The sequence below is a fragment of the Erythrolamprus reginae genome, chromosome 2, assembly GCF_031021105.1.
Source record: "Erythrolamprus reginae isolate rEryReg1 chromosome 2, rEryReg1.hap1, whole genome shotgun sequence".
Classification (NCBI taxonomy): domain Eukaryota; kingdom Metazoa; phylum Chordata; class Lepidosauria; order Squamata; family Dipsadidae; genus Erythrolamprus; species Erythrolamprus reginae.
Genome location: NC_091951.1, coordinates 249,060,763 through 249,183,088, shown reverse-complemented (window position 1 = coordinate 249,183,088; position 122,326 = coordinate 249,060,763). Strand labels below are relative to the sequence as shown.

Genomic DNA, 122,326 nt, shown 5'->3' with positions numbered 1-122,326 from the left:
AACTATAATATAACTCCACCCTAAAAAAGGGCACAAAACAATTTAAAACCCACAATTACTGTTGTGTTTGTTTAAAAATATTCGCAGAAAATCTGCGATTGGTTAAGACGCGGCTATTCAGAAAATAGCCGCGAAAGTTAAATGTGTGTCAGTTGGTAAAAGCCCGCGTTAAAAAGAGTATAAAAGGGCAACGGGTTAGCCGTTGCCCTCATTCCGGCAATTCTACCGTTCCAGTGTTTGTATTCTCTCTTGCCATGAATAAACAAGTTTGATTTAAGACTACCGGAGTCCAGACTTTTCAGTGGCGACGAGGAGGTCGAACTCCCGCTAACGCAGCCATGAACTCGGCCATGGCTCCACCGCCGCCCGTATTCAACTCCGAGACGGAAGCTTGGACCTCGTATATGTCCAAATTTACATTTTTCTTGAAAGCGAGCAATCTACATGACGCCGATGACGAGAGGAAGAAAGCTATATTCCTCGCTTATTGCGGCACAGAAGTCTACAGCCTAGCCTCTACACTCGTTGACCCAGACACCCTGGAAACCGTCGCATGGTCAACTCTACAAGCAAAACTTGCCGCCCATTATCAGCCGACGACTCCTGTCCGCGTATACCGCCATCAATTCGCTCAGATGAGGCAAGCGGACGGAGAATCGACCAACGATTTTATAACTCGCCTACGCGCACTCCTCCCGAAGTGCAAATACAAGGATCCAGAGGAACAGCTCATGGACCGCCTTATTTTCGGTCTAACCAATATCACGCTCCAGAAGAAATACTTAGTTGATGAGGATGCCTCTCTCCAAGACATTCTTAAGGCAGCAAAAGCCTCCGAGGTATCTGAAACATCTGTTGCCGAAATTAAACGCGCAACCTCAACCGTTCATCACATTCCTGATGAATCACCTTGGCACGCCTGCCCTTCTGATGAAAAACACTCAGAATCCGCTACTCCAGACGACACCTGTCTCCAAATCCGAAGAGCCTCCGACCACGACGCCAAAGAAGCCTCCCGTGCAGACAGATGTGCCCGGCTGCAACGGAAACCACCCTCGTTTTCGCTGCCATTTCAAGGACGCCTACTGCCGCCGTTGCCAGCGCCGCGGCCACATCGCCGAAGTCTGCCGCGCCGCCAACCCAACTCCAGCAACTCAACAAAACCAACGACCCTATTTTTCACCGAGGAATCGACGACCACCGTTTTCGCGCAACGTTTCCCGCCCGGCTGACAACTCGCCCTCTTCTAACCAACGAGGTAACTCCCCTTCTTCCGTAAACTGCAATTCTCCCGCTGCGGAAAACAAGCTATTTGTTTCCCTTTTCCTCAACGGCCACCCCTGCCAAATGGAATTAGACACCGGGTCCAGACATTCCATAATGCCTTGGGAAAAACTTAAATTATATTTACCTCGTGTAAAACAAACTGACTTGCAACCGTGGGAACCAGGTTTGAGTGTTTTCAGGGCCATTCAATTCCAGTGTTAGGATGCTTAAATGTTCCTATTGCGTTTTGTTAGGATGCTTAAATGTTCCTATTGCGTTTAAAAAATTTCAAGGGTTTTTACCTCTATTAGTGGTTGACGGTCCTAAACACTCATTACTGGGACTTCGATGGTTACAACCTTTAGGTATTGAAATTTCAGGGGTTAACAATGTATGTGACTCTTTTGACCCAAATGATTTATTGAAAGAATTTCCCGAAGTTTTCTCTAGCGCTCTGGGTAAATATACAGGCAGCCCCATTTCGTTTAATTTGGACCCAAATATTTCGCCCATCCGATTAAAGCCCCGCAGAATCCCCATTCCACTTTTGCCTAAAGTGGATGAACAATTGGACAAATTAATAGCTCAGGGCATTTTAGTTCCCACTGACCACGCTAAATGGGAAACTCCTATTGTAACGCCCGTTAAGCCGGATGGCTCTATTAGAATTTGCGCAGATTATAAAGCCACGATTAATAAAGCACTACAGCATAATGCCTATCCAATCCCAGTAGTGCAACAACTCTTGCACACCTTAGGAAATGGGTCCATCTTCGCGAAGTTGGACCTGGCACAGGCATATCAACAGCTCACCGTAGATCAAGACACCTCTGAAGCCCAGACAATCGTAACTCATAGAGGTGCCTTTAAATGCACCCGGCTCCAGTTTGGAGTCTCTACCGCCCCAGGTATCTTTCAGGGTTTGATGGAACGCATTTTAAATAATATTCCTGGGGTCGTTCCATATTTCGACGACGTATTAATATCTGCCACATCCAAATCTGAGTTATGGGACAGAATCAGGCGCGTTTTAACCAAATTTAAAGAAACAGGACTCCATTTGAAAGCAGACAAATGTTCTTGGGCTGTGCCCAAAGTTGAATTCTTGGGGTTTACAATAGATCGTTTTGGGATTCACCCTACAAATGACAAAGTTGATGCCATAAGAAATGCCCCCCACCCCTTCAGATAAGACAGACTTACAAGCATTCCTAGGACTCCTTAACTTTTATTCCGTCTTTCTTAAACAGAAAGCGACGGTGGCAGAACCACTTCATAACCTCCTAAAGAAAGACTCTGCCTGGACGTGGGGACCAAAAGAACAAGCCGCTTTCCAAGCAGTAAAAAATTTACTTTCCTCCAATAGTGTCCTAGTGCAATATAATGTAGCTATGCCCTTATCCCTAACCTGCGACGCTTCACCGTTCGGCATAGGAGCCGTCCTCAGCCATAACTTTCCGGACGGCACAGAAGCCCCAATAGCCTATTATTCTAAAACTCTTTCGGCAGCTGAAAGGAATTACTCCCAGCTCGACAAGGAGGCGTTAGCCCTTGTCGCTGGAGTTAAACGTTTTCATTATTACCTTTGTGGTCGGCCCTTTACGTTAATCACCGACCATAAACCGCTTTTAGGCATTTTGGCGGGAAACAAACAAACTCCCGCCTTTCTTTCTCCTCGCATGACTCGCTGGACTATTTTTCTAGCCGCTTACAATTATACATTAATCCACAGGGGGGGGAAAGACATAGGAAATGCTGATGCATTAAGCAGGTGCCCCCAAACAGAATTAGTCAATGATCCAGCCCCTGCCTCAAGCGTTTTATTAATTGAATCTAGTAAACAAACGTTATTAACAGCAACAGAAATAGCCAATCAGACACAAGCAGACCCAATTTTGAAATATATTAAACAATGGATACTAAAGGGATGGCCAATTGAACAACAACCGAACCAATTTCAACCTTTTAAGAATAGACAGTTTGAATTAAATGTGTTAAAAGATTGTATATTGTGGGGAGACAGGGTTGTTATTCCAAAAGCCTTACAGAAGCAAGCATTGCAGTTATTGCATATAGGTCACCCAGGAATAGTCAAAATGAAAACTATTGCCAGAAGTCATTTATGGTGGCCAGGGTTGGACAAGGACATAGAGTCATGGGTGGGTGGTTGTATACCCTGCCAGAGAACAAGACCCAACCCACCAAAAGTTACACCATCAGAGTGGCCAACACCAAGAGGGCCCTGGTCTAGAATACATATTGACTTTGCAGGACCAATCAGGGGCCAATCCTTTTTACTGGTTGTGGATGCATACTCCAAGTGGCTGGAAATTGAACTCATGGCATCCACAACTACTAGTGCAACTATAAAGGCATTAAGGAAAATGTTTGCCACACATGGTATTCCAGACATTTTGGTATCTGACAACGGGCCTCAGTTAACAGCCCGTCAAATGGAACTATTTCTTGCAGACCAGGGCATAAAACATGTGCTCACTCCACCTCATTTTGCCCAAGCTAATGGGCAAGCAGAACGAATGGTTAGAACCACAAAGGAAGCATTAAACAAAGCACCACTAGGAGATTGGCAACAACAAATTGATGAATTTTTAACCATTCAGCATATTACGCCGTCAGCGTCAACAAACAAAAGCCCGGCAGAACTTTTAATGGGCAGAAACCTTCGTTCTAAATTAGACAGAATTCACCCACATTACCAGAATGACCAAAAAGAAATAAAAATGCAAAGTGAAAGACAGTTTAACATCGGGGATTTAATTTATGCCAAAGACTATGATTCAAACGATAAATGGAAAGATGGCACAGTATTGGATAAAACAGGTTTAAAAACATACGTTGTAATATTAACAGATGGGCGCAGTTGGCATCGGCATGTCGACCAACTACGCAAAAGAATGAAGACTAACCCAGACATTTTACCTACTGTAGACAAACCAATAGAGGACTTACCAGAACCACCTCGAGACTCCAGCGATGGCTGCTTGTTGCCCCTGGCGGCCGGCGAAGATCAAAATGCATCATCGCAACCAGGCCCGTCAGAGACTAGCCTTAGCGGAGCAACGGAGCCAGCCGTCCAGGCAAGCAGCTCCCAGCAAAATGAACTGCGCAGGTCCCAGAGATCTGTGAAACCACCAATCCGCTTGCAGGACTATGTGACGTGGATTAACACGTAATCATGGTCTCAGCCGAAGAGGGAGGGGTGTTGTGTTTGTTTAAAAATATTCGCAGAAAATCTGCGATTGGTTAAGACGCGGCTATTCAGAAAATAGCCGCGAAAGTTAAATGTGTGTCAGTTGGTAAAAGCCCGCGTTAAAAAGAGTATAAAAGGGCAACGGGTTAGCCGTTGCCCTCATTCCGGCAATTCTACCGTTCCAGTGTTTGTATTCTCTCTTGCCATGAATAAACAAGTTTGATTTAAGACTACCGGAGTCCAGACTTTTCAATTACCTATTAAAACTGCTAAAAAAAACCAACCCATACATATCTTTCCTGGTTGGATCCCGATGGTGTACCATCCGATCAATGACCCGAGGTCTGCCAGAAAAGCCAGGAATTTTAATTTAATTTAATTTAATTTAATTCTTCGTGTCTTGTTTAGGATCTCATTTATGATCTCATAGGTGTGTAATTAAAAAAAAAACATACCTATGTAACTCCAGAGGCTACAAAGTTGTGTTTCTTAAGTATCTACCTTTATTTTATTTATTTATTTATTTTGTCGAAAAAGTATAGAATTGTAGTCTGTATCAGCATAGCATAAGTAGAGAGTAATGATAAAATAAGAAAATAGGACAGTAGGACAGTGACAGGAGGAACAATGGTGCGCTTATGCACGCTCCTTACAAACCTCTTAGAAAAGGGAAGAGGTCAACTGTAGACAATCTGAGGTTAAAGATTTGGGGGGTTGGGAAATGTCCTGCAAGCCTCGGTTGTAACTGAGGGGTGATAGATATGGTTGCATGCATTTCTGCTGTTTGGAAAAAGAAAGTCAAAACATTCCACGACTAAGCCCAAGGTACTAGAAAACAAAAAGCTTTTTAAAAGATGGCCTTGGATATCAGCTACTGTTGGGCAGACTAGATGGACCATGAGGTCTTTTTTTTGCCGTCAATCTTCTATGTTTCTATGTTTCTCAATGTTGCCTGGCTCTAGGGAATCCACAAAATAGTCATCAACCTTGAAGGATGTTTTTTAAACCTCTGACTTTCTTTAAACAGCAAATACAGAACTGTCCAAAATGGTTTTTTATCATCTGTTTTCAGACTCCAGTTGCTGTGAAATTGTCAGCTACATACAATGCTTTGGTGTAAGGAATGCAAATTCAGAAATAGAAAAAAAAAGCAATTACTTGATGCAGACATGGAGTCTATTTAATTACTGTCTTTGTAGACAAAACATTTCTAAAATGAAAAGATTCAACAGATGCTAAGCATTATTGTTGCTTTTTGCCTTTTCTCCTACACCCAGTGGGGAGGAACTAAAGTAAATATTATGGAAATTTTAGTGGCAGCCTTATGGATAGAATAGTCTCAAGGCTAATGTTAGTTACAGCATTTTTGTAGAAATTATATTCCTTGAAAATGTAGGCAGAAATGTCACTTGAAAAGATACAAAAATAGTGTTCCTTCCTATCAAATCTGGAAGGATGTAAATCTTCTGAAATTGGATGCTTTATTGTATGTTGTGGATCCCTGCAGTGGGGAACAATAAATAAGCCAATACATTTTCATCCATTCTGAGGAAACTAATTTTGTTGCTCCTCCTTGATTAAAGAGCATATTCTTCCATTCACTGGAATATGACAAATGTGACAATAAAATAGCAATGTCCTGTTGCCTAAGCCATTTAGGGGCAAAAATTGAAAACCCTGGACATTCTCTGGACATTTTCTAGAGTGTTTATGTCCGAAATGTGGTGTGGGTTCCAGACAGATGAGCTGTATTCAAGGATTGGTCTGGTGAAAGTTTTGTATGCTCTGGTTAGTAGTGTAAGATTACCAGAGCAGAAGCTACGTAGGCTTAGGTTAACAACTCTTGAAGCCTTTTTGACCCATATGTTTTTGCAAAGAACAGAAGAACAGGAGCTAACTAGCTGATTTTGGCTTCTTCTTTTTTTAAAAGGTTTATTTAGTTTTTCAAATACAATAAAAAGGAAAGAAATCTCATTATATACATGCAGATCATTGCCCATTTCTATTTCAGTATACAAATGTTCAATGTCTAATTAATTAAATTCATCATTAAAAAGATGAATAGAAAAATAGATAACTTCTATCTTACTATACGTAAATATTATTTTGTTGTTATCTGATCTGGGCTTCTTTTAGCATTTGCTTTTGGCCTACATATGACAAGAGAAGAAAGACTAAGACGTGATATGACCAAGGCACATATACAGGCAGTCCTTGACTTATGACCAACCATTTAGTGACAGTTCAAAGTTAAACAAATCCCTCCTCCAGAAAATACTTCTGACTTGGTTCCTAAGTTCCAATGGCCACCCCCACCCCATGATCACAACTGGCTCACTTTTACAATCATTTGTAGCATCCCATAATCACTATTTACATTTTTGCTGGAAATTAGCATTTGCTTCTGGTTCTGGTTAAAAAAAAGCCCTCCGGTAAACAATGGATTTGCTTAACACAAAACCAGTCGTAAAAAATCTGGTTGCAATCTGGTTTACAATCTCACACCACAATGGGCAGATTCCATTATACTGTAGTTGCAAATCAAAAAGTACCTGTACGGCATGGACAGATCCATTTCTTGACTGCAAAACATACCATATTTTTCAAAGTATAAGATGCACCTTTCCCCCTCCCTCCTAAAAGAGAATGGAAATTGTGATGTGTCTTATACATGGAATACAGCCATTTTTGGCCTCTCAAGGGCCTGCCCCTGCATCACATTTTTGCAATAAATGGGTCTGTTTTCTGCAAAAATGGAGTACGCAGACGGTTTGCGAGGCCTGCAGTGCTCCTGGGGGGCGGCGAAAGGCAAAAATGCCATTTTTGTGAAACATGGGTGAAAAATGGCCCATTTTTAATTTATTTATTTATTTATTATTTATTTATTATTTGGATTTGTATGCCGCCCCTCTCCGAAGACTCGGGGCGGCTCACAACAAGTGAAAACAAATCATAAATAATCCAATTAATTAAAATATTTAAAGATTTTAAAAAACCCATATACTAACAGACACACACACAAGCATACCATGTATAAATTAAACGTGCCCAGGGGGAGATGTTTAATTTCCCCATGCCTGACGGCAAAGGTGGGTTTTGAGGAGTTTACGGAAGGCAGGAAGAATAGGGGCAGTTCTGATCTCTGGGGGGAGTTGGTTCCAGAGAGCCGGTGCCGCCACAGAGAAGGCTCTTCCCCTGGGGCCCACCAACCGACATTGTTTAGTTGACGGGACCCGGAGGAGGCCCACTCTGTGGGACCTAATCGGTCGCTGGGATTCGTACGGCAGAAGGCGGTCTCGGAGATATTCTGGTCCGATGCCATGAAGGGCTTTAAAGGTCATAACCAACACTTTGAATTGTGACCGGAAACTGATCGGCAACCAATGCAGACTGCGGAGTGATGGTGAAACATGGGCATACCTGGGTAAGCCCATGACTGCTCTCGCAGCTGCATTCTGCACAATCTGAAGTTTCCGAACACTTTTCAAAGGTAGCCTCATGTAGAGAGCATTACAGTAGTCGAACCTCAAGGTGATGAGGGCATGAGTGACTGTGAGCAATGAGTCCCGGTCCAGATAGGGCCGCAACTGGTGCACCAGGTGAACCTGGGCAAACGCCCCCCTCGCCACAGCTGAGAGATGGTTTTCTAATGTGAGCTGTGGATCGAGGAGGACGCCCAAGTTGCGGACCCTCTCTGAGGGGGTCAGTAATTCCCCCCCCCCAGGGTAATGGACGGACAGATGGAATTGTCCTTGGGAGGCAAAACCCACAGCCGCTCCGTCTTATCCGGGTTGAGCTTGAGTCTGTTGACACCCATCCAGGCCCCAACAGCCTCCAGGCACCGGCACATCACTTCCACCGCTTCGTTGACTGGGCATGGGGTGGAGATGTAAAGCTGGGTATCATCGGCATATTGATGATACCTCACCCCATGTCCTTGGATGATCTCACCCAGCGGTTTCATGTAGATGTTAAATAGCAAGGGGGAGAGGACCGACCCCTGAGGCACCCCACAAGGGAGAGACCTCGGAGCCGACCTCTGACCCCCCACTAACACCGACTGCGACCGGCCAGAGAGGTAGGAGGAGAACCACTGAAGCACAGTGCCTCCCACCCCCAACCCCTCCAACCGGTGCAGAAGGATACCATGGTCGATGGTATCAAAAGCCGCTGAGAGATCGAGGAGCACCAGGACAGAGGATAAACCCCTGTCCTGGGCCCGCCAGAGATCATCCATCAACGCGACCAAAGCGGTTTCCGTGCTGTAACCGGGCCTGAAACCCGACTGCTGGGGACCTAGATAATCGGCTTCTTCCAAGGACCGCTGGAGCTGGAGTGCCACCACCTTCTCGACAACCTTCCCCATAAAGGGAAGGTTGGAGACTGGACGATAGTTGTTAAGTACGGCTGGGTCCAGGGAAGGCTTCTTGAGGAGGGGGCGCACGAGTGCTTCTTTATAGAGTGTTGGAAAAACTCCCCTCCCCAAGGAAGCGTTGGTAATCTCCTGGTCCCAGCTCCGTGTCACCTCCCTGCTGGCCGAGACCAACCAGGAGGGACATGGATCCAGTAGACAGGTGGCGGAACTCACAGCTCCAATGGCCTTGTCCACTTCATCAGGTGTCACCAGATCAAACTCTTCCCAGACAGGTGGACAAGTACGTGCCCCAGTCACCTTGACTGACTCATTGTCAGTCGACTCTGTTTTACAATTGGAGTCGAGGTCGGCCCGGATCTGAGCGACTTTATCAGCGAAAAACGTGTTAAACTCCTCGGCGCTACTCTGCAAGGGCTCCCCAACTCCCCCCTGGTTAAGAAGGGAGCGGGTCACCCTAAACAGAGCGGCCGGGCGGGATTCCGCTGATGCAATCAAGGCGGCATGGTACGCGCATCTTGCCGCCTTGAGCGCCACTTTGTAAGTCTTAATAAAAGCTCTTACAAGTGTTCGATCAGATTCAGACCTACTCTTCCTCCATCGCGTCTCTTTTGGTGTTTGCAAAAATGGAGATGTTTTTGCCTTCCTCCAGCCCCCAGAAGCACTCTGCAAGCCTCCCAAACCATCTGCGCGCCCTGTTTTTTACAAAAATGGTAAAAAAAGGGCCTGCTTTTGTAAAAAACGGTGCGTGCAGAGGATTTGGGAGGCCTGTAGAGTGCTCCTGGGGGTTGGGAGGACAAAAACATTTTTTCTTACTTACCTCTTTGAAACCTTGGTGCATCTTATACACTAATGCATCTTATAGTTCGAAGAATACGGTGGGTAAGACTTCCTTCATCTCTTTCAAGGTGTAAAATTATGTTTCACTGTACAGAGTAAAAATAGATGGGAGTTTCAGGACAAGTTCTCTTTGCCAGTTATTATTGGTATATAAAAATGTCAGGAGAGAATGCTCGCTGTCTTCAGATTCCAAGGAACCAATTAAAGATGGAGTAAGCGAAGGGATGAGAAGCAATTGCAACAGCAATTGCAACATCTATCACCATTATGGTCTTTGGGCATCACACTGAAATCCCAGTGAAAATTCTTTATGAAGGAAAAATCACTTTTCACAGCAAGGTGTTATAGAAAAGAAATGAAGCAAGGAGAATGAAGAGAAAAGTTGCAAACTTTTTGATATGCCATTATGGGTAGTCCTCTACTTACAACGGTTCATTTAGTGATTATTTGAAGTTACAACAGGACCAAAAGAAGGGACATGACCGGTTTTCACATAACTATTACATTATCATGGTCACATGATCAAAATTCAGATGCTTGGCAATTGACTCATATTGACTTTTACAAGGTCCCGAGTGATGATAACCTTTTGCGATTTTCCGGCAAGCAAAGTCAATGAAGAAGCTGGATTTATTTATTTGTTTATTAATTTGTTTATTTTTTCAAGTACATATTGGTGGCATAAAGATACTAGTAAAAGAGAAACATTAGGACAGGGGATGGAAGGCACTTTGGTGCACTTTACGCCCCTTACTGACCTCTTGGGAATTGGGAGAGGTCAACAATAGATAGTCTAAGGCAGAGGTCCCCAACCTTTTTTGCACCAGGGACCGGCTTTAAGCTAGACCAGTTTTCCATGGCCCGGTGGGGGGGGGGGCTTTGGTCATATGGGGGTGGGGTTATGGAGGGGTGGAGCCAGGGCCGCCATCAGGAATTTTGGGGCCCCATACAGCCTAAGTGTCTGGGGGGGGGGCCCTCCCCGCCATTTTAAAACTACTTTATTTTGCGACATACCAATTATGTATGAAATTTACCTTCTTTGGGGAGGGGTGAAAGGGGAGAGTAAGAGAGGAAGGAGTGAAAGAAGGGAATGAGGGAGGAAAGAAGGGAGGAAGGAAAAGGAAAGCAAGAAATGGAGGGAGGAAAGGAGGAAGGAAAGAAAGAAAGAAAGAAAGAAAGAAAGGGGGAAGGGACAGGAACAGAGGAAGGAAGCAAGGAAACTTATGAAAGGGGAGAGTAAGAGAGGAAAGACTGAAGGAAGGGAGGGAGGGAAGAAGGTAGGAAGGAGAAAGAAAAGAAGAAATAGAGGAAGGGAAGGTAAAAGAGAGAAAGAAAAAGAGCAAGAAAGAAAGCAAGAAAGAAAGAAAGAGAATGAAAGAGAAATAAAAATAGAGAGGGGGAATGAAAGAAATGGAAGGAGGGAAGGAAGGAGAGAAAGAAAGAGAAAGAAAGAAAGCAAGAGAGAGAAAAAAGAATGAAAGAGCAAGAGAGCAAGAGAGCAAAAGAAAGAGAGAAAGAAAGAAAGAAAGAAAGAAAGAAAGGCAACTTCAAAGAAAGGCTCACTGAGCATCTCTCACTCTCTTTCTATCCCTCTTTCTTTCTCTCTCTTCCTTTCTATCTCTCCTCTTCCTTTATCTCCTCTCTCTCTCCCTCTCTCTTTCTCTCCCCCCTCTCTCCCTCTCTCCCTCTCTTACTATCTCTCCCCCCTCTCCCTCTCTTTCTCTTTCTCCCTCTCTCTCTTTCTCCCCCTCTCTCCCTCTCTCTTTCTCCCTCTCCCTCTCTTTCTCTCCCCCCTCTCTCCATCTCTCTTTCTCCCTCTCCCTCTCTTTCTCTCTCCCCCCTCTCCCTCTCTCTTTCTCTCTCTCCCTCTCTTGCTATCTCTTTCTCTCCCCCCTCTCTCCCTCTCTCTTTCTCTCTCTCCCTCTCTTTCTCTCTTTCTCCCCCCTCTCTCCCTCTCTCTTTCTCCCTCTCCCTCTCTTTCTCTCTCTCCCCCCTCTCTCCCTCTCTCTTTCTCTCTCTCCCTCTCTTGCTATCTCTTTCTCTCCCCCCTCTCCCCCTATCTCTTTCTCTCTCTCCCTCTCTTGCTATCTCTTTCTCTTTCTCCCCCCTCTCTCCCTCTCTCTTTCTCCCTCTCCCTCCACTCACCCATCCCGGGGGTCTTTTTCGGACTTCCCAATCCAAGTCACGCAGCCTTGCGGAGCTCCTGGTGGTCTCTCATCCCCGAATCAGCCAGGTAAACACGGCCCCCTCTTCCCTGGCCCGAAACCAGCGAAGGTTGGGGGAATTTCTGTGCAACCCCGGCCACTTTCGGGGTTAAATTCCTCTCCCCGCCCTCTCCGCACCTCCGAAGGGAGCAGGGCAGCGTTGCTGGGCTGGCCAATTCTGGGCAGGGGGCGAATTCCTCCCGGGGTGTGTGTGGAGGTGTGGAGGTGTGCGTGCGCCCGGACGGCGTCCGAACTTTGCCCGGCGGAGCTCTGCAAACACGAGGCAGGGAGGGAGGGAAGCCGTTGCCTGGCCAGCGGGCACCAAACAGGGCAGGGCTCCATGGGAGGGGAGGGGGCACCTCGCGGCTGGGGGCTGCCTGGCTTTGTGATTTTGGCTGGGGGGGGAGTTAGGAAGGTCCTACTTCTCCCCCCCCCAGCCAAAAATTCAAAGCCTATCTGCTGGATACGGGCGATGAGTGGGACAGAGCGGCGCGGAAGCCTCTTGCAGCAGCTGCCACAGCCACCGGCTTCAGCGCCGCTCGTCCCGCTCATCGCCCGTATCCAGCAGATAGGCCTTGAGTTTTTGGCTGGGGGGGGAGAAGTAGGACCTTCCTAACTCCCCCCCAGCCAAAATCACAAAGCCAGGCAGCCCCCAGCCACCAAAGGAGCCTCCTGATTCTCCCCGCCCTGCCCGACGCCCCACCCTGTCCTGCATAATGTCCTCTGCCGGGAGGCAGCGCCGCCGCGGACCAGCTGGAAAACCCCCACGGCCCGGTCCCGGTCCGCGGACCGGCGGTTGGGGACCTCTGGTCTAAGGGTACAATTTGGGGGGTTAGGTGATGATACTACAGTCTGGTAGTGAGTTCCATGCATCAACTACTAAAGTCGTATTCCCTGCAGTTGAGTTTAGAGAAATTAGAGTAGTTTGCTTTAAGTTTGTATCTGTTGTGCGCTTGTGTGTTGTTGTGGTTGAAGCTGAAGTAGTCATTGATAGGAAGGACATTGTAGCAGATGATTTTATGGGCTATGCTTAGGTCGTGTTTAAGGCGATGTAGTTCTAAGCTTTCTAAACCTAGGACTGTAAGTCCAGTTGCGTAGGGTGTTCTTTTGCAAGTGAAGGAGGGTTCTTCTAATAAAGTATCTTTGGACATTTTCTACAGTGTTTATGTCTGAAAAGCGGTGTTGGTTCCAGACAGATGAGCTGTATTCAAGAACTGGTCTGGTGAAAGTTTTGTATGCTCTGGTTAGTAGTGTGAGATTACTGTAGCAGAAGCTATATAAGATTAGGTTAACAACTCTTGAAGCCTTTTTGGGGATGTTGTTGCAGTGGGCTTTGGCACTTAGTTCATTTCATATGAGTATTCCAAGGTCTTTTACGGAGTGAGGGTCTTGTTTGTTCAGCTTGAATTTGATGTTCTGATTCTTTCTGCTAATGTGTAGGACAGAGCTGAAACCCCGTGTTCCTCATTTTAACAATTGAGGTGATTCACTTAACAACTGTGGCAAGAAATTTTGGGTTCAATTGTAGTTGGTAAATCAAGGACTTCCTGTATAGTTGCATAGTTTTTGGAAACGCTTTTTCACAGCTAGGAATTAGGGAGAGGACACAAGGTGGAGCACTACATGGAAAAAAGGTAGTAACTACTAAGGCGACTTCTTGGAAAGGAAGTCAGAAACCTTAGATTTCAGTTATGATATATAACTAGAGGTATAAAGAACATTTATAGGAGGGTACCAGCATCATAAAGAAAGATGCAGGAGAAATGTTACAAGGAGCACCAACTGCAAGAGGCAGATGTCTTCATTTTAGCACTGCACATCAAGGTAGTAACAAAAGAAAAGACCCTTTCAATCACTATTTCTAAAATACAGTATCTTGTTCTGTTGCAGGACTGCTTAAGAGAAAGGGATCCACACAATAAAAGTGTGCCTTAAGGTGAACAAAATCCCCACCCGCCATATCAATTAAAGGATCCAGTATACTCTCCAGAATATTTAAAATGAAGAATTAAAAAAAAAAACCTTCAACTTTGCTTCTCCCACCCCTTCCCCCATCCAAAATGGAAGCATTGTGTTAAGCCATAATGCCATTTGTTTAATTTTGTAAGTATGTATTTCCTGTCACAATTCAAAGTGTTGGTTATGACCTTTAAAGCCCTACATGGCATTGGACCAGAGTACCTCCGGAACCGCCCGCATGAATCCCAGCAACCAATAAGGTCCCACAGAGTTGGCCTTCTCCGGGTCCCGTCGACTAAACAATGTCATCTGGCGGGCCCCAGGGGAAGAGCCTTCTCTGTGGCGGCCCCGGCCCTCTGGAATCAACTCGCCCCCGAGATTAGAACTGCTCCCACCCTCCATGTCTTTCGTAAACTACTCAAGACCCACCTATACCGCCAGGCTCATTATAATTTATGTTTGGTATGTATGTGTTGTTTGGTTTTAATATGATAGGGTTTTAGTTATTTCTTTTAATATTAGATTTGTGCTACTATAATATTGCTTTTATCATTGTTGTGAGCCGCCCTGAGTCTTCGGAGAGGGTCGGCATACAAATCTAATAAATTATTATTATTATGTATGGCTTCAAGCTTAGCATGTACAAATCTAATCCACTGTGATTTTGCCCATGAATTCTATGCAAATGTGAATCCATACAATGCATGAACCTGAATGCGAGCCTATGGACCCTCAGCATGGTTGCCACCAAATGTATCTAAATACATATAGGGGCTTAACAGAATAACAGAATAGAATGGATCTTGGAAGACTTCTAGTTCAACTCCGTGCTAAGACAGAAAACCAGGGGTGGGCTGCTGCTTGGACCAGGGAGAATGCAGTGGGGTAGTGGAAATGGAACTTCACCTGAGTACCCAATCTGCACTGAAAGATGTTGAAAGAAAATGTAGGGTATCCTGCATAAGCCACGCCCACAGTGTGGTAGTATAAATTTTGGTAGCCCTTCAATGCAGAAATCCCTAAGACAAATGGCTATTCAGTCTTTTTAAAACTATTCAGTGATTGAGCACTTACACCTGGTTGTCCCACTGATTAATTGTTTTGTCTGGAAATTTCTCCTTAGTTCTAGGTTGTTTTTCTCCTTAATTATTGAGCTTAATTGCTGAATAGGACTACAAGATTGGTGAAATATTAAACTAACTCTTAATACATATCTTGTTAGCAGCCAGTCCCTCTCCCCCCCTTAATGCATTAATGCGATTTATGTTCTTTTGACTTAGGCTGCAGTTGAATCCAATCATTTTGAGCTCATAAGCCTTGGTTTAGGACTTAAGCTGCTGTGCGAATCCAGCCAATTTGTAACGAATAACAAATTGGGCGATTTATCAGTGCTTGGAAAGAATTATTTTTATAGAATAGAATAGAATAGAATAGAGAATAGAATAGGTTGGAAGGATCCTGGAGGTCTACTAGTCTGACTCCCTACTCAAGCAGGAAATCCTATACCATTTCAGACAAATGATTGTCTAATTTCCTGTTAAAAACCTCTAGTGTTGGAGCATTCACAACTTCTGGAGGCAAGTTGCTCCACCAATTAATTGTTCTGTCAGGAAATTTCTCCTTAGTTCTAGGTTTGCTTCTCTCCTTGATTAATTTCCACCCATTGCTTCTTGTCCTGGTCTCATTCTTTGGAGAATAACTGGATGACTCCTGTATGTGGCAACCCCTTAAGATAGATTTTTTAAAAAAAATATCATCACAATCATCATCCTTGGTTGATGCCTAGGACGCTGGCAGCAACCCATATCAACCATTAGCACCAAGCAGTGATATTTGTGATGCATTTTTAAATATCCAGTTGACTGAGTTTCATGTTTAATGAATAAAAGAAATGATGATGTTGATGTTCGTCCATCCATCGTGTTCAAGAGGACCGTAACATCTAAAGGGTTATGGGTTGTATGCGACGTGTCTGCAGGTGGCTGGTAAGGTCTATATGGACATGAAATGTTCTGCGACACGTTGGGCAGACGTGTGGGCACCATTGTCGCAGCTTTGCAGAGCACTCGCTTCTCTTCTATGTTCTTCTGTCCACAGATGTCCAGCAGCCTTGGTGGATCAGCATGCGCCATGCTGGTCGATCTTGTGCCAGGGTTTTCCAGGAGGTGGTGCCAATATCAAGGGACTTGAAGGAAGCTTTCAACGTGTTTTTTCTATCGCTTCCTTTGTCCCCTGTGCAATTGCTTTCCTTTAGACAGCTCACCATAGAGGAGCTGTTTAAAACAGCTAAAAGAAATGGAACATCTGTCCATCATGTTCGAAGACAACCCAGTCATCTAACAGGTTGTGGGCTAAGAATATAAGAAGAGCCATGCTGAATCAGACCAAAGCCCATCGAGTCCAGCATTCTGTGTCACAAAGTGGCCCACCAATTGTCCTTGGGGATCTTGAACAGAAAGAGGTGAGACCCTCTCTTTCCCTTGACCCCCAACAAATGGTACTCAAGGGAATCCTGTCTGCCTCAACCAACATAGATATCCGTTTCAATAACCACCAATACACTTGGCATCCATGAATCTGTCTAATCCTGCCTCGAAACTATCAAGGCTGACAGCTGTCACAGTCTCTTCTGGAAGTGAATTCCATAAACCAACGACTCTCTGGGTGAAGAAATATTTCCCTTGATTTGTCCTCACTTTCTTACCTATGAGCCTTAGGGAGTGCCCCCCCGTCCTAGTATTGTGTGATAGAGAAAATAATTTTTCTCTATCCACCTTTTCTATCCCATGCATGATTTTATACGTTTTGATCAAGTCACCCCTTAAACGCCGCCTTTCAAGGCTGAAGAGACCAAGGCGTTGCAACCTGGTATCATAAGGGAAGTGCTCCATTTCCTTTATCATTCTTGTTGTTCTTTTTTGCACCTTTTTGGGCTGTATGCGATGTGTCTGCAGGTGGCTGATAAGGCCTAAATGGGCACAAAATTTACTGCCACATATTGGGTAGACATGTGTGGACACCATTGTCACACACATGAAATAATATTTACTTCTTTATTATTAATAACATAAATATAAATATTAGTAATCATATAATATAAATAATAATAATAATAATAATAATAATAATAATGAAAATAAATAACAATAACCAGGGCCCGGATCATACCGCGCAGCAGAGTCTGAGGTAACGCTGGGAAGCAGAAGACGGGGGGGGGAAGAGCGGGCAGGATATGAATTTTTTTTAGAGGATAAATCAAAACGAGGTCGGGAGCCATTTGTCCTTCCAGAGCGGCCGCGCGCTGCCAAATCGACCCACCCCGCCTCGCCATTTCTTTCCCGAGAGAGATGGAGGGGGGGAGCGGGATGGAATAGCTGCTGCCGCCTCCACCCCCTTTGTGCACTCCGTTCTCGCCAGGGGAAGGCAGGCTCGCTTACGTCCAAGGCTCGGAGACCGGAGAGTGAGCGAGCGGAGTGTGTGCGTGTGTGAAGGGGGCGCGGATTCGCTCGGGAGAGAGAGGCGAGAAAGCGAGCGAGCCGCCGAGCGCTTCAACCCGCCGCCAGCATGTCTTCCAGCTCCAGCGTCAACACCCTGCAACGCCTGGTGGAGCAGCTGAAACTCGAGGCCGGCGTGGAACGCATCAGGGTGAGGGTGAGGGGGGGGAAGGAGGGGAGGGCGCTCTTTGCTTCGGGCCAGGCGAGGAGGGACCCGGGCCGCTTCGCTTCTCTTCGGCGGCATCACAAGCCCGCCTTTGTCTTCTTCTTGGCTGGCTAGGAAGGCGGGACGCTGGAGCTTGAGCGAGCAAGCCGCCGGGGCCGCTCTCGGTTCTGGGTTGTGTTTTTGGATCGGACGCAGGGGAGCAATTGGGATCTGGGCTTTGAATGGGCGCTTGGGAAGAAATCGCCCCTTGTCGATCCAGTAGATTTGCGAAGGGCAGAGCCCCCCCCCCCCCTTTTATTCCCTCTCTCTTGGACGACACCATTGCGGGTTGGTTGAGTTATGTTGGCTTCCTTTGCGCCCCGACTTGGCTGGAATGGTGGCGGGTGGTTGCTCTTTCTCTGCTATTTGGAAGGTCGGCGTCGAGGTGCTTTCCGACTGTGGCGTCTTTCAAAGGGGAGGATTTGGGACTCTTTGTCTCAACCGGTGTGTTGTAAAAAGCCACGGTATTGATTTTGAAGGCGTCTTTTTTCCTTTCTCCACGAAGAGGGTGTGACTTATGGTATACAGTACAACGCAACGGATCGGCCATCGTTGGCGTAGCCTGTAGTATCTTGAGAGTATCCCGTACTATCGAGCGTTTCGAGTACAATGGAGGGTGGGTTTTTTTTTTTACTTTTTACTTACGTTTATACAAACTACTACTATCCTATACATGTTTGCCAAATACTGTATATATATATACATTAAAATTTTGGCAAACATGTATAGGATAGTAGTATATGTATACTATACACACACACACACACAGACAGATAAATAGACAGACAGAGAGACAGATAGATGGAGTTATAAAAATAAAAATGGAGGTTTAAAAAATGAACCGGGCTTGTTCATAACACTTTTATGGCTGTAGCCTGTAGGTAACACTTGTGACTGTTTACAAGAGAGAAAATTCCCCGATGGTTGCCTGTTCCAGGGTGGAACGGATATAATAATAATAATAATAATAATAATAATAATAATAATAATAATAATAATAATAATAATAATAATAATAATAATAATGAGAGAGAGACCTTTGCCAAAAAATCTGTATTTTTTCAAAGGACTTTTGTCAATCCCTCCATCCTTTGCTCACTTTATTCTTTGAGCCCTTTTGGAATGGTTTAATATTTTTTTTCTGTCAAAGCAGGAGCTTTCTGTTAAATATGTGATCATGGGCATGTTTATGTAAATCAATATTTAATTTCCAACATGTGTAACAGATCTCTTGTAATTCTGCAGTATGGAGAAATGAGGAACAAAATCAACTTCCAGACTTTGTGCAGATCTTTGGTATGAAAAGCTAATTAAAAATAAAAGAAAGAATGTTACTTTTGATAAATGGATAGAAGTGGAGAATTTGAGTTTAGTTATACAGTTATACAATTCGATATTCTTAGATATACAGTTATACAATTCGATATTCTTATTAGAATATCTAATTTCAAGCAAAGCCCCCTCACCATCATAATTGTACCCATTTTCTACTTGAACAAATACAGGGAAGAGGATTAACTGTCAAATTGCTCTTGGGAAGTTTGTCACATGGGTGACAGTTCATTTAAAAGAGTAGAATATTAAGTAAGTTTGCTCCCATTGATGCTTTCATCTTCTGTCCATTTTTGTGGTTTGGAATTCTGCCAGTAAGACACAGGGTAGTAGAGGCTATGCTATTATCTGCCCCACCCTTCTCTGTTTTTTTTGGTTGGCTCCTCTGGGCATAATCTATAAACAAAATACTTTCTAATTGAAACATGGTTAGGATCCCAGGCCACGGTGATTAGGTAAAATTAGATAATTAGAGGCTACAATTTGCTAGGTACAGTATATATAAAACCAATTTGAGTACCTGTTTTTTGGTAGGATAAAGTTCGCTATCCCAGTAGTGCACAGATGTTTGTTTAACATTTCAGATTACTTTTTTTTAATGTCCTCCAGCATCCCAGAATTCCTATGCTAGTTCAGCATTCTGACACGTCAGTTTAGAGAAAGATGTAAACCTTGCATGACTGTTTAGCTAAGAATGCATTTTACTGTTTTCTGTGGGGTTCATGCTCTGCTTGTTAGAATTTGTATAGTTAACAGTTTTATTTGGTTTCAGCTCCCATGAATATGTTCAAAGGGTTTCTCTTATTTCAGACTTGAAATACTGCAATTAGACAATTTACAACTACGTCGCCTCCGATCTGATCTAACAGTAGTTCATAAAATCATACACCAAAATGTCCTTCCTGTTAGTGACTACTTCACCTTCAACCGCAACAACACACGAGCATGTAATAGATTCAAACTTAACGTAAACTGCTCCAAACTAGATTGCAGAAAATACGACTTCAGCAATAGAATGATCAACGCCTGGAACGCATTACCTGACTCTTCCCCAAACCCCAAAATCTTTAACCTCAGATTGTCTACTGTTGACCTCTCCTCTTTTCTAAGAGGTCTGTGCCTACCATCCCTGTCCTACTGTCCTATTGTCTTCTTTTATCATTATTTACTACTTACGTTACACTTATACAAACTACAATCCTATACTTCTTTGACAAATAAATAAATAAAATTATGTTTTGTTGCAAGGCAGCCTGTTTTAAAATACTAAAATTTTCCCCACACTTCTTTTTCTCCTCTTCAATGATTCCTTCACCTGGAGCCCTACAAGTTTGCTCCCAGATGATGACAACTGTCCAAATGACTTAGCTGTAATGGGGCATGCGACAAAGAAGAAACGGATTAAATGTAATAACTTGGATGTACATTTTGTTTTAGAAAATGCCCATGTTTCTAAAATAAAAATGAGAAGAACATTCTACTAAGTTAGAGGTCTGCTACCTTAAACACTTAAAGAGCCACTTGGGCCCGTTTATCACAGAAAACAAACACTGGAAGCCACAAAACCTGGATGGGCGTGGCCAACTCAGCATCACTCACTTTCACCCAATCACATGACAGCCCCCCCCCCAGCCATGCCTATCCAGGTTTTGTGGCTCCAGGTATTTTTTTTTAAACAAATCTCACACGCACTCTTGCGCTCTCTCTCATCTCTTCCCCATTCTTTCTCCCTCTCTCATCTCTCTCTCTCTCTTGTGTGTGTGTATGTATGTATGTATGTATGGTGTGCATGCATAGGTTCCCTCTTGAACCATTTCCCAAAACAGGCAACAGTGGTTGTTGGTTTTTTTTGCTGATGTTCTTTCTTCTTTGGATGCTTTTTACCATATGATTTAATTTTAAATCAAGAGTCATTGCAGGTTCCCAGATAAACAAAGCTCTTTCGTCCCCCTCCTGTAGCTACCTATCGGCTGGCTGCACCCCTCCTCCCACCCTCCCCTCTTCCTCACCTGCCTTGAGAAGAGCGACAGTGGCGGATGGAAACTCGCTCCATATTTCAGAGTTGAAGTTAAGCACTCCTCTACTTGCCTCTTTTTTCAGCCCTTGTTGGGAGACACGTGACTTTTCTCCGTGCTGAGACACTGGCTGGGCCACCCCAGCTGATGCTCTGCGTCATAATTCAATTCAATTCAACTCAATTCAATTTATTAGATTTGTATGGGCTCCAGGAGGAGGAGGGCACATTATCTCTCCCATTGTGCAGTGCAAGACTGCATGAGCAGCAAGCAGTCATGGAGGTGATGAGAGGAATATGGGGAGACATGTGACTTTCTCTGTCCCGAGACACCAGCTGCGGCATGTGTCTCCACATATTCCTGTCACCAAGTGCAGTTCTTGCACTTAAACTTAGCGTGCTGCACAATGGGGGAGATGGCATGCTCCCCACTCCTAGAGCGGCCAACTCACTACTGACACCAAAGCTTACTCATTGGTCTAGACTCCTGAAGGGAATTTGCTTATTGAAACTGAAGTAAAAATGACAGTAATACCTGAGGAAATTTTTCATCCCAGTGGGATTGCAACGCCCCACCTGTTTCTCTGGGATTCAGGAGAAGAGCCTTCTCTGCTGTCCGTCCTCTCCTGCCCTTTGGAACATCTTGCGACCCCCACAATCCAGTGAGATTGGCTCCTACCTTCCTGGCCTTTTGCAGGAGTTTGAAGAGCTGGCACTGCCAGTTGACTTGGAGCCCCAACAGGGAAGCATCACACTGGAGGTGGTTCATAGTTAGTTCATTCATTCATTCATTCATTCATTCATTCAATTTTTATGCTGCCCTTCTCCTTAGACTCAGGGCTCCTTAGACTCAGGGCGGCTTACAACATGTTAGCAATAGCACTTTTTAGCAGAGCCAGCATATTGCCCCCACAATCCGGGTCCTCATTTTACCCACCTCGGAAGGATGGAAGGCTGAGTCAATCTTGAGCCAGATTTAAACTGCTGACCTGCAGATCTAGCAGTTGGCTTTAGTGGCTTGCAGTATTGCAGTTTAATAAAGGATCCCACCTCTCTCCCCTGCTCATCCTCCTGATAATTTGTATTTTTAATTTTTTAAAAAATTGTTTTATTCTTTTTTAACAGGGTATAAGTTGCCCAGAATTGCCTCATGCTGCAATGGGTGGCAAACATTTAATAAACAAATATATAGAAATACAATGGAGCATTTCTATTCTTTGAAGCGTATTTATTTTTACCACAGGCCTGTGAAGGAGGTTTCACCTAGCATGTATCAAAGAGTCCTTCATCATTGATGGATATAAAGAATCTTTGTTATTGTTTTGCATCTTTAGAATAATTATTGATACATGCCACCATTTAAAGATTTATGTTGGATTCTCCATATCCTCCCCAGTTCAGATTTATTCTTTTGTACATGTATTGGAGAAATACTTTTAAAAAAACACCTCAAAAACAAATTTAAAAGAAGACCTCTGTGTTTACCTCTTCTGTATCTCACCAGAACCAAAGAAGTAACACAGAAAATCAAAGAGCTTGGCTCGAGTTTGAGCAGTCTTTCACATTGACCCTGGCTGGTTTCCCTGCTGTGCTTCTACTCCCACTGAGACCCAATTTAAATTTAAACTGTTGCAGGAGCATTTTTTAAAGTTCTGTAAGTATGTGCTAGAAAAATACTAACTGGTAGTTATGCAGCTGGGGAGGTGAGATACAAAGACGTTCTCCCTCCCCTTCCTCCCTCTCACATACACACTTTCTCTCCCTCCCTCATGCTTAGAAATTCTGGTTCTACTCCTTTTATCTTTCTGCAAAACAAAAGTGATTATGTATGGGACTTCATCTTGCCACATACCTCCCAAGGGCCGGTTGGGGCCCACAAAGTTGGTCTTCTCAAGGTTCCTTCAGCCGGACAGTGTCGGTTGGCAGGACTGCGTGGGAGAGCCTTCTCTGTGGCGGCTCCGGCTCTGGGAAATCAGCTCTCCCCTGCGATCCGCACGATCCCCACCCTCCTGGCCTTCCGAAAGACCGTAAAAACATGGCTTTTCCAGCAGGCCTGGAACCGGTGGACGGCTCCATCTAGTCCCAGCTGAATGGATGAAAGTTTTAAAAATTAAGGGTTTTTAAAATTATTGTTTTATTGTTTTTATATCTCTGTTAGCTGCCCAGAATCCGCAAGGAGTTGGGCGGCATACAAGTTGCAATAATAAATAAATAAGATTGCATCCCAGTTTTTGAACCTCAGCAACCCTGAGTCTACGGAGAGGGGTGGCATACAAATCTAATAAATAAATAAATAAATAAATAAACAAACAAACAAATAAATAAATAAATAAATAAATAAATAAACAAACATTACACTGTATGGACTTGAACTCCTCCAAATTCCCTAGCCAGCATGCTGTCCGGGGAATTCTGGGAATTGAAGTCCACCCAGCTTAAAGTTGCTGTGATTAAGAAACAGGGCTCTTTACTGAGAATCTCCCACTCATTCCAGTGGTGGTGAATTCCTCCTTGACACACCCTGATTTCAGGTAACCCCCTTCAGAGGCCGCAGAAACATACCACCTGATTCAGTTCTGCTGAATAGTAAGACATGTTCTCACCCACCTTCCTCTTGTTGATAAAATTGATGTAAACCTGGCCCAGGGATACTGTGTGATTATAATATCCCTTCAGATGTTAGATTATTTATTTATTTATTTATTTATTTATTTATTTTGTCCAATACACAATGAGGGTTTTAGTGGGTATATATCTATATACACATAGTAAAATACATGATGAAGGTTATAGAGGAGATACTCATAGTAAAATATATCTAAGAAATAATAGAAAAGAAGATATAGTAATAGAACATATCAATGAAAGAGTAAAAGAAGAGATATAGGAATAGAAGAAAGGTATAGGAGATATAGGAGAGCAATAGGACAGGGGACGGAAGGCACTCTAGTGCACTTGTACTCGCCCCTTACTGACCTCTTAGGAATCTGGATAGGTCAAGTTTTTATTGTTTGAATAGGACTCCTGGTTTTATATTGTTACCAGTTTAATTTTTGAAAAAAATGCCTGCTGCTTTTACAGACCCATCTATCTTGTGCTGGAGGAGGGTGGTGTCTGAATCATCCTCCGGGTGGTTTTATGGAAAATGTGCCAGGTCAGTTCGATTCAGTTCACTGTCATCATGGTTAATGAGGCTGAAGAAACAAAGGCTAGCTGTCTAGGGTGGCAGATTGCAACATAAATAATACGGAAGCTTTTTCCCATGGTGGTTAGGGAAGACCAAAAGGTTTTTGCCATCAAAACATTACAGGCCTGAAGATAAGATAGGCGGCAGTTTAGAGCAACCTATTCTTCATTTGTGTTTTGACTAAGTTTATCATTTTTTGATTACATTAAAATAAATATGTCATAAACAGTGTCCATACTTCAGAAACGGGCCGCTGGGTTCTGTAAGGAAATTCGGTAAAAAGTGTTTACAAAATTGCCCTCCCAGAATGTTGGCTTAGATCCTTGCTTCATTTTTCCCCCCAGAGGCGGTACCATAAACAAGCACAAGTGCTATAGGTTGTCCTCAATGTATTACCCAGTTGGGATCAGAATTTGGGTCACTAAGCAGTACAGTCCTGAAGTGAATCACCATGTGTCCATGCCTGATTCTACCACCGTCTTTCCGTGATAATTAAGTAAACTGCACAACCATTAAGTGCATCTGGCTTCCCTAATTGAAGTTGTTTGCTGGGAAGGTCACAAAAGGCAATCACATGACCGGAGGACACTGCATTGGTCATAAATGGGTTCTCGGTGGTTGCAATCTCTTGATTGTAGGGCTGATGCAAATGTCATGAATAGGTCACAACTTTTTCCCCAGGCTATTGTAACTTTAAACTGTTGTTAAATGAATGGCTGTGAGGATTACTTGTACAGGATTTATATCGGGCCAAGGGCTATATTTGCTGTATTTTTGGAGTATAAGACACGCCTTTCTCACCCTAAAAGAGGCTGAAAATTTGGGTGAGTTTTATACTCTGAATGTAGCTTTTCTGAAGCCTTTTTCCCTAGCCCTAACAAGGTGGCAACGATCTTCCTAGCTCTTCCCACTTGCAGGCTTGTTTTCATTGCTACTCCCTCTGAAAAAGGTTTTTTCAGCCCTAATGAGATGCTAACTGTTGTGAGTGTTCCCTGTAAGCCTTTCGAAATGTCAGATTCAGAGGAGGAAGACAATGTAGAAGCTGTAATTTACCCTAATTTAAGAGAAGTGGAGGAGGGTAGTGAAGATGAAGTCTTAGTAGAAAATCCATCGGATGTTAGCATGGATAGTAATGCTTCTTCAGACAATGGGGGAATAGATAATAGTCCTTGGTTACGTGCCAAATTTAGGAGGTTAGAGAAAAGAAATAAGAGCTTGGGGGAAAGAGGTTTTGAATCTGCTATTCAGAGTGTGTAAATTAATTAATTACCTCACATCCGGAGATAGCCGGAAATGAAGGATGCTTTTCGGCAAAGTGAAAAAGACAAGATCGATGTTTCAGCCATTTCTCCGGTGAAGTAAGATTTAACATTGCATGATTTAACTGTTTGAAATTGCTTGAACCTGACCCAGAGATAAGGAGATTTTAGAAGCCAACAGCCTGCCCATTAGTAAGAATTATGACTTTGTAGTTTAGCCTGTGAGATTTGGAATTCATTTGCCTGCCTTAGATATACTTTGACGAATTCCAGTGTGGAAGAAAAAAAATAAAGAAGCGTTATTTTGAAAATTCAAGCTTGTGAAGAGATATTTTTGGAGCAGCCGAGCTAGACCAGAACACTAACAGTCTTCCCCATTGCAGGATTTTTTCATTCCTACTCCCTCCAAAAAAGATTTTTTTCCCAGCCCTAATCAGGGGATAAAATAATGTGCAGACTAAGGATGCTACCCAGATGATTACCTAGTAGGTAGATTTTCCCACCCTATTTTCTTTTTTTTTAAAGTAATTTTTATTAATTTGTTTTAAAAAGCATAATCAAGAAAATATATACATTGACATATTTGCAATATTTGCAATACACAAAAAAGAAAATAGAAAAACATACGTACACTTATAAACCAAAGAAAAACACCTGGACAGTTACAAAATTACAAATAACATAGAAATATCATCAATTTCCTCTTGAGAGAAGGAGAGTTACAGTCTTGTTGCATATCAAATTATTTTCTGGTGAATAGAAATCATCGGCATTCACTGTTGTTCTTTTTGGTTAGACACAGACTGCCCAAACCGGAAGGCGAATGAATGTGTGCGCACCAGAGCACCGGAAATCCAAACACCAGCTGGCTGGCACGCATGCATACCTCAGAAACGCAACAATCAGCTGGCCAGTGCACATGTGTGGCTCAGAAACCCAATGACCACCTAGCTGAATGCGATGGTGCATGTGGCCACAGAATCCTCTCTGTGTGCCATCTCCGACACGTGTGCCATAGGTTCACCACCACAGTCATATACATCCATTCTGCTTTCCCCTCACTAAGAGGCAAGACTGATCTAAGAAGGAGAAATCCAGTTTCAAGAAGGGATGGTAGATGCATGATCAGTGCTTGATCCCTTGTGATTTCAATTAGTCATATGGGGGATCCTCTGGGTTCCCTTTATTGATTTAAAAGCAGTTTTGATTTGATCCCTAGAGCTTGGCCTTGGCAGACTGCTGATTATATCAGTTGATGCCTTTTGCTCTCAATATGAAACCACACAAAACAACGGAATAGATTTTTCACGAAGTTCTTCAGGACACCCGCATCTTACATGCTCTCTCCAAAAATAGAGAAGGAGGGTTACATTTTGGCTTCTTTGATACTTCTGATGGTTCAAGTTTCGACAATGCCCAGGGTCTGTTGGAAAAATGCTATTTCCAAGCAGTAGTCCTGTCTCTATGCGTCTGCTTTATTATAATGGTGATGCAGTCTCCTCTGGTTTCAGCACGCCTAAAGGTCTATGTGTTTTTGTGTATTTTTTCTTTCTTTCTTCAAACTCTAAACACTTTTATTTTGAAACAAATCTAATCAAACCTGAAGGATAAACAAATCCAGCACGGTCGCTCAACAAATTATCTGACAGATTCAGATCTTAAGAATGAAAAACATTTTTTAAAGTTTGGGTTTCAATGGGAAACAATAGACAGGCTGTGTTAATCTGAGGCACATTCAGTGGGGGTGAGGAGGAGCTGCTAAATCGGGTCTCCAACCTTGACAACTTTAAGACTTGTGGTCTTCAACTCCGAGAATTCTCAGCCAGCAAAAAGCTTTGCTGGCTGAGGAATTCTGGGAGATGCAGTCCACAAGTCTTAAAAAGCTGCCAAGGTTGGAGACCTCTGCCCTAAATAAAATTGAATTAATTTTCAAGCGAGCAGCATTCTGCTTTATCTTTAGCTGGGTTGTGCCTAATGGAAAAGATTTAAGAGTACATTCCACACACTTTCTTGTATCGTAATTTCTCATTCAGACTGCAGGTTTACATTTGCCTAGCCTTTTTAAAAAAAATAGTTTTTTTAATTGAATAAACAATTCAAAACATTGAACATGGTGCGACTTTTCTGCTTTTATATGTTCTTGCCTCTTACTGCCATGAGGAGTGGCAATGGTGACTCAGGACAATAAGTCATGAGTAACGGGTCATCTTTTCTACAATGTCTGTTACTCACTGCCACTCTTGGAAAATTAATACTATATTGTTTATTAACCTTCAACTAAACTCAAAACTTCTACAGGTAGTCCTTGAGGTAAGACCACAATTGAGTCCAAAATTTTACGTTGCTAAGCAAGACATTTGCTAAGTGATTTTTGTCCCATTTTATGACCTTCAGCTGTTAAGGGAATTGCTGTATCGTTGTTAACTTAGTGACATGGTTGTTAAGTGAATCTGGTTTTCCCATTTGGGAGGTCATGATCACAGGACTCCCCCGGGCACTGCAACTATGATAAATATGACTCACTTGCCGAATGTCTTAATTCCGATCATGTGACCATGGATAATAAGTGTGGAAAATGGTTATAAATCACTTTTTTCAGTGCTGTCATTAACTGTTGTAACTCGAGGATTACCTGTACTAATGGATAAACATGGTAAATTTGTTGGAGTAGAAGCTACATGTGGTAAAAACTATGGTCCTGAGAGTTTGTGCCTCAAAGGAGGGTGACATTATTTTTATAAATAACTTACGGAAAAAGTAATGAAATAATTTTCTATGACAGTTGGTGCTTTGAACATTGTCATGGAACTTTGTTTTTAAAGTGTGTATGACAACTGCAACAAATTCTATGCTCCAAAGTGGGTTTGACACTGCCCACAGGGGAATTGGCTGGCGAGGATGATGGAACTTGCTGAGATGGCTAAATTGACTAAAGACTTTTCTACATTTATGGATGACCGAAAACATATTATAGATTTGTTTAGTTATTTATTAAATTAATATGCCATACAACTCACTATCAAGCAGCACTTTTCCAGTTACAGTTTTGGAGGCTCGGATTTGTAACTAGAAAACGGTTCTTGAGAAGAAGCAAAAAAAATCCAGTTTTTATCTAGAAAAGTTCGTAAGTAGAAGCGTTCTTAGGTAGAGGTACCACTGTACTAAAATTACTGTATATAAATGCTATATACCACACATACGAAAAGTACTTACATTTCCCTTATTTATTTATGTGGAAGCCCATCTGGTTACAATGTCCTATGGTCATGTGATTGCCCCTTGTAACCTCCTGCTGACGTCCGTATTGATTTGCTTGTCAGAAGCTGGCATTGAAGGTCGCTAATGGTGATCATGAGATTGCTGTGATGTAATTCAAGCTGACTGCTGAGTGCCCAATTCACAAGTATATAGGGCAGTGCTTCTCAAATAGTGGGGCAATGCTGGGGGTGCGCGTGTGACCCTCTTGATCGATGCATGGTCCCTCTTGATCGATTCCCCCAAACAGGGAGTGTTTTCTCAGTTGCACGCTGCTTCGAGCCCGGAAGACGCCCAGGCAGGGTGAGGTAGCTGCATGGGTTTTTGTTGTTCTTGGCCACAGTAGCTATTAATGGCGTGGTGAACCTGCTGCTGGACAAGGAGGAGCATCTTCTGCAGCTGGGCGAAAGCTTCGAACGGCACTCTAAAGCCTCCTTCCCCACCATTCGCTGTAAGTGCCCAGCAGAGGCTAAACCTATAAGCCAGGTTGGTGATCCCAAAACATCGGGTTGGTTAAGCTGGCCTGGCCGCATAGATACATAGATACATAGATACATAGAAGACTGACGGCAGAAAAAGACCTCTTGGTCCATCTAGTCTGCCCTTTTACTATTTTCTGTATTTTATCTTAGGATGGATATATGTTTATCCCAGGCATGTTTAAATTCAGTTACTGTGGATTTCCCAACCACTTCTGCTGGAAGTTTGTTCCAAGGATCTACTACTCTTTCAGTAAAATAATATTTTCTCATGTTGCCTTTGACATGTTGCATGTCAAAAGAGGGCCCTAACCACGATAGCCTATGCCTTCCTAACTGAAAACAGGCTCCACTGTGTTCAATGTGACTTAAGTCCCAGGTAAGTGGGTAGAGCAGCCTTCCCCAGCCAATAGTTTGCTTGCAGCTTATAAGTAAAATAATAAATATTAACACTAAAATTCCATTTGGGCCCAGATCAGAGAGTTGGGGGAGCGTGAAATGTTTATTTCTTCCTGGAAGGCGCGTAACAGAAAATAATTGAGAAGCACTACTATAGGAAAAGTGCAACAGTTGCAACTTTTAGGACCTCTTCTAAGTTCCTGTTGTTCATAAATAACCTAACTTTGAAAAGTTGGCCATTTAATGAGGATTACGTATGCAATTATCAGATTCAGCTTTTTTAAAAAAAATATTGGGGCATTTTCTTACCTAGCTTTGAAGTCCTGGAATCAGCAGCCAAGGGATATCCCATTAGGCTTTGTAAACTTTGAAATGCAATTTAGTATTCCACTAATTGTAATGGCCATAGCTGTACAGCAACTGCAATTATTATTTTCAGAGCTAGTGTCATTAGACACATTTACGTGGTGGTCAGATTTATTATTAGTGCAATATAAGCTCTGCCGAAGAAGTTCAATTTAAATTTTGAGAGCTTTGTTCCAAGTGCTTTGTTGTGTATTTTTTCCTGAGATTGGAAGCTGGTCTAATTGCGTGGAGACCTATGGGCAGCTTTGCCTCCTGAAGTATTGTTAATGGTTTTTTAAAACTTTCCTACTTTTGTAGGACAATCTGTGAAAATGCCTGCTATAGAAGTATTATCATCAATTTAAAATATTATAAATCATGAATACTATCAGCCTTTGCTTGGCATTTAGATAGCCTGTTCTGAGTTGAAGCAAAGTCCCATAATATGCACGACCTATATTCCTGGGTGAAGAAGGCTTGTTTGCCAAGGATGTAGCAAATATTCTCCTGGCTGTCCAATGGAAGTGCCCATTGCAGTGTTTTACCATTTCTTCAGTCACATCCCTAACATAAGAACAATTCTAGGTCTTGCTTACTAGAAGAAATAGAAAAACCTCTCATGTCTTCTTCATGGCTTATGGTGAGCTGGCCTAATGATGTCTTTTTAAAACTTCTCCCATGCCAACTCAGAAGAAGAGATGATTCTCTTTTTAGCTGATAGGTCACCAGTTATCTCCAAAATCGATTTAATGCAATTGCTCTTGCTATCAGATATCAACTCTTAGCAGCAGTTTTGGTCACTGTGATACTTTTTAACTACTGTATTTTTCAGAGCATAAGACACACTGGAGTATAAGACGCATCTTAATTTTGGGGGAGGAAAGTGGGGGGAAAGAATCTGCCTACCAGGTACTCATCTGGCTAGCATCCTTAGTCTGGTCAGCTTCAGCACATTATTTTATCCAGGGCATTAAAAACCTCATTCCGAGCAAGTAACAATTAACAACTATTAAACATTCTTACAGCTCATACCCACTCCCATATACCAGAAAAAAATGAATGAAAAACACAGTACAGGGCCCTTCCAAGTTTCAATCCAATATAGAATCCTTGCCAGTTTGCTTGCTAATAAAAATGCAAGGTTTTCTCCTCAATATTTTCTGGTGAATTAGACATAATTGGGAGTGATCCATTTAATGGCTGCAAATGGCTACAAAATGTTGCTTTGGATGTTTTCAAAGATTTGTTGGAGAGGAGCTCATGCTTGCTTCAAAAAGCATCCATTTCAGCTTTTTTTATCTAGGCCATAAATTGGTCTTTTTGCCCCCACCCCCTGCGCCATCTTTTTGGCAAATTATAGTTACCAATTCAGGTGGAACAAAGTTGAAATATAGACAAAAACAAAAGTATATGCATCTCTCCTTCATGCACATATAAATTTATCTGTGAGGGGAGGCATCACCTTCATTGTTCCACGTGGTGTTTGCACTTTACACTTTTATTTACTTTGTCTAAGTAAATAAATGATTTAGGGTTGTTCGTTTTTAGATAAAGTATAAATATTATTTCAACACACCACTACACCCTCCAGCAATAAATGGATATAATGTGTTGTGTGTTTTAGAGAATTATTTGGTGATCTCACCTGAGTTGCACCTGGTGTGATTCAGATATTCTTCCCCCCATAATGTGGTACAATCCCTTTGTAAATATGTGAGTAGTTTCATGCCAGCGTGTCATTTCCTACTGCTGGCTCTAGATCAGGGGTGTCAAACTCAAGGCCCGGGGGCCAGATCCGGCCCTTGGGGTGCTTAGATCTGGCCCATGAGGCTACCCTGGAAACTGAGGGACCAACCTGTGTTACCTCTGCAGTGAAAATGGGCTCCTGAGCTCTGTTTCTGGCTGTGTAAGCCTCCTGCAATGCTCTGCCAGTGAAAACGGAGCTCAGGAGGGCCGTGTGTGTTAATTTTCAAGCTTTAACTGTCAATTTATCAAGCCCGATCACATAGTTTCGTAGTGAAGGACGAGTATCCAGCCACTACTGTATCCCTATGGCAATTAGGCAGTGGCTTCAAATGTTGGTGTTTGTTCCATTCTGAGCTCTCTTTGTGCCAGAATGGGACAACTTGCCACAGCCAACTCACTACAACCAACTCACCGTGGTCAACTTATAGTGGGACAATTTAACAATTCAATTTAATTATTTAAAATAAATAAAAAATATTTTTCATCGTTCACATTTCATTTTATCCCTCCTTTTGCATCCTTTCTTTAATGGTTCTATTCCACTATTTCTTTGATATTAATGTAACTCTTCTCTCATGGCAAATTGGCCCGTGGTGAGTAGTCCTGCGGCAAATTGGCTGTGGTAATTTGGCCATGGCAAATTGGCCCTGGTGAGTTGGCTGTGGCGAGTTGGCTGCAGCGAAATGCCATAGAACCTTTTATGCTGATCACATGCTGCTCAACTGTGTACTTCCCAGTGTCTGCATTGATTGATTGATTATGTGTCATCAAGTCTGTATTGACGCTCAGCAGCCACATTGATAGATTTTCTCCAGGACTATTTGCACCCGTCTCCCCCAATCCGGTCCTTCTGGTCTTGCAAAGGATCACTCCTTGCCTCTGTCCCCATGCCTACATAGAGATATTCATTTATTAAATACTATTTTTATTAAACTTATTCCTATATTGCCATGATGAAAGAAAAGGTTTCAGCCGCTTACAGGGAAAGTATGTTCTGCATGCTTTACAGTTATTGCCTGTCCCTTTTTAAAGTTATCAATCTAGCCTTCCAGCTGTATTGTTTAGCTAGCCAGTATTACTTCAAGATGAATGGTCTCCATCTTCCATTCCGAAGCAGCCCAGCTACAAATACAGAAAAGGAAGCATATCGTAGCTGTTGAATCTTCAGATGATACCAGTTACTTCACTTTTGGGAAATATAGGTCCACCAGGACTTTCAGGCCAAACTCTTTAAAAAAATCCCCCCCCCCCCCAGCTGCCTGTCATTTTCTTGTGCTTTCTCTTACCCAGGTCTCTCAGGCAGCTGCAGAGCTTCAGCAGTATTGCATGCAGAACGCTTGCAAAGATGCTTTGCTTGTTGGAGTTCCGGCTGGAAGCAACCCATTTCGAGAGCCCAGGTCCTGCGCGTTGCTTTGAAGACGGGAAGGTGTAAGTCCATGGCTTTATCAAATAGTGCTCTCTCCCCCTCTCTCTCACTTTAATATACACTAGCAATAGCACTTTGCTTATATACCGCAGTGCTTCAGAGCCCTCTCTAAGCAGTTTACAGAGTCCACATATTGCCTCCAACAATCTGAGTCCCCATTTTACTGACCTGGGAAGGATGGAAGGCTGAGTCAACCTTGAGCCAGTGAGTCTTGAACTGCCAAACTGTTGGCACTCGGCAGTGAGCAGAGATAGGCTGCAATATTGCATTCTAACCACTGCACCACCCTGGCTCTTGTTATATTATATTTATGGAGTTGATTTGCACAAATTTGGGGACTTTTGTGCTACATCCCTTTAATTTTTTCCTAGAAATATGAGCTAGCAATGAGCTAACAATAATGAAAACCAAGTATTCACTTTATATATAAAAGAATAACAAGAGAGTGTAGAATATCTCTTTTTCTACTAAGTTGCTTTCATTTATAAATGAATTGTGTGAAGTAAAGTAACCCTTATACAGTAACTAACATTTTGCTACTCTAATGTAATTTAATTTATGGAATCTTGAAGGAGAGCAATTTTTAAATAAAATGTGGTTTTTTTCTCCATGTTTCAGGGAAGATTTTCTGAAAATCCTCAAGTATAAGAAGAATCCCAGCGGTCTTCCTTGCTTTCAAAACCAACAATTTCTTTATGTAGGGCTTAAACAGTTTCTTTAGATATTTATTAGTCTGCCTGACTGTCTTAGTAAATGGTTAAATATTTTGCTAATATAAAGCATTTTATAAGGATTTTTTTTCCTTTTGTAATTGATTCGATATCCTTTCTTTAATTCTCTGAGATGTTTACATTTAGAAAAGGATAATGCCAATGATGTGTTTCTATTGTGCCTGAATGAAACACACTCCAGGTACCTCCCTATTATCAGTTTTCTGTTCTCTAATCAGAGATTAGAGCCTGATTTGATCCAGGCAAAGTTGGCCATTTAAGGCTAAAGTTTTGTGCACATTTGTCGCTTTTGAATCAATGTGATATATACTAGGAACTATAGCTCCTAGTCAGTATTATAAAACTTCTAAAATTGAGGCCTGCATTCGTTGGAGTATATCCAGTTTGAAATGAAGAAGATGCACTTCATATTTATATTTAGAAGCATTTATTATAGCTTCCCTGAGTGCCCAAGCCCCAATTTTACCCAGAAATATAATCTTGCTGTTCAGCTTTCTAGTGGATTAGGAAGCACAGAAGTATATTTAGAGGGTTGAGAGGTACAAGAGGAACCACCACATCATAAATCACCTTCCCATTTAAGCGTCCCCCAGTGGCCCATTTTCAGGTAAATGGAACTGGGAATGGCCAAATATTGATAAACCACTCCTTATGTCCTTCTGCAAGGGGTAGGATAGTACAGTGAGATTATGGTGCAGGGAGGGGAGATTGAAGAGCCTAGTCCACTGAGATCAGGAAGGAAGAGTGGGGGAGGATGCACCAATTCCCAGCATCCTGGGAATTGGTGTACTAATCTTGTGGCTCCTGACCCTCTGGTACATACAGTCCTTGGGGCTGCACATCCACCACAGAAGATCTAATTTTTGTGCGTTCACAAAATTACCTTGCAGAAAAAGAGCCTGCTATTCGAGACATTCCAATGTCACAGACTCCAAAGAATTTTAAACCCTGCCAGATGTCTGCAAGCCTTAGGAAAGGAAAGAAAAATTGGTTCCCCCCCTCCCTCTAACCGTTCCCCTCATCTATGAAAAGATTCTGCAGTACAGAAGAGAAAACACCACTTCAGGTAGAACCGGATGAATTTTGACATGTATTAAAAGAGTGTGAAAAGAAGCCTATGAATGAATCCATTTATACTGAATATCTGCATCAAGATGCTTCATTTTTTGCTGGTGTTGTCCCCTGCTGAAGTTACAAATTCTATTACTCAGTTTCAGAGGGGGACAAATCCTGTGTTTTCCAAGATAGCCTCTTCGGGTCTACAGGTTTATAAACTTAAAATATGCCTGTTTGGCAAATAATTACTGATAATAACACTACAATATGTACAATAAATTTAGGCAATCTACAGGCAAAATATTCCTAGCATTTGCAATATTATTGGAACAATTCACCTTTTTTTTGTGGGTCAGGTATCTTTGATTTTGGATTACCAAGCACTTTTATACACGCTGTTTACTTTTAAAAAGAAAGTTCTTTTTGGTTTGTATTAATATATTAAAAGCTTTTAAAAAATCTTTTCTTAATTACTGAGAGTGTTTTGTGACCGGAATACACATTCAATGCATTTTTAAAAAAAGAATCTGAGCTATGTTAGAAAAATAGAAAACAAATCACATCTGTCTCCTCTACCTCCAATCCATCCATGACAAAAGTTAACAGCTTGTCAAGAAATTACTATTCTGCCCATAGAAGCTGATGTCAGTAATTTGCAGAGCTCACAAATTACTGTATTCTGTATTCAATTACTGTATGTAATTGTATTCCCTTGTATCCAGACCACAGAAGCTTCCATATAGGTAGTTCAACAGGTTGCTGACTGACCATTTGAAGTTCCAACGAACCTTCCCTGAGCTGCTTACAACCTGATTTCAAACCGAGACAACTCTCCTGCCTATGGCCATGTGATCACATTTTGCGTGCTAGGCAACTAGCCCACATTTATGATTTTCAGCACCTTTCTTTCTTGCCACTAATTTGCATGGATGAAAAGAAAAAAACAGCACAGGACAATAGTACTATTACATTTGAGAAAAGAAAAGGCTTTGATGATGCCTCTTCAACAGTTGCAATGTATCTTGAGTAAATATAAAAAAATGATACAATGATTATAAAGAAATATAATAGAAGAGAAAAAGAATGTGGAAAGAAAAAAAAGTAAATAAACCTAAGAAACTTGCTTGAAATACTATGTTGAGATCAGCAGTTCAAAATATTTAAGAGAGATGCAAAAATTGTGCAAATAGATAATTGTTAGATTTCAGATCACAAGCATTACAAACAAATGTTTTTAGGATTTGTGTCTACCATACTCAACACTATTCCAACAATTTCCCTTTTCTCCTCTATTTACTAAATCTTGGTGATTTGCAGCTTAAAACATAAATGTATGTGCATATACACATACCCCTATGCAGTGAATGCTACAGATATTGCACTTCTAAAAGTTGGAAATGCTTTTACAGATAATTGCATTTCTTGACAGTAATGCCATCAAGAATGCTTCCCTGAGGCAGATTTATGACTCCCTATAACTGTTTCCAGTGTGGCCCACAAAAACCATCTACATATGGTTTGTATGCCGAGTCTACGGAGAGGGGCAGCATACAAATATAATAATAATAATAATAATAATAATAATAAAAAATAATAATATAATAATAATAATAAAAAATGTGGTTTTTGCTGGTCATGTTTACATTTGATTTGGCATACATAGTGTAAACCACGCAGCACCTTGATCAGATATATAAGCCTGCTCTGTGATCATGTTCTAGTGTATTGTGTGAGCTAAGACTGGAAATTGAACCCCCAAGACAAATGAGACCCAGGAGAAGGGTGGCATATAAATCTGATTAATAAATTAAATATACTGTATAAATGGCATTAATGCTCACAAAGTGGACTCACTTCTGGAGTAGTGTCTATGCTTCATAGATGGCAGGCCATGAACTGAGGACACAGGAGATAGGGAAGAGCTTCAATTCAATTAAAAAAAACCCAAGAACAGGAAGGGGCAGCCAAATACCATGAGATGACAAAAAAGAGGGAGGCTGGCTTTAACTTGTGACCTCCATTTTACAGTGGTTGCCTTCCTTTCTCTAGGGGCAGGTTCCATCCTATGGTTGGTTGCCAGGCAGAGATTATCCTCCAGGCCCCTCCATTGGGGGACTCCTATGGAGCTCTATTCTCTCTCCCCTTCTTTGGAACATCTACATGAAACCATTGGGGGGATATCATCTGCCAATATGAGATTCAGTACGTGTAGGGACTGGATGGGGAGGAATTGACTTAGTCTTACCAGAATCAGATGGTTAGGAGTGTTTGGGGATCACTGATCTGAGAATACAGTATTCTGAATGGGGTTGTACTTCCCAATGCAAGGGAAACATACAATTTGGGGGTCTTTCTGAGCTCACAAAGTGATGAGCAGGCGGCCAGCTTCATTTGGTGTGCCAATTGCACTCTTTCAGAGATTAGGTGTACACGAAGTAAGTAAGTTGGGTCATGTCTGCTCTTTTTAAAACATAGTTATATTCATGCAGACAAGCTTCCTCCACTTCCCACAATCGTTCATCCATTCCCTTAGAACTCTACTCACAGGGATTGAAGTTGGTGTTCCAGTTGCTTTGCTGAGTCACCCAATGGTGTTTTCAAGGATGTGCTGAGGTCCAGAGGAAGCTTCATCCAGGCTTTTGAACTTAGTAGGAACTAGAAGAGGAAGACTCACACTGAAATAGCACCTCATCCCAATTAATGCAAGGATGTTTGGAAAAAAGGTAAATATTGAAGGCATTAAGACTTTAATTTCAACTGAGCATTAGAAGAATAAGTATTAAAGGACCAAACATTAAAGTAACGATAACATCACCTTGCAAAATGTAGAAGGTTGAATGAATAGAATATGGTAACTTTGTTGGGGAAGATGATGTGTATTGCAATAAAGAATTTTGTGCAGATTTGCTGGAGTGGTATGCCTAGTTCTTGGAGAACAAAGAACACCCATAGGGGTAAGGGTGAATAAGTGGAAACTTCAGATAACATTTACATCCTGGTCATCTCATGGCTTGCAGTGAGCTCTACAGGGCCTGTCCTTGATATAATTAAAAAAAAAACATTAATCACCACTCGCTCAACAAAACATACTAAACACTCAGTCAAGGGGTTAGGATCAGTTCACAGAGTGATGGTGAAATATGGGTATGACTTGAAAAGCCCATAACTGCTCACACAGCTGCATTTTCGACGATTTGAAGTTTCCGAACACTCTTCAAAGGTAGCCCCATGTAGAGAGCATTGCAGTAGTTGAACCTCGAGATGATTTATTTATTTATTTATTTAGATTTGTATGCTGCCCCTCTCCGCAGACTCGATAAAGGCATGAGTGACCGTGAGCAAAGACTCCCTGTCCAAACAGGGTTGCAACTGGTGCACCAAGCAAACCTGGGCAAACGCCCCCCTTGCCACAGCTGAAAGATGATGTTCTAAAGTCAGTTGTGGATTGAGGAGGATGCCCAAGTTGCGGACCCTCTCTGAGGGTGTCAGCAATTCAGTAATGGATGGACAGATGGACATGACCTTGGGAGGCAATACCCACAGCCACTCCGTCTTGTCTGGATTGAGCTTGAGCCTGTTGGCACCCATCCAGACCCTGACACCCTAGTTCCATTGATTTATATATAACTCAAGGAAGAAGTCAGGGAAATCTTAATCTTACAAATGCAGAAAAGATACCTAATAATCCTGCTTGATTTTTGTTATTAGGTTTTACTCATTTGCCCAGATAGTAACCCATTTAGGGATAACAACTGTCATGCAGAACTGAACAGGCAGATTACTAAACTCTGACATGTCACATTCTGACAACTGTGCTGACTCCCTGCCAAAGCTCATCCAAAATGTGTATACAATTTCAAATGTTTTTCTGTTATGTACAGAGTGTATGAATGAATTATACATAATTAAGCTGTAGTACTTTAATGTAATTGTCATAAATAGCACAAATTTTGCAAAAAAACCCTCTTAACTTTTATCTTATTTTCTAAAATGACAGAAATTTCTCATTAATTTTTTTAAAAAATGATTACATACAAGATTGAAACAAATTGTAAATAGGTTACTATAAATAAGATTAAATCTTCTAAATGTATTTTTATGTACTGTAAATAACAAGATTCTTGAAGTGTTAGCTTCCACTTCTAAAAGAATTTGAGACGTGTTTGGCCATCATTTCTCCTAGGATCTTTTTCAAAAGTTAGACGCCTTTTTTTAAGCTGTGGTAATTGCATAAATTCTAAGCCTGCCAAAAAAGGAAGGAGGCCGGGAGGGAGGGAGGAAGGAAAAGAAAAGAAAAAAAGAATAAATCATTATCAAATAAGCAGTTTACAACTGTACAAATTCAGTTCATACATATGTACGTGTGTGTGTATACACACACACACACACAAACATCAATTATATAACAATGTTAGAGTTAAAGTTATGTATAATGAATCTGCTACTAAGTATTGAACATTTTTTAAAATCTATATCAGATTAAAGGAGAGTTTGGTAACATCTGGAACATGAAATCCTGAAGCCTCAGATTGTGTGCATCTGGCCTGGAATTCTGCATTATTTCTCTGAAGTGTAAGTTATATAAAACACATAAATATACTTGTTAAGAGAGCTTTGGCACATTTTCCTTTGGAAGACCAACCAAAATCTCTACCATGCTTTTTGTTATGCCTAATTACTTGGTTTGACTTTAGAATATATATATAGAGATTATATAGAAGCTTCAGGATGTGATGTGCTCCCTCAAACCTTCCAGATGTTACCAATCTCCTTTTTTAATGTTCAATACTTACTAGCAAATTCATTATAGATGACTTTAATTCTAACATTGTTAGATCTCTTCTTGAATCTTTTCTTTCTAATAATCAAGAAACTTAATCTGAAGAAAAATTGTAAATATCATTTGTATATCTTTTAAAATGTCATTTTAATATGTTAATCTCTCAATTGTTTAATAAAACAAAACTTACTGTATTTCAGTTGTTATTTTCACATTCTATGCCAATGGCAAATGAAACATTCCATAATTTGAATCTAATTTGAATCTAATAAATGTACAAATTAAAACCAAGAACTCTTGAAATTCTTCTGTCAAAATAATTTTATTTGATTCATGAAATTAAATTAATTGTAATCAACATTAGTCTTTATTCTGATCAGTCATTCACTTTATGGAATGATTCTAAACCTGCCATCCAACAATGAAGTATTGCTTTTTTGCCCTGAAAAATATGCATGTCCCTGTTTTAACCTTGAATAGAAATTGTTGCAGTCTAAATATTTTTCACTTCATTTTCCCTTGTATTGCTAGTTTCTTTTTCTATAAAGATTTTTAATCTTTTGTGCCTCTGATAGTAAAGGGGGCTCCGAAAAGGCCTCTGTCCTAATTGAAATAAATAGTCTTCAAAATGTTTCACAATTCTTCCTCATTTGAAGCACTACAGAATAGCTCACTTCAGCACATAATATGCAGAAAAAAGAGTTTTATGTAGAAATACAGATTTCACGTAGAATGCTGTATCATCTTTACCAGAATAGATTACAGCATTCCTTACAATTTTCTTACAGTCATCTTAGCTCCCTAAGGTTTGACCATATGAACTGCTCAAAACATTTCAATTTACTTTTTTCTGTTAATGGCAGCCCAAGCTTCCCTTAATGAGCCTGACAATGTTTGAAGCAGCCAATTGGGAGCTGTCATCAAAGCAAAATAAATCAGAATCTAATACAAATAGACCCTAGCTGCATTCTACAGAAATGGCACTTGGTCAAATATATCCATTACCAAATAATTCTTGACACAAATGTACTTGTAACAAAACATTTCAGTAGTCATTTTCATAGAACAAAATGGCACCTGCCCTGCTTGCACATATGTGAAACAACATGTTTTATGCTGGTGCAAAACAACAGCTACCATGATTGTGCACATGGACTCAAAACTGCATGGAGACTACTTCATTCTTGTCACTTTCCTAGATTTCAAGTTGCTAATAGTTTTAGTCATGGATGTACTTGTACCAATCAGAAATGACAACTCCTGGTTCTGATATGGCTAGTTGATTGGTTGTAAATGCAAAGTATCAGGAAATGAGCTGGGAAACAGATTCTGTTTAAACAGAATGCAGAAGACTGTGGAGAAGCTACCGGTGGACCTCTACAGACTATTGATATTTTAACTGCAGATTGAATATAACTGATTTAAAATAAAACTGCTACAATTGCTGTTGTCAGGAAGCAGGGTAGTTTAGCTTTTGAGTGCAAAAGGAAGATGCATTTTTGCCCCCCAAGTAGGATGCTCTGCCATTTGCCTCTAGGGAAGGAAGAAACATGGTTGGATTCAGTGGGTGGCTGATCATTTTTTGACTTTTAGGATGTTTTTGATGAACTCTCAATGTGGAAATTCCAAACCCCAACCAATTTATAAAAAATAATAAATGCTCTTTCTTAATTAGAACAAAGACAACACTGAATATTCCCTTGTAATTTTTAGTATTTGGTAGTTTAGAAAGTAATAGCACTTTGCTTTATGCTCTTACCTGAAACATCTTGTTGTCTTTGTTCACTTGATAATGAATTACGTCCTTGAACTTCTTTCCCCCTGGTATATTCTCCAGTAAACTGAATGCCCAAATTCATGAACCTATCTGGACTGGATATGGCTTTGCCTACATGTGAATCATAGGGAGAAGAATCCACTGCTTGTATGAATGGAGGGTTATCCCAAAATCTTTCCTCAGCTTTTAATGCAGGACTGCTGCTTGCTTTTCTTCCTATTTCTAAAACACTGGCTGAGCTTTCCTGGAACAGAACATCTTTTCGACTAGAAATAACACGAGAAGAATGCTTGAAATCATGGAAAGAATTCCGTTGTTGTGCAAAAGGTTGGATTTTTCCCAGATGTTCATTTTTAGCATCATGATAAATAGGCTTCTTCAAGAACTCAGAGATATCTAGCTGTTTGCCTGTGTCCAGTTTTGAAACAGTCATTCTATTCAGTGGATAATTCTTAATATATGAGCTAGTGTCTTGGTTACAGTGCAAATATGGCATTGTGGTTTCATTATTGACATAGGAAGGTCCCCCGATATTGTTCAGTGTTAAATGTGATGCATTTATTCTTGTTTCTGTTTCCACTTTCTTCAGAAATGGGGGATAAGGTTGCCTCTCTACCCTTAAATTCTCCTGAAAGGGACAGCTGTCTCCATACGATATTGAAGGAACAACTAAGTTAAGTTCTCCAGTTGATTTCAGACTACCACAAGATCTATTCTGGGAATAATTTTTGTTATGTTCTTCAAGATAGTATTCTGGATACTCAGTAAAGGAACTATGTCCTTGCAATCCAGAGAACAAAGCCTCAGGAAATGGAAGTTGAGAAGAACAGATGGCAGAATTAGTATTTCCTTGAAGAGACGTGATTTCTTTCTGTGTTCCTGGTCTTGTTAGTGGCTTGAACATGTACAATGATGTGATATCACTAAAATTCTGAAAAAAGTAAGTGGTAGATTTGAGTCCATAAAAATAAAACACATGAAGCTTTTTAGTATGAATATTCAACTAATATGTAACAATGCATACAAATCTAATAAATAATAATAATAATAATAATTACTGCAGAAACTCCAACCTACACATAAACATTATTAACACCAGGGATATTTTTCACTTTCATCGCATTGGAAATGCAAAGCAAAGTAATAGTGCATGCATATGCACAGCAAGCCCAGCTTGGATAAAAATATAACTACTTTAACAATAAAGTGCTTTAGCAACAAAAAGATCAGAAGTACTTCTTTTGAAGGCTGTGCAACATTATTTATTTATTTAAAATGTACATATAGCTGCTCATCCTAAGCAGTTCTGGGCAATTTACAACGATAATAAAACCAACAACTATGAAACAATAATAAAAGAGTAAGACAATAGAATAATAACACAAAAAATGTGCCATAATTGTCTCCTTAAGATGCTCGACCGCAAGCTGCAATTGCCCTCAATCTTTTCTACCTATACAATAACTATAGTAATGCTATTATCAGCTTGCGTCTGAAAAACAATGGTATACAGTACAACCCTACCCTGAAGAGAAAACATCTGTAGCCCAATAATGATATCTCAAACAAGGATTACATAGGACAGTGATGGCGAACCTTTTTTCCCTCGGGTGCCGAAAGAGCATGCGTACGCACTATCCAACATGCCCGAGTGCCCACACCCATAATTCAATGACTGGAGAGAGCAAAAACAGCTTCCCCCACCCCCTGAAAGCCCCCAGGAAGGAAATGGCCTGTTTCCCAACTTCTGGTGGGCCCATTATGCTCATGTTTCATCCTCCCCAGACTCCAAAGGCTTCCCTGGAAGGTAAAAATGCCCTCCCCCATCCCCCCTGGAGGCTGTCTGGAAGCCACAAATGCCCTCCCAGAGCCTGTGTGAGCCAAAAATCAGCTGGCCAGCACACACATACAGGTAGGGCAACGACTCACGTGCCAGCAGATATGGTTCTGCATGCCACCCGTGCCATAGGTTCGCCATCACTGACATAGAATATCAGACTGTTAAAACTGGTACTCTGATTGCCTAGGACAGTGATGGCGAACCTATGGCACGGGTGCCACTTGTGGCATATGGAGCCATATTTGCTGGCACATGAGCCATTGCCCTAGCTCAGCTCCAATTTGTATGTGTGTGCTGGCCAGCTGATTTTTCGCTCGCACAGAGGACCTGGGAGGGTATTTTTGGCTTTCCAGAGAGCCTCGGGGGTGGGTGGGTCATTTTTGCCCTCCCTGGCTCCAGGGAAGCCTTTGGAGCCTGGGGAGGATGAAGCACAAGCCTACTAGGCCCACCAGAAATTGGGAAACAGACCGTTTCTGGCTTCCAGAGGGCCTCCAGGGGGTTGGGGGAGCTGTTTTCGCCCTCCCCAGGCATTGAATTATGGGTGTGGGCACTCGCACATGTTTGATAGCACGTATGCATGCTCTTTCAGCCACCAAATTGAAAAAAAGTTCGCCATCACTGGCCTATGATATCTTAAACCATGCTAAAGGAACACTACAAGTTGTTGTTGTATCACATTAATTTGAATTAATATCAGAATACATGTAAATATCTGATTCTTAATCTTCTTGATAAGCAGTACTTGCTCTATGTGGTTTTGAAAGGTCTAGGAATCACCGCAATACTATATGTTTGTTTTTAGTTTAATGCAATAGGGTGGTTTTTTGCAATTGTATTGACATAAGCAAATACGCTTAGGAATGAATTAAAAGAACCGTTGTACATACCTGAACGGTCTTCTCAGTGCTCTGGAAGGAGAGTCCATCATGGGTTGTTAACCAATCCTATTGGTAGAGACTGAGTTAATTTAAATAATTAATTAACTGGCACCGCCCCCTTAGCAGCCCCCATGAGCCAGTTTTAAAAACGAAGACAATGTAAAAATCAGAAAATTTTATTAACTTCATAACCAAATATAAACTTTAACAGTCCCAGCACTCCGGCGACCTGGCCAAACACCATGCCGGGTGGGTATGGACTCTCCTTCCAGAGCACTGAGAAGACCGTTCAGGTATGTACAACGGTTCTTCTCCATTGACTCTGGAAGGAAAGTCCATCATGGGATATACCAAAGTTCAAGTCCCCTGGGAGGGAAAAGGCTGGGCCGAGGTCGTTGGAGTGACACACACTCGCTGTAAGACACGCCTGCCAAATGAAGCCTCCGCCGAAGCCCATGAGTCTAGTTTATAATGGCGTATAAAAGTAGAAGAGGAGGCCCAAGTAGCAGCACGACAGATATCCTCCAAGGAAGCTTGCGTTGACCAAGCCGCCGAAGCAGCCGCACTTCTGGTGGAATGGGCCATAACCCCGGCGGGAAGAGATTGAGATCTCGATGTATAAGCCTCCGCAATGCAATCTTTAATCCAGCGACTAAGGGATTGCGAAGACACTGCTAGACCCATTGAGGTCTGAGCAAAAGAAACAAAGAGTCTTTCCGTCTTTCGAAAAGGTGCTGTCCTCCTGATATAGAGCTTCAAGGCCCTTCGGACATCGATCTTGTGCCAACGAAGTTCAGAGGGATGTTGACCATGTGTGCAGAAGTCCGGTAGAACCAGTTCTTGCCTTCTGTGAAAATCTGAATTCACCTTCGGGATAAACGAAGGGTCCAACCGCAGCACCACTCTGTCCGGATGGAACACACATAAGTCCGGCCTGACGGACAGTGCTGACAACTCCGAGACCCTACGGGCAGATGTAATCGCCACCAAAAACAATGTCTTTATTGATAACAGTCTATAGGAAATCGACCTCATTGGCTCAAAGGGGGGTCCCGTGAGGGCAAGTAACACTAGGGTGAGATCCCATGTCGGGAATCTCCTTACCGGAGGAGCGTATTGGTTAATAGCTCCTTTGATGAAATCTCTCACCCATGGATGTTGAGCCAAAGATCGAAAGTCTGATACTCGGACTATAGTTGACAGGGCCGCCACCTGCCTTTTCAAGGTGTTGGGGGCTAAACCCCGCTCAATGCCTGATTGGAGAAATTCAAGAATTGCAATTAGCGAGGCCTGCTTTGGATCACAATGACGGGCCGAACAAAATCTGCAGAAGGCTGCCCACGTTGCCTGGTATATCCGCACTGTCGATGGCCGACGAGCCGCCTGCATAGTCGCAATGACAGTGTCCGGTAGATGTTGCTGCGCTAGTCGCTCCTGCTCACATGCCAGGCGGCTAATTGGAACCATTGAGGCTCCGGGTGACAAATGGAGCCCTGAGTGAGGGAGACCAGGCGATCCGGAATCCTCCAAGGAGGGGACACTGAGAGAGCTACCAGGTCCGCGAACCACGGCCGGCGGGGCCAATATGGCGCCACTAAGATGACCTCGGCCGTCTCCCGGATTATTTTGTCCAGCACCCGTTGTATTAGACACGTTGGGGGAAATGCATACAGTAGGCCGTTGGGCCATGGAGACAAGAGAGCGTTGACTTTTTCCGCCCTCGGTGTAGGGAACCGTGAATAAAATCTCACCAGCTGCGTGTTGGCTTGAGATGCAAAGAGGTCCACCAGAGGAGTCCCAAAACGTTGACTTATCAGGTGAAATACTCCGGGATCCAGTCTCCACTCTCCGGGGTCCAGGGTAGATCTGCTCAGCCAGTCTGCCTGAACGTTGCTGGTCCCGGCTATATGTTCCGCCGACAGTGAGGCTAAACGGGGTTCCGCCCAGTCGAAGAGGGCCGCTGACTCGACCATTAACCGAAGAGACTTCGTTCCCCCTTGATGATTCAAGTGGGCCCTGGTAGCGACATTGTCAGTTAAGACCAACACATGTTTGCCCAGAACCCAAGGAAGGAAAGCCTGAAGAGCCAGAAAGACTGCCCTGAGCTCCAAATAGTTGATGTTGATTGGGCTCAGATCTTCTGGAGACCAAAGACCCTGGGCCATGTGTAGTCCCATGTGGGCCCCCCAACCGGACAGACTGGCATCCGTTGTGAGGATTAGGCGGTCCCGGTTGCAGAAGAGGGACCCGCTGTCCAAGGCAGGGGAAGTCCACCAGCCCAACGATACCTTGACCGAAGAAGGGAGTTGAACTGATCTTTGTGAGTGACTCAGTTTGGCCTTTTGCCATGGTAGGAGGAACCATTGAAGGGCCCTGAGATGATGACGGGCCCAAGGTACAATGCCGATAGTTGAAACAAGGGTGCCCAGGAGCTTGGAAAGGAATGCGAGAGACACCCATTGTTGGTGTCGAAGATGCGAAATCAATTGTCGGATGTTTGCCATCCTTTCCAGAGATAAAGTCACAGTCCCTGTGGAGGTGTCTATCATGGAACCCAGGTGCAACAGCCTGGCTGTCGGAAGAAGATGACTTTTTTCCTCGTTGATCGTGAACCCATGGGATTCCAACGTCTGTCTGGTGACTGCCAAATCTGCCCGCGCCCTCTGGGAGGATCTGGACAGGATAATGAGATCGTCCAGGTATGCCAGAACCCGAATACCCTGCGATCTGATATGTGCCGTCAATACGTCGAGCAACTTTGTAAAAGTGCGAGGGGCCGAAGACAGGCCGAACGGCATTGCCCTGTACTGATAGTGAGAGCCTCCCAGGGCGAACCGGAGAAATCTCCGATGAGACTGCAGGATGGGCACATGCAGGTAGGCCTCTTTTAAGTCTATGGATGTTAATAGATCCTGCTTTCGAATTGCGGCCAAGATGCTTTGAAGGGAATGCATCCGGAATCGCCGATATTTGATGTAAGTATTGAGGTGCTTTAAATTGAGGATCATGCGTACCCCTCCCGATGACTTTGGCACAAGGAAGACCTTTGAATAAAAGCCAGTACCTATTTTGTGCTTGGGCACCTCCTCTATTGCCCGTATCTCCAACAGATGGGCTACCTCTTGCTGAAGCTGAGACCTCTTCAGGGGGTCCCGCTGAACTGGGCACTGCACATAACGGTAAGGTGGGGGCTGGAGGAACTCCAAGCGCAAGCCCCGGGAAACAGTTGCTAACGCCCACCTGTCGGAAGATGTAGTCCGCCAGGCGGCCTCGAAAAACCGAAGTTTTCCTCCCAGGGGTTGTTGAAAAGAGTCACTTAGAGCGCTTGAAGCCCCTCTGGTTGCCACAAAAGGGACGTCTCGACTGTTGATACCCTCTCTGGCGATCCTGGTAGGGCGCTCTATCGCCTCGGAACGTGTTGGAGTTATACGGGGCCTGAGAATAGGGTCTTGCATTTTGACCCGCTGGAGCAGAAGAGTCCCACCGAAAGGACGGCCTGCGTTGGTAGGGAGTATAGCGACGCTCTTGGCGCCGGTAGGCTCTGGGGAGGGACTTTCTTTTATCCTTGTCTTCCACAAGGACTGGATCTAACGCCTCCCCAAAAAGCTTTTCCCCTTGAAAAGGAGCCGAGGCCAGGTTCCATTTGGACTTGAGGTCCGCTGGCCAGCTTCGCAGCCAGAGTAGGCGCCTTGATGATAGTGTTGCCGCCATACTCCTGGCCGAAAACTTGGCAGCATGCAGAGTGGCGTCCGCTGAAAACTCCGCTGCTGCCAACAGCTTCCCAAGATCCTGTCGCAAGCGACCCTCATCCGGTCCAAGTCTGGCCTGCATCTCCTGCAGCCAGACGATAGATGCTCGGGTGAAAAAGGAAGCAGCCGCCGCTGCTCGAAATCCCCAGCTCGCCATCTGGTGTGTTTTGCGAATCAACACCTCTGCCTTTCTGTCCTCAGGCTTTAGGCTATCGCCTGTCTCAGAGGGCACTAAAGACTTAGAAATCAGCTGCATGACAGGCTGGTCTATAGGAGGGAATTCCAATAATTTTTCTACCTCCTCATCACATGTGTAGAATCTTCTCTCTACTGCAGAGGGGCCCTGAGCGGCAGCTGGATGTTGCCAGGGTCTTTTGACACTTTGCAGGATGATATCAGAGGATGGAATGTGCTCTGACTCAGGCTGGGGTTCTTTAAAGAGGACTGTAGCTGGTTTAGTCCCATCTGTGGGGTCTGTTGCTTTTCCAGGGCCTGGCAAGTCTACAGTCTGTTTTGCTTTATGAAGCAGTACCCTGAAAGTTGAGGCCTTAAAGAGCCCAGCAGCCACAGGCTGTTCTGGTGGTGTCTCATCATCAGAGAGCTCATAGTCCTTTTCAGTTTCCTCTAACGGGCTGGCCTCCTCAGCCCAAGACCCCAAGCCTGAGGGGGGCGGTGCGCACCACAGGTTTTTTGATTGCACCTGGCGAGGCTGCTGCGTAACTTGTTGCACCCCCGCCGCCATCCCCTGAGTATAGGCATTATTAATTAAGTCCTGAACCGAAGGGGACATCTGAGGCCAAGTATCTGGCTGTGGTCTAAGTCCAGTAGATGGCCAAGTCTCAGGTTGACCTCGAAGCCCCGCTGCTGTGGGCGTAAACGTGGCTGAGGGTCCCTGGCCGCTCCTTAGAGACTGACTTGCTGACCCTGGCCTAGGTTGGATAGGCCCAGGGGAAGGGAACACCTGAGGCATAGTTGAAGTTTGCCTGTCTGGAGACCAATCGCGGTCTGACAGCACCTCTGCTGGCCTTATGGCAGTATGGGGAACTGATGTGTCCCTGGCCAGGGGCAAATATTGCGCAGACAGAGGAGAAACAGGCAAGGGGGTGTGAAGGGCCGCTTCCAGCCTCTTTTCCAAGGCCTGAATCCTCTTTTCTGCATCCTTAAGAGAGGAAGAGGAATGCTGGGACCTGGCTTTATCCTTAGCCTTGGCCTTGGCCTTGGGAGCTGTGCTAGGAGAAGGCGCCTTCCCTGGATTCATTTGATCTTCCATTGTACTTACAGAAAACACCGGAGACTGGAAATTGATCAACTAGCTCACACCAACACCACGCACAAAATGGCGACCAGTCACCCCAGGGGCTAGCGCATGCGCAATACTGCCCCGATCGGTTGATCGCGCCCATTCTCTGGGCGGAGAGCAACTTTCCCGCCTAGGGACAAAATGGCGGGCGCGGGAAAGACTTCTGAGGGAAATTAGCCCTCCCTTACTCCGCGCTGCTCCTTTGGGGGGGGACAACCCCCCTAGGGCATTCTCTCTCCACTCTCCACAGCCGCCAGCACGCCAAGTATTTTAGGCCTATTTTCGCCGCTCTCGTGCGATCCCAGCACGAGTGACGCGGCGGCGGCTTCGGCGGCGGCTTTTTTACGAGCCGCCGAACAGCTGAGAGGCGCTGGCTCCGCGCCAGCCCTTTCCTCTTCGGATCTTGCTGGGGAAGTGGAGATTCCCCCAAGCCTCCCAGTGGGGGGGGGGCGGACCCCCCCCACCTTCGGCTCGCAGCCGGGTCTGGCCTCGGAGGCCAGGGACCCCAGGCTGTGTTGCTCCTCGCTTGGGGTGGTACCCGCGGAGGGAAGGGGCCCCCGAGGAGAAAAACGTTGGGGGAGTGCCCACGGAGGGCAGAGACCCCTTGCTGGAAAGCTGACCTGTGAAAACACAAGAGAAAAACATTAAAACGGTAAGGTATTCAATTAATTAAATAACTAAACAATTTTAATCAATTTTAATTAACCAATATGTCAAAATAACATAAGGTAACGTATAAGACAAAAACTCAAACGTCTCTACACTTAGACTGAGTTTTTAAAACTGGCTCATGGGGCTGCTAAGGGGGCGGTGCCAGTTAATTAATTATTTAAATTAACTCAGTCTCTACCAATAGGATTGGTTAACAACCCATGATGGACTCTCCTTCCAGAGTCAATGGAGAAACATCCAAACAAATTCACTGTCAGGAGCTATTTTGATTCATTTCGTGTTTTGACAATAATTGAAGCAAAAATATAATTGAATTATACACATCAGGCATATAGCTTGGTTAACTGACCTTCAAAACCTTTTCTGGCACCTCAGGCAGAAGTTCTTGAAGCTCAGCAAAAGATGCTGCCAGGAGCCATTCCAATGAGCTTTTCTTTAGCATGACTTGAGCAACCAATGGATTCATGCATGGAAATGTAAGCAAACATTTTTCCGCCTAAAGAAAAAAATAGAACTAGAATTAGATTTACTGTATACTTTGTTTAGATATTCTACCGTAAACGAATCCAGGCAACTGAAGATGATATGTGATTATTTTGTTGACCATAGCTAATTATAGTTTTGATATTAGACATTTTTATTTGCTCTGAGGAATCATGAAGTTGAACAAATCTCTACTCTGTTTCTGAAAAAAAAACCCTCAGCTTTTAAGCTTACAAGCAGTAGTTCACGTAAATAGAGACGTATTTCTCCGGCAAGATCTGTAAGTGTCTGCAAGAATATTTCTCACAGCCTTGAGTGCAATATTGAAACTTCATATGTAAAAATCTCCAGTTGTAAACTTCTGGTTGCTTGACAAATATTTGTCCTTCAGACTTTCTTCATGCGGTGACCTTGCCTAATGGATTGACCAATGAAATTTCTTTGATCGGATGATCAGTTGCTTTGTACAGTTGCTTTTGAACTGACTCTCCCATGAAGGTATTTTATTCCTGATCTCCAGCTTATCTTTGTGTGTCAGCTCCCAGGGGAACCTGAAGCAAGGAGTTGCTGTTCCACATAAAACGGGGCACTTTTATTCTTTGTCAACCAACTCCCCTATTCCTAGTCTTTCTAAAAAGATCAGCCAATTTCCCTGCGATTGCCACCCAAAACATATGCTGAACGAAATTAAGACATTTTGGGATCCATATTTCCTAAATTGTCTCCAGGACCATTAGGAATAATGGTGTCCTGTAAGAAAAATGAAGCCAAATCACTTACTTCTGATGGCAGGACAGAAAGCCATGACTTGTTTAGCCACTCCTGAGGATGCTGTTTAGATGCCACTAATATGTGGTCAGCTATCTGGCGAACCAAAAGTGCTGTTTCTTCAACTCCTGGTGTAAGGACCATCTAAAATATATTTGCCTTTTAAATTTAGAATAAAAATCATATGAAGTAAAAAGCACAAAAATAATCTTTTGATAGTTTAATGCCCATGTGGTGCTGCATGTTCACCTTCTTAGCCTAGTTGGAAAAATATAGGAAATGTTATCTCTATTATTTATGCTTTGATAACCTAATTGGGATTGAAAATTATAAATATATTATTCCTGTACAGTCCTGCATAATTGATTAAGGTAGGGAAACTTCTATTGTGTAGTAACTTTAAAAGATAAAGATTTTTAAATACTATTCTTCTCCACAGGAAAGAAGGGAGATGAATGAATGAATGAAGGATTAGTCAATACTGAACTTTTTTGTATGAATCAAATTTTAGGATATACAGTCTCTATAAAAGCACTTTTGGCTGAGTCTTGTCACACATATTTGAGAGTCCCAAACCAGGCCAGATAGAGGGAAATATCTGCTTAAATCAGTCTATAGGAGGAGAGGAGGCAGAACTGGGGGTTGAAGTTAAGAGAGTCATCAGCTTTTGGCCTAGATTTGGATCTCTTTCTCACAAAAACACCGGAAGCCTCAAAACCTGGGTGGGCTTGGCCAACTCAATGGCACTCCCTCCCAGTCACATGACCTCCAGCCACGCCTACCCAGATTTTGCAGATCCCAGTTTTTTATGTGGGAAAAGGGTCTCTCTCTCTTTCTTTCCCTCTCTCCCTGCCTCTCATTTCTGCTTTTCTCCTTTTCCTCCCCTTCTCCCTCTCTTTTCTTTCTTTTTTTCTTTCTTCCTTTCTTTCCCTACTCTCTCTCATTTATTTCCCTCTCTCTCATCTCTCCTTCCAGTTCTTTCATTTCTCTTCCTCTTTCCCTTCTCTTTCTTTTTCTTCTCTCATTCTCTCCCTCCATCATTTTCTCATTTCTCTCTCTGTTTCTCCCCTTTTCTTTCATTTCTTTCTTTCTTTCCCTCTCATTTGTCTTTCCCTTTCCCTCTCCCTTTCTTTTTCTTTCTTTCTCTTCCTTCTCTCTTTCATGTTTCCTTCTCTTTTCTCTCTCCTTCATTCTTTCCTTCCTGTTCTCATTTCTCTGTCCCTCTTCCTCTCCTCCTTTTCTCTCTGATTTATTTTTCTCATTCTTGCCCTCCAGCTCTCTCATTTCTCTGAATTTTTCCCTCTCCCCCTACTCTCTCTCTTTCATGTGTTTCTTTCGTTCCTCTCTCTCATTCTCTCCCTCCAGCTCTCATTTCTCTGTCCTTCTCCCTTTCCCCTTCTCTCTCTCTCTCTCATTTATTTCTCTCTCCCCCCTTCTCTCTTCACTTCTGAACTCTGGCTATTGGCCCTTCCTCTGCCCCCCCACAGCTCTTTGCCCAAGCGCAGTGGGCATGAGCTCCAGCCCCAAGGGGGAGGGGGCAAGGGCTGCCTTGAACAGAAATGTGGTACTTTGTTCCAACATGAAGGGGACTGTGGCTGATGCTGAGCTGCCTGCAAAGGATGCAGAATTGCAAAAAATGGGATGCTAGGGCAAGAGAGAGAAATCACCCTAGCACCCCTTTTTGCGATTCCACATCCTTTGCAGGCAGCTCAGTGCCAGCTGCGGTCCCCATTGTGTTGGCTCAAGAAGAGAGGGGCAGCTGCTGCCACCGCTGAAGGCACGAAGGGAAGAGCTCTGGCTCTCCAGCGCAGCACAGCTGGCTACTAACCTGGTTGTGCAATGGCAGCAGCAGGAGGAGGAGTCACCCCATGATCCCAGCCCAGGGGGTTAACCTGCTTTTGTGTGCGTGCACACACGAGAGAAACAAAAGGGGATCCGATAATTTCCTTTTCTCTCATCTCTCCCCTTCCCCCTCGTGTGGCGGGAGGCAAGGGCTGCCTTGGGCACAAATGTGGTGCTTCACTCCTGCACTAAGGCTCTGGTGACCCTCCTCCTCCCCTTCCTTCTCGTGACCCTGCTGGCCGATTCTGGCAAGGACAGGAGGGTGCGCATGAGCAGGGAGACTCTCCTCAAGCTAGCGGCTGGGCTTGGCCAAAGTGTAGCAAAGGCGTGCCAGCTCTCGTGCTAGCGAGACTGGCGTCGTTTGTGGCCAGGTTGGGCCAGTGTCTTGGGGTGAAAAGCAAGCAACCGAGGTATGCCTGGCACCAACAAGGACTGGAATAAGCTCCAGAAAGAGCGAGATGCCTGAGAATCAACTCCAGCCACTTCTCCATCTTCCAACTTCACTCTTAAAATCTCAGGCCAGGTAAGAGTGACCGAGAGGGGAGGGCCAGGGATGGAGACAGCCGGCGGTGGTGGGACAGGAAGTCACAGCAAAGGGCTTAAAAAGGTTGTTGACCCCTGGTCTAGAGAAATGGTCTAAAGCCAACCTCCCCTTGAATTCCATTGACCCTTACCATTCAATTTAGCATTGAATGTGAGTTGACTATATTCTTATGTATGAGCGTGAGCAATAAATCTGCTGAATTGGAATTTATGTACAATCTTGATCCTTCATACCTGACATTAATTTAGTCAACTCACATTCAATGCTAAATTGGCGCCAGGTAAGAGTTAATGGAATTCAAGGGTGGTTGGCCATAGACTGTTTGTGGGAATGTAATGATTCTAGGCCAGTGATGGCGAACCTTTTTTCTCGTGTGTCGTGTTCCAAAAGGGTATGTGTGCACACAACAGCACGCATGCATGCTTGTGGGGGGGGGGGGGCAATATGCTGGCTTTGTTAAAAGTGCTATTGCTAACATCATTTTTTGCCATTTCTAGGCTTCAGGAGAGCAAAAATGCCCCCAAAGTAGGTGGAAAATTAGCAGGCCAGGTAATTTTCATGTATGCTGGAGCTGACATAGGTTCCAATGCCTCCAATATGGCTCCGCGTGCCACCTATGTACGTGTGCCATAGGTTTACCATCACAGCTCTAATCCGAGATTCTCCACCCAGATCTACTGGCTCTTCTACACAATCTGAATTAGTTTAGTAAAAGAATTAAAATGCAAAATCCTAGGGGTCAAATGTACTCAATCAAAATATCCTGACTCTCAAACTAGAAACCACGTGATTGGAACGGTAGTGAAAAGCCCAATAATCTGAATGATGAATATATGATAACTCTTTATTGTCTGAGACATAATGATTACATTATTTCTAATGTGGCAGCATAGCGACAGATACATTTATACACAATTTACCTTCACTTCAAAGTCTTCTGACTTCTGAGCAAAAGAAATCAATGCTGCATAAATCAAAGCAAGATGATGCAGAGTTTTTCCAGTTAGGCTATATCTAAATAAAAGAGCATATTTTATTATTGTTCTTCTACATACACACACACACACACACACACAGAGTGATAGAGACATTCACTCAAAGTCAAAGAGGAGGGGGGAGGGAGGGAGAGAAAGAGACAGAGAGAGTGCTCCCTTTTAAAAGCTTTTTAACATTAAATATTCTGTTTAATTTTTACATTTTAAGAAAACCAAAGTTGCTATATGATAATTGTGCTTGAACATATAGATTGAGGCAAAAACTGTGGTTTCCCCAATCGCACACATTATTTGCTTTTACATTGATTCTTATGGGAAAAATTGCTTCTTCTTACAAACGTTTCTACTTAAGAACCTGGTCACGGAATGAATTAAGTTTGTAAGTAGAGGTACCACTGTATATCTACAAGGTAGTTCAGTGTTATAATAGAAAATCTGTGTCTTCAGTGTACCATACATCAGAAACAACAGAGTATTCCTATTAAAGCTAAAGGTATGTATTACAAACCAAGAGGTTTTTTTGATGAGAAAGGTTAATGATACATAGGGATGTGAGAGGAAAATAAAGACAGAATAGCTGAAACTTAAGATGCCTCAAATATTTTAATGCATGAAATAGTAATAAAAACATTCATGTTTCTCTGATTATAATAAAGAAATCACAAGATAGAGATTTATTTTCAACAGGCTAGAGAGTTTTGCTTTCATGATTTGTTTTGCATTTTAACAACTACAAAATTTAATTTATTAAAGTATTCTAGAATATCTCCTTTGCTTCAGCAACAATTGTACAAGAATATCACAATTCTAACTTTTATTTTAAAAAAAAATATACTCCAAAATTTAAGCTTAAGAATTAATTTAAAGCTTTTTACTTACATAGAATTTAATCTTTCTCTGGAATATAAAATAATCCAACAGGAGGCATACTGGAGTGATAGCGCCATCAGTCTTAAGACAATATTATCAGAGGAGTTTTCATAATTGAGTTCTTCCATGTTCTACAACAAAATGAAAAAAAAGAAAAAGCCCAGTCACACTCTCTCAGCTCATTGCACCTCATAGGGTGGTTGTTGTGGGGAAAATACAGGGAGGAATGTATGTACTATCTTGGGTTACTTGTAAGAATAATAAAGGTGGAACACAAATAAATAAATAAATAAATAAATACTGCTACTACTAGTAAAATTGCCATGATGCAAGTAAATAAACTGATGTGTAGCATTACAAAATAATTGACCAGAGATATGACTGATACTATAAGAAGTTGGCTAAGGCTACTATATCTGAGCTGCAAAAAGGTGGAAAAACCTTAGAAGGCAGCCATCTAGTGGTGACTGATGTTTTACTAGTTAGATTCAGTATTGTAGCCATAATAAATATATCAAATTATATTTTCTGAAGGCTGATTTCATTTCTTCAGACCAACAAATTTTATTTAGAGGCAGAAGCTTTTGTGAGTATTGTCACATGGGGCTAAACTGTACAAAGTGGCTAAATTGAAATATACCACTAAAATAAGTAGCTAAACCTAGAAAGCCACGGCAATGGCATTGAAGGAGCTCATTAATGGCATTGAAACGCTCATTAACCATTACAAAAGCAAGGTCAAAATTGTTCCTTGAGGAGATAATAGCTCAGGCTGCTCTTTTCTTACTCAATAAAGTATAAGAGTGAGGGACAATATCAGACTTGTCAGATGCTGTTGGTGCAGCCCAGAGTTTCTCAATCTTATCAACCTTAACAGGTCTAGACTTCAACTCTCAGAATTCCCTAGCTATGCTAAGACTGAGAAACACTGATATATTTCAACAAAGTTTAGTTCAAGATACAGGTTGCGTGCAAGACAGATTATTCAGTTTCTCTTTGTAAAAAAGTGAAAATAATTATAGTATGTGTGTGTGTGTGTGTGTATTAGAACACATATTGTGGATAATTTTCAAAAAATTAAAAATGTATATCGGTAGTCCGCTATTTACAATTAGCCCAAAATTTCTGTTGAGACATTTGTTAAGTGAGTTTTGCCTCATTCTACAACCTTTCTTGCCACAGTTGTTAAATGGATCACTGCAGTTGATAAGTTAGTAACCTAGTTGGTAAGTGAATCTGACATCCACATTGACTTTGCTGGCCAGAAGGGATGACCTTGGGATACAACAACGGTCATAAGTATGAGCCAGTTGCCAAGCACACAATCATGGAGATGCTGCAGAAGTCATAACTGTGAAAAATAAGTCACATTATTTCAGCGCTGTTGTAACTTTGAACAGTAGCTAAGTGAACTGTCGTAAGTCAAGGACTACCTGTATGCGCCTGTGATATGAATGTGAAGCTACTATACTATAGGGATACATGATAACAGTATCGTGATAATATTTTTTTTACCTGCATAACAATAGCTGTGCATTCATCTATAGTCATCACCACATAATGTTCTGTGCCTCCCAAATAGTTTAAAGCCTCACAGCAGTTTCTTTCAATTAAAGTAATATTATACCTGCATGTGAAAGTTTCTGTTAGTAATCCACTGAATATGTTACAATTCTGCTGTATCCACAGTTCTAATTCCAAAAATCATATCCTACCTAGGTCACTAGTAACTTACTATATGCTAAGTACAGTTTTCTCATGCCTTCCGCAACTCATGTGAGACAAGATAACCTTTATTGTAATTTATTGGCCTCACAACAGCACACATTAAAATGAAAATCCAATGTCTCACTCTCAAAAGAAGGAATGCCACCCACTGAACAATGCCACCATCCCAAGGATAAAGTAATAATATAATAGCAGCGGCTACACCAAAAGTGCCAAGTTATACAAAAACGACACTAAAACATATATTAATCATAGACCATTTTGAATACTTCGTGGAAATACTACGGACCCTTATATGCCTAATGCTGGAACATAAATCAAGGTCCAGTCCATACACAACACTTTGGATTTTTGGCTATTTCTCAGTAAAAAGTAAGATGAATCTTAGTGGGACCTTATTGCATGATTAAAACTATTTTTAAAAGTAAATTGACATAAGTAATAAGGCAAGACAAATGTAAGATTACATGACATGTGGCAATGAAAGGGACCTGAAAATATGAACTTCTCCAGCATTGGAATTTCACTACTTACTTGGATTCTAGTAACTGAAGGATTTCTGGGGTATTGAGAAGTCCTTCAGATGTCAAGAAAACATAAGGAATTGACAACCTCAAAAGATCATATCCAAGATTATCTGGGAAAAACTCTTCTAAAAAACAAATAATATTAACATCTCATTAAAAGCAATATTACAAATGCTACTACAGTAATATTTATTTGTTGATAATATTGATAATTCGCATACAGACGGCAGGTTGAAAAACTAGTCTTGTGGTGCGACCAGAACAACCTGGAACTGAACACGTTCACAACCATAAAAATGGTGGTAGACTTTAGGAGCAACCCTCCCATACTACCACCTCTTACAATACTAGGCAACACAATGTCAACAATAGAGACCTTATAGGGTGAGTTCTGGATTCTGCTACTGCAGGTTCACTCAAGGATACACCAGGTATGAGTGCATTGCGCACTGTGTGTACACATGCATAATACTAAAAAAACCTAATATGGCGGTGCCTACAGAACTGAGAGAACCAGCTCGGTGGGGTGGCAGGCCTGAGTCGCTGCCGTTTTGATTTTAATTATTATTTATTAGATTTGTATGCCGCCCCTCTCCGAAGACTCGGAGTGGCTCACAACACAAATAGGTTGCTTTGGGAAAAATACAAGATGTCAATTTCAGCACCTATCAGTATTAAAAATGAACCTAATATGATTTTCCTCTGAATTTATTTATTTATAAAAAATATATTTCAAGGTAACACCAAGGATTGTAGAGATAAAACACATAAACATAAGAACATAAGAAGAGCCATGCTAAATCAGGCCAAAGCCCATCGAGTCCAGCATTCTGTGTCACACAGTGGCCCACCAATTGTACATGGGGATTTTGAGCAGAAGGAGAAGGCAAAACCCTCCCTTTCCCTCGACCCCCAACAAATGGTACTCAAGGGAATCCTGCCTGCCTTGACCAACATAGAGATGGCAAACAAAGAATGTAATATGGTAAATACTATAAACTAGCACACAAATAATTCACCATATATTAATTATATACAGCTATATAATTAAAAACAATTTTACAAATTACCGTAAGCCTTTTCTCTCTGGAAAATACTTATGTACAAACATTAGATTATTTTACAAAGAAATATCTAATTTTCTGTCTTATTTCCTTTTCAATTTTGTATCTGAATCATTCACATACCAGTTTCAATTGCTTCTGGGGGAGCTGTTTGGAAAATTAAGTAAGATATATTCATTTTTTTGCATAGATCAATCCAACAGGAATTTTCATTGTAGTTGTACTCTATCACCAATGAAAAATTGGTCCAGGGGAAATCAGGCCCAATATGTTGATTATGTATAATGATACAAGAACATATGTCCAAGCTAAAGATGAAAGGTCAAGAAAGAGTCTTAATATATGTACTTTTAGTTACATTTTCTGAATACTTTTCTGAAATAATTTCACAAAATTAATATTTTTCAATAATAATTAACTATGCCTACCTATTTATTATATGTTTATTCTCGAACAACATTCCTCTTTTCTTAGAATTTAAATATATGGCCTTCAAGCCTATATAAAGAGACAAATACATTAAACGTTTATTTACACTCTTGGAAATTGATACGTGGGCAATGATTAGTCATTTATCCAGCTGAGTGGATAAATTAGTAACAGAATAAAATTAGTAAACTGATATTGTCTTTATATAACTATGCTGAAATTTAAAAAAAAACATTTTGTAAGTAAAGTTATTTATTAAGCCTATAATATTATCTGTTGATTGTTAAACCAGTACACTCTGATAAAACTGGTTAAATTACCATATTTTTATATTGTGCTTTTTAGCAGGTGTTGTGAGTGCTCCTTGTCAACCTCAGGTCATGTCAGATTCTGAGGATGATGAGTCAGACCCCTCTGGATACCCTGGGCCAGGAGAGTTGCCAGCTGATGCAGAGAGTGAGAGTGAGGGAGAAAGTGACCTGAGTGAACCTGAGGAACCTCTAGAGGGGGCAGATATGACAATGGGAGAGTGGTCCCAGTCAGAGGACGAGGAAGACATTAGGGTGGATAGTCAGTGCATAGACCCTTGTTATAGGAGATTGCTGAAAAAGCAAGAGGAGTTGCATAGTAAAAAGGTATTAGCTTACAGCCTTAGCCTCTTTGGGGTGTGATGTCACTTCCAGGCAGTATAAAAACAAAGGATCTTGGGTAATTGGGTGTGGAGTTTCAATGCCATTCAATGGAAGAGGTTTTAGAGTGTGGGGGGGGTGCTTGAAAAAGTTTTGAAAATCATGATTTCTGTCTCAGAAAAAGACATTCTCTGCTGGATGATTTTTGCCTGGGATTTCAGTGAGCTGCTTCATATTCTTGAATGATAAATGGACTTTGTTATCTAAGGCAGTGATTTTCAACCTTTTTTGAGCCGCGGCACATTTTTTACATTTACAAAATCCTGGGGGACACCACCAACCAAAATGACACAAAATTACACTCTAACACAGTACATATTATACATATAGTTAATAATATAGTTCAAATATCTATATACACCATCAGGATACATAACCAGCTGAGGCTTCATCTAGTGGTGGCAACGTTTACCTCCAGTCCTGACCAGGATTAGAAATCGGGACCATGGGGAGGAGTAGCAGCTTCAACTCCTCGCCACGGCCACATAATGACAAGTGCACAGCAGCCCGAGTGGGAGACCTTCCTGGGTGTGGATGAGAGGCAGCCTGCTATTGGTTCATCGCTATTGGTTGGGATGAATCCTAGAAGTTGATTGGTCAGTGAGCATTCCCTGTGCCTTGACTCTTCCTGTTGCTGGTAGCTGGAGGGATTATGAGGGGAATGTTTATGTTCAGATGGAGGTGGCAGGCAGCAGGCCGGATAAATGACCTCCGTGGGCTGTATCCGGCATGCGGGCCGTAGTTTGGGGACCCATGTTTAATTTCCCCACGGCACACCTAACCATGTCTCATGGCACAGTAGTGTGCCACGGCGCACTGGTTGAAAAACACTGATCTAAGGAATGCCATTTAGGCTGAGTTCGGCATCTTTCCCAGACCTTGTTGATGCTTCATTCTGGATTGAGAAATAACTCCCTTTTTTCGTTGCCATTTAAATCTGCTTTTCACTGTGTGTGCTTTTATCCATAAAGGGTGTCATTTTACCATGCAATATGGGACTTTTTGAGTTGGGGGGTTTGCTCCAAGGGCCATGCACAGAACAGCAGGTGGCTAATATTTTAACTTCAAGCTGCATATACATATTTGATGCAGGTTATTCTACCAGCTCCATTATAACAAGTGGAGAAAATGTAATAATATTAGATATTTGGTACACTGATCAATTGTATTTGAAATGAAATATGGAATAAACATATTGTTATATGAGTAACATCAGATTTCAAAGCAATATGAAAATTAAAAGTAACTTTTACCTTGCACTGTATTAATGGTATTGATTAGGACTTCTATTTCTTCATCAAAATCCATTCTAATTACAATTACTACCTGATACAGCATTAAAAGACAATTAAACAATTTAATAATCTCCATTTGATATTTAAAAGCTCTAACAGTACTTCAAATTTCCATGACTATAGGACTGAGCAACAATAAACAGGAAAAATAAGAATATATTAATGTAGAAAAATTCAATGCAATGTCATTCATTTATTTTACTGAACTAACGATTATTCTGCTTATATGTAGGCTTCCCATATTCTCTGATTCTAATAAGTGCTTTTTCTATGAAAACTGGTGTATTTCTACTTCAGGTTATTGGAAATTAGTAAGCATTTTTTCCCTCTCTCATCTGAAAGCATGTGTGTTGTCACAATAATCTTTTGCACTTTCCAGAAGATTTATTTATTTATTTAATTTATTCTTTGTCCAATATACAATACATATGGAAGAGAATAGACATTAAGTAATATATATGAAGATAGAAAGTAAAAAAGAAGAGAAGTCAAGATCAGCTAAATTGATCCATTTCATTTAATTTGAGCAGCTGAAGCATTCATGACTATAGACCTGCCCTTTCTTCTTTGCTCATATTGGGTCCTTAATTCAGTTCACCAATAAGAATCTGACATAGATTTGAGTAGAATTTATTTATTTATCCTTATAGACTGTTCAATTCAGATTACTATATGCTGTTCCAACTCTGAACAGCATATAGCAATCCAGTATACAATTTGGATTAAAAAAGACAGATTAAAAAAGACAGATTTCAATTAATGAAAACACCATAGAGTATAATCATGTAAAATCTGGGGTTATAGTCAAAACAATAAAAACTAATCTAATACCTGAATGGATAGACATAATTACAATTCCCCTTGCTTGATGAAATACTTAAGTTTACACCAATTTTAACACTAGGAAGGGAAGGTGAGCAAATGTCAAGGGGCCTAGTATTTAGTAGAACTGATTTAAAGCATGTGTCTCTATGATTGAAATACTGAAATAAAGGTCTATCAATGATGAAATCACCACCTGGAATGAATAAAAGATTCTCCTCTCTCTATAATAGTATTTGGTGGTAAAGCCACTTTGTAATTAAGTTTCAACCTGTTGTTCTCTCCTTCCAGGCTATCTTCCAATACCTGGATAGCATTTTGTCAGCTTCAAATATTCAGTCAGGGATCAACATGTGGAGTTGGGTCTCAACAATGTACCAAAGAAATAATTTCATGTAGGTGTGGAATAGGAATATACAGATTATTAAACCCACAACAGAGGGGCTGAAGTACTTGGCTTTCCTCCACATAACTTCATGAATTGGAGCTGTTCCTTCAGAAGGAAGGGGAACTATAGCAAAACAACAAGCATTCACAGAAAGTATTGAATCAAGACTCTCATCCAGGGAGAAAAATATCCAAACACTGATTAATCCAAATCCACCAGACAAAATACCACTCACCACCCCAACTTCAACCTCAACCACTTCCAATACTCCAAAAACCCACTAATTCTACCACTGATATCTCTACACTAGTCAAGGATGCCATGGAACGTGAACAAAAATGCCAGAATGCTATCCTCTTTGGTCTTGAAGAAAGCCATGAATCAGATATAACAAAAATAAGAAATATCATCCACCTCCATCACTCACATGCACAAACAATCGCCCAAGAAGACATTTTGGAAGTTACCAGAATTGGACCTGAGCACAAGTATAACGATGGCTCAATAGCCCCCCGCTTCTGCAAAGTGGTATGCAAAAATGAACAAATAAAACAGCAATTCATCAAGACCATTAACCACATTGCCAGAAATAACAAGTCCTTCAACAAACTCAGATCCAGACCAGATCTTTCTCTCCTCCAACATATTTGACTACTTTCTCCACAATACCCCACAAATATAAAGTTTTATGTGTTATTTACCTTATTCAGATCATTTGTATTATTCTGTACCCACTTAGAAATTTGATGTTGCAATTCTGTCACTCTGGGACTGACTTTGTGCTCCTGCACAACAAATTCCACAATTTTCAGCTGTTTCCAAATAATATCCAGGTCATAGTCTTGGAAATCTTTATAACTGTCTTTTGCCTTGGACAGATATTCTGTTCAGATAAACATTGTTTATCACATGTTCTGTATATTTCACATAAGTCAGTTTCAAATCTTTCAAAAATTTCAAAATTTTATTTCTTGTGTCTTCCCTTTTTAAATGATTCTCAATGCATTTTTAAGCTAAACACTAAACCAAGATTTATGCCCAAGGTCTGCTCATTCAAGGTAAAACATTACTTTTTAAAATGTTCATGGTAATTTTTTCCACCGCTACTATTTTTATTTTAAAAATTAAAGAGATTTCACTACATGTAGCCTGACAATAAAATTTGCACAAAATATAAATGGATTTTCCATCTTCCAATCTATGGTAGTCATAGAATGCTATATTTCAATAAACCAATGTAGGTCTTCATACATCTCTTTATAAAAATTACCTAATGCAGTGGTCAAGTTACAGGTTAATAAAAGATCACGAACTGTAACCAGCAAATGAAGAATAGCAGCGTGTCTGAATACCAAAAAATATTTTGCATCTTTGCTACCTATAAAAAAAGAGAAAAATAATATTAGAGATTATTCTTCCTGAACTACAAAAACTATAGTAAAGACAATAACTATTTCTTATATTTAATTTGGTGGGTATAAAGGCCCAGGCACTAAAACCCTGTTATTAAATTCGAGCACTTTGACATTCAGCACTTAATGGAACATTTTTGAGCATTAAATTGGACAATTTGACATCTTAGTGTAAGTCAGATGTCCTCTTGCATACCTTAGATATGCAGTCTAAGGGAATTTCTTTGCTGTAGAATTGAAGGGATACCACCCCTAAATAGAAAACTACACCAACTTGAAACTTCCTCTCTCCATTGCTGATCTTTATCCCATGTTTACTGTTCCCATTTCGAATCACTGTGGTCAGGTATTTAGGTTCCAAGATAAAGGATGGCAAAGGCTCATTTATTTTACCCATTCTGAAGGAAATTGGTGTTGGAATAAGTGTGGAATATGACTTTAATATTGGTATAGCTACAGATGACTTAAGGTTGGTGTCAAGATGAAAGTATATAGTGGGAACATGAGAAAAAAGCATTGCTTTTCATAAATATTTGAAAGTAGAATTAAAATGATGGTTCACCCAATATTTTTTTATAATAGAGTATTTCCATTCTAGACCTGCAAATATTTTAGTTAATGTTTTTAATAGTTAGCGGCAAATAATCTTAGTTAATATTTTTTCCATAAGGTGGTTTTTTTGCTTTTTTTACACAATTTTTTGACCGAGGTGTTTGGTTGAAAAACAAATGGCAGCTGTGGCTCAGACGGTCCTGGTTCAGTTCTATCCCGTCTTTGTTCAGATCCATCTTGTAAAGGAGATGCATTAGGTAGTGACTGACAGATCTCAGCATGCCAATGGAACACAATTATTCCATTTCATGAGCTTCATTGGGTGCCAGGGGCTTCCAGGTATAATTCAGAGTGCTGATTATGATATCTAAAATCATTGTTGTCAAAGGGCCTGATTATTTGTGGGGCTATCGGCAATTTATGCAGATGTTTTAATCCCACTTCTGTCTCTGAAGCAATGTTATTTCATGGGTTGCAGAAGAGATGCCTTCCTTGTTGCTGCACCTGTCCTATAGAATATCATTGTCTCTCCCTCCCCTACTCTTCAAGTCTAGATGACCCTGACTCTGCTTGCTTTTTATGATCTGCATTGTTTAGGATAACTTGTGTTCCCGTCCATTGTGATTATTTTGATTGTGGATTAGATATAACAGAATATATTGCACGCTTTAAGTTTATTTTGTGTGTTTGCATATGCATTTAATTCAGTGGTGTTTCTCAATCTTGGCCAACTTTAAGACTTGTGGATTTCAACTCCCAGAATTCCCCAGCTAATTATGCTGGCTGTGGAATTGTAGGAGTTGAAGGCCACCTATCTTAAAGTTATCATGGTTGAGAAACATTAGTTTAATTGCATGCCACTCTGAATTCTTTTTGAAAGTGTTAGTATGTCTTGGTACGAAACCTTCAACACACATTAAGCAGAGTTGTTGTGGTGTAGGAAATGTGGATTGGCCAGACAATGACTCAGACTTAGTATCAATGTATATACAACAATATAATTATTTACAAATATACAGAATCAACAATATAATACTCTAATAGTATACAAACCACACACACAGCAAGAATACAGCTCAGAGCAAAATATATCTCTAACAAAGTAGCTCCCTCCAAAGAGATTGGTGTTGGCGCCCTCCTATGGCCAATCAGAAATATTTCCTTAAAGGTATAGTCTTTACATTTTTACAAACTAACATAGTTAGTTACTGTATGTCAACATCCAAGGGGGTTACGTTCTATATACTAACAGACAGGCTAGCTATATAAAATCAATCAAGCAAAGCATTTATTTATTTGTTTGGTCGGATTTCTATTTTATTTATTTTATTTATTCTTTGTCCAATATACAATACATATGAAAGAGAATAGGCAAAAAGTAATATATATATAAATATATATAAAGATAGGAAGTAAAAAGAAGAGAAGTAGATAGGAAGAGAATATGTATAGAGGAGAGAATATATAAGATAAGAGGGATAAGAGGAGCAAGATGCAAGGCTCAACAGCCCCAAGCCTGCCAACAGAAGTAAATTTTTAGAGCCTTGTGAAAGCCCAGGAGGGTGGGGGTGGTACGGATCTCTGGAGGGAGTTGATTGCAGAAGTTGATTGGGGCAGCCAAAGAGAAGGCTCTTCCCTTAGGCCCCGCCAGCCAGCACTGGTTAGCTGACAGAACCTGGAGAATGCCAACTCTGTGGGACCTGACCAGCCGCTGGGATACACGAGGCAGAAGCGTGGCTTATGAGGAAGAAGATCCCTGATTCAATCCCCAATATCTTGTTAAAAGATCTTTATGCAAGAGGGCATTAGGGAAAAATGAATAAAAATGGAATTGTACCTTTCTACTATATAAAATATAAACTATGTACTGTAGTTTTAGAAAAAACGCAGAAGTCCCACCTTGTTTCAATGTGTCACTGATCATTTTCTCTTGTTGTTTAAAAAAAAATCTGGCGTTATCAGAATCAAGTGTGGCAAACTTCCAATTCTGCAGGTCAAGCTTTATAAGTTCTTTCAAAATTGGAGTTGCTGCAGCTTCCAGGATATGATATGCCTGAGACTGACACTCTGGTTAAAACAAAGCAAAGATTTAACAATAAGCTTTTAAAGTCCTGCAAAACACAATTGAAAAAAAGCCACTATGTTTTATGATTGATGATTTTGAAACTGTCGTTTGCTTATAACCGTGTGGTTTTCAATTACACTAAAGGGCATTGTGATCATGATTTGAAAAATTCATGGGTTTTTTGGACACATATACAACAGGATATTTACTTCTGCTTATCTTCCTTTCTGAGGTCTTTATTTCTCAACCACAGATTAGTCCCATGTATTAGGCTAGCAGTAATCCGGATTTAAATGCGAAAAGATGATTTGGCAGGCTTTTCGACTGTCATACTTGTTAGCAACTCTTTGCAGAAGCTTGTGTTGCTGCTGTCCGTGCAATTCCAGGAAAACGTATGCTTAAAGAGGAGCCAACAGATACTACACAACTATTTTTTTCAAATCCAGATCAATGCATAGAAAGAGACTGTCTATCTTGCTCTGTACAGGAGATCTTATATGCCATGTATCTTATTTTACAAGTAGTTTTCCTCCAATTTAATGGCACATAGAGGGCAATTCTGTGTTTGCAAGCCTAACAACTTTTAACCTGTTTAAAAATGAAGATGCATAGGAATGAGTGGCCCATCAAGAGTTAATTCTTAGATGGCAGACAGAAGTGAAAACATCATTTTAAAAATATAGTAGTACTTTTAAAATGTGCTTCTCTACATAAAAAGCAGCGTTTGTCCTTTAATACTATGTGTACCAATCTAATTGGTTACTTTGGTGAGGCATTCCATTTTCAGTAGAAGACGGAACTGGCCTCCTGTGGGGATTATGATGTTTTCTGTTTCTTCTTCTTTGGTATAATCAGTTCCGTCATAAATGTGCCTTCATCAGACCATCTTTTCTGAACAGAATTCTACATACATATAATTGTTCATTGGGGAAGTTTTAAGATCATTACAGAGGAATTTGAAATCCAGAGCTCCTGTTATAAAAAATAAACTTTAAAATGATGCTTTAAAATATTTAGTACCTGATGCTTTAATTTTGAGGAAAGCTAATGTATGATTGTCTTTTGATTGGTTTTCCCCAGGAACTGTCATGCCAGGAACCCCAGGACTTTTGTGGCTTTCGAATGAAGGTTGTTTATCCTCAGCATCAAATACTTAGGAAACACAAAAACAGGTTATTTATTTATTTATTTATTTATTTATTTATTTATTTATTTATTTATTTATTTATTTATGTACATATTGATACTATGCATAGATATAATGCTGTTTATATTCATGAGATGGGTACTAATAAGAGGGAAACATTAGGACAGGGATGGTAGGCACGCTGGTGCACTTATGCACGCCCCACAATAACTTAAAGCAATCTAATTTCTTACTGAACAATGCCCCTTTTTTGGATCAAGACCCACCCTGAGTGGTTTATTCAAAAAATAAATGGATTCATGAATTGAGATCAGGACAGTATTAAAGTTTTCAGCTGTGGTTAATTAAATACTGTTAATATTTCTCATGTTTATTTCCTTATGGTGCAATTTGTATTTAGCAATATTCCCATTTTCTAACTGTAAAAATCACAAAGGAGGAAGAAGTAGAAGTGTACCAAGGCTTGGGAACTGAATGCAACCTACACCCAAAATAATAGATTCTTGTCTAATGGGAGACCTGAAAAGCTATACTACCTGTGTGACATATATAAGTGGCTGTAGGTTGCTATTGTGCTTTTTTCTTTCTATAAATGAAATTATAGGGACATTTCCTACAGAGAAATTCTAAAATATCTACAGACTGTAACATACAGGTGCAGTTTTAGTGTGAGATCACTAGATGGTAACATAAGACTAAGAAAAGATGTAGTACTACAGGACTTACTAGTTCCTACAACTTGTACTAGGTACAGCTGAAAGAAAACATTCATAAACAAAGAAAAGATAACCTAGTAAATGATGCTCCTCATTAGTAAATAAGTATTTAAATTACTCATGAAACTTAATTAAAGTCAAACATTGAGGGTCTGATGCATGTGACTGTAAACAGATTAATATTTCAGTGACAATTGTATCTATTACATTCATTATTTTTATAATCTGTGCTGATTCAACACAACAAACTCATTATTCATCCAGTGGAAATTCTTTTTAATTAAATATATCAAGATACTTTTTAGCTAACTTGCAATTGAATCATACATTAACTAGCACAAATTATTTAACAAAGTGGGACTGGATGCTTCTAAGAGCAGAATTTGCTAACCATTAGGGGAGAAAAGGTATGCATGATCTAATTAAATACAATGAGCCTGATTTACTCCAATTGCTTTTCATTCTGAAAACAGGAGAAGAGAATCAACAGTGGGGAATCAAAGGGGAGGGGAAGTGAGGTAACAGGAGGGACTACATTATCCAAATTTTTGTGGTGATAGTACAGCGAGCTACTGATTCACACAAGTACACCCATCAATCTAATCTGACATCCTTTAGCTACAGCATATACAAATTATATCTGTATGCCTTCATTGTGTCAGCACATTTTGATTGATCTGTCCCGGTGTACTTCTATCAGTAAGTACTCCATTGCCAGAAACAATACCAATCACAATAAACTTAGATCCAGACCGGATCTATCTCCATTACAGTGTGGATGCTCCTGTGATCTCTGCGTGGAGCTCAAAAGATGACAAGATTTAGGTCAGTGATGGTGAACCTATGGCACAGGTGCCACAGGTGGCACACGGAGCCATATCTGCTGGCATGTGAGCTGTTGCCCTAGCTCAATTCAAACATGCATGTGTGTGCTGGCCAGCTGATTTGTGACTCACACAGAGGCTTTGGGAGGGTTTTTTTGTCTTCCAGAGAGCCTCCGGGGGCGGGGGGATGGGGAAAGGCGTTTTTACCCTCCCTCGGCTCCAGGAAAGCCTTTGGAGCTTGGGGAGGGTAAAACATGAGCTTACTGGGTCTACCAGAAGTTTGGGAAACAGGCCATTTCCGGCCACCAGAGGGCCTCAGGGGGGAACTGTTTTTGCCCTCCCAAGGCATTGAATTATGGATGTGGGTACTGACAAATGCATGATAACGTGCATGTAGGCTCTTTTGGTACCCAAAGAAAAAAAGGTTCACCATCACTGATCTAGGTGAAACCAATTTATATATAGATTACCATGCTGAACGCATCAAAAACAAGACCCACAATCTATCTCCCACCATCCAACTCACCATCTCCCAACAACAAATTAACATCCCACACACCACCAACCAAGACTAGGAAAGTGCACTCCTTACTTCTTCAATCCAATCCAATACTAATCTCAAATGCAAACTAATCAATGCAAGAAGTGTAATTAACAGGATGTCTGAATTCCTCCTCCTACTAAACACTGACATCTTCGACATTACTTTTGTCTGTGAAACATGGCTAAATGCATCCCTCCATGCTCCATCATCACAGCAAGAAACTACATTGTCTTCCAGTCCAACCACCACTGCTATCATCCCTGTCCTAATGTTTCCCTTTTATTAGTACCCATCTCATGTATATAAACAGCATTATATCTATGTCTACTACCAATATGTACTTGACAAAATAAAATAAATAAAATAAAATATGTACTATTTTTACAACATTATTTAAATCAAGGTTCATTTCACTGTACATGTAAACTATGTTGATTTTAAACTAAAAATTAAAATTACTGTAATATTACAGCTCAACCCAGAAAGCACTTGACTGCATATCACCCAGTTATTTAGATTTCAATTTGACTCCTACATTTTGCTTAGTGCTGTAGATATTCTTCCCATCAACTGACTATTTGATGGGAACTGCACATAGCTTCCCACTATAGGTACACAGAGTAAAATGTGTGTGTGCATAAATCACGTACAATATACTCTAATTATGGGTAACTCTAAACACTCTTAAGACTTACTGTTTATCAAATACTAGGGAATGAACTATTGGAAATATTTAATTTTCTTTTCCCCACATAGATTAAAATATTCCCTATGCTAAGGGAATATCTTATTAAGTAGGTTTACCAGGCATTCTCAATATTCCTACATTTCTATCTGACCCTTTCTGGACTGGCTGGTGGACATGGGTGTTTCTTAATATAGTTGTAATGTTTGATCCTAAACTATGCTGTGCTTACAAACAGCCCACAAAGAAGATTTAAAATCTAAAGAAAAACAATTAAACTACCTTTTTCTTGAATATCCACATTATTTTCTTCTTCTCTTTGACTGATCACCTGTTTAGATCTCAGCATGATAAAATTACTCAAAAGATCAAAGTCATCTTTACATTTTCTAGGCTGTTCAGGTAGATCTTTCTTGTTATTTCGTAATCTACTATTTGCTGAGATAGAGGCTTTCTTGCAAGGGGATAGTTGATTGTTTTCTTCTACTTCAAGGTTTTCAATCTGCACTGGCTTTTCAAGTTCATTTTGTAACATGGTTTCTTTGATATAATTTTCAGTAGATACATTGTTGTCTGCTATAGAGACAGGTGTCAGAGGTAGTGAAGAAAAAGTCCCATTTTTTTTAGGAGAATAAGAATCCTTGGTCCCAATACAATGAGGGATACTAAAAATCTTCATGTTGCTATCGCAGAGGGAGCTCTTATCATCAAGCCATTCTGAAAAGAAAACAAATATTTGTCCATTACCTTGTAATTATTTTTCAGTTGAACACAGGTCAGTCGAAAACATTTTTATGGGATATCACAATCAACCCAATCACTCATATTAACTGAAATTAGGATATATAGGAAGTCCTTGCGCAGTGACAGTTGGGAGCAGCAATTTGGTGGTTAACTGAACTGGTTTGCGACTGAAATGCGACAGTGTTTGTGATCTTATGTCAGTTTTCCTTTGCTTTACAGATCTGTAAAGCTTATAAAAGCAAGCATTGGTTGTAAAGTTACTTTTTCATAATGGTCGTAACTGCAAATTGTTGCTAAACAAGATAGTCGCTAAATGAGTACTACCTGAAAAGCAATGTGTAATTAAGAAAACATAATTTTATTATTTAATCACACCTGTACAGCTGTCCATCTCATATGGTGACTCTGAATGGTCATCACAGTAGCTTTCACCAACCTGATTCCCACCAGATGCATTGGCCCCTGTCCATTCCCAATCAGCACTCTATTTCTAGCCCAACAAATTTGTATGGTGTTATTAAGACTTGATACAATATATCCTTTTATGTCTATGAATATTGTAACTATGGGGGATTAGAATTAGGAAATTCTATGTTTTCATACCATCAAAAACTGTGTTATTGGATTACATCTCATTAATTTGATAACAAATATTCTCTTTATGTGGCAAAAGTCTTTGTCAGCAAAATAAGAATGAATTCACCTCCATTCCCAACACACTTTGGTATAAGTGGTTTTCACTTAACAATCATTTGAAGTTATGGATGACCTTTACATGCTTATGGCCTGTGAAGCGCTTCTGATCATAACCAAATGTTGCACTACTACCATCTTGTAATCATGTGATTGTGATCTAGATGCTTGGCAACCCTTTCGCACTTATGCCAAGTGCCCCACAATCATGTTATCACCATTTGCAATCTTGGATGGATCCATATTTACCATTGCCTTTATAGAAGAACAGTAACTGAACATTAGCTTTTTCCTTGATCTACAGATCAATGCCTCCATTGGAAATACACAGAATAAAACCAGGGCTGCACGCTGTATGTTACGTTGAGATATTTGTTTATGTTGTGACTTATAAGGTGAACTGATGATTTAATACATAATCAAAAATGAAATGAAAAAAGGACTAACAATCCCTTTGCCACCTTAATAATTTGTGTCCCAGAAAACAGTACTGTCTGTAGTCTTGTAAAAAGAATATAGACTTATTTAAAAGACTGGAAGCCTTATATGGACTTTTTATTGAAAGGGAAAAGACGCAGTTGATGATGTATGGATTTGGAGATTAAAAAGTGTTAATGATGAGGGGGGAAATGATGGCAATTACTCAATGGAAAGAAGGGTTGAAGTCATTCATTTTCTTTCTTTTTCTCACTTCTTCATTTTTTATATTTTAATTGTAATTGAAAAATTCTAACAAAAAATATTAAGAAAAATGCAAAATGGTACTATCTGTACATGCAAAAAATACACTATACTGGAAATGAGAATAGAAAAACATGTTCCAAGCATGTATGGTAAATACATTTGACAGTCTGTAGACATGAACTTCTCAAATTGAGTTTAGATATCTATCCTGTTCAATTTCAAGTCATCACAAGAAACCAAAGAAATGAAAGTAAAAAGGATAAGACTTACTCAAATAAAGGAAGGGAGTAGTAGTTAAAAAATAGGCAAGACAGACTGATTTCTGTCATAAGTATAGTTAGCTATAGTTCCCAGGACAGTAGAGCAGGTACAATATTGCCTCAAGGAGCATATTTCCAGTGCCAACATTTTATATAATGATGTCATTAGTGATGTAATTGCATGCCACACTATCTTTCCCAGAGTGCCATAACATTAATAAAATGCAAAGAGCTACAATGCTAATCCTACATCTTCTAATATCTTTTAGAAAAATTCAAATGAAAATGAAAGATCCATTTTCATTTTAAAAACACTGAAATAATGTTTTAAATACTTACCATCTAACTGAAAATTAGTAATTTTGGAAAAATCTTCCATATCTGTATTAGCAAGTCTTCCTTCATCATTTACATTTATGCTCAGTGCTTCTAAGACACATGGTACCGTCACATTTTCTCTGAAATTAATCCACTCATTTTCTTCCAAGGTTCCAATAGTCATGGAATTTTCATGTATAGACAACTTTGTCTTCAGTTCTAAGACTGAAAACTGTTGACATACAGAAACAGAATTCTGAGGTACTGTAAAAAAAATATCATCGAGACCAGTTTATTTTCATCCCTACATTCCAGCTATCATACATTTCTATCTGTGCGTATTTACTTGTCAAATTTAATTTAATTTAATGGCATCGGACCAGAATACCTTAGGGACCGCCTTCTGCCGCACAAATCCCAGTGACCGATTAGGTCCCACAGAGTTGGTCTTCTCTGGGTCCTATCGACAAAACAATGCCGTCTGGCAGGGCCCAGGAGAAGAGCCTTCTCTGTGGTGGCCCCGGCCCTCTGGAATCAACTCCCCCCAGAGATTAGGACTGCCCCCACCCTCCTTGCCTTTCGCAAACTCCTAAAAACACACCTCTGCCACCAGGCTTGGGGAAATTGATTCCCCTCGGCTGTCCCGCTTTAAGTATGGTTTGTATGGGATGTGTGACTGTTTTTATATTAAGGGTTTTAATTGTTTTCTTTTTAACCATTGGATTTGTAATGTATATTGTTGTTGTGAACTGCTCCGAGTCTTCGGAGAGGGGCGGCATACAAATCTAAATAATAATAATTAAAATAATAATAATAATAATAATAATAATAATTTAATGTAATTTATTCAACTTCTATGCCACCCAATCCCGTAGTACTCAGGGCGGCTTACATCAATAAAAAACAATACAATGATACAATGATAAAAAAGAAGTTGAACAACAATAATAAAAACCCCAAAACCGTAACAAATGCAAATTATAACCTCTCCCCCCAAACAATCTAATGCAAACATCCATACCAACAAACATAATTCGGGCACATCTGGTGTTAAAATTCACGACCCTCAGGCCTGTTGGCAAAGCCAGGTTTTAACAACTTTTCGAAAAGCCAGTAAAGTGGAAGCAGTGCGAACATCGGGAGGGAACTGGTTCCATAGAGCCTGGGTGGCAACGGAAAAGGCACTCACCTGTAGTCCCGCCAACCTACATTGTTTAGTCGACAGGACCTGGAAGAGGCCGTTTCTGTGTGATATAATAATAATTTAATAATAATTTATTGGATTTGTATGCCGCCCCTCTCTGTAGACTCGGGGCGGCTAACAACAATAAAAACAGCATGTGACAATCCAATAATAAAACAATCCAATAAAAACCCTTATTTATAAAAACCAAACATACACACAAACATACCATGCATAACTTGTAATGGCCTAGGGGGAAGGAATATCTCAACTCCCCCATGCCTGGCGGTATAAATGAGTCTTGAGTAGTTTACGAAAGACAGGGAGGATGGGGGCAATTCTAATCTCTGGGGGGAGTTGGTTCCAGAGGGCCGGGGCCGCCACAGAGAAGGCACTTCCCCTGGGGCCCGCCAAATGACATTGTTTAGTCGATAATAGGTCTATGGAAGGTATGTGGTGGGAGATGGTCCCGTAAATACCATATATCCTGCTGGTTAGCCTTGTGGGACTGAAAAATATGAATAAAACCCTTTACTTTTGAGAAATTACTCAAAAGTAAATTTGAATGAGATCAATCATGGGTACATTGCAAGATGGAAATGTAAGACCACAGCCTTAAGAAGCAAGTCTTACTTAAATATCAGTAAGGCAATTGAATATACTTTGAAAATTATTTGAAAGAAATATTTTGGAATGTGCAGGAACACAAGTACAGAAATACAACATTGTTTTAAAGCAGCCATGTCTGTTTTGGGGAGGCCTTGTAATCTTGAAAATAGAGACAGCTGCCTTAAAGGAGTAATCTTGCATGAGCTTTGTCTGTTTCAAAATCAGGAAAAAGTGTGAAAAAAGATGTGTATGCTTTAAAGATATGCTGATCTCATTTTCCTGCATATTCTGAAGCATATCTTCTAAATAATTTTCTACGTAGGTGCAGTTCTATTAACTTCATTATAGAAACAACTTTCTCAATAAAACACATTTTAATAGAAAGAAAGACATATTTAACAGACAAGAGGCAGACTTTCAGTTTGTTATACTTATCTAAAATATTATCTAATAAGCTTAGTAAAACAGAAATTTATTTCATACTCATATTAGTCGATTTAGCTCAGTATTGTCAACAATAGTACTTAAAAATTTATGAACTTTTTTGAACTTTCAATATTTCTGCATAAATATGACTTGAAATATTATCAATTCTCCACACAAATGCTGAAACTAGATGAAAAGATCCAGTTAAATAAGTCAAAAAATTATGCTTGTTCATTTATTTATTGAGGAAAGTAATCCAAAGACACATATTTGTGTGTGTGTGTGTTTGGGAAATATGTGAATCTTTACTAAATCTAAATGGAAATTCTTTACTTAATTACCTATTAGGAAAAGTGAAGACATAGGATTCTGGTATTTCTCTGACTGCCACATAACCCCTTCCAAATAGCTTGAAGTAGATTCTGTAATGAAATCACTAAAGGAAAAGAGAATAAGAAAAACATTATATTCTGTATCCTGTTTTCAGATAGATCAACTCACAGATAGATGTAAATTAACGAATACTACCGTCTCTTTTCTACATCAAATTTTCATTTTTAGCAAACGTAAACTAGAAAGAACTATTGTTTTACACCACACAGAAACTTTAATTTCCCTTGTGCAGCTTAAATATCTCTAATTAGTTAACATAGTTGAAAGCAAAGAATCTAGAACTCGAAATATTTAGTTATTTTGATGGAATGCATAGGGTGGAAAATTATATGTGTGAGAAAAATTAAGCTGCTAGCTTTTTGACCCACTAAACCAAAATGCAGTTCACTAGTCAATTACATAATCAGCAGTTGACCCCTTAGGCAGAATAAGCTGTATATTCCTGTTGAAAATATTTTGTTCCCCAGATCAGTCATCGTCATTTCTTAAAACAAAGACCGTGTATTTCTTCACAGGTTGCTGAACTCCAGTAAAATTTAATAAATCAATCAGAACTGTCTCAGGTGAATTTTTAATAGGGGTTTTATGTATTTCTCCAACTAATATATTTACTTTGCTAAATCTTTTTTTGATTTTTTTAAAACACTGTAATCTTTATAAAGAGCTCATATGGTATAATTGTTAAAGTGTTAGACTGATGTCTAGGGCAGTGTTTCCCAACCTTGGCAACTTGAAGAGATCTGGACTTCAACTCCCAGAATTCCCCAGCGAGCATTCGCCTGACCTCCAAGCACACCCAGAAAAAAAGCCATGCCCGCAAAATCGGTAGGGAAGATTTTTATGTTTCACTACTGCTTTCAATGCTGCTTCCCTATTGTTTTAGTTTTACTTAGGGGAACATGATTTAATTGTACAGTAATTTGACATGTGTGTGTGTGTGTTAAATGTGTTTTTGTATTTATATTTTTATGGTAATATTTTCAAGTTAAATGCTAGATTATTTTTCAATTATACTGAATTTATTTATTAAGATTATATGCCACCTTTTGTTCAGAAATCCCAGGGAAATATATATATTGCTCCTGTTTTTCTGTATGCTCACAGAATTGTGACATAAGTTGGGCTGAGAGAGTGTAGGTGTCACGCAGTGAGCTTCTGTAGCAGAACTGCATCCCCTAGGCCAGTGTTTCCCAACCTTGGCAACTTGAAGAGATTTGGACTTCAACTCCCAGAATTCAGGTGGATGTGGCTTGGTCAGGTGACTGGATGGGCGTGGCCAACTTGTAAAATGTGATGGAACTCTTAACAATGCTCTTGCTTAGCAACCAAAATTTCGGGCTCAATTGTGGTCATAAGTCTTTCTTTCTTTCTTTCTTTCTTCTCTCTCTCTTCCTCTTCCTTCCTTTCCTTTCCTTTCCTTCCTTCCTTTCCCCCCTTCCCTTCCTTTCCCTTCCCTTGCAAAATAAACTCAATGAATCCTGCAAGGAGGAGGAGAAAGTTGCAGTCACCTTTCATTCCCTCTTGTTGCACCAAGCCCTCCCCAGCCTCAAAGCTCCAGAACTCACACTGACCCACACTTAAATAAAGCCTCGCTGGGCATCTCTGCCCCCATTGTGGCCATGCAGGAATATTCCCCGGTGTGGTGCTGTTCCGGGAGAGCTCAGGCAAGAACTCAGCCCTTTGGGACCCAAGGTGCAGCGGGTCTTTCTCTCTCCCTGCTAGCATTGCCTGCTCCTATGGAGCTGAGTCTGAGAGCAGCTGCAGTCGGCCAAAGGCCCCATGGACTCAGAGCACATCAGGTCCAAAAGGTGGGAAATAGCAAGCAGGTGTCCCGGGATTGCTGCACATGCGCACCGCATCTCTCACAGCCCTCTTTGGGTGTGGACCTACTGCATGTGCAATCCTGGGACATCTGTTCGCAGGGTGAGTTAGCGGTGACTGGCAGACTGGTTTGGGGGCATGACCAGCCAGACATCACTGGCGATTTGGTGAACCATGGGTAGCCATCAGTGCTGGTATGCCCAAACTGGCCCAAACTGGGAGTCTCATTCCCCTTCTCAATAAAATACAGTAAAGACAAAAAACGCCCTTACCTTTTATTAATGGGAGAAACAGGTTCTGGCTTTAAGTCCACATACAATGAATTCATGTGCATATTTTCTTTCCTACACGGAGGAGTTAATGGCACTTCAAGTTCTCCATTGTAACTTACTGGTAATTTCAGAAAAAGAAAAAAGTTTTCAAGATACAATGGTTTCAGTATTTCTGAATATTAAGAATACAATTTATTAATCATTTATTTATTAGTTTAATTTATATGCTGCCCAACTCCCAAAAGACTCTGGGCAGCTTACAACAAAGAAAACATCTAAAAAGAACAATTAAAAAATAATTTAAAATCCATATTAAAACCATGCATATCTCTTGTGGCCAGATCTAGATGATACCATTTTTGATCAACGGCTCCAGGTCTGCCAGAAAAGCCAGGCCTTTATGGCTTTCCGGAAGGTCAGTAGAGTGAGGGCAGTATGGATCTTAGGAGGTAGCTGGCTCCAGAGAGCCAGAGCCACCACAGAGAAGGCCTTTCCCTGCGGCCCCGCCAGCCAACGTTGTTTAGCTGACGGAGCCTGGAGAAGGCCAATTCTGTGGGCCCTTACCGGTCACTGGGAGATGTGCAGTAGAAAGCGGTCCCGAAGATAGTCTGGCCCTAAGCCCTTTGGGCTTTATAGGTAACAACCAACAGCTTGAATTGTATCAGAGGCTGATTGGGAATCAGTGCAGCTTGTGGGGAGTTGGAGTGATGTGTGTGTACCTAGGTGTACCCACAACAGCTCATGTGGCTGCATTCTGGACCAGTTATAGTCTCTGAATGCTTTTCAGGGGTAGCCCCATGTAGAGCAGGTTGCAATAGTCCAACCATGAGGTGACAAGGACATGAGTGACTGTGCGAAGAGCCTCTTGATCCAGGTAGGGTCGCAATTGGTAAACCAGGTGAACCTGTGCAAAGGTCCCCTAGCTACATCTGAGAGATGTTGATCCAGTCTCAGCTGAGAATCTAGGAGGATTCTGTGCAATAATTTTACAATAATCTGTAAAACACATGAAAGCGATTTGCAGTTTAACGCAGTTTTAATGGGATTTATTTATTTATTTGTTTATTCATTCATTCATTCATTCATTCATTCATTCATTCATTCATTCATTTATTTATGCCGCCACTCTCCGTAGACTCGGGGCGGCATGCAAATCTAATAAATAAATAAATAAAAATTTCCAATCTAATAAACTATTTCCTCCAAAGTAAAGCTTGATAGTGTAATCAGATAATCTTGCAAGGCACTCAATTTTTGACCAAAATCCTACAGACAATTAGCACTTGTTAATGAAATAAAATCAAGAGATTTTTCTGAAATTTATCATTATTCAAAATATCTGAATTCTAGTTCAGATAAGGGTTATCAGGCAAAAGAGGACATAGATAATAGGAAAGAAGGATAATGGAGAGAAAGGAGACACATTGTTTAACTTTTTTGCTATCAATGACAAAACACAAGGACGAAAAAGGGAATATGTCCTCTTTTTGCCAGATGTCCAGTAATCCTAGTGCAAATGTACCTACTTGGATTGTTGTATTTTGGTAGATCTTTGTTCTGACTAGAATAAACTTCTTGAGTAGAGTAATGTTTTGAACTATTTATCATCTCTGGTATAATTGTCATGTTAAATTCTGGAAAAGATGTAAAAACTCAATCACAAAAATCAATGACAAAACTCAATAATGTAATGTTCTTTTCCTAGAGAATATGCTTAATGTTTAACGGCATTAATAAAAGGAACAGAAATAAAATAATAATGGGCAATGCAAAATATGAGAATTGGTGCCAAAATATAACGTTTTGTATTCTTACTTTCATTAGTTATTCTGAGACATTCATTTTCATCTTCTAAAATTTCTGGAGTTACTTGTAATAAAGATTTAAGGGCTAAACATGTGAGACTCTCCTTATCCACCTTTGAGTTTGTTGCTTCACAGAATTGAAACTTAACAAGAAATAAAGGAATCTGAAAAGAAAGACAGCAGTATTTGTCACAATAGCTTGTAGATACAAAGCTTTTGTATTCTGTCTACTTTCTTAACAGTGCATAATAGTTTATAGTTTATCCATTGTGGAAGACACAAGAAAATTCTTTTAAAAGGCCAGATCTTTCTCATTCTATCCAAAGCCCCATTTATTCAAATGGCTGTTTACCTCCAGGCACAACTGAGATGTATATTGATATGACACTTGGGTGCTCATCTATTGTCAATTAAGATTTTTTCACCCAGGCTACATATGCATTATACTGTAGTGACCTGTTCACAGGTTCTCATCAATATTCCATACCACTTGTACAAGGGCACAGATTTTACTCTTATCATTAAATATATACAGCGGCACCTCTACCTAAGAATGCCTCTACTTACAAAGTTTTCTAGATAAGAACTGGGTGTTCAAGATTTTTTTTGTCTCTTCTCAAGAACCATTTTCCACTTACAAACCTGACCCTCCAAAACTATAACCAGAAAAGGCAGGGAGAAGCCTCTGTGGGGCCTCTCTAGGAATCTCCTGGGAGGAAACAGGGCAGGAAAAGTGGGAGAGAAGCCTCCGTGGGGCCTCTCTAGGAATCTCCTGGGAAGAAACAGGGCCTCCACTCTCCCTGTGGTTTCCCCAATTGCACACATTATTTGCTTTTACATTGATTCCTATGGGAAAAATTGCTTCTTCTTAAACTTTTCTACTTAAGAGCATGGTCACAGAATGAATTAAGTTTGTAAGTAGAGGTACCGCTGTACTGTAAAAGCATTACATGGAGATCTGACACTGCCTGTTTTAATGTCTTAAGTTTCTTTCTTATTGTGCATTGATCAATCATTTTAAATGTCTCTGAAAAGGCTGCTGCATTTTCTTCTATAATTTCTTCTCTAAAAAGCAGGATCTCTCATTGGCAAGCTGGCTTTCTGGGAAAAATTACCTACTGATATCAAATTGGCCATCATTTTATTAAAACTTTGGAAAACTGTATTTTCCCAATTTGCTTTTAGAACCTGAAATTGTCTGTGGTGCAGGAACATTTTTAAAACATATTTTTAATGATGGGCTTGATTTATTAATTTTTAAAGATATTAATATATCCTGTAAATTGTCTGGGATTTAAGTAGGTTAAATGTTTTGAACTAAATAAAAATATTTTCTTATTTAAGAAAATAATAAATTATTTAAAAAGTATTTTCACGAGCTGTTTGCTTCCCTTCCAAAAAACATTATATTACCATTAAAACTTGCTGACTTTTAAAAAACTCTTTATGAGCTTTACTGAATTAGGAATATTCCACTGAAGACAGAAGAACAATAGCTTTGGAAACTATTGATAACAGTTCATTAAACAGTAATAGCATCATGACATTTGCACATGACTCCATATCAGGAAAATATGCAGCTTTTTCCTAGGTTGACCAAATTTTGTTAGTATAATAATTTAAAAGTCTCACCTTAACAAACTTTGAAATAACCTGGTTCTAAATAAAAATATCCATTTTTAAGATGTCTGTAATCCAATACCTTTTTAAATAAACTTGATTAAAGAACATTTTGTGAGAATGTTGTTTTCTGTTGTCATAGTCTGCCAGTATTTCCTTTCACATTTCTGTGAAAAAATTAATTTAGTAATTTGATCTATTCTGCACAATTTATTGAATCATTTTATACCTCTTCATCCTTTAAAGAAACTTTGCAGAAATCTTCACTTAATTCCATTCCTTTTTCTTGAGGTATCACACTCCTTTTGAAAGTAAAGCACTCCCTTTTAAAATGAAAGCACAAGCATAATACTTTATACTAGGTATTCTTTGATTGTCAATAATATAGTAACACAGAGGCATGTTTTCCACTTGTAAAACAAGTTAAGCATGTTACACTAAAATCTGTTTTAATCTGGAGAATGAGTTTTTAACTTCTTCCAGGTTGGAAAACTATGATTGATAATATATACCCCATCCAACTATGCTTAAGGCTGCTGCTTTGAGTGAAGAAGGAATTTTCCAAAATTCTTAATTCATTAAATATTTCTTTTCAGGGGAAATACAATAAGTGTTTTTCATAAGAAATAAGCAAAACAGGAGGAATGAGGAAAGAACAAAAGTTTCCAGAAGTATTTATTTCAAAAAATGTAACATTAACATTCTAACATTCATTATTAGGCATCATAAATATTTGACTAAAAACAAACCAACAATATATAGCAGAGGTATTTTGCAGCTACTTTTAGATTCAGCAGTAACAGATTCTATCTAGGTTAATTAGAAGAATATACAAGTGAAGGCATGTTGAAAAAGAAATATGCAGCATCTCAGCATAATGTTATTGAATATTTTAAATCAAATTTATATAGCCACCTATCTTCCTCAAGGGGGGATGTTAGAGTATGATTTCATTTTAATAAGGAAAATATTTTCTAAAAGGTGAAATACTTTAGCTGAATAGGTGGTAATACTTTAGCTGAATAGCATTTTAGTGGAAACTTTTCTCTAAGGGATAGGAATGTTGAAATATGTCTTAATTGTTAAGGGAACATGAATTTCATTAAATAAATGTTCCATACATTTAAAGTAAAATAGGCTAATGAACTTTTAAATTATATCCCAGGAACACCTGTCTGTTTGTCAACAACTCAGAAGCTAGTTCATCTCATTAAGTTTTAAAAATCCTGTATTTCCTCTTTCCTACAGGCTCATTGTAATTTTGCTTCATATAGTAAACTAGAAATTCATTTATAATTAGTTACAGTATTGAATTTGAATCTACCTATTCATCCACTCAAATCACAACTTGAAAATAAGCCTCTAAGGCAGTGGTTTTCAACCTTTCTAATGCTCCGACACCTTAAGATAGTTCCTCATGTTGTGGTGACCCCCAACCATAAGTCTAGCGCCAATTCTCCCAATACAGCTTTAAGCTGATTGGCAGGAAAGTCAGAGGGACACCCCCACTATAAATGCCTGATTGGTCAGATTGTAAAAATATGTTCCAAGGTGCCAGAACAGAAGCTTTAATTCATAACAACATGGGAAATTTGTCTTTTCCCATGGTCTTAGGCGACCCCTGTGAAACGTCATTCAACCCCCAAAGGGGTCCTGGCCCCCAGGTTGAGAACCACTGCTCTAAGGGATGAATGGATCATTTGTATATAGCAGTTTTTATTGCTTGGTACTTTTAGATATGTCAAACAGCATTTCCCATCATCTTCAATCAACATAGCTATTAATAGTGTTGGGTGAGCATCAAATTAAGGCCTGAAATGCAAGCAACAACTAACTAAAGAGTGTGTTTAATTTATTCTTTTCTCTTCAGCACCTCATGTGAGTAACTTTGGATAAGGCAAAAATATATATATTGTTAATAATTTCCCCCCAATCTTGGAATTCTGGGCTTTTGTTTTCCAAAGAAGACATACTGAAGCTTTGGCTGAAAATGGCTTCTTCAAGAATCACACATAAGCACTGTTGCATTCTTGAGCCACTGAATTTGTGCATTCATGAGACACTGAATAGAATGAATATATAAAAAATGGTAATAGTCTAGCGGTGTCATGCAGCATATTTATAGTAATTCCCCATAATTTTAGTTTATTGTTCCATGTTAGCATAGCCAATAAGTAAAACTACAGTTAATAACTAAAGCTTTTATAATTATTAAAGGTCACAAACATTTATCAAAGTGATATCCTACTTCATCCTAATTAACAGAAATTAAGATTATAATCAGATACATTCCTTATTGTATCTCATTTAGCAGTCCAATACCTCAATATGTCCTTTTCCATGAAACTGTCACCTTTAAAATTTAAAAGGGGATCTGGCACTTGGAAAACATTGAGTCGACTCAAGAGTGTTTGCAGAGAAGGTAGAAAATTAGCAGACTGTGTCCAATTATTAGTGAAAACAAGTTCTTCTTCAATATATAAACCTTAATAATATAACAATGAAAAATATCAATGTGACATCTTAATCAATCATTTTGCATATTGAAAAATATCATATAAATCTAAGTTAAAGATTTATAGATCCTTTTTCTTCTCATTTTTAATGTAGATATGTATGTTTGTATCTGTGAACTATTTACATTAGCTGCATTATTATGTACTTTGGACAAATTACATAACTTAATAATTCCTGTAACTAAAATTACTACCTTTTCAGAGATACAAAATTACAATCAAAATGCATTTACTTTCAAGAATGGTTAATTAATATTTTTGAACAAACTTCATGGCAGATATTAAGATCTGTTCCTCGGGATTATTTTGTTTGAAAGAATTATGATTCTAATTCTGTCAGTCCAAGGAAGTTTTACATTTGTTTTTCTGAGACAGGAATGCTCAGTACAGCATGACAAACAGAATTGGGAGAAAATCTTCACAGATGTTTGCAATGTTGTGTGGTGACTTGTTGCTCTAAGGGGGAAAAAAGATCATACACATCTTTAGTCTAGTGGAATCTCTTGAATGAGACATTCCTTTTCCCTTTTCTTTCTTGTCAGTCACAGAGGTGGGATTCAGCAGGTTCTGACCAGTTCTGGAGAAGCGCTAGGGAAATTTTGAGCAGTTTGGAGAACCTGTAAAAACCACCTCTCACTGGCCCCGGTTCCATCTATTCTCTGATTCCCAAGTCCCAGTTGATTGGGAGGAAATTGGAATTTTGCAGTAACCTTCCCCTAGAATGGGGTGAGAATGGAGATTTTACAATATCCTTCCCCTACCAAGCTTGTCACATCAAGGCCACAAAGCCACCTCATGCCCACAAAGCCATGCCCACAGAACCAATAGTAAAAAAAATTGAATCCCACCAGTGGACATTTTCCTTTAGTTTTTTAAAAATTAAATTAATCATTATCAAATTATCATTCAAAACTATTTCTTCTCGTTAACACCTGGTGGTATTGTGCTAATTGTAGGCCGAAGTCATATTCCTATTAAAACAAATGAATTCCTCAGACAGTAGATTTAACACACTATCTTCCAAACTGTAGTGCAAGGTATACCAGCATGAAGGTACTGGCCTTTATTCTTTCTTGTTAATGAAGGCAAAGAGTACTCACACTACTCACCAGAGCCTACAAAACTTTTGCCAGACCCATCCTTGAATACAGTTCATCTGTCTGGAACCCATACCACATCTCGGACATCAACACCCTTGAAAATGTCCAAAGACGAGAAGAGCCCTTCACTCCTCCACTCGAAACAGAATACCCTACGAAAGCAGACTATCAATCCTAGGTCTAGAAAGCTTAGAACTACGTCGCCTAAAACACGATCTAAGTATTGCCCACAAGATCATATGCTGCAACGTTCTACCTGTGAATGACTACTTCAGCTTCAACTGCAACAACACAAGAGCACGCAACAGATTCAAACTTAATATTAACCGCTCCAAACTTGACTGTAAAAAATATGACTTCAGCAACCGAGTTGTCAAAGCGTGGAACTCATGACCTGACTCAGTAGTGTCAACCCCTAACCCCCAACATTTTCCCCTTAGACTATCCACGATTGACCTCTCCAGGTTCCTTAGAGGTCAGTAAGGGGCGTGCATAAGTGCACCAGTGTGCCTTCTGTCCCCTGTCCAATTGTCTCTCCTTATCTCATTTATCTTTTCTTCCTTTCAAATATGTTCACCTATACTTTTATATCTTTTCTTCTATTCTTTTCTTTATTTATATTATTACATATCTATTCTCTTCAATGTGTATTATGTATTGGACAAAATAAATAAATAACTAACAAATAAATAAATAAAGAGTAGTACAGTCTGAACAGTTTAGTATAAACCAGGTTCAAGTGCAGCAATAGGTGTATGTCCCTGTTGGCAGGGAAAACATACACCGCTCTTCCAAATATGGACGGGAGCTGTGGGAAGAGTCAAGTTTAAAGTGGTAGGTTTAGCCAACTGTCGGAACTTGATCTGTAAGGTATGTAGAGTGTTTCTGATTCTGCTTTACTGTATTGAGAAGCCTTTACCCATCCCATGTGTCAGTTTTAGCTTCTAGAATCCCACCTCCATGAAGCACGGTGGAAAATTAATAAAGGGAGGTTCCTTCCTTTTTTTAGTGGGAAATTCCTAATCCACATGGCTGCTGGTATCCCATTCAATATGCTACATGGAGGTACTGAGAGTTAAGATTACTTCAGTCATACTCTTTCCTCAGAACCTCCTGAGAACCTTCCAGAATATTGCATAGGTAGAGGGTAGCGGTGGAAGTGAGAGAATTCCTGCTATTGTCATCTGCCAGCATCACGCATTAAAAAGAAGTGCTGGCTGAAGCAGCTTCAACACACTGTCAATCCCCATGCTGCCCGCTGACATATGACTGTTTTGATATGCTGCGAGAAGAGCATGGAAGAGAATAAATTATTATTATTATTTTATTATTATTTATTAGATTTGTATTACTTCTCCTTTCACCCTACAGCTTGCCTTCAATCTATTACCCCCTGCAAATGACTGGAAAATGGGAGTGTCTAAATCAGTGGTCCCCAAACTACGGCCTGCGGGCCACATGGGCCCACTGAGGCCATTTATCCGGCCCGCCAGTGAGTGACAAGAGCACAGGGAAAAGAGAGAGAGAAAGAAAGAAAAGGAAAAGAGAGAGAGGGAAGGAGAAGTGGAGAGGAATGAAGGAGGGAAGGAAGGAAGGAAAGAAGGAGAAATGGAGGGAACAAGGAAGAAAGGAAGGAAGGAAGAATGAAATGGAGGGACAGAGGAAGGAAGGACTGTTTTGGGGGGGCGGGGGTAATTCTTTTAAATTTTTCTCTCAACATACATTCAAACAACACAGTGTACCATCTAATTTTCCATGAATAAAATGTGGTATTTTGTTAGTAACTAATATCAATTATCAAAAAAGTTGCAAAAGGTTTTTTTTCTAATTTTGTCATCTAGTTACATTCATTTTCTTTTAATTAAATTCCCTCCTTAATGTTCCTTCAAAAAGTGCAACACCAATTATATTTCTAATTTATTAACCATTATGCCAAAGTGCTTCCTTCTTTCTTTATACATTTTTCATAAGCCAAGAAAACCTTGTATAGCCAATCAGATGTTAACAAAAGAAAATTAAAAACAAAACATAAACATATATGAATTTCAGATCTTCTCCCCCCTCTAAATAGTACGTTCCCATTTTGTTTTTTACTTTAAAACAAGGTATGTGTAGTGTGCATAGGGATTTGTTCATAGTTTTTTTTTATAGTCCGGCCCTCCAACAGTCCAAGGGACAGTGAACTGGCCCCCTGTGTAAAACGTTTGGGGACCCCTGGTCTATATCATCCGAAAGCAACTAAAGGAAGTTTGGAAAAGCCTAGCCTTTGCTGTGTCATCATCTCTGTTACAATCAAACATCATGCATTGTATAAGATTTCTGTCTGGAGAGGTGAGAAAAATCCCTCTTCAGTTTTGGCTCAGAAAAAAGTATCTAATCTAGGACAGAGGATGAAAGGAAATCTGCACCACAGTGGCGTGTCTTTTGAAAATGATTAAAATAGCGTCTTAAAGCCAACATACAGATATGATCGAAGCAGGGTGGGTCAGCAATGTTGCATTAACAGTATAAGCTTTTGAAGCAAGTACAATGTTTCTCCCCACACCCAAATCCACACATTTTTAAGAGTACTGTATATCTTGAGTTTAAGTTTAATTAATTGTATAAGTTAGAGCCTTAGCTGGGTGTCATTATGAATTTCCAACCAAGAACAATAATCACAATAGTTACAAAATAATAGTGTCCTCCAATGAAAAGAGTAGAATGGAACTCAAACTTTATTTCAGAAGAAGAAGAAAGTTTCTCACAGCTTTCAGAGTGTGATAAAACAGAATTAAACACATATAAACACGTATCTCTTTTTTGGAAAAACTTTTAAACCATTCTCTATAGGTAGGCAGGCAATTACACAATAAGGCATGTACAATTTTGGACTTGTATGCATATTCACAGTAATTTAGAAGTCTTGGCCGTATGAAATATGGAATGAAATTTACCTTCTTGTTTAAGTGCAACTGGAACATAATCCAGCTGCAAGTGATGTCCATCAGTCAGTTCCCCCTTGTCAACTTTTATAAGCATATAATCTTGTGTACTGGATTGAGAAGAAGGATTTGAACTTGGAATAATTTCAACATCTTCACTAGGAGTATGGAAGGCAATTTCTGAAACAGGCTTCCTAGATAGTGAAAATTAAAAATATTTTAGTCTATGAAATATATTAATGAGCTGTACTGATTACCTATTTCTGATAGATTTGCAAAGTGCTGTGTTAGTTACCAAGTGCTGTCGTACTTATCAAGTGACTTCATAATAATGACATCTATTCCATCCTAGTAAAGGTAGAATTGAACTCATGTAGACTTAGTACCAGTTCAAAAGTAGCTCCAGTCTCTGTGGTCCCACATTATTGGTTGTGTTCAGCATTTCAACCAATTTATTTTTGGCAGATCAAACTCAAATTGTCCAGGTATCTGTCTCTTTTTTTCTGCTTTTGGCAACAAAAGCAAAATGGGAATGGTGCAAAATATTAGGCTGTTTGGGTTTTGATATTTTCCCTTTTATGAGAAGTAACTGGTTTAAAGGGAATTTTGATTATTCCAGTTGAAGAACAGTAAAAATTGTTATAGAAGAGTCCAAACAGGATTTCTAGATTTTGTAACCTCAAAAGAATGAGCTTTATTGAAATTCTTTCTCCCCCACCCCAGTCAATGATGTAACTTGTAACCATGGTGAAAGAAATTAGAAAAAGAATATACCGGTAAATACAGAGCTGACGTATGATTCAACTTTTACAATTCTCAGCAGGCTTTTAATAATTGGTAAGCAAACATTTTCATTCTACTACTGAGAACTAGTTGGTTTAGTGGTCAGGACATCAGGATAGAGACTGTTAGTTTTAGTTTTATCTTAGAGAGAAAGCCCAGCTGGGTGACCTTGTGCCTTGTTCTTTCATTTCTAGGAAGGAGGCAATGGCAAACGGAGAGGGGCGGCATACAAATCTAATAAATAAAATAAAATAAACCACTTCTGCAAAATCTTGCTTAAGAAATTTGCTAAGCAGATTTTCATAGATTCTCTTTGCATCATTGGCTATTAAATTGAAGGAACCTTGAGTCTAACCCATAGAATAATTCAACTATGCTGTTTTGTTTAGTCAGAGTAGTTTCTGTCAGTGCACAGCAGCTGCTGATAGCAGGATGGATTTATTAATCAAGGTAGATTGGATCCACTCTGACATTTTATTAAAATGAAGTGATGCACCTATATCTCTAAATAAGGTAGAAATATATCTTCATGAAGTGAAGTATCCTATCAAGGACACAGTTTTCAGAACTCTACACAAGATGTATTAAAATGTACTGTAGTCATGAAAGTAGCAGTAATTGATTGTTTCTTCAGACGGGCAGTTCAGCCACTATAATGTAAAAATAGAGCAGGCATGAATGCAAAAAAGACAAAAAATATCTCTTTGGGAAGTAGATGAGAAGGAACCGGTAGTTAAGGATTAAAGGGGAAATGTCACCAGAAGATAGAAAAGGACACTGCACGCTGAGCATACTGAAAGCATCTTTTAATCCCACTGGAAGCTACCAGACTTTTGAAACAACAAGCCAAGTGCAACTACCACATTCTTGTGAAAGAATAAAACAAGGATTGGAGGAGAATAAGCTTCCCTTGGAGTACGAAAGCCAAGGAGTACGAAAAACAGCCAATGGGCAAACCGGAAGTTCGGGAAATGGAATTCTGGTTTGCCCATTGTGCTGTTTTTTGCACTCCGGGGCTTCAAGGAGCTTCCCTGAAGGCCCAAAATGTAAAAAACAGCACAAGTGGCAAACCTGAAGTGCATTTTTCCAAACTTCGGGTTTGCATGTTTGGCCATTTTTTCACTGTTCTAGGTTTCAGTAAGGCCTGTGCACATGCGTGGGGACAGGGGGGATTGTGCACATGCACAGGGGGCAGTGAAGGAAGTTCACATGTGTGGTGTGAGAATCGGTGTGAGCACGTGCGCACCTGGTATCACATGCACACATACCCTTTTGGCATGTGAACCAATAAAGATTTGCCATCGCTGCTATAGCCTAAAAGAAGGCAAACCTTTTTTTCCTCGGGTGCCAAAAGACCGTGCGCGCATGCTATCTCGCATGTGTGAGTGCCCACACCCATAATTCAATGCATGGGGACAGCGAAAAAAGCTTCTCCTGCTCCCTGGAGGCCCTCTGGAGGACCAGAAATGGCCTGTTTCCCAACTTCTGGTGGGTCCAGTAGGCTCATGTTTCATCCTCCCCAACTCTAAAGGCTTCCCTGGAGCTGGAGGAGGGTAAAAACACCAAGTGAAGATGATAGTGAATAGGATTTGAGAGTAATATTGTGTGTATAAGATGTATCATCTGTACTTAAAGGAAATTGTACTCAGACATTACACTCTTACTGTGAATATAGAATTTTTATATTTAACTCAAGAAAATTGAATAATAATGATAATAATAATAATGATGATAATAACAACAACAACAACAACAACAACAATAATAATAAATCCTGAAGCCCAGCCTCTTTTGGAGACATCCTGGATCAAGACTTGGTGGCTTCTGTCTCTCTAGCTCAGTGTTTCCCAACCTTGGCAACTTGAAGATACTTGGACTTCAACTCGCTGGCTGGGGAATTCTAGGAGTTGAAGTCCAGATATCTTCAACTTGCCAAGATTGGGAAACACTGCTCTAGCTAATGCCTAGCAGTCTACAAACAAAATATTAAAAAGGTATAATATTTGCGTAATTACTTACCAAGCACATCTAAATTATATTAAAGTAACCAAAATATCTTTACAATCCTGTCACAAATTTTGAGCACTCTCAATGTTTGGAAATTGAAAGTTGAAAAATTTGAGATGCCCTACCAATTTAGAAACAGATGGGTAAGTAATTATGAACATATGAGTATATTAGACAGCAATTGTACATTCTAATAAATATAGTTTTGCTATTATTGTGAATTACTTGGATTTTGTGTATTCCATCAGAGCCTGAAATGCCTTAGTGTTTGGATGAAAGTTATTTCCTAATTATTTTCCTAATTTTCTAATTAGTGTGTTCCTAATAATTTTCTGTCTGTTGATCTACATTGTCTATCTTGTATATTCTAGGCCAGGGCTGTCAAACTCATGGCCTGTGTGGGCCACATGCGTCGTGGGCTGACCACATCCATGCCCAGTTTAGTAAAGGGAAAAAAGTCATGATACGTCATGAGACACTGCCATCATGACATGAGTTTAACACCTCTGCTCTAGGCACAACTACTTGTAACACCCAGATAGAGAGCAAAAGGGGCTAAGAGATCTTATATGCATGAAGGAGTGAGCTGAACCTGGGAGCATGTGTAATGGCCCTATTTGGCTCTTTGTATTCTCAGTATTTATTTATTTATTTATTAGATTTGTATGCTGTCCTTCTCCAAGGACTCAGGGCGGCTAACATCATATAATATAACAATACAGTACAACAGAAAATCTCATTAAATTTAAAATTACAATCTAAAAATCCAATATTAAAAACAATTATACCATTTAAAAACAATCATACAACATATATCTTATTTCATTGGCCAAGGGGCTGAGACTAATTGCCCCAAGCCTGGCGACATAGGTGATTCCTAAGACTCTTATGGAAGGCAAGGAGGTAGAGGCAGTACGAATATCCAGGGGGAACTGATTCCAGAGGGCCGGGCCCCCCACAGAGAAGGATCTTCCCCTAGGCCCCGCCAAGCGACATTGTCTGGCTGACAGGGCCTGGAGAAGACCAACTCTGTGGGACCTAATCAGTTGCTGGGACTCATACGGCAGAAGGTGGTCCTGCAAGTAATCTGGCCCAATGCCATGTAGGGCTTTATAGGTCATTACCAGTGATGGGCTCCTACGGGAATGGTCAGGAACACAGTTCTGGTAGTAAAATTTGGAGCTCCACCCTGGAGCACCCAATTTGAACTGAAAGATGTTGAAACAAAATGCATAAGCCACGCGCACAGTGTGGTAGTAAAAATTTTGGTAGCCCATCACTGATCATTACCAACACTATGAACTAAATTGAAGTATGTTCTGAAGGTAACAAGACTGGCAGTGAAAACAAGAGCAGGCCTGCTTCAAACTGCTTCGGGAAATGTCAAAGCAGTTTGAAGCCTCAATGTCATAAATTTGAAAAAAATTAAATCACATCATCCAATTTCTCTCTCAGGATATGAGTCTAAATTAAATCACACTATAATTTAGATATCAACCTCTGCCTGAATTAGCATGTCCAGCATATGGAAGTCAACCATTGCCAATTTAAACTGCTTTTGCCACTAGACTATCTTCTTAACATTGAAGATAAACTGTCCTTCTATTAATAATAATAATAATAATAATAATAATAATAATAATAATAATAATTATTATTATTATTATTATTATTATTATTATACTGTATGTCATGAATTCTGGGATAATAGAAAGTTATGTGACTCTGTAATAAATATAATATTGATATACATAATTTATTAATTTATTCATACCATTATATATTGCCTGACTCCTAATGGCTCTAGGTCATGGCATATAACAATTCTGTATTTAGCTACCTTTCCTGGAGCATGCAATCATGTTGGTATAAATGGAGCCAAACAGCTAGGATATAGGATGGGATAGGATGGTGTGGGAGAAGGCAGGAATCTTTTCAAATGGGAATATAGACTGCCCCTTGAACCACAAGGTAGTGATAAATTGGGATTTCTGAAGAAGCATTTGTTTCCACATCCAAGTATAAATGGCCCTGGTACAACGATAGATCACAATTACAAACCAGGACTTAGTGAGTCCTGGGGTGGGGATTTGGTAGGATAACAAAAATATGACATTTTCTCCAATGGTCAGAACAGAAGCTTCCATTGTCTGGAAGCTTTTAGCAATCTTCACCTGAAGGGATGATATTAAAGTCTCTCCTTTCCTTAGCAACTATGTCTGTAAAATGAGATGAATGAGCATCTGTTTAACTGCGGCATAAAGTAGACCTGCTATTTCTTCTTTTGTACGGTATACGTGCTATCACAAGCACAATTCACTAAGTTTAAAATGTATTTTATACTATTTTGTGACACTTTTTCTGGGAATTAAAACTCTATTTAACTGACAATTAAGTGTTAATAAGACAATTTCCTTGTGTGCCCAATCACACCTGGCCAATAAAGAATTCTATCTATTCTATTTAAAAAGTCCATTAAGCAAAATGGGGGTTCCATTTAAAATGGAAATCTTTTCTTTGAAATTTTTTTTAATTTTTCTTCACATTAAAAAACATACATAGCAACATATATATCACATATGCCTTCATATGGTGGTGGGCTTCTGCTGATATGGCTAATTGTGTGCAGCTCCGTGGCTCTGGCGCGCAAGTGCGGGATCGAGTGCAGTTTTGTTTCTTGCACCTGTGCAGGTAGCAAAATTTTGCAATGGGACACATGTGCACACACATTTCAGGAAGTTTGCTTCCCCACAACCTCACCAAAACACACATAGATCCCTTCCAATCCTATTATTTTAAATCATCAATAACTCAAACAAAATATTGCCAAATTTCTGACGATGTTTGAATTGCTTCTTTTGAACAAGGCTACTGTTAGAGACAAGGAACTAGGGTGACACAGGGAGTTGATCAGAATGTGTTTATTGCTACTTGCCTAATGACAGTAATCTCACCAGACTAATAATGCATGTACTACAGAAACTGCTAAATAAGCATTTCAAGATTTAGGGAGGATTTGGTTTCTCCTGCCTTTTCCCCATCAGCAATTCAAGGCTAATCAATCTTTTCACTCCTCTTTTCCTTTCAGCCCAGATTCCACCACTGCTATAGAACTAGCACATAAGTAGAAAAGAAGGTTAATACACTAAAAATCCTGCCATTTATCAAGGCAACAAGTCTTGTTACATTCCCGATCCTTAATTTTGTCATGGTAGTAATTCTGCAATTAGACTTTCTAAAACTACACCAGCTGACCCTACCACCAGATATCAAAATTTAGGACAAGTCAAGGATCCTCTCAACAGGAGCATGAATTTCTGCCTCAAACACAAGGCAACAATACTCTGCTGTTTCTGAATTATTATTTGCTGCTTTGAAACAGCATTTCTATAACTGAAGTAACCTTTGTACCATTATCAGGTTGTTGGTACCTTCATTTGGAAAATCCCTAATTTTGGGATACAATGTTGTCGCTTCCAATTTAAAAGACTTACTTCTCTAAGAAATCTTCAGTGCACAGACATTTTTTCCAAATATCAGCTACTGAAATATTCGTTATAGTGGAATCGGCTAAAGCTAGAGCCAAAAAAGAAAACAGAAAAAAAAATACAGTAACTATATTTATTTATTTATTTATTTATTTATTTATTTATTTATTTATTTATTGATTTACTTACTTACTTACTTACTTACTTACTTACTTACTTACTTACTTACTTACTTACTTACTTACTTACTTACTTATTTTTCAAGGAGGAATCTTAAAAGATGAAATAAACATTATAATGAAGATAGTCTATAGAATTCTCAAGGTAGAGAAATAGGTGGCATAGCTAATTTGAGTAATGTTCACAGTATTTACAGAATTCTACGCATTGTAAAAATAACATTTTTCTGACCATATGGTATGGAGCAAATCACAAAATCAAGATATTATAATATTCTGAAATTTTGGAATTGTAACTTACACATTTTGTGCAGTTGCAAATGAACAGGTAGGAAGGACAGTACAGTAGTCAATGCAATACAACTCTTAAGTTAATGAAAGCAGAATATATAAAACTGCTTGTCTCACTAAAAGATTGTTAAAAAATGAAGGATTGATTAGAAAGGTGTTGTTTGCTTTTCCCACAAAATTACTATAATGAGCCATTCTCAATGCATATCAAAATGCATGTCTGAAAACAGTATTTAATATATAATTGCTGGATGGATCATATTCTACAGAAGTTCAGGGAAAGCAAGTAAGAACAACCCAAAAAATTAGAGAGAAAAAATATATATAAAAAATAAACACAGCAGTGTATTCATTGGCAACCTGAATCCCTTAGTCTATCTATCTGTAAAATTAGGATAACTAAGTTACATAAGAAGCAGCAAGTCATAGTTGAAGTAGACCCAGAGACAGGGTTTTGAGCAATCGGTACTTTTATTCAGCTCAGAGAACAAGTGACAGCTCAGCAAGGTAAAGTGACAATTCAGCGAGTACCGACTGACTCTGCCTGGAGAAACCGCTCCTTTTATATATTTGCGGTTCCCGCCAAAGCTAGAGCCGGCCGCGTCTGAGCCAATCAGGAGCGACTTCCTGCTTGGGCTCAGACAGCGCTGAAAGAGGAACAAACTATTTACAGAGTTACAAGGTAGCCATTACAGGATACAACACCCCTCCCCTCATAGTTGGACACATCCATCAAGAAAGCCATGTGACAAAGTCGTCCAATCGGTGGGGCCTCTGAGTAGCTCGCGCTGACCTGCGCAGTTCAATTTCTCCTTCGCCACCGACTGTGGAGGATGGCTCGCCGCTGTTCTCCCGGTGTGGCGGACTTGGCCTGGCGGGCCCAACGAAGGCTTCGGAGGACGAGGATGGTTCGGCGTCGCTGGATGGTTCCCCCTGGCCCGATAAGTCTCTTTGCGTGTCTCTTATTTCGGGCAATGTACTAAAGTCTGTTGAAGGGGGAGAGTCCATGTCAGCGGTTTGTGGCAATTGATTTTCTGTTCGCTTCCGAATGTGGTCTATGTGTCGTTTCCACAAACGACCATCCTCTAGTTTAACAACATAGGTCTTAGGTGCATTTTGCTTAACAATGATTCCCTTCATCCAGTTTACATTTCCATCAAAACTTTTTACATATACATTTTGTCCCAAAAACATTTCTCTTTCAGGTTTGGTACACATTTGGTTATTATTAACACAGAACCTTGGGTTTAACCTGTCTAGTGGTGACCTCAACTTCCTTCCCATCAATAACTCTGCAGGGCTTACATGTGTGTGCGAGTTAGGGGTGATGTGTTGGGTGAGTAAGAATTGGTCCAAGTTCTGTTGCACATCCCCAGGGCCTGACCTGCGCAATGCCTCCTTTGCCACCCGTACGTAACGTTCTGCCAATCCGTTAGCCCAGGGCGAATAAGGCGAGATGAGGGCATGCCTGACCCCTAGGCCATCTAGGAACAATTCGAATTGCCTGGCTGTTAGCTGTGGCCCATTGTCAGACACTAAGAGATCTGGGCAACCATGGGATGCAAACAGTCTGCTCAATACCTTGATAGTGGCACTTGTGGTTATGTTGTTCATTGCTATTATTTCCAACCATTTGGAGAAGGCATCAACCACTATTAAAAAATACTGAGACCCCACTGGGCCAGCAAAATCAATGTGGATTCTAGACCAAGGACCAGCAGGCTGTTCCCACTCAGCCGGAGTTGTTTTGGGGGGACTGGGCCGTGACTCTTGGCACGGATCACACTTTGAAACCCAGCTTTCAATATCAGCATCCAGCCCTGGCCACCATAAATGCCCCCTTGCTAGGCTCTTCATCCTGACAATCCCAGGATGACCCACATGTAGCATTTTGAGTACCTTTCCCCTTAGGCTTTTGGGGATGATCACTCTATCCCCCCACAGCAAACAACCTTTTACATACGATAACTCAAGTCTCTTGTTTTTAAAATCACACAATTCAGGTTTCACAACATCATTTTGCCATCCCTTTAGAACAAAGTTCACCACTTGTTTAAGGATTTGATCTTGCTGCGTGTGTGCAGCTACCTCTTTTGCTGTGGTTAGTGGGTTTTCCTCGAGTTCTATCATTAGCACATCTGTGGAAGGAACAGGGTCTTCCACTAAGTCTGTTATGGGGCATCTGCTGAGACCGTCTGCATGATTGATTTCCTTCCCCCCCTTGTGGGTGAGCTCATACTGATACCCTGAGAGGAAAAGAGCCCATCTGATTAGTCTTGGAGACATAAAAGGTGGAGTGGGCTTGTTGGGGGCTAGCAGGCCTAGTAGAGGTTTGTGGTCAGTGACTAGCTCAAAGCTTCTTCCAAAAATGTAATTGTGAAACTTCTTTACCCCTGCCACTAATGCTAGAGCCTCCTTGTCTAACTGGCTATAATTCCTTTCTGTGCTGGTCATGGTTCTTGAAAAAAATGCTATTGGGGCCTCTGTCTTATTAGGTAGAACGTGAGCTAGGACTCCTCCTATGCCGTACGGCGAAGCGTCGCACGTGAGCCTAATGGTTAGTGAAGCACTATATTGGACTACTACACTTTTAGAAGTTAATAAAGTTTTTATTTGAGAAAAAGCTTCACGTTCAGTTTTCCCCCATGTCCAGCGGGCTTCCTTCTGGAGTAAACGATGGAGAGGCTCTGCTACTGTTGCCTTCTGCTTTAAAAAAACGGAATAAAAATTAAGGAGGCCCAAAAATGCCTGCAACTCATTCTTATCTCGTGGCTCTGGGGCTTCTCTAATTGCTCTCAACTTCTCTGTTGTGGGGTGGATTCCTTCCTTATCTATTTTATATCCTAGGAATTCTATGCTGTTGGTTCCCCAGACACATTTATCAGGCTTGATTCTTAAACCTTTGTCCTGTAACCTCTTAAGTACTTCCCTTATCCTTTTGTTTACTTGTTCCTGGTTCTCCCCTGCAATTAAGATGTCATCAAAGTATGGAATGGCCCCATTTACCCCTGACAATAGGCGTTCCATAATGCTCTGGAATATTCCTGGGGCTATGCTTACCCCAAACTGTAACCTCGTGCATTTGAAAGCCCCCCTGTGCGTTACAATTGTTTGAGCGTTTGCTGTTTGTTCATCGACCGGAAGTTGCTGGTAAGCTTGCGCCAGGTCGATCTTTGCGAACCTTTTCCCCTCCCCCAGGGAATGTAACAGTTGTTGCACGACCGGGATGGGGTAGGGGTGGTGTTGGAGCGCCTTGTTTAGGGTCGATTTGTAATCAGCGCAAACTCTTAGGGAGCCATCTGGCTTCAGAGGGGTAACTATGGGAGTTTCCCATGGCCCCTGCTCCACAGGGACCAAAATACCTTGGCTAATGAGTTTGTCCAGCTGTATATCTAGTTTGGGGAGGAGTGGCAGGGGGACCCTGCGAGGTTTTAGTCTGATCGGTGGGACCTTGGGGTCAATAGAGAAAGATATAGGGGGCCCCTTATACAATCCCAGTGTGGGGCTGAACACCTCAGGGAACTCTTTCACAAAGTTAGGCATATCATAACAGTTTACATTACACACACCCGAAATCTCGATCCCCAGTGGTTCCATCCATGCTAAACCCAGAAGAGAGTGTTTGGCCCCTGTTACAATAAGCATGGGAAGGGTACATTTAACATTCTTGAATGCGATAGGTACATTTGCTGTTCCCAGGACCGAGATTACTCCCCCCTGAAAGTCTCTAATCACCAAAGAGGTTTGATTTAGGTCAGCCTTAGATACATTAGGCATATACAGTTTAAATTTTTCCCAGGGCATGATGGTATATCTAGAGCCCGTGTCCAGCTCCATTGAGCAAGGTTGGTTATTGAGTAACAGTGATATAACAATTTTAGCCCCTTTTTTGGTTGCCGTGTTATTCACGGAAAATTGAGAGTTACCTCTATAGTAGTCGCGGTTAGCGGTTGAGTAGTTCCTTTGACCCGCGTTGCGGAATGGTCTCCTTTCTCGCGCTTGGGGGGTCTGGTTTTGAGGTCGCTGGTATTGCGGTGTGGCAAATGTTTCCTCTGGCGCTGTTGCTCTGCATGCGATGGCGATGTGGCCTCTCCGGTTGCAACGGCGGCATGTAGCGTCTCGGAAGGGGCATCGATGGCGCTGGTGATTTCCCCGGCAGCCCGCGCAGGGGGCTGGGTGAGTAGCTCTCAGGTGTCTCGGCTGGTCTTGCACCAGGAGGCAGTTGTCTCCGCTGGGAATTTGTTGGCTGTTGTCTGTTTCCACGGTGCTGGGAGACGCGGAGTCGATTTTTGCAATGAGTTCTCGCCTTCCGTGCTCTTTCAATTCTCTCGCCGCTGCGTCGGCTGCTTCTGCGGTTTGCGCCAGTTTAATCACGGTTTGTAGACTCGGCTCTTCTTCGGTGAGGAGTTTATTTCTCACCGTGCTGTTTTTCATGCCGAAAACCAAGGCGTCGGTGAGGCGAGCTTCCGGGTCTTTAAACTTGCATTGGGCAAGTACCGTTCGAAGCCGCGTTGTAAACTGGCTGATCGACTCGGTTTCCCTCTGAGCCATCATGTGGAATTGATGCCGAAAAACCATGGCTGGTTTGGTCGGCTTGAAATGGCTCGCCAGTTTTTGTTGTAGGACGTCCCATGCTGTGGCTCTTGCTTGTTCCGGTTCGGTGAGAGTTTGGGCAAGTCTACGGATTTCTGCGCCGCAGTAGTTAAGGAAAATAGCCCGTTTGCGATCGGCTTCGGCGTCCTGCATTCCCGCCGCCTCGAGGAAGATCTCGAAGGTGGCCATGTACTCGTCCCATGTCGATTTCTCGGGATCGAAGAGTTCCGGAGCCTGGCCGATCTGGATTTTGTCCATGTTGCACGCGAAGTTTCTTCCGTCCGTTCGTCGCCAGTGAAGTAGACCCAGAGACACGGTTTTGAGCAATCGGTACTTTTATTCAGCTCAGAGAACAAGTGACAGCTCAGCAAGGTAAAGTGACAATTCAGCGAGTACCGACTGACTCTGCCTGGAGAAACCGCTCCTTTTATATATTTGCGGTTCCCGCCAAAGCTAGAGCCGGCCGCGTCTGAGCCAATCAGGAGCGACTTCCTGCTTGGGCTCAGACAGCGCTGAAAGAGGAACAAACTATTTACAGAGTTACAAGGTAGCCATTACAGGATACAACAATAGTGTATTATATAAATATAAATTTGCAACTATCTTCCTACGTATCTAGTTTTTCTTGTTCTCAGCATATATGCCATTGCTGGTCAAACTTTTGGGCACTGAGTGCCAAAATGGGAGCATGCTCGTTTGGGCTGTAACCTGGAAGAGGAGCTGTCCAGGGTGCATATGTATGCATGAAAATGAACTTCCAGTTTCCAGCATGTGCATTTGCGTCAGGTAGCTAGTCTTCCAGGATTCAAGGCCAGTTGATTGTTGCATGCACATATGCATCAGAAACTGGGAAGGCACCGCACATGTCAGGTGACATGGCTCAGTGTGCCATGGTAAGCCATCATGGATATATGCTATCTCTGATGCTTTAATCTGCACAATTAATTAATCTTTAATTTGTTCTACTGTAACAGCATAGTATAGAGTCTTAGCCACTGTCTCTTAAGAATTTCATATTCAAGAATCAATTTGTAGTACATAATTTGTGCATAAAACTAGTACACGCCTAGAGTTTAGAACTCTAGGCTTTGCCTTTGCTCATGGAATACAGACTGTAAATGTTATTTTTTTTAAATTCAGATAGAAACCCAACTAGTCTACAGCTATCCACCTATTGCAGGGCCAAAATAACAATAATGAGGACATTGCCTCAGTAATAGATAGATGATGCTAGAAGACATAATAGACAAATAATGGATATCCTGTGAAACAAATAGAATGGTTAGAGATAGTATCCTATATCCTAAAGTTAGCTCAGTCAATTATCACAGTATCATAGCAATGAAAAGAAATTACAATAAGTATAAAACCAATAAAAGGGCAAAAATCACGATAAAAGAGGGCAAGATAGCAAGGACAGATCAGATGGAAAGAAAGCAAAGGGGCTCATTCTCCTTCACCAAAGGAGTAGGTGGATAGCTCTTTCAAAAAATACCAAAGTGGGTACCATCTAGATCAGGGGTGACAAACTCAATGCCCATGGGCTAGGGGCGCTTAAATCTGGCTCACAGGTCACCCCTGGAAACAGTGAAGGACCAGCCCACAATGCTTTTGCCAGCAAAATGGGCACCTGAACTCCGTTTTCAGCTGAGTGGCCCCCTGCAACCCCCTGCCAATGGCAGAAGGTTGCAGGAGGCCATCACAGCCCAAATTGGAGCTCAGGAGCCTGTTTTCGCTGGCAGAGTGCTTGGGCCACCAGAGGCCCGAGATGAATGATGTTAAGATGGCCACACCCATCCTGACCATGCCCATCCCGTCCCCCCTCCCCTGTTATCAAACACAACCCTGATGTGGCCCTCAATGAAATCAAGTTTGATACTCCTGATCTAAATCTTTATATAAATAAGTATCCTGAACAATTATTTTAATTATGTGAGAGCAATGGGTTGTTATAGCCTATTGAGAAAATGTAATTATTCCACAAGTTAATTAATATATTGACTTTCTTTGCAGCAAAGCTGTTACATTTAAAAATATAAAATGCGAAAGTTAGATATTACATACCTCTTGTCCAGGGTCTTCTATATTTATTATCAGCCAATTTTCCATCATGATAGTAATATGTATCCTGGTATAAACTAAAAGGGAAGTGAATTGATAACAACTGAAAGGTAATTCTCTCTTTTGCCAGTTTCTGCAGAAGGAAAATAGACCACATGATCCTGAGTAAAGCTTTTCCAAATTGTATTTAAATCAACTTGATTAAATGCAGAAATTCACACCTAGCTCCTAATTTTTATAGATCGGTAAAGCTAAAATTTAAGTTACACTGGGCTATTGCATAACTGTTATATGTTAATTTTAAAGTAAGGCTAACTATGTTTAGTGGGATTGCTTTTTAGTTGAGTATATTTAAGACTATAGTTCTCATTATAATATTAAATAGGATGATTTAGCATATGTACATTTTTTATTTGGATAGGGTTATACTGGCTAGTTTTTCTAAACATCGGAACAAAATAAAATTAATTTAATACATTCCTTCACCCTCAATATGTTCAACCCAGAAAAAGGAAATATTAAAAAAAAATGTTTCTATCAAAGTGTATTCTTAAGTAAGATACACAAATATTAGAAAAAAATAATCAATTTCAATACTCTGTCAGATTTTTAAAAATGATATAATTTTATATGCTCACATAAATAGTTCTTTGCATCCAATATATTATTGAAAACAAAAAAACCCCAGACTAATAAAATTATTTTTGTTAATATCATTATTAATTTTATTAAAATAGCTACTAACATAATGAGAAATAACTTTTAATTACTTTTTTTCTCTTCTATTTCTATTCCAATTATATATTTGAAATTCCAAGACATTTAGAACTTTAATAGCATACCTCATAACAATAGTCAATTGCATGAAACTTCACAGGTGAAAACATAGTACTTTTCATGTTGTGATACATTTTCAAATTTAAATGTCTGAAATAAGAAAATAGAAAAAATGGCCATCCAGCACATAAATTACGTACCATTGCATTTTATGCATTGTAATTTTTAATAGAACTTTTACATACAAAATTAAGAAGACAATTAAATCATTTTTATTAGGACAAATTATTCTTGCTTAATTTCCTATGCTGTTTCTGCAGTTGCAGAAAGGCTTAGTGGGATTTTGGAGATAGACAACATGAACGAATATGGCAAGGACTTTTAAGACAGAGTTGGGGTGATTTAATATCAAGTTAATTTGCAACATTCTTGATGCATGGACATATGTGGTCAGTATGATTTAATTTTCAATTACTTCATGAAGAATGTTCTACCATTTACATTAAATAAAATTTGATAATTTGATAAGCATAATAGGACACCTAGAACCTGAATAAATGTTAAAAGTCTGAGGAAAAGTGTTAGTAGAAACACAATACTTAACTTAGATTTTTTGCTTTAAATGTGTTGATAACCAAGAAAGTATATTTAGATGTACTGTATACTCTTTTTTTTTTAAAAGAACCAGATTTCTTTGCATTCTTTTCCTTTATACTGTATATGAAAAAGAAGGCTAGTAAATTGTCCCCAATTTCACTGGGCTATTCTTTGTTTTTGTTTTCCCCATTCTAATTCTTGAAAAAACTGCTCCCTGAATCTAACAATTCAGGATTGCATGTTCTTTAAAACAAAAAGCAGAAAATCCCAAAACTGCTTTGGAACCATTTTTACCAGGATAGGATTGTGTTATTCCTAATTGTAAAAGCCTCTTTCCATATTGGCTCATAGTAGCAGTAGTAGTACAGGTAATCATTGTTTAGCAACTGCCTTGTTTAGCCATTGTTATGATGGTTACCAAAAAAAAATAAAATAGAAACTTTACAAGCAATACCATATTCAGTAACCCATTGAACATTTCATGTGGTAAAACTGTGAATGATGGAGCTAGCACATTCACAATTAGCTTTATAATTTTAAAACTTCCCATGGTATTATAGATAAAAGAAGGATTACACACTGCGGTAAGGTAACAATTTTAATTTTAAAATGCTGCAAGCCATGCAGCTTAAGTCCTATTTAAGTGTAGGACTCATTTAATTTGCACAATGTTGCTGGCCACACAGGCTTCATTTCGCCTACTGTTGCTAGGCCCGTAGACATATAATCTTACCCTTCTAATTAGATTTGATCTCATGCGACTAAACGGTTTCCACGGTTGTTTCTAAGTCAATAAGGCTGTGACAAGCCAGCTGAGACCTAAGTAGCTTCTCCCTCTTCAGCTCAGCTGAATCCTTAAGCATTTCTGAAGGGAAAAAAACCCCAAATGTGGAAGAATTGTAAGATAGCGTTACCTCTCTTCAAATCCCTTCCTAGTGAGGCCCTAACAGCCTTTGGTTCTGTTTTCTGTAGCTCCGCCTGTCCTTTAAATTCTGGGGTCTGAGGGAGATGCAGGGCCTTGCTCTTGCAATGTTCAACTATGTGTGTCCTGTGTGTGTTTGTATGTGTGTAAAAAATTAACCAGACCTAACCAGGAATTTCTCCCTTCTGTTAAGACCTTAAATTTAGACATTTTGGAATCTGGAAGAAAAGATTCCAAAGACTTATGTAAAACAACAGCTGAAGTGGAGCTAGCTAAGCAAACAGTATGAAAGATGAAAGGCATCGCATAAATATGTTAAGTAGCTGCTAACAGCTAGAGGAAATACATTATCGAAATATTATGTATATTATAATATACTATATTATACTATATGTATATTATCGGGGGGAAATCAGACTAAAATTATTTTCATTAATGTAATTATTAATTTTATTAAAATTACTACTAACATATAGAAACATAGAAGATTGACGGCAGAAAAAGACCTCATGGTCCATCTAGTCTGCCCTTATACTATTTCTTGTACTTTATCTTAGGATGGATATATGTCTATCCCAGGCATGTATTCAGTTACTGTCGATTTACCAACCAGGTCTGCTGGAAGTTTGTTCCAAGCATCTACTACTCTTTCAATAAAATAATATTTTCTCACGTTACTTCTAATCTTTCCCCCAACTAACCTCAGATTGTGCCCCGGTATGGTAGAAAAAAACCAAGCAATTTCAGTATTCTGGCAGATTTCTTAAAATGATATAATTTTGTATGATCACATAAATAGTGCTTTGCATACGATATACTGTATTATCAAAAACAAAAAAACAGACTAATAAAATTATTTTTATTAATGTAATTATTAATTTTATTAAAATTACTACTGACATAATGAGAAATAGCTTTTAATTACTTGTTTTCTCTTGTATTTCTGTTCCGATTATATATTTGAAATTCTAAGACATTTGGAACTTTGACAGCATACCTTATAACAATAGTCAATTGCTTGGAACGTCACAGGTGAAAACATAGTATTTCTTATGTTGTGATACATTTTCCAAATTTAAATGTCTGAAATAGGAAAATAGAAAAGATGGTCATCCAGCACATTAATTATGTACTATTACCTTTTAATGGAGGGAAAAGAGAATGGGAATGGTCACCAAATTCTCCAGGCACAGTATTTCTCTTTAATTCTGCTTTTTAAAAAAAAAAAAAAATTAGCCTTTGGATTTTAATTCTTCCTCCTTGTGTGCTTATACACTTCTATGATGTCATCATGAAAAAAGGATTTTAAAAAAGGCCTATCTAAATGGAAGTTGAACCATGAGTGGATCCATATGCTTTGTTTATGTCTCAATAATATTCTTAGTCAATTATTTCTCTCAAGCTTTGAGGGTGCTGAGGAGCATTAGTGTGTGTGCCATTTTTACCCTTTGGGCCATTGTTCTGCTTGTAGACCAGCACATGGTCAATCCGTCTTTCCTACCCCAGGAAAATGCTCTTCTTACTTTGAAATTTGAAAATGCTTCTCATCTGACACAGGAGAGATGGAAGGTGTGCTTTTTATAGAACTATACTCTATATAATCTAAAAGAGCCGAGGTGACGCAGTGGGTAGAGTGCAGTACTGCAGGCCGCTAAAGCTGACTGCTAGCTCTGCAGGTCAGCAGTTCAAATCTCATCACCGGCTCAAGGTTGACTCAGCCTTCCATCCTTCTGAGGTGGGTAAAATGAGGCCCCGGATTGTGGGGGCAATATGCTGGCTCTATTAAAAAGTGCTATTGCTAATGTTGTAAGCTGCCCTGAGTCTAAGGAGAAGGGCGGTAAAATCTGCCCTCCTGCTTTCCTATTTCAGGCTATTCTTTCAATTTGAAATAAAAAATGAAATTTTAATTAAAAAAAAAATCTAACTAGGCTCGTAGGGGATATTTTACTGCATGGTATATTTATTTTTTATTTTTGCAGCAGCAGTTATATGATACCATCATAGAGAAACCTCTGTACAGTGTTCCCTTGCTTTTCGCGGGGGATACATTCCGAGACCGCCCGCGAAAGTTGAATTTCCGCGAAGTAGAGATGCGGAAGTAAATACACAATTTTTGGCTATGAACAATATCACAAGCCTTCCCTTAACACTTTAAACCCCTAAATTGCAATTTTCCATTCCCTTAGCAACCATTCAGATTATTACTCACCATGTTTATTTATTAAAGTTTATTAAATAGATATTTATTAAAGGCGGACGAAAGTTTGGCGATGACATATGACGTCATCGGGTGGAAAAAACCGTGGTATAGGGAAAAAACCCGCAAAATATTTTTTAATTAATATTTTTGAAAAACCGTGGTGTAGACTTTCCGCGAAGTTCAAACCCGTGAAAATCGAGGGAACACTGTATCTCCAATTTCAATTTTGCAAACAATAACCACCACAAACCCATTTGCCTGAGAATAGTATCCCAATAAGCTCTGCTTATCAATATTAAGGAAAGGACTGAAAGGACCTCCCTTTACTAGCTTAAAAGAGAGCCCAGAAACATAGCTAATTCTATAGTGCAATTGTTAGCTCTCTTGACTTTAAATCTGCCGACTGGGGCTCGAATCCCGGTGGAACCACCTTTTTTTTAAAAAAATTAATTTTTATTTATTTATTTATTATTATTATTATTATCACCATCATCATCATCATCATCATCATTTATTAATTATTTCCATGGGCACATTGGGAAGGTTCCTTTTTGCCGCCCAAGAACTGGAGGGTCTTTTAAATGCTTTCTTTTTTTCCCACTAAGAAGGGATTAAAAGGACCCAAACCCCTTTTATTATATAAAGAAGCATGATTATGATACTACTACTACTACTACTACTACTACTACTACTACTACTACTACTAAAAATAAATAAATAAAATTTAATTTTTTTTAAATTAAAATGTTTCTGGGCTCTCTTTTAAGCTAGTAAAGGGAGGTCAGGAAAAAGTATATGTGACGTCAAAACTCCGCCCCTGGAATTCCATCGTGGGGTTTCCCAGTTCCTTTTGCTTGCAGCATGGCAAGCAAAAGGAGGTGGGGAATGCCATGATGGGATTCCCCACTCTCCTCCCGGGCGGCGGCGAACCCCGAACTTCGGCAAGGATTAAAAAAAAAATTCGTGGTCAGGTCCGGCATACCAAACATCACAAAATTTGGTACGGACCCGAATTGTGCGAGTTTGTTTCGCCCAACACTAATTATTATATCTTATTACTAGGGTTTCTTGACTCTCATTATGACATTGCAAATTCAATAACATTCAGGAATGTTCTGACATTATGTCCAATTACCTTTTTCATAAGAAATCAGATTGGCTCTTATGTATAAAGTTCTGCAAAATCATATTCAATCTCTCATGCAATATTGCTGCAAAATATTTTTAATTATTGTTCAAAAAAGAAACCAGTCTATAGTGGGTTTTTTTTGCCAATGTAGCATATTGACCTTCATTTGAAAACAAGGCAACATTAGCTTCTCTTCGCAATTGAGGCATTTTGGATCCTATAGTATAGAGTCCATTATGTCTTTCAGTGGAGTCCAATTTTTACAACCACAACAATTTATGATGAAAATTCTGACACCATTTGTAGTTGTAAGATAATGACTACTTGTACATTTCTTCATAACACTACTACACTGTAAATATACAGTAGTACCCCTAGATACGAGTATAATTGGTTCCAGAAGGGAGCTTGTATGTCGAGTAACTCGTATCTGGAACAAATCGCTTTAGACTTTGTTTTTCCCCTCCGAGATAACCAAAAGCAAGGATTCCTGCGCCACCTAGTGGACGCTCGGCTCGTATTCCGAATTTGAGCTCGGGTCTGGAACAGAAATTTCTCTCCCCTCGTGGCTCGTATCTTGAAATACTTGCTTGTGGAGCAGCTCGTATCTAGAGGTACTACTATACTCTCTTTTGCACCTTAGGACCAGAAATGATGTTAGTTTCAAAGGATATCTAAGCACTTCTATCCTTATTGTTAAGTTAATTCTCCAGTAGCAGACCTCATACTTGTCCCTTCCATGAGAACTGCTATTTCTACAATTCCTATACTTGCTGGCTAGCAGGAAATCCGGGGAATGATAATCCCAGCACATGTGGAGGGCAGACTGATGCAATCTGGCATAGGGCAACTCTTAGCATCTTAATAAATTCAGAGCAACTGTTCATAAAGCTTGACAATGAAATAGGATTATAGGATTATTTGTATGGCCACCCCAAGTCTGCGGAGAGGGGCGGCATACAAATCTAATAAATAAATTAAATAAATAAATAATAAGGTGCTGTACATCTTGCCAGAGTAAAAAAAAACAAATATTCTTAAATGATTTGCATTACAATTATGACAATACATTATCTTTCAACTCCATTTAGTGGGATTTATATGATTACAAGCCAAAGAACCTAGAAGTTGTTTATCCTGATTTATTAGTTTTTTTTTAAACTTCCGCCTTTATTACTTTATAAAATGGCAAGTATACCTAATTTCCTTCCTCCTCCTATTTTCCTTACAACTGCAGCCCTATAAGGTGGGCTGGGCTGAAAGAAAGTGACTGCTCAAAAGCCACTCAAAGGATTTCATGCTATATTTTTTTTCAGAATTTCATTGCAACAAATAACATTAACAGTTATTTGGTAAGCAAATTGCACCTAACTACAAACATAGATCTATACCAGTTGCTTCTTTCAACTACAAATATCCAATTTTGGCAACTATAATGAATTCCATTGACAGTCAATTTTTCAGCACATAAACTTGATAGCGGTTTTCCTCCTTGCACCAAATGAATCTGCGGTGGTTATTTAGCATTTATAGACGTGAATTTGATGCATCAGTCTAATCTGTTTCAGGATTTTTGGCAGAGATATGTAGTCGTAAATTGGAAATTAGGTTGCTTGGCAGGAAGAAACAAAAAGAGCTGGGAGTAATAGAAGTATAGCAATCATTTCATATACATTTTCTATCAACTTACTTTATTTACAATTCTAAATATATTTCCTTAAGTACATTTTAGCCTCTCTTATGCCAAACTTTATATAACAAAAGTTAGATATTGCAGTAAATCATAATATGGTTGGTTTGATTTTAGTTTAGCACTGAATTGCAGTGTCTGATTGAAGTCCAGTTCTATGTTAATTCTATGTCATACTACTGAAAGGCTAACAATAGTCCAAAAAATCCTTGTGTATTCTTGGTTCAATAGGTAGTCTGAACACAGTTATTGTGATTTGTAAATAATAATTATGGCTTAGTGTGGATCAAAACTGGCTAAATACAATTTTAAAACCATGTTTAAACAGGGTTAAAATGCTCGTAGCCAAGCCAAGTGCTCTAGATGTACAGTATTTCTATACTTTGTTTTCTGTGTTGTGTTTTCTACCTGTTTTTCTCAAATGCATTTTAAAACTGCTGTGATTTACTAAAAAAACCCCTAACATTGAGAAACAGGATATTTTGAACAAATATGATGCAAAGTAACATTAGGAAAGTTTGTATTGAAATACTGATTTAGTTATGAAACTTTTTGAAATATTTTAATCAATTATTATTTTTCAAACCAAGCTATTTTATATAATTGTAGTGTGACATCTCACAAGGAAGAAAGAGGTCCATCTACCCTTTCCCCCCAAAATAAGACAGTTCCTTGTATTTTTTGAACCCTGAAATATGGCCTTGGCTTTATTATTGGGGGGGAACTTCTGGGTTTCAGCAAAACCGCTCCCATAAAGCACCATTGGTTTGCTTATTACTGTGGCTACCCCTTTACCTCTATTGTAAAAAAAGTCTATTGTAAAAAAAGTCATTAAATCAATGTACGACTGTGATAGGAGGGCCCCACCATAGCCATAAAGTCAAAGGCTACCTGCAATTGCTGAAATTTGTTATACATCAACTAGAGTTGCCTTGTTTGTGATTGGCAGCTAGATAAATGTGATAAAGAAAGAAACTCAAGCCCAATGCCTGTTCTGGGCTGAGGCAAAGACGATGGAGCTATCTGGCCTTGTGCAATGCAAACCTTGATCATCACCCAAAGCTCTTGGAGGAGGAAGTTTTGTGTCCTTAAGTAACTCCTGTAGCAACTGGTGGTTTTGGCTTCCCAACAGCAACTGACTCAGACGTTTTGCTATTCATATACAGTAAAGGATTCAAGAACCAACAATCAATCAATCAATCAATCAATCATCTATCTATCTATCTATCTATCTATCTATCTATCTATCTATCTATCTATCTATCTATCTATCTATCTATCTATCGTGTTTCCCTGAAAATAAGACCTGTCTTATATTTTTTTGAAGCCTAAAATAAGCGCTGGGCCTTACTGCCATGCACTCAAAAGCCGGGTTGAGCTTATTATCAGGGGAGGGCTTATTTTGGGGAAAACAGGGATTTTCGATATGCAACCATTCGTTTGGCCACTACAAGGGCACTGAAAAAAGTGACATAACAGGTCCTCGCACTTACAACCATCGCTGCATCCCCCCCCGGTCATGTGATCAAAATTTGGGTCCTTGGCAACAAATGTGTATTTATGATGGTTGTAGTGTCCCTAGGTAATGGGATCACTGATTGCAATTTCATGGCCAGCTTCCAACAAGCAAAGACAACTGGGGGAATTTGCTTAATGACCGTGTGATTCACTTAACGGCTTCAGTGATTCAGTTAATAACCATAGCATAAAAGGTCAGGAAATCTCACTTAACAATGACCTTGCTTAGCAAAGGTGGTCATAAGTCAAGGACCACGTGCAAATCCAGTGACTTTTTGAAAATCCTTCAAAATGTGGGTTTTTCAATAGGCCTGTAAATCTCCTGGCCCCAATCATCACAATACCTTTATTCCCTTTCACAACCTACGTTTCATTGTTTTCAATCTGTTTTGGCAGAGGTAGTCCTCACCTCATGATCAGTCCCTTAGCGATCAGTCAAAATTATACCTGGGGGGTGTGTGTGGTTTACAGTGGTACCTCTACTTAAGAACTTAATTCGTTCCATGACCAGGTTCTTAAGTAGAAATGTTCTTGCAAACCCATTAGGAAATAAATAAAAGCTCATAATTTGGGTGGGAGGAGGAGGACAAAGAAGAGCAGGAGGACAGTTGCTGCCGAAGGAAGAAGGCGAGGTGAGTGCCCCCTTTTGCCTTTCCGCGCCTAGACGCTCCTGGAGGCAAACTCGCGCCAGGTGTATGGGAAGCAGCATGAGGGAGTAACCACAGTGAAGTGGTTTATTCCCTCTCTAAGCGCCCAGAGAAAGGAAAATGCTCCGTTCGCTCTGGGCTGCCAAAGCCTCCTTAAGCGCCACCAAAAGGCTCTTCTGGCAGCCCAGAAAAGCCCGAGATGGCCAGGATTAAAGGGGGAATGGCAGGAAACTGGCCAGGCCTTCATGCGGCTCTCTAATTTCCTGGGAAATTTTTCCAGGCTTGGGTTCTTAAGTAGAAAATGGTTCTTAAGAAGAGGCAAAAAATCTTGAGCACCTAGTTCTTATCTAGAATAGTTCTTAAGTAGAGGCGTTCTTAAGTAGAGGTACCACTGTACTTGGCCTTTGATGGAATATCAGGGCTAAACTCCAAAAAGTGGGAGGAATCGGGATAAAAATGAACCAAATCAAAATTTAAATAATTTATAATTACTATGATTGTTAGATAAATATCAATAGTAAATTAATATGATTATTAGAGACAGTTTTGTTGAATGGTTAAGGAACCAGCCTAGAAATTGTGGGGACTGTGAGTTCAAGTCCTGCCTTAGGCATGAAAGCCAGCTGGGTGATCTTGTCACGCTCTCTCAGCCCAGTCTACCTCACAGGGTTATTGCTGTAAGGACAACAGGACAACAGAAGAAGGAAGGAGTATTGTGTACTGCTTTCAATTGTATATACAAATAATAAAAGCAGATGCGATTAAATAAAATAAAATACATCATTTCCATGGACTTAATAGTCTTCCCTTCTGTCATTTCTCTCCCATCAAAAATTAAATTTTTTGAACAGGATTTGGGAGTAGAGATGAGAGTGTACTTCTGCTCTATTATATTGTTCCTTACTCAGGGGTGAAATCCAGCAGATTCTAACAGGTTCTGGAGAACCGGTAGTGGAAATTTTGAGTAGTTTGGAGAACCAGTAAATACAGTGGTATCTATACCTAAGAACGCCTCTACTTATGAACTTTTCTAGATTAGAACCGGGTGTTCAAGATTTTTTTTTGCCTCTTCTCAAGAACCATTTTCCACTTACAAGCCTTCGAAACTGTAACCAAAAAAGGCAGGGAGAATCCTCCGTGAGGCATCTCTAGGAATCTCCTGGGAGGAAACAGGTCTGGAAAAGGCGGGAAGAAGCCTCCATGGGGCCTCTCTAGGAATCTCCTGATAGGAAACAGGGCTTCCACCCTCCCTGTGGTTTCCCCAATCGCACACATTATTTGCTTTTACATTGATTCCTATAGGAAAAATTGCTTCTTCTTACAAACTTTTCTACTTAAGAACTTGGTCACGAAACGAATTAAGTTCATAAGTAGAGGTACCACTGTACTACCTCTGGCTGGCCCCATAGTGGGGTGGGAATGGAGATTTTCCAATATCCTTTCCCTGCCATGCTCATCAAGCCACACCATGTCCACCAAGCTATGCCCACAGAATTGGTAGGTATATGTTTTCAACTTAAAGTTCCAATGTGTCCAAAATGTGTAATTCTTTTGAGATATAATTTGGATTCATATGCCAATAATTAATAATAATAATAATAATAATAATAATAATAATAATAATAATAATTTCTAATTTATATTCCACTTTTATAATAAATACATTAATGTGTTGTTTTGGTTTTCAAATGAAACGAACTATGACTTGAGAGTAGTTCCTTAATTACAAAAGAAATCTTAATATGGGCATTGATTTACATTCAAGCCATTTGGCTCTGTGCCATTTCCTTTACAAAACCTATTCCACACCTTCTAATACTATGTAGGTGAACCTGACTTAGTTCTGTAGCCTGAAGTTAAAACAGTTGTGCTCATACATTGTAATATCTGATTTTTGCTGACTTGTGTATTCTTTTACCAGGAGTCTTCCTTCAATCTTTTGCATTTCTTATGTTCCTCTTTCAAATGTATGTATTAATTAATGGTACCTACATATGTACAGTACGTGTGTGTGTGCATGTAGATTTATGTGTGTGCACATGCCCACACATATATCTTGAAGAGAAATGTGATAATTTTGAATATCCATATTTAGTATTCTCAAAACTACATTTGTATAGATTCTTATTTGCATAAGTATGTTTACTACAGTGCTTTCTTATTTTTTTTTCTACAGAAAATATATACAGTACATCTTTCATGTGGAAATTTTAGACATAAGCTCTTTCTAAAACAGATTAAGTAATTTTGGTGTGGCTTTAAGAGATGTATGAGGATAATTTATATGAATAATTCATAATTAAGATACTGGACTAAAAATGGGACCCTGTAAATTCTAATACTCTCTTATGTGTAAAGGGCATATGATGACTTTGGGCCGGTCACTTTCTCTCAGCCCTATCTCTCTCATATGACTTTTGTTGTGGAGGGGAAATGGAGGTGGGAATAGTACTGCCCCATCACATCCTGGACACAAATTGTTTCAACTCCTACCCTCAAAACGTCGCTACAGAGCACTGCACACCAAGACAACTAGAACAGTTTTTTTCCTGAACGCCATCACTCTGCTAAACAAATAATTCCCTCAACACTGTCAGACTTTCTACTAAATCTGCACTTCTATTCTACTAGTTTTTCTCATCAATCCTATCACCCATTTCCTTCCATGTTGACTGTATGACTGTAACTTGTTGCTTATATCCTAAGATTTTTATTAATATTGCTTCCTCATTGCTTATTTGACCCCTATGACAATCATTAAGTGTTGTACCACATGATTCTTGACAAAAGTATATTTTATTTTATGTACGCTGAGAGCATATGCACCAAGACAAATTCCTTGTGTGTCCAATCACACTTGGCCAATAAAAAATTCTATTCTATTCTATTATGTATGCTGGGTTCAGGGATGGGCTATAGGCTGGAATGGTGGGAACGCCGTTCCGGTGGCAGCAATGGTGCGTGTAGCTTCGCTCAACTGTCACTGGGCATGCATGCGCCATGCACATGCATCTGGTGTGATTCTGGTAAAAAATTACCAGGTTTTTTGCTTCTGTGCATGTGCAGAAGCAAAGAAACTGACAATCTTTGCTGCCGGAAAGACGTCCGCGTGCGAGATTTTGGCTGCTGCACCAAAAGGACTGAGAATCTCACTGTGGCGCCTTGAGCGGCAGCTGGGTCCAGCATTAAAAGCACCCTGCCCAAACTCTGGCTGCTTGGCCTGCTCTCTGCTCTCTCACACCAAAGGAGAGAGATGCCTGTGGTGCCGGAGAGCACAGAGAGGCCATGTGGCCAGAGCTCGGGGCCACCCGGCCTGCTTCCCGCACCCTTGCCCATCTCAGTGCTCCTGCAGGAGGTCAAACACCAGAGCAAGGTAAGGGCCAGATGGGGAGGCAGAGGGGGCAGCGGGTGGGCCGCTCACCATGGAGCTGCCACTCACCATAGAGCTGCTGCTTGCGGTGGGACGGAGCCACTGTGACTGATGTAGCGGGGGGAGTGGCGGCAAATGGGATGAGCGGTGGCGGTCACTTACCTTATTTTGGCCTATTTCCAGGGCCTTTTTGCTTCTGTGCATGCGCATCCTCGAGCGAGAGAGGAAGAGAGGAAGAGAGAGAAACAGATAGAAAAAAGAGAGGAAGGAAAAGAGAAAGAAAAAGAATGGGAGTAAGGAAGAGAGAAAGAAAATCAAAATCTAGTTTGAAACTAGCTCATCTATTTAAGTGGCATTTTGATATTGATAGAGTTGCCCTATTATGAGCTCACTGTTATAGACACACAGTACAGTATTTTATTTTGAAATTCTCTGAGGCAAACAGGGTGGTTTTTTTATTTGTTTGTTTGTTTGTTTGTTTATTTATTTATTTATTATTTCTGTGCCGCCCAGTCCCGAAGGGACTGCCACTCAGACACTATACTTTTCCGCCCACCCCCCAAAAAAATTAGAGGGAACACTGGCCTTGGAAATGGCCCTGGGTTGGGCCGAGAGGCAAATAAGGAGCTGTGATGTTCCTTCAATACACCAGGGTGATTCGACACAAAAATATGCAACCCTTCCCTGGTGCAGAGCTGAAGGGATTGGATACTGTAGCCTAGAGGATAATTCTCTGCCTTACAAGGCAAAGGTTGCAGGTTCAAGTCCCAGTGGGTATGGCTAGCTGATGAGGCCAAAATAAGGCCGAAATAGATCTATCCTAGTCTCCCTTAATTTTCAAATTCAGCAAAAAAAGCACGTGACATATATATATATATATATATATATGTATGTATGTATATATATATATATATATATATATATATATATATATATATCTCACGTGACATATATATATATATGTATGTACATATATATACATATACATGTTTATGTACATAAACACGTGACATATATATATATATGTATGTACATATATATACATATACATGTTTATGTACATAAACATGTGACATATATATATATATATATATATATATATATATATATATATAGAGAGAGAGAGAGAGAGAGAAAGACAGACAGACAGACAGACAGACAGACAGATAGATTTAAAAATATCTATGACTGCCCATCTTATTCAACTCTGGGTGGCTCACAACAACAGTAAACCATTCACTATAAAACAATAAAACCTTAATCATTGCCCTGTGATGTCCTTCAGCAAGTTCCCATTGCCCCATTCTACACTTTCTATCTATACACACTGCTAAACAGGGAGGGAGGGAGGGAGGGAGGGAGGGAGAGAGAGTGTGTTTGTTAAGTCATGTCTGATTTTCTTGGCAAGCTTTTTCAGAAGTGATTTGCCATTGCCTTCTTCCTAGGACTGAGAGAACGGGCGTAGTCTAAGATCACCCAGCTGGCTTAGTCCTAAAGTGGGAGTAAAACTGAGGGTAAACCCAGTTTCTAAGATGATGCCTTAAATGCCACACCTAATTTATGGATTATTTAATGTGACATTATTGTTATCCTGATTAAATAAGCAGAGACTTGATATTGTTCTAGCATAAGTGGTAGATAATCCTACGGTTGCTTTAACAAAAGTCAGATTTGTTAAATCCAGGATTTAATAAAGAAGCTACAATGCCATAATTTGGTGTAGTGGTTAAGGTATTGGATTATAAACTGTGAGTTCTAGTCTTGCCTTAAACATCAAAAACCATCTGGGTAAGTCATTTTCCCTCTCAGCTCAACTCACCTTTATAGAGTTGCTGTAGTGAAAATACAGCAGGAAGGAGTATTAGTTATGTTTGCTGCCTTCAATTATTTATAAAAATAATAAGGGAAGGGTATAAATAAATACATAGTTTGTATACAATGCTCAGCTGTTACTATTGACCTCTTACAATATGGCAAGTGAACATTAAATAAATTGGGTCTACACATTATATAAACTAACTTTGTTTTATTAAGAAAAATTACCCTTCAGTGCCATTGAATGCTTTTTCTATATAGGTAATAATTAGTGCTTCTTAGTGTTAACAGCAAGACTTTTGTATGTCAGATAAAGGCTACCCATAGGGCAAGCAGTCCCAACCCGAGTGTGTAGGCTGCGCTGAGCCTAACCCAAAGGCAAATTGCCAAAACATTATTTCCAATTCTCACGCCCCAACAAATGTGCAAGTTTCCCAACATTTCAGGAAGCAATGCAAATGGGAACCTCACCCACGGGAATGTAAATGCAAGCAGATGAAGCCTTTTTGAGAAGTCCCTATGGCAATCTGATCCAGAACTAATGAAAAAAAGATGCAATGATTACAGCTACCTACTGTAGATATTTTGCCTGCATTCTATATGTACAGTATTTCCCTTTGTTAAATGAATCTATGCAATATAGCAGCAATATTTAATAGTTCCCTAATTACTTGTCTGAATATGTCCAGGATATAAACTTCATGTTTGAATATCACTACAGAAACTGTTCTTCCAAGGAACGTAAATCCATGGGCTGTGGAAAATGTAATTGGTTGTAAAATTAGTGTTCCAAGCCATACCGGGTAGCTATGTTAGGCATTCTTTTGATTTTCCCACAGTAATCCAAGTCTAGTATGTTCATATGAAATGCTGAACACATTTTGTCAATTTTATTTTAGCTTTTCATGTTGTGGGAATCTAACCACTCTTCATTGTTATGACTCGATGTTATAGAAATTAAGGAAATTTCGTTATCCATAAATATATTGTGCAAGCTCAGACACTGAGCAATAGTAGGAAATGAGGCAAGGGATTACAAGATCCCGTTCATGTTTGAGCAATAACAACAACAAAAAAGACTAGACCATAATAATAATAATAATAAACATAGGATAACCATTAGTTACTTAAGAATATAGCATCCAGATATCTGGGTAGCATCCAGATGTCTGTTCTTGCCAAGCAATGAAAATGCTGGGAGAGTGCTTTTTCTAAGTCAAATAGGAAGGAAGATGTATTGCTATTATTAGCATATTTATGAGATAGGCCACAAGAAGCCACACACAAAGTTAAATAAGTAATTTAAAAGATTCCTGAACTGGAAAATAATATCCTCTTGTTGAGATTTCCAGGAAAGAGTAACTATGTCATAGTCTTTCCAGTTAGAACAGAAATATTCTTATAGTATGTTAATACTCACACAGAGCTAGAGCTATTTCAGGCATACAGCACACGGAGACAGATGGTAACATTACCAATATGCCACAGTATACTTTTCAATCCTTGATGGGCGTAAAAGTGTTGGCTTTCCCAATACAGCACAGAATGAAGATCCGATATTTCAGTTAGCTACATTCCAAGAAAGGTATATTCAGATTATCTATTTCCTCACTTTAGGAAAATTAGATATTTCTTTAGAACAGAGCAAAAAAGATAATTGAGTCCTCTCTTCGCTATGCTTTCCTCCCAAAGAAGTTGTAGAAGACAGCCTATTGTTCCAGTCTAAATTAAATGTTAAAATATTAGATTTAAAATATGAACTTGCTAGGAGAATTGGCAAATAATTTATTTTAAAATTTGCAGTTGTAAACCAACCCTCCCGGAAATTAAAATAAAAAATAATCAACATTATTGTGTTGCGCGGAGCAGGAGCTACGCATACCAAGATTAGGTGCAAATCATACAGCTTCCAACTGGCTTTGATAGTCCACATAATTTGTCACTCTTGTAGAAACATTGTGGTTCTGATCATTTAATAGGCAATGCAAAATTGCCTGTTTGGGTCAGTCTAAATAATTTGCAATTAGACAAGATATTGAACTCCCAAGAATGATAAATTATATTGGTATGATAGATAACATTAAAAACAGAGATTCTTACAGGATGTCCAGCAAGTCTGGAAAACAGGGAAAACGGGGAATTATCAGGAAAATCGACAGTTCGGGAAATATTAGGGAAATATCAGGGAGTTCATGAAAAAAATGGAATAAATTAGGGAAAAAACCAAACTCTATTAAAATGCTTAAAAGTCAGGGAAAAATCATGTTTTTTAAAAATGGATCGCGCTGCCTGGCAGAGTCAAGCAAAAATGAGCAACTTGCTTCCTCAGCTACCAATATTTCTCCATGGCGTAGCCGTTTGTTATGATGTTATCTACTACCACACCTTTCAAGTTTCAGGGAAATGTCAGGGAAATATCAGGGAATTTCAAAATGCTTTCCCCCTTGACACCCTGTTGTTAGCAACACAGAGCCACCCCTCCCCCCAAATTCAAAGAATCTTAATGCACTTTTAAACTAGATGTTCACTTAATTCTACAAAAATAGAAACCATTGAAGCAATTTATTTGAAATTCCTTTTCTCTGGAAAATAAGCGACTTCATTCCTGTTTCCACCTCAACACAATCTTTTCCCAAGTCATCAAAGTTTTATTTCTAGGCAAGAAAGTAGTTACAGCTATCTTTTTGTGCCTGTGTAACAAAAAGGCCATTCCTCCTTTATGAGGAAGAGAAACCACCTTTCGTGGGGTTCACAACAAGATTCTCTACATCTCCCACACATTCCTGTATTTCCCCATCTATCCAATTCTCAAACCCACCCATGTTATAGGGCTTGGAGCAGTATAATACTTGCTCTTTCCTATTTGCTCAATCCTATCCCTATTTCACAGTATCCTCATTGACGTGCTACTGATTGTTACTTCCTGTTTGTTTGGAATTGATTTAATTTGCTGTATGAACCTGTCTTATTCATTAACTCATTATTAAGCAAACATAACTTAGCATGATAGTGAAACTTGTTTATAGATAAATTAAGTACAGTAATAGTATTCTAGGTTAGTATCACTGTTATCCAGTGGGAGTAATATTCAAAAAAGTAAAAATGCTGATTATGGCAATGTTTGTATGTGTAATCGTGACTTATGTATAAATCAGCAGAGCTTTCATCATGCTCTCATGACCACAACTTTGTTGTTTTGGATTCTTTTGGACTAAACTGACCAGATTTTTACATTGTTAAAGAGAGACACCATTGAGGGGGGGGGGGGGGTGTTGATTAAAATGTTGCTTTATATGGAGCAAAAAAAATTATCTTTCTTTTTATCTCTATCTCTCTTCCTCCATTTCTCTCTATTTCTCTCCCTCCCTGTTTCTTTTTCTCTCTTCCCTCCTTCCTTCCTTTCTCTCTCTCTCTCCATCCCTCTTTCTTTTTCTCTTTTCTTGCTTCTCTCTTTTTTTCTATGAAGTGGCATATAGATCTGAATGCTTTTGCTATAAAAGAAAGAAAGAAAGGAAGGAAGGAAGGAAGGAAGGAAGTGGAAGGAAGGAAGGAAAGAGAGAAATGATGGAAGGAAGTGAGAGAGGGAGGAAGGGAGGGGAGAGAGAGGAAGGAAGGAAGAAAAGGAGAGAGAGAAAGGGAGGAGAGAGAGAAAGGGTGGGAGGGAGAGAGGGGAGAGAAAGGAAGGAAGGAAAGAAGGAAGGAAAGAGAGAGAGAGAGAGAGAAAGGAAGGAAGGAAGGAAGGAAGGAGATGAAGGAAGGAGGGAGGGAGAAAGAAAGAAAAAAGAAAGGAAGGAAGGAAAGAAAGAAAGAAAGAAAGAAAGAAGCCAATCCAAGAAGGGGTGCAGAGGCCCCTCGTCCCCCCCCCCCAACCTTACCTTCCAGGGACATGGGTTCCAGGATGAAGAGGAGGATGGCCACCATGCACAGCTCCATGTCCTGGATCGCCATGGCTAGTCAGGGTCCTGCAGGGGACAACGGGTAGCAGTGTGGGGGGCATGCAAGGTATCCCCCATTGCCGGGGCCAACCCAGATCCCCAGGGGAAGGTGAGGGCCCGGGTAGGGGGGCACCAAAGCAGGCGCTCCGATGCCAGCAGCCCCCGCCAGCTCACATCTTCAAGCCCCGGCAAAGGCAAAGCCCCCAGCCGCACTCCGTTCAGTTCAGTTCAGTTCTAGCCCCAGGGATGTGGCAGGCCAGTGGCGGGCTAAGGTGAGGTGGCGGTGATGGCGGCAAAGTGGGCTCAATCATGGTCATAAGTTGAGGACTATCTGTATTCTTCCTCCCCCCCAACAACAATTTAGGTGCTCATTTACCAACCTTTGAAGGGTGGAAGGCTGAGTCAACCTTGAGCTGGTCAGGATTGAATTCCTGGCTGTGGGCAGAATTAGTCTGCAATATGGCATTCTAACCACTGTGCCACCAGGACTTCTAGGCCTGTATAAAGACTTTTGAAGGAACAATAAGACTGTTCCTTCAACAATACAATTTTTATAGTTACTTCTCCATAAGCCCACCCTCTTTATGTCATTCTATGACCTTATCCTTACAACTTGAATTCAGCCAATATTGCTTAGCTAGCATCAACATGTTCTAGCAGCATTCAGCAGATTTGTCTCGAATTTCTAGTAACATTTAGCATGTTATGGTATAATTAGTACATCGCCCCCAAGCTCCTCTTTTTTCCAAGTTGTTGCCTTGTCCTACAACATGCCTGGGGTTTCACTTGAGCAAGCATTCTCAATTATTTTTGCTTTTGTAAGCATTCTTAACCATTCTTGCATGCTAGCTGGTTACTAAATGTGAAGGCCTAAATGCTTCTAAAATTTAGCTTCTTAAATGTAAAGATATTAGGGGAAGGGCTTTTAGTCTCTCCATCCCATTGACAGTTGAAAAAACTCAGCAGCCACCAAGACATCAGCACCCTGGTAGGATGAACTGCTTATCTCCATTTGGTTTTCTCCCTCAAAATTTTATGTTGCCAGTGTCTGCTCTACAGGCAGTCCTTTACTTACAACAGTTCATTTAGGGACCATTCAAAGTCACAACATTGCTGGAAAAAAGTGACTTGTGACCATTTTTCACAGTTATGACCTTTGCGGCATCCCCATGATCATGTGATCAAAATTCAGAGCCTTGACAATTTATTATTTTATTTATTTTATTTTATTTATTGGATTTATATGCCGCCCCTCTCCGCAGACTCGGGGCGGCTAACAACAATAATAAAACAGCATAAAATAATAATCCAATACTAAAAACAGTTAAAAACCCATTATTATAAAAACCAAACATACATACAGATATATAGAGGCCTAGGGGAAAGAGTTTCTCAATTCCCCCATGCTTGGCGGCAGAGGTGGGTTTTAAGCAGCTTACGAAAGGCAAGGAGGGTGGGGACAATTCTAATCTCTGGGGGGAGTTGGTTCAAGAGGGTCGGGGCCACCACAGAGAAGGCTCTTTCCCTGGGTCCCGCCAAGTGACATTGTTTAGTTGACGGGACCCGAAGAAGACCCACTCTGTGGGACCTAACTGGTTGCTGGGATTCGTGCAGCAGAAGGTTGTCCCTGAGATAATCTGGTCCGGTGCCATGAAGGGTTCCTATTTAGGACTGTAGTTGTGTTCCAAGGTCGTGTGATCTCTGTTTGTGACCTCCTGACAAGCAAAGTCAATGGGGAAAACAGATTCATTTATTACTAACTAATCAACTGCAGTGATTCACTTAACAACTGTGGCAAGGAAGGTCATAAAATGGGGCCCAAACTCACTTAACAACATAAATTTTGGGCTCAGTTGTCATTGTAACTCAAAGACTACCTGTAATAGATTGCAAAAAATCCATAAAAAGACTAGAGGGTAGCAGAGAGTTTAGGTTTCTAAAAACTCTCTACTTCCACCAGTTAGAAGTCATCAAGGTGTTTTCAGCTCAGATATGGTAGTCCTTACAAGGTACCCTGTTGTGGTTGGCTCTGGCCCAGCTCCTGCCCCAGGGAATGTGGAGGTGGATGCAGGGGAAACTTCAACATGTCATAGGCCTGTGTTATTACTGACAGAGTCAGTTCAGAGTTTAGTTTCCTCGGACGAAGAAGAAGGTGGGAGTGACTTGGAAGAGGGGGGCTTGGCACACTGCCCAGACAGTCAATCTCCATTATCTTCCATTGATTCGGATGAAGACGTCTTGGACCCACGCAAGCGCAGAGTTATGCGTAGAAGAGACCAAGTAAGGACATATTACAGGAGATAAGAGAGGCCACCTGTGTTTGGGTGGGGCTCCAGTAATCAGAGCTGCTGCTATAAATAGCAGCTTGTGGGTTTGGCTGTTGTGGAAGAGTATCTGATCGCAGTTCTTCAGGAATCGTGTGTTGCTGTTTTCTGGACTTTGTTGATTTTTCACGCCCTTGAAACCAAAGCAGAGCAACGTGTGTGTGTGTCTCACTTCGTTGGAAGAAGAAGGGGTGTGAAGTTTCTTCACAGCTGCTAGCTAAGTACTTAATGACTACCCGGTTGTTTTGGGATGAGTGCTCTTTGCAATACAAAAAGAGTGTTTAGTTTATTTTGAATTTTGTGATAAAGAACATTGTTTTAAATTTTCAAACGTGTGTGTGTCTGAAATCTGTACCCTTGAATTTTCGGGAGGCTCCTACCAGAGAGCCCCGCAGAACAGTACTCTATTTTCTGGCTTCACTATGTGGAAAATGTTACTTGATCCTTTTTGTCAATGCTGTTTAAAG

General features: G+C 40.1%; 2 protein-coding genes across 4 annotated transcripts; one reads left to right on the top strand and one right to left on the bottom strand.

Moving 5' to 3' along the window:
• Positions 1–17,097: 17,097 nt before the first annotated feature.
• GNG10 (G protein subunit gamma 10) lies at positions 17,098–35,241 on the top strand. The gene is made up of 3 exons (XM_070742440.1): positions 17,098–17,497; positions 32,858–32,995; positions 33,612–35,241. Exons 1-2 carry the CDS (start codon positions 17,417–17,419, stop codon positions 32,981–32,983), a joined length of 207 nt encoding a protein of 68 aa, XP_070598541.1. The 5' UTR covers positions 17,098–17,416; the 3' UTR covers positions 32,984–32,995; positions 33,612–35,241.
• A 3,444-nt stretch (positions 35,242–38,685) lies between these two features.
• Positions 38,686–103,293, bottom strand: SHOC1 (shortage in chiasmata 1). 3 transcript variants are annotated; one of them, XM_070742433.1, is made up of 28 exons: positions 103,224–103,293; positions 101,778–101,862; positions 100,939–101,068; positions 93,818–93,899; positions 87,546–87,727; positions 83,316–83,478; positions 81,223–81,316; positions 79,384–79,537; positions 79,095–79,202; positions 77,569–77,686; positions 75,424–75,518; positions 72,886–73,128; positions 70,448–70,882; positions 67,270–67,401; positions 66,084–66,251; positions 63,491–63,598; positions 62,922–63,103; positions 60,969–61,041; positions 59,026–59,095; positions 58,721–58,905; positions 57,541–57,658; positions 56,794–56,905; positions 55,288–55,409; positions 54,334–54,427; positions 51,040–51,171; positions 50,126–50,272; positions 41,320–42,268; positions 38,686–39,023 (listed from the first exon to the last, which is right to left on the bottom strand). In XM_070742433.1, exons 2-28 carry the CDS (start codon positions 101,844–101,846, stop codon positions 38,923–38,925), a joined length of 4,566 nt encoding a protein of 1,521 aa, XP_070598534.1. In that variant the 5' UTR covers positions 101,847–101,862; positions 103,224–103,293; the 3' UTR covers positions 38,686–38,922. The 3 variants fall into 3 exon arrangements, with proteins under 3 accessions (XP_070598534.1, XP_070598535.1, XP_070598536.1); XM_070742434.1 differs by having other exon boundaries at positions 103,043–103,238; XM_070742435.1 differs by lacking the exon at positions 103,224–103,293 and having other exon boundaries at positions 100,939–101,012; positions 101,778–101,846.
• Positions 103,294–122,326: the final 19,033 nt, after the last annotated feature.

Excerpts from the sequence above, each read along its gene's own strand:
- GNG10 (XM_070742440.1), top strand. The coding sequence starts at position 17,417 with ATGTCTTCCAGCTCCAGCGTCAACACCCTGCAACGCCTGGTGGAGCAG. Across the intron at positions 17,498-32,857 it reads CCGGCGTGGAACGCATCAGG|GTCTCTCAGGCAGCTGCAGA; the intron begins GTGAGGGTGAGG and ends TCTCTTACCCAG.
- SHOC1 (XM_070742433.1), bottom strand. The coding sequence starts at position 101,846 with ATGTATCACAACATGAAAAGTACTATGTTTTCACCTGTGAAGTTTCAT. Across the intron at positions 87,728-93,817 it reads ACTGAAGATTTCTTAGAGAA|GAAGCCTGTTTCAGAAATTG; the intron begins GTAAGTCTTTTA and ends TTCACTATCTAG. Across the intron at positions 55,410-56,793 it reads GCACAGCTATTGTTATGCAG|AACATGGAAGAACTCAATTA; the intron begins GTAAAAAAAATA and ends ATTTTGTTGTAG.